Source organism: Ciconia boyciana, chromosome 1 (assembly GCF_034638445.1).
Source record: "Ciconia boyciana chromosome 1, ASM3463844v1, whole genome shotgun sequence".
Classification (NCBI taxonomy): Eukaryota; Metazoa; Chordata; class Aves; order Ciconiiformes; family Ciconiidae; genus Ciconia; species Ciconia boyciana.
Genome location: NC_132934.1, coordinates 110,833,593 through 110,977,771, shown reverse-complemented (window position 1 = coordinate 110,977,771; position 144,179 = coordinate 110,833,593). Strand labels below are relative to the sequence as shown.

Below are 144,179 nucleotides of genomic sequence, written 5' to 3'. Positions count from 1 at the left end.
TGGTGGGGTCACCTGCTTGCATCATCCTACTCACTGTAGGACCTCCTACTCATCCACTCTTTACTGAGAACATGTGTAAGAGCACCACCTGTAATGTTCGAGTTTTTCAGGGGGGGACCCTAGCTGCCTCTCCAAGCAGGCATCCAGACCTGAACCGATAACCTCTAGTATATCACTGCTAGCTCCCTGAGCCCTTTCTGGACTAAGGAATTTAGGAAGAACAGTAGAAAGACTGTAAGTTTTGGGTTTTGTAGTAAGAGTTTGAGCTATAGGATATATCCTTTTTGTTTCTTCTGTTACAAATCCATAATAAAGTCATGCATTATCATTTACAAACTTTCAAAAGGCTAAACAGAAATGCCTATTTCCTCACTTAAAAAAGCTTAAAAAAATAAATCAGTAGAATTTTAAGAGTGCAAAACTCGCTCATCTCTGTGTGCTGCTGCTGACTCATAAAATCAGCTTTCCAATGTATCATACAGAACCACAATAGCTCATTTTCCAAGAGACATGGCATATATCTTGCATTTTTTAATTAAATTTGCTCCACAGTTGTACAGTAGGATGCCTCAGTGCTCTTCTAGTCATTGGCTAAGTTAAAGCTAACTTTGCAAGTGCTTTACTTATTAAAATTTGGTGATAGGCTTTGTTCCTGTGCATTATTCATTTCCCTTACTTGAAACATTTTAAAAGAGAAAATGTATAATATGAAGCCTATATGACCTTTTCATTACATCTGTATCTGTTTCTTGCTATTAATTGTCTTCCTTCCTTTGGGTGACAATATCAAAATCAACCCTAAGTAACTGGGTAGATTTTACTCATGCAACATCGGGTGTTTTTTCATGTCAAGCTATTTTTATCTAGCATTTCTCTTCCTTCTGTAGACAATGATATCTCTTCCAGTGCAAGCTCTGAACTGTGCAATTTCTTCTGTGAAGGCCTGAACTGCTTTCCCTTGATTTTTCTTTTCCCTGTTTTAGCTGGTTTTACTGGTAAACTTTGTAGTTCTGTTTTTCTGAGAGATCTATTTTTTCATTCTCACCTTTCTTACCAAAATTATTATCATTTGTATTCAGAAGTGCCGATAACCTTCATGTGTTGTATAACCTGAAAAAAATACCCAGAAGAACATTCAGTACCATGATCAGTCACTATCTTCAAGGTGCAGAAGGCTTCCTTTTATTTTCCCGTATTTGTTTTTTGCGTAGCAAATTACACCCTGAAAACGAAAGTTAGACTGTAGCTAAGCAATTGCTACCCATTGTCTGAAATCAGTGTTGTTTGCTTTTATCATGGTAATGTCTAGAGATCTTATGAGCAAGGTGCTGTCTTGCAACATGCTGTGTCTGTTGTGATGTCCAAGGTCTCAAAATTACTTCTATTCAACTTTTTTGTTTCAGTGTCAGTGAGGCTTAAGGAGGCTCACACATATTTGCAGGTAAGTGTGAGCTTACATGCTCTTCTAAATTAAGGTCTTAGGCTCTGCTTCAGCAATCAGATCTATGTAGGTGTATAGTGTAATTGCCATGGCCATGCAGTTCTCTGCTCACAGCAAATGTGATTAAATGCTGAAGTCTGCTCAAAAATCATACTGAAGGTAGAATGTGCACATCTGTAGGCAGATAACTGTTGTTCTTAATTCATTACAAATGGCAAGTATATGCTCAAGAAAGAGAGATATGTCTCTGCAGCCCTAATTAATAGTGGATAATGTTTGAATAGATACTAGATTACTAAGTAAAAAATATATTTGAAGGGACTTTAAAGAATACTTTTAATATATACTTTTTTTTCGTTCTTTTAAATATATACAATTTTAATGATTTATTTGTATGTGTCATGTATATATATATAAATATTCCCACGCAACCTTAGTGAAGTGTTTTACTACCCAACAGTACAACTGTTAAGAAGTTACTCATTAACAAAAGTGAGTCCTATCCCACAATGGATGGCATAGGGATTTTTCAGGAAAACTAAGGGAGCTGTAACCTCTGCTTTCTCACTCCAGTATGCCCTCAGAGTCAGAAAGTTCTGGTGGTTTTTCATTCTGTCTTCCTTGAGTAATTTTTTCCTAGTTGTGGTTAGTCACCTAAAGGTAACTTCAAATTTTACATCCTCTAAATTTAACCTATGAATACTTCAAATTAAGGGTTTATATCAAGAGGATCTGGGGGTACAGAAGATAACTTAAAAATTACTTTAGCCTAGATTCGTTTAAATCCACTTTAATAAATAGATGTTCTTCTCACAGCTGATGGAAGCTGATTATTGCCTAGGGAAGGAGCTAAACAAATCCAGGTAACTAAAAAGAGAGTCAATGGGTTAAACAAAACAAACCCTGAGAAAAAGATTTCTAAAACTGTGGTCTTAGCATTATGCATTTACTCTGCTCATAATGACAAACAGTGACTTAATCAAATTCCTGCCTGATGTGAGATGCATAAAGGGGAATGGAAAAAATTCAAGTAATTTATACGTTGTAAAAAACCACAACAAAAAAACTAAAAGGAGAAAAAAAAAATCAAGTCTGTTCTCTCTACTCTACTAAATAAGCTGAAATGATCTCATTTTCTCCCAGAAGACTGTGCAGTAGAATAAAAAAATTTCCTTTCTATGCATGAAAGGGGCTCTAGTGAAAGAATATGCCACATGAGCGGAAGCTTTCAAACAGTACAGTAATTTCCTGCAACTTTTAGTTTTGGTTTAATAAAAGAGGCGATATGGTTCTTCCTTGGGTGCAGTAATGGGAATGCAACCCTAAATTCAGAGTTTCTAATAGCCCCGCTTTTTATTTTCAGATGGAACTCCCACAGCCCCTTGATGAAAGAAAGAGTGCTGAAAACCACAGACTTGGGAAGGAATTCTAAATGAGAAGCGCTCATTTAAGGGAGCAGTAATGTGGCATCCTCTCTTGTGGCTCAGCCCTCCCAAAGGAGCATTTCTTCCACCCGGCTTGCTATTCTCCACTCTGTCCCAGGCTGAGTAGCCTGTAGCAGTTATTTTCCTTAGTCTCCTACTCCCTCCAACCCCCATCCTAAATAAAGGTTATTTCCAAAAGGCTTTCTAAATATCACAACAAACAGAAGTTCCTAATTGTAAGAACGGCAACTATAATAATGCCGTTAACTATTAGCCTCTGCCTCCACTGTGCTCAGATGCCCACTGCTGCTACCACCATGTTAACAGAAAGCAAAGAAAGAGCTTCTTGGTCTTCACCAGCTGTGCTAATGTAAGAATGCTTCTAGTTGCAAATACTTCTCTCCACTACCTAAAGCTATCTTCACCTGTGCCACTCTCTCAGTAGCACATACCGGCCTGTGTGAAAGATTTCTAACTAACCCCCTCTGTTTTTTCTTTGAGCATTTTGTTGTAAGGTTGTGGGCGTTTGTTTCTTGTTTGTTTTTAATATGGACTTGATGGAGAAATCAACATTTTAGCCTATGACTTCCCAGATAATAGATTTTGAGCTTGGTGATTACAATAGCTTGAGGCATGTAGATTTTATATTAATAAAAGTGAAGCATGAAGTGAAGCATGAAAACATGAAGCATGAAGCATTACAAAAGTGAAGCATGAAAACTTGAAGCATTAGGTAAGTTAAGGCCATATGTATTTCCTCAGATTCCTACTCTGACACATCCAGACAAGAAGAAGAGGAAATATTTGGCTGCACTCTATTACAATGACATATTTACAAGACTAGGGTTAATATTATATTTTTAATCTGTTTTCTGCACTCCATTTTCCTGAATACTACTAGGATTATGTGACCTTCTCTTTGAGTTCATTTGTCTTCAGAGGTTGAAACTGTCTTGTGTGTTATTATATCATGTAAAGAGACAGCCTGTAAAGTCTTGCTAAGCCTCATAACAGTGTATGATAGCATGGAAAGTGAAGCTAAATGCAACCAGTTATAAGCCAGTTACTACCCAAAACTGTGAGCAAGACCTAATAAACCTGCCTTTCTTTGCTGAACAGTAGTTCAGCAGAATCTGGTTTTACTCTCAGGGAAAATGTAGTGTTTGACCATTCCATAATGTCATAAATTGCACAATAGTATGTTAATCTTCTCTTTGGTAACAGTGTGCCAATTAATATAAAATACAGTCTTTTTGTTGGATATTATGAGCAAATATGTGAAGGTTTTTTTAACATGTGAAATACAGTTGATGTGTTTCAGATTTTTTGTCTCTGAAACTGGGAATACATTTCCATTAATATAAAAAGTTTGAGTATGTTATATTCTATTATATATCTTATTTCATAAAACAAATAAGATAAAGACCTTTTTTCTGTTCTTGTATATATTTACCAGAAGGAGGATGAGGTAGACTTTGTGCCTCTTCATAGCATTCATCTCCTCAAACTACTGTGACATGGTTTCTTTATCCAGCTGAAACTGTGTATGTGTTGAACCTATACTAGTAAAATTACTTTCAGAATTGTTAAAAATACATCTCCACACGCAGTCACAGAAAGCTTTATTTAGACCAAATTTCTGGATTCTTGTAGAGAACAGGAAGTAAATAGATTCTTCCTTCATCCACAATATTAAGATTCACAGATTTCAGAACTTTTTCTCTCACAAAAGGAGAGCATATGAACTTACAAAAACTTCTTTGAAGACGAATGAGTATTCTGTTTGTTAAAGAAATATAGGATCAGAGCAAGTGTGATTAATAATTGCTTTCTTCTGAATATTGTGAATTGTGTTGTCTTAATTCAAGCCCTAATGTCTAAGTAAAAATTAATTTGTCTAAATAACTATTTGAAGGGACTGTACTCTCCTGTTTCATTCAGAAGATAGAGCTGAGACTACAGAAATGAGAGATCTCCTGGAGAAGAAATTTGATCCAGGGAGTTGTATGCCTTTTTCTCTCTCTCTCTTCCTTCCTTCCTTTCTTTCTTTCTTTCTTTTCTTCCTTTCTTTCTTTCTTTTTTAACCAAATATTTAACTTCTGTAGTCTTGGGCATTTTAAAATTTTAAAATCACGCAACCCTCTACTGTCTTTATTAAAAGTATTGACTCTTACCTGTTTCTTTGGGAAAAAAATATTTTAAACGAATTGGCAAAAGGAGTGCTTCAAATACTAAGCAAAGGAATTAAGCAGAGTTAGACTATGAATACAAGAATATGCTGTTATTCTTTGTAAAATGTTAAAAAAAATTATAAATTTAGATTTAGGAAAGGAATATTTTGGTTATTTGATTCTCTCTTTCCCACATCCTGCCCACTGTCCACTGTGGCAGAGTACAAAAAGGAAGACAGGACAGAAGAAGAAACCTTAGAGGCAAATAAAAAGGAAAAGTGGCATAGGGAACATACTTCAGAAACAAGTATTTTTCAGTAGAGGGTCTTAAAAAATACACTTTAAAAATTTCAGAGCTTTTTGAAGGTGAAATAATTTTAAGTAGCATAGTCATATATTTTCACAAAACACCTATATCAAGTCTGACAGGGTCCACAAATTAGGAAGCAGACATACTCATTAAAATTAATACATTTTGCCAATAAAGAGTATCTGAAGCACTTCAACCATCTGCTTTTCAGAAGTTACTGATATTTGTTAATATTTGGTTATTTTCGCTGTATTACCTTGTGTTGAATATCATAGAACTGGTTTAGAACTTATTCAGAATAAGACATATGGGAAAGTTAACTTCAAAAGAAGTCCTTTTTCATTTTTCAGACCAAATCAGATCTAATACTCTGAAAATAACAAGATGTCCAGACTTACATCAACCATGATATGGGTCTGGGCCACCACTTTTACCTGCAGGCCTAGTAGACTTTAGTATAGGAGAATGTAGAAAATTCTATCATGCAATCATTTTTATACAGTGGATAACGATATTCTTCAAACGTTATCATTGTTATTCCACAATCTTTGTTATCTTACACAAAATACTGTAAAACAGAATAAGGAAGTAGATTAATAGCAGTTTAGCACATATAAGCACCACACATTAAGTATACAACAGGTGTCTTGTGCCAACACAGCATTAGGTTAGGCTAATTGGAAGGAAGACGACCAGGAAATACTGGAGATATCAGAAAGAGGTGAATTGGAGCTCTCCACAGGTGAAAAGATCAGAATAAATAGCCTAACTGCAAAGTAGCTCATAATTTACAGCCTATAAACTTATGTGATTCCCTACATAGATTTAGGTAGCTTTATATTAGTGCTTAAGATGACAAAACAAAGATCTGGCATGACAATATTGGTCTGATAGTGAGATTTATTAATGCAGGAGTTCATATCTTCTTGAAACTTTTCAGAACTAAGCTGTTAGTTAAGATTTTCCTCCCTAGGGGGTTAAAATTCCCTACTACCTATTAACTGTTAAAATAATCACTTTTCTCTTTTAATTTTTTTCTTCTTTTTTTTCTTTTCATTTAGTACCCACAGTGTCACCAACTGTCCCCAATGTGTATGCTTCATATAATTGTATTAGATGTAACGGTTCTCATATCTACTTCATTGTTATTTATTTACTCAGTACATTACATCATTAGGTTAAGTAATATTCTTTCTATCTATTGCACTGGCTCCGGCTCGGGGGGAGTTAACTTTCTTCATAGCGGCCTGTACGGTTCTGTGTTTTGTATTTGTGGCTAAAACAGTGTTTCTAACTCACTAATATTTTGGCTGTTGCTGAACAGTGCTTGCACAGTGCCAAGGTTTTCTCTTTTTCCCATTCTGACCCCCCAGTGAGTAGGATGGGGGTGGGTAAGAAATTAGGCAGGGACAGAGCCAGGTCAGCTGATACAAATTGGCCAGAGAGATATTCCATGCCATGTAATATCATGCTTAGCAATAAAAAATACTATAAATACTTGTAACTAACCTTACTGGGGAGATATCCTTGAACCTTTGTAATTCTTTGCTACTGTTTGGAAGTGGGGGTGTCAACAAAAGAGCAACGGCACCTCTGTATGCCAAAATGAGTCACTGGGTGTGAATGTGTTCATATCCAACTGTACTGCAGAGATGGCATTAATTTCAAGAAAGTCACATTCAGGAAAGGAAATTTTGAGCACCTTTCATAAGCAGATCACTCTTGAGCTAAGAAGGGACCAGATCACTGGAACCAGGCTGAAGCATCACAGGCAAATGTAGTGCTCTGACATGTTCAGTAGTTGTATCAAGCTTTCCATACAAAAGTTTAGAGGTGAACATGGTTCTCATTCTTCACCAAGTCAGGATAACCCAAATTCTGTTGAAGGCTCAGTAAACATGTAAACTTGGGATCACTACTGGACTTGTATTTGAAAAAAAAGCAACACAATATATGTATATAAAGTAGGCTATTAAAAAACTCAAGGCATGAACAACTTTGTCAGACCAATGGTCCATCTATCCAGGTAATCTCAATAGGATGCTGTGTCTCTCAGTGGGAGATGCCACTTAGGAAGCATACAGAAACCTGGTTACTCCCAAACTTAGTAATTTTAGTTGTTCTCCTCCATGCCCTCCCTAAGTCTAGGGTACCCTCTGTTATTCTTCAGATACAGAGAATGGAAACTGCCCATTCAGCAGAAGCTACACTCAAAATGAGAGTGCCTCAAGGGTTTTAAGTAGCGTTTTAAGTAAATTTTAATGATGTCCTCTTTATTGTTGCCATTAACCTTCCTAATGGTGCCCTCAATATTTTCTTTGCTCTCTTGGCTGCCACCATGCACTGAACTGAAGATTTCAGATGACTGCTGACAATTCTCTCAGGATCTTTTTCCTGAGTTATAACTGCTACTCCCAGCTTTAGCATCATGTAGTTGTATTTTAGGTTTTTTTTCCCCTAGATGTATGATCTTGCATTTATCTACACTGAAGGTCATGTTCCACCTTTTTTACCCATTAACTCAGGTATGAGAGATCCTTCTAGAGTTCCTTGTCATTAGCTCATCTGACAATTACCCAAAGCTTAACGTCAGCAGCAAACTTGGAGATTTCACTGTTTTCTCCTTTCTTTAGGTCATTGCTGAAGAAGCTGGCTAAAAAACAATCCCAGCACCAGTCCTTGAGGGACTCAATTATAGACTCCTTTCTACCCTGCTTTCTCCACATAAACCAGTTTTATGTGGGACCTATTCACCAGTTCTGTGGCAACTTAGTTTCTTTAATACTTCTTCATGTAGAATCTTGTTAAAGTATTTTGCAAATTGAGATAATTCCACCATATCCCTTTATCTAAATGCCTATTGACACCCTCACAGCACCATTTCCAAAATACTAACTTAAATATTATGTACAACTATTTCAAAATGACACATACATTTTGTTCATCAAAAAATATAGACATTCAAAAACATTGAGGGTAATTGTTTACATACTCTCCATCTTATATTTTAAGATTTAAATAAAAACTCATATATATGTATCCTTGAGTTTATCTACAAGAAAATTACTTTACACCCAAATTTTCTTTCAACACAGTTTCTTTTAAAAATTGTTTACCAAGTAATTTCTTCATTGTTACAAGAAAAATTTCACATTACTGTAGAGAAGAGTAATCATTGAGTTCCTTTAAGAAAGAAAACCTGTAATAATTCATGCCTGAATTACTCATAGTTGACAGAAAATATTTTTTGCACATTATGTAGCACCTTATCTATGTATTTTTGTGTTTTTCAAAATTCAGGAGGCATTTTTTTACTTTTATTTTTAACTTTTCTAGTATTTCTGGTACTTTTTTGCGTTAGTTTACAGGTTTTTTACCTGGATTTTATTTTTCTTCTAGGTTTCTGGCATGTCCTTCTAACACGTTCCTTCTTTAATTTTCATCTCAGTAACTCTAAATCTTACTTTGACAGAATATCTCCTGATTCTCTGTATTTTTATTTTTCACTGAGGTTTGATCTTTTCAGAGGATGTTATTTATTAGAAATGAGGTGAAAATTCAGCTTTTGTACTTCATTTAACAAATGGTTTGTCTACATTTCTGTGGCTTTTGAATGAGCAGGTGTGTTCTGTTGTCTTTCCCAAGGGCAGTGTAAATGCTGTTAACCAGCCCATCTTCACTGTTTCAAAAGTGTTTTTTTCATGCTTTTTTAGAAAACAGTTTAGAAATAATTTTCAAACAAAAATATCTCTAATTATTTTACTGTTTCACATAATTCCCAGCCAAAAGAAAACAACAGAAATTACACAATAGCAATAGATGCTATTTATAATTCCATTATCCTTTTATTTCTCAAATTTTTACAGTTTGTATAAATATTGTTTGTATAGTTGTATTATTACACCATTTAATAGGCATTTTACTAGACTGCTTCACCCTGAAAAATTGCCCTTTTTCTTCGTATTTGACTATTCATGTGATCACGTGTAACTGCAGTGAAAGTCATTGTTCTGGGAGATTATGCTGTTTTCAGCCTCCACATACTCTTATTTTGAAAACACTGCGAAGATGCACGTGATGACACAATTTGACTTTATAAGTTATGACTTCCTTTTTCTCTTGGATAAACTTGATCTCAAAGATAAAGTCTCAAAGATAACGAGCAAGAACAAATATTACGGGGGGCGGAGGGGAGGGGAACAGAAAATGCATACTGGTACAAGCAGGACATTAGTGCCCCAAATGAAACTGTAAGCTTATTGAAGAAAGTCAAATGTTTGCTACAGTGTAGGAAAATATTTACTTAAGGAATAAGAAAAAAATCAAACAAATTTAAATAAACCAGATTTATTTTTCATGCCTGTTCTTTTAGGAGTCATCTATCATGATTATTCTTTGTTACTTCTGGAAAAAATAGAAACTTGGACTTAATATTTATTTTAAAAGATGTGGGACTCCACTAATTCAGCATTTACAGATTCTGAATGCTACATCTGCATTGCCCTGCCACCCTAAATCTCTGAAAACTTGTTAGATCCATGGGTCCTTACTCCTCCAGAGCAGAGTCTTGGAGGCCAGTTTCTAGCACTGTGCTAAAATCTTTTTGTCCCCAAGACAATAACTCTAATAACTCTAAATATATATGGATTTTTTTTTCCGTTGGTAGTAACAGGAAAATCTTGCAATGTAGTTGTACCCTAACAATGATGCCTTAGAATATATGTACAACTCAATCTAATCTCCAAATTTTAAGTTAAATATTATTATTTTGTGACTTAAATTAGTTTAATTTTCCATTTATAGTTTAAAGAATTGACAGAGGTATGAGAGAGGGAATTACATTCTTTTTTATCAACAGAATTGCCAGCTTGGTTCCACTTCTGTAGTCTTTTATCATTTTATATATAAATGAAAAAGAACAGAGATCTCAAATCCATTTGCAGGGCTAGTACTTAATAAAACAAATTTTTAAAAGTCAATTGATTTGAAATGGTTGCTTATGCAAAGCTGGGAAAAATCAGGGGGTTTATAGGCAGTATAGTGATTACAGGGTTTTGACATTTCTATTGAAATAATTGACATATCTGTTAGCTGGAAATGCTGAAACTCTTGTATACTTGTATAGCAAAAGTAAGATAGATAAATACAAGCTAGAATGCTGATATATTTGCAGACTTTAAAATTCTTTCTTGTAGAATTATACTGAAGCATCTCCTTCTCATTCCCTGTCCCTCCCTTCCCATGAGGGAAAGAATATTGTATGAAATCTGAAATATTGGTCTCATCTATAGGGAAATTTTTAAGGCTTGGTTTTTGGCAGCATTACAATTTGGTCAGTTTCTAATAATTTTTTTACTTTTTGCCATGTTTCAGACTGACTTAAAAGAGCAATTGTTTTTCTCTTTTTGTTTTTTATTTTCCTCCAAAGCTTATCAAATCTGTCAGAGTTGATTTACATTTGTATGTAAATCCTTCCATGCAGAGTAGTCCTGTATCACAGTTGTCCAGTTTTCATTGTTTTTTGAGTGGTAATTCTCATTTTTAAATGAAGACAAATTGAGGCTGAAAGCTTGTCATAGAAAAAAACTATACAATTTCTAATATAATTGTTAGTATTTCATGTGTTCTGTTATATTTGATACGAGGTATTTTTTTCCCATTTTGGATAGACATTAAAATAAAGAAGTCATCAATAGTTTTAACAACAGAAAGTTATAAAACTTTTTACCATTCAGCATCTTGGGAGCATTTAAATTGTTTTGAAAGAGAGCGCTCACAATGGGTAATGAGGAACAATATGAACACAGTGACCAAAATTTGAACTTCTGTTCAAATAGATGAGTCCAATTATACGAACCTTTGAGAAAGTAATTACATGCTTTGTTGACCTTATTTTCAAAATCCAAGAGCATTTTCCTCATCATTCTGTCATCTGTCAGCTACTGTTAAAATAATTATCATGGAAAAAAAAAAAACAACCCATTGTACATTCTTTATTTTATTTCTCCATGTCAAATGTTCAATGTGAAAAGTTAATTTGGTGCAAGAAGCTAAATGGATGATCACAAAGGTCTAACCTGGATGCCTTTCCACATGTGTTTAAAAGAATATAAATTATCTTTTGTTCAGTAGTTATTTTGTGGGTCAAGTACAGAGGACAAGAAAATAAGACTGATTAAACCATTTAGTGGTCTAACTTTTGATCTGTGTTATCTTGTTTGGGGGATCTTGAAAGATCGAGTACAATAGTTTACTTTTCATCCCTTTCCTCCAAAACAAACACATAACTGTTGCCCTACTGTTATGTTAGGTGTAAAGTGGGATTTTTCAAAGGATTCTACACTGATGTAATTCTTCTTCTACAAGTCAGGCTCAGCTTCTACTGAAAGTTTCACCACAAATTTGAAAAGGAAAGGAGCAAGACTGAGGCTGAATGTTTTTGGAAGGATGTTCAGAGTATTTTTAACATCAAAAAATGTCATGCTGTCAAAATGCTTTGTAATATGTGTATTTAGAGAGAGCAAGCTTATGCTTACATTTGACACACTGAGCACTAGGTAAATGCTTATCAGGGGTCTTTTACAGCTTCTTTGGCCCCAGCTTTCTCCTCATTTTATGCACTATTTATATGAGTGAACTCCAAGGATTTCAGATTTACTTCTTCCTATCTTCTCATTTAAATTGAGTATTCTCTGCCTGACCTGTGTATCTGATTTTCCTTTGCTCTGGCTGATGTCATCAACCAGAAATAACCCCTAGGAGGTGGTAACAAATGGCATAATAATGGATATATTTGAGGGTTTGTTTCTTATGGCCTGCCTTTCAGAATCTCAGTGAGTTAAATGTGCTGTCACATCCATAACATAGCTACACAGGAGTACAAATGTTTCATAAAAACAAATCGGATTTCACATACAGATTTCCCAAATCATTCCAAAGGCTTACGGACAAATTATCTTGGTCTTTGTAGTATTGATTATACGGGTTACAAATAGAGATAATTATTGCTTCTTAGGCATTTCTTGCTCTTCCTGCTATGGAGATATTTATGGCTAGGGTTTTCCAGGGTTGTGAGAAAAGAGATCTGTTTCAAATACGAGTTTGCCTAAAAGAGCCAGAGAGTTAGCAAGATGCCCTGGACACTGGGACTTTTAAAGCATTTAAATTTCAGACAAACAGGTGCTATTCGCATTTTTTATAGTTAAAACTTAATGACCTTGTAAGTACCTTCGACTAGCTGATCTGCAGAACAGGGGACAGTAATGCTTATCAACTTCCAAGACCTGCAGTCAACAAAGTGTTCAGTAATTGAAATAACACTCATGAAATACAGGTCTTAATGCTTTAATTCATATTTGAACATGAATTTTCCCATTTTTCATATTTTTTTAAGACACAAGTTTTTGAATACGTATCAAAAATAACAGTTTGCTAACTAGCATGGACAACCTTGGGAAAAGTTGCTGGAGACTACACAAAAAGATGAGGATGCATTTTAATGATAGTTGCTGAATATTTAAAGACAGTATTTTTCCCCATACTACGCTGAGGTTATAGATACCATGAAATGGTTTACACAGGATGGAAAGAGGTTAGACTAGCCCATATCTAAGTCTTTGTTTCAGACCTTTTTCTTTTCTGTGTTTTGTGACCCCTTAACTTTCAAATGGGTTTGAAGTTTTTATTCCAAAGCTTCTTTAGAAACAAATATATACTGACAAAACCCTGTGTGTCTAGTATAGAAAAAGTAGTTTGGATTTATTCTATCATTCTGAATAAAAGCTAAGGAAGACAGAGGAGAACCATTCTCCTGCCATTTTAATTTTCTTTTCAATGCTTCCATATTGGCCTATAAGGCACAAATCTATATGCACAGAAATGTTGCTGTAATTGCTTTTATTCATAGAAACTATAACACTGTGGCAAACTTACTGCTGTTTTCAGCTACTGCTCCACACTGGCTTTTACATTAATTCAATCAGAGCAGCAATAATGTTGCTACTTACTCTTGACCTTTGTCTTTTACCTGCTTATTTTGCCATTCAGTGTTATCAGTTGAGTTAAGATTGATTCTTTCCCATGTGTGCCATATCTGTTCCTGCCTCATTCTATTGACTTGTCACAGAGAACTTTGCACTGGCTTGCTCTTTTCATTACTCAGATGGTTCATGCTATTTTCTGTTTTCTTCTGTTGTCAGCCTCCACTAACTAGTGTTTAATTTATTGATTGCTATTATCTTAACTTTGTTCCTGTGATCCACACCTTTTTTCTCCTAATAAGGGGAAATATAAGGAAGCATGTGCATCTAGGGATGCAAAACCAGCTAACTAATTCAATATGACTAAGTAACTTATTTTCTGAATGGAAGGCATCATGTTATACTCAGCTCACCTAATTTTAACTGCCTAAAAATTAGACATTTATGTTAAAATATTTATTTATGATGTTTCTTTAGTCAATGAAGAAGTATTGACTGCCTCCAGAAGAAAATTCTTCTCCTCACTGTTAGATCTCTAAAGTTAGGTGAAAGTCTTCCTTTACTCTCAGTGCTATCTGCTAGCTCTGTGATCACTTCTGCTGAAGTGAACTGGATTCATCACAGATTTCCTTTCTGGATACTCTTAATCTGCCCCACTTTTTCTTATAAACTATTAAGAAACACATCTCTCTGATTCTGACTTAAAATAGGATTCTCTGATTCTATGTTGGGAACTGCTGGAAAAGCAAATGAATGTTGAGCTGCAGCTACCTAAAGTCAGACAAGGTATTGATTGATCTGGAAAGGAACCTCGGTGCTGTCTTGTGGAATCTTTCTGGATGTGTTTTACACAAGGGAAGTTATGATTTTGTTAGTGCTGGGATTTTTTGGTGGGGTTTTGTTGTTGTTGTTGTTGCTTTAAAAAAAAAAATCTTCCTCCAAATTGTGGGAAAGGTGATATATTCCACTTTTGCTTTCTATGCAAATGTTTTTTTCACCAAGTCAGTCTGAGGAATTACAGAACTGCTAATGACAGCAGTGCATTTTTAATTACTTCCCTGATATGGATCGATTAACATGGAGACAGATTAGTTCTTGGCAATCCATTTGGATCATTTCATTGAATAGTTAATTTTAATCCATATTTCTGAACCCTCTTCAAGGGTTGTATAAAATCCGTGGGGGTTTTATGCTTTTTTTCCCCTTTTTGTTATAGGCTTATTGGAAGTCAAAATTTAATTAAATTGTGAATGCACAAATATATTAGATATTAGCTCATGTGATAGGAATCTAAAACTCCTCAGAACCCTTTGTCAGAGTTTCAGTATGGTCTTCCATATAAAGTAAATGTATCAGTTACTTAATTGCATTCAATTACCCATTACTGTATTATTTTGCACATTACACATCCCATCTGTTTAGTGATCACCTCTAGGAAACTCTTATTTCTTGTCAGGTGTGTATGTGAAAGTTCTTGGGTAGTATCTTACAGCAAACGCCCTTCTCAGATGACTCCATGAGCACATCTTCCCACTACCTGTTAATCTTCCAATGTGATGAAACCTACTAGACATCAATTCAGAGTTTTCAACAATCATTATTTCAACATATACTTAGAGCCCCAATTTGGGGAATGCTTAGGGACTGAAGGCATTTATCAGTGTCCAGTTCCTTTCTCTGTCTTCCCACCTTTGACATACCTTAGCCTAATGGAGACCTACATTACCTAGGCCTCTGAGCAGTTATACTTGTTACATGACCCTGAAACCAGGTTGTTTTTTTGGTTTGGTTTTGGAGGGTTTTGTTTGTTTGGTTGGTTGGCTGGTTGGTTTTTTTAATTAGCTCAAACTGTATGACTTTGGGGGCAAAATGGAGACATTGTTCCTTCATACCTTTCACTTGACTAAAATACAGGTCTTTCCAAATTTTTTGAACATTTTTGTGTTCTACAGCACAGTTTCTTCATCATCTCTAGTCCAATTTAAAGAAAAGAAAATTACTCATTACTTACATCTTTAATACTGTATGCACTTTTAAAATTTTGTGATCTTGTTTAAGAACCTCAGGATAAGAAATACCATCCTAGAAAACTGAAGATTCAGCAACTCCTCCAAGTTGGATTACACTGGAAATGGGTGAAAATAGGGTGCATACAAAGACTATGTAGTCCTCTGCTAAGTCATGACTACTCTGCCAAGCTATGTCTTGCTGGGTCAAATATGCATGAGAAGATGTTTGAAGAGAGAATAGCACATTAGTGTTGTATATTATGCCACTCTTAGTCAAGCAATATTAAATAATGGATTACACAAAGAATCATATATTTTTAACTACTAAAAATTCTGATAACTTATTTAGTAAATTAGTTACATTTTTTTCATTTCATATAAAGTTTGACAGATGGCTGACCACTACCACGTATCTTCCTCATCCTCAATACATGCAGTTGGAAGAGTTAAAGGTAATCAATATGCAGGTTTTGGATTTTTTGAATATGGCATTACTGAGAAGTTGTGCTTCCATATGAGCTCCTGTTTAAATTTCTCATGATGTAATAGTAAAAATAAGCTCATAGTCTGTTTCTGCACTTTCACTGCAGATCCATCGATTTGTTTCTGCCTCCCTCTATGGAAGTCTGCATAGCAAAAGGGACAAATCACATAGACATCTGAAAACAGCTGCCATAAGAAAGCTGATTTTCATTTCATTTTGATAGGGGAGGGCAAGTCTGTGTGGGCAACCAAAACATTTTCCCACAGATAGCTAGCTGTTAATGGAATGTCAGCTTTAGGTATGTTTGTGATAGACTGGGTATTAGAGGAATTATCTGAACACAACATCCCCTCCTTTCTATGTCAGCAGTCTTTTCACCCTGTGCTGGAGATTTATTGAACAAGAAAATAAAAGCAGCCCAATAAGGCTATAAAACCTGTAGATCTGCAGATGTGGATGCAATATAAATGAACTAAATTGTGAATCTGTTAGGCTTCTACCATGGCAATGACCTATTTCTTTAAAAATTACCTACTCTCATGTTTCACTAGTACGTCTATAGTATTCCAAAATTATCAAAAATAATTCAAAAAAATTATCAATTATCAATACTTAAATAAGTTGCCATATTTCTCTGGTTTTGAACACATTAACAGAGTATTTGCCTTTGTACAATTTAAACAATTTTTAAATCATAGTATAACTGTTTAATCATGCAGTTCACAAGCAGTATCATAAAACTAGAGCTTAGAAAATAACATGCAACTGATTTAATTAGTTTCCAATTTGCAAATTGTTTGTCAATATAATTGAATAATCTGGTTTATTATTTTTAATTTTATATTATTTTCTCCAGTGAATAATTTCTGTGCTGCAGGCTGTTCATGACCTGTGAATATTTATAACCTGCAGCAGAGGGAAATTCTCTCTAATTTGGTAGTTACATCAGTTAATACTCACTCTTTTCCTGAATGGATCACACCGTTTCATCAGTTTAGTCATGTAGCAAACCAATCAGATCCAACGTGCAAGAGTCCTGCCGGTCTATAGAGGAAATGGAGGTGAAAAATAAACTTTAGAATTATAATCAAAAGAAAAAATATACAACTAAGACTGCAGAAGGAGAATGAACAGGAAGACAATAGCTAAAAGAGGAATAAAAGAGTAGAAGCAAGTGACATCAATGGCTAGAGGGAAGTTTGCAGTTACAGGATGTACTTGTCATTAAGAGAAATAGAAATGGCCTGACAGAAACCTCATAAAGTTCAACCAAGTTCAACAAGTGCAAAGTCCTGAATCTGGGATGGAATAACCCTATGTACCAGTACTGGCTGGGGGCTGACAAGCTGGTAGGGATGTCTAACTGCTGCCTTCAGCTACCTAAGCTAAGACTGCAGAGAAAATGGTGCTAGTCTCTTCTCAGAATTGCATAGTGAAAGCCCAAGAGGCAATAAACACAAATTGCAGCAACTGAAATTCCAGTAAGACATAAGGAAAAAAAAAAATCACTATGCAGCTAGTCAATGCTGGCACAGGTGGTTTTTCCAGAGTGGTTGTGGGGGTCTTCCACCTTGGAGGTATTCAGATCTTGCCTGGACATGGCCCTGAACAGCCTAAACTAATTTCAGTTAGCCCTGACTTGAGCAGAAGGTTGGACCAGATGACCTTCATAGGTCACTTCCAGCAAAAACTGCTCTGCTTCTATAATTCATGATTAATGGTAAACTAGCATTGGCACAGTGTTGAAGTCTGCCCCCCTCATTTTGAAGATTTACAAACAAATATGTGAAATCATGGGTTCTTATATTCTTTTTTAACCAGCTCATAGTAGTACAGACTATAACATGTTACAAACAAATTAATGAAAGAGCTCACTCTTAATTACTATCAGCTCAGTGTCCAGGGCTTGCCTATTAATTACTGCTTCCATGACCTTGTTGCCAGCTAGAATTGTTTAGCAAATGAGTTCATTTGTAGGAGTCACAACTCCAACTGGAGACTATCCATGCTAAGCTATATCCTCGGCCAGACTGTAATCAATGTATATGAGGATACATACAACTTTATCAATCACATGCAAGGTGCTAGTAAAAGAACTGAACTGTAAATGCCCACAATTTTTACTTCTCCTCCGGTTAATCACATCACCATTAGGGCATAAATTCAGAATTTAAAATGCAGTGACATCTTTGGGTAATAGTGTTTATCTTTTACTAGTGATATATAATGTCAATGAAACAAATAGTTAAATTATACAAGATATGACAGAGGAATCCAAAGTCCATCTGCACAAAACTCCTCAGATTTGTGATAGAAAATGTCTGAGTAGGAATAAGACAGGAATAAACCAGTATTGTTTCATGCAGCATGGATGATTGCAGTGAGTTAACTTTGTCTGGCTGCCACATGCCCACCCAGCCGCTTCCTCACTCCCCCCTCCCCCCCCCCAACAGGAAAGGAAATAGGAAAGGAAAGCTCATGGGTCAAGATAAAGAGAGGGAGATCACTCACCTGTTACCATCACAGGCAAAACAGACTCAGCTTGGGGAAAAGCAATTGAATTTATTGCCATCCCCAAGTGGCACAGGGGGATCGGGATCGGGACTGGGGGGTTGTGGTCAGTCCATAACAGCTCCTCTCTGCCGTTCCTTCCTCCTCGCATTCTTCCCCTGCTCCAGTGTGGATCCTTCCCATGGGTTGCAGTCCTTCAGGATAAACCTGCTCCAGCCTGGGCTCTCCACAGGCTGCAGTTCCTTCACAAAATATCCACCTGCTCTAACATGAGGTCCTCCATGGCTGCAGCGTGGATACCTGCACCACCATGGTCTCTCCATGGGCTGCAGGGAAATACATGCTTCGCCGTGGTCTGTCCAGGGGCTGCAGGGGATCCTTGCTGGGGTGCCTGGAGCACCTCCTCCCCCTCCTCCCCTGTCCCCTCAGTGCTCGCAGGGCTGTTTCTCACACTTTTCCCCTCACCCCTCACTGCTGGGCAGCGTTTTGCCCTTTCTTACCCAGGCTTTCCCCGAGGCGCCGCCATCGTGGCTGTGGGGCTCAGCCATGCCCTGCGCTGGGGCTGTTGGAGCTGGCTGGAACCGGCTGTGTCCGGCTCGGGGCAGCCCCGGCCTCTCCTCACAGAGGCCGCCCTGCAGCCCCCTGCCAGCACCTGGGCACCTGCACCCGGTCCAACTGTAATGTAATTATGTAATTCTGCTAGATGTGGAATAACCCAACAGGTATAACTGAGCAAAGTGAGGTATTTAGAGGTGTTCTGAACTTCTGTGATACAGTAAATGTTCAGAAAAATATAGAAACTTAAATCCTTTGTAATGAGGGGTATTAAAATTATTGCCGAATAATCACAAATAGTTACAGAGATACTACTGTGCCACGGTTCAGCAGTGTTCAGCAGTACAAAGTTAATCTGCTCTTATACACACGTAACTATATATATATATAAACACACACACACTTATATTCTTATATACGTGTGTATGTCATACACAATATATACAAAAGCAGTTCTTACTCTAATTCATCTAGCCTGATGACTCGAAGATCTCATCCATTTGCAGGATATAGACTGAGTTTACTCTTGCTCTGTAAAGACAATATGATTAAGCTGCCCTGAATTTTGTTTTAAAAACTTTTGGTTTAAGTAAATCATTATTTATTGTTAGTAATGGGAAATATTTCTGAATTTCTTTCATTGTGTTATGATAATAAACTAAATCAAGGATACTACTGTCAGGCCAAGATTTTGCTGTGATTTAGAGTGCTTTAAATTTGATCAGTTATGTTGCAGATGCTTTCAAATATCCCAGTTCTTAAAGACTGGGCAGAGAACTGTTATGTCATCCAAGAGTATTATTTTGAGACTTTCTAATTTCTTCCCAATTTTTATTACCTCAATTTCTGTCAATTTACAGGCAGCCAGAGCCTCTCTCTTCCAAAGTGTCATGGTTTAACCCCAGGTGGCAACCAAGCACCACCCAGCCGCTCGCTCACCCTCCCCCGTGCCCCCGCAGTGAGATGGGAGAGAGAAACAGAAAAAACAAAGTAAAACCCGTGGGCTGAGATAAAGAGAGTTTAATAGGACAGCAAAGGAAGAGAAAATAATAATAGTAATAATGATAAAAGAATATACAAAACAAATTATGCGCAATGCAATTGCTCACCACCCGCTAACCGACGCCCAGCCAGTCCCTGAGCAGCGATCACTGCCCTCTGGCCAACTCCCCCCCAGTTTATATACTGAGCATGATGTCATATGGTATGGAATAGCCCTTTGGCCAGTGTCAGTCATCTGTCCTGGCTATGCTCCCCCCCAGTTTCTTGTGCACCTGGCAGACTAAAAAACTAAAACATCACTGTGTTATCAAAATCATTCTCATCCTAAATCCAAAACACAGCACTATACCAGCTACTAGGAAGAAAATTAACTCTATCCCAGCTGAAACCAGGACAGTATCTACCCCTTATTCTATACCATCTACGTCACGCCCAGGTCCTACACTTTCCAATACATTTCAATTAATCACCACCACTTTCCCTGTTTTTTGACATATACACACAGATATCATTCCCTTGGTCTATGGGCCATCCCTCTAAAATGTCCATTGAGTTTATTTAGTCCACGACTTTGCGCTTCATCTGTCATAACAGTCTTTTAGGGCGGGAGAGATGGTGTGTGGTGGTGGATTGTTGCATGCTGAAGCCAGTTCTGGTTCCATCACCGCTGCACTTGCTCTGCTTCATCAGAGTTCATTCTTCATTAATCTGGGTGATTCTTACTGTAATAATGTTGATATGGCATATACATAATTATATAGCAATTAACATCATACAATTCAGTTCATTGGCTATTTTCACTCAAAATCAAATCCCCTTGAGGTACACATCAGAATTCCCCATCCTTTTGCATTGTGAGAGACTGAAAGAGTTAATGTCTCAAACATTGTGGCGACTTGAGGTGCTATTTGCATGGCGACGGCAGGTCCGAAAGCACCGGGTGGGGGAGAGCGAGAGTGGGATGTGGAGAGCACATCGGAGGACGAGCAGTTCCGGGTTCTGCCGGACCTGACCATGTATGGCCAGAGGTCACACAGAGCTGATCTGAGGAAGGGGCTTGCAACCGCCCGAGAGACCCCTCGCGACCACCCCCCTCCCCCTGAGCCTGCGCAGAAGATTGAGAACTTTCTAGAACAAGAACCATGTAAGTCCTGAAGGGGCGTACCTGGAGGCGGGGATTAGCTTATAAAAGACATGCCCTCCAGGGAACCACGGGCACGCCCACCACTGGAGGATTGCCTTGTCTGTCATCGTCATCGCGGGATCCAAGGGTGGTGATACTTTTTCTTTCTCTTTCCTCCTCTCTTTTCCTTTCCTTTTCTCGCTTCTCTCTTCCTCTGCTCTTCCAATATATATGCAAGTTTGGGATAGATTGTGACGGGTTGCCCGGAAAATAGCTCCATTGCCAAATCACCTTTGTTCGTTCGTTAAGCTCGTCAGTTCGTTAAGTTTGTCCATTTGTGGAATTCACCAGTTAATAAAGTTGCTGGCCAGCCTGTTCCTCTGAGTCATTGTCGTGACTCTACCGACCACACGGCTCTGCCAAGTAGAGATCGGCTTTTGTCGGTACACAAACAGTCGGGGAATCGAAAAGATTCACCCCTCTCGCAACCCACTGAGTGGGACGAGACATGCATTACCCACCAAGTACAGCCAGGTCCTTGAGCAAAAGCAATCCCACAAATGGGCTTGCCTTTGCCCAAGGCAGGAATAACCCAGACTGTCTTCCCCAGCATGTTTTTTATGTGCACTACAGGGACTTTATCTCCTTCTACAGTACGTAAAAGTTTTGACTGGGCAGGGCCAGCTCGATTGACAGATCCCCTAGTGTTGACTAACCAGGTGGCCTTTGCTAAATGTGTATCCCAATGTTTGAATGTCCCAGCACCCATTGCTCACAGTGTAGTCTTTAACAGTCCATTGTATTGTTCCATTTTCCTGGAGGCTGGTGCATGATAGGGGATGTGATATACCCACTCAATGCCATGCTCTTTGATCCAGGTGTCTATGAGGTTGTTTCAGAAATGAATCCCATTTTCTGACTCAGTTCTTTCTGGGGTTCTGTGTCTCCATAAGACTTGCTTTTCAAGGCCCAGGATAGTGTTCTAGGTGGTGGCATGGGGCACAGGATAGGTTTCCAGCCATCCGGTAGTTGCTTCCACCATTGTAAGCACGTGGTGCGTGCCTCGGTGGGTTTGTGGGAGTGTGATATAATCAATCTGCCAGGCCTCCCCGTATTTATGTCTCAGCCATTGTCCTCCGTACCAGAGAGGCTTTAACCGGTTGGCTTGCTTGATTGCAGCGCGTGTTTCACATTCATGGATAACCTGTGCAATGATGTCCATGGTCAAGTCCACCCCTCAATCACAAGCCCGTCTATATGTTGCATCTCTTCCTTGAGGGCCTGAGGTGTCATGGGCCCACTGAGATAAATAATTCACCCTTATGTTGCCAATCCAAATCCACCTGAGTCACTTCAATCTGAGCAGCCTGATCCACCTGCTGGTTGTTTTGATGTTCTTCAGTGGCCCAATTCTTAGGTAAGTGAGCATCTACGTGATGTACTTTTACAGCCAGGTTCTCTACCTGGGCAGCAATATCTTGCCACAATGCGGCAGCCCAGATGGGTTTGCCTCTGCGCTGCCAATTACTCTGCTTCCATTGATGAAACCACCCACAAGGCATTTGCCACCATCCATGAGTCAGTATAGAGATAGAGCACTGGCCACTTTTCTCTTTCAGCAATATCCAAAGCCAGCTGGATGGCTTTCACCTCTGCAAATTGGCTCGATTCCCCTTCTACTTCAGCAGTTTCCACGACTTGTCGTATAGGACTCCATAGAGTAGCTTTCCACCTCCAATGCTTTCCCACAATACGACAGGACCCATCAGTGAACAGTGCATATTGCTTCTCATTTTCTGGTAGTTTATTATACAGTGGGGTCTCTTCAGCATGCGTGACCTCCTCCTCTGTTGATATTCTGAAATCTTTGCCTTCTGGCCAGTCCATGATTGCTTCCAAGATTCCTGGGCTACTGGGGTTTCCTATTCGAGCCCGTTGTGTCCAGTGCGACCCACTTACTCCACGTAGCATCAGTTGCATGATGTGTAGAGGGGACCCTCCCTTTGAACATCCAGCCCAGCACTGGCAGTCGGGGTGCCAAGAGGAGCTGTGATTCAGTACCAATCATCAGTACCAATCGAATCCACACAGTCCAGTAAACCAGGTTGCCCCTTTCCTCCACCTGGCTGGAGGCAGGGCCCCTCTAGTCCTCGTCATAGTATTTGTTACTCACTTCTTGTAGATATAAGTCAGGAGTCACTTCATTAAGATCAGAAAATCAGCCCTTCTGCACTGTCTGGGGAACTGCCCACTGGAAACTGGAACAACAATTTTCCTGGAAGAATCCCCTTGTGTGATTGTTTTTTCTTGCAACTCATATACCCGTGCCTCTAGGGTCGAGGTGGATTTTTTGCATCCCACTTCCTCATGGTCATGCAGGTAAAACCACAGGGTGGCCCATCGTGTTTACCCTCTATATCCTCTCTCTCGAGCAGAGGAACGCTTACACCTAATAGCTGACATACTGGTCCGTACAGGTGGGGAGCAGGACATATCTTCTTTGAATTGCTGGAACTCACAGGACAGTTTCTCAGCTAGCATGTCCAGCAGTTTCTCCACAGCTCAGACGCAGGCCCATAGGTAGGAAGAGAGACTTTCTTTGTATTGCCGGAGTTGACCAGCCAATTCATCCACCGTTTGTCCCTCTCCATCTTTCAAGGTCATTATGGCCAGTGAGTTGGCATACGACAATGGTGCGCTCCATATGAACTTCCACCACAGGGGTCGTGTGCACTTGACTTCATCTGGATCTTTGGATAGCTGCTTGTTGTTCAGGTCATCATAAATCACCTTCAGCATGGCTAATTCCCTCAGGTGCTGGATACCTCTCTCCATGGTGGTTCACTTGCCTGGGTGACATATAACATCTTCCTTGAAGGGCTAGCTTTCCTTCATGCCTGACAGGATTCGCCTCCAGAGGTTGAGGGCTTGTGCCCCTTTTCCAATCACTTTGTTAATGCCCCCTTCCCTAGGAAGGGATCCCAGCTGCTTGGCTTCCCTACCCTCTAATTCCAGGCTACTGGCCCCATTATCCCGGCATCAGAGTAGCCAGGTGACAATGTGCTCGCCTGGACGATGGCTGAAATCCTTTCGCATGTCTTGCAGCTTGCTCAGGGATAGAGATCAGGTGGTTGTCGTCTCATTTATGAGCTCTTCCTTTTTCCTCTGAGGAAGAGGAGGAACCCTGTTGTGGGGGTTGGAGGAGCCACAGTACTCTTAAACAGTTGTTTACCCCTAAGCGAGACCTGACACACATTCAGGAGACATAGCAATAGGAACACGCTGGTTTGAACATCCCAAGGATATTCAAAATTCTCTAGGGCTATTATAATTAGCCTGGAGGAGAAGGGGAAGATGGGGGAAGGTCTCTCTGCCATAGGTTGGCTCTCCGAGGAGAAAAGGTAATAAGTGTAATTATTAACAATTTCCAATAGATGGTTCAAGAAGTACAGAAGTGATGGCAATGCTGAGTATAAACACCAGATTGATCTCATGACCACTAATTTTATCATACCATAAACCAGTGTTACACAGTGCAGCAAAACAAAACTCTTAATCCACCTCCCAGAGGTGATAAACAGCACATAAATACTGATAAACAGTATATACAGCAAGTAAGGTGTTACATAACACAACTCTGAGAACAAATACAACTCTGAGAACAAATAAATCAACATGGTGACTAGCAGCTACTAAACTAATATAATGAATGCTTATAACAGATTTGTTTTAACACACTCTAGTCAGATCTGTTGTTATCTCAACCCTTCATACCCCACATTGGGTGCCAAAAAGGACTGTCGTGGTTTAATCCCTGTCAGCAACTAAGCACCACACAGCTGCTTGCTCACCCTCCCCCACCCACGGTGGGAAGGGGGGAGAATAGAAAAAAAAAAAGTAAAACCCACGGGCTGAGATAAAGACAGTTTAATAGGACAGCAAAGGAAGAAATAATAATAATAATAATAATAATAATAATAATAATAATAATAAAAGAATATACAAAACAAGTGATGCACAATGCAATTGCTCACCACCTGCTGACCGATGCCCAGCCAGTCCCCGAGCAGCGATTGCTGCCCCTCGGCCAACTCCGCCCCCAGTTTATATACTGAGCATGATGTCACATGGTATGGAATAGCCCTTTGGCCAGTTTGGGTCAGCTGTCCTGGCTGTGCTCCCTCCCAGCTTCTTGAGCACCTGGCAGAGCATGGGAAGCTGAAAAGTCCTTGACTTAGTATAAGCACTACTTAGCAACAACTAAAACATCAGTGTGTTATCAACATTATTCTCTTCCTAAATCCAAAACACAGCACTATACCAGCTACTAGGAAGAAAATTAACTTTATCATCCCAGCCGAAACCAGGACACAGATTGACTCAGACAAGTTTCCCTTTCCTTTTACAGGTAGGAATATGGCTGGTTTGCTCAGATTCCCCAGTTCCGTAAGGAGAGCTGAGGAATGTCATACCATATATCTGGATTTAGGACCTCTGATCCAGAATTAAAAACACGAAACATAAAATCAGTATGACTTTACTCTTCTGGAGCTGATTTACTCAAAAGTTTTGCCAGATTAAATTTGTAACAAAAAGTTTTGGACTGGGTGGTACATTGTTTGTTTAATTTACTCTTGCTTTCTTAAGGATGTGGCCATCCACAATGCTTTAACTTTATCAAGGGCTTGCATCCCATGGCACATTTATGCCTGGCAAGAAAGAATAAAAACAAGCATACATTTCATCATGTTTTCTCTGGTTAGTTCTCCAGATATGCAGTCAAAGAACCACACCTTATGCAGATTGAATTTGTACTGCTGATTGTTTGTGTTCAGTGCTGAACGCATTGCTGAACTATGGCACAGTACTAAAAAACTCATTTGCCAGCATTTCATATATATATAAAATTACTTTTAAAGAAACTTTTTAAGCAGATTGATGAAAGATATGGCTTTCACTGTTGTCCTCATAACTGCACTTGCAAAGAATTACCAAAAAAGCTGTATAAGCAGTAAATCTGACAGCAGTATTTTATATTAACTTTCACTTTAAAATATCAAATGACAAGAAATAGTGCAAATCCAGTGACCAACATTAAATTTCTGTGGTTTTGCTTATTCTTTATCTGAGGCATAATTTTAAGTGCTTCCTTTCTGAAGATTTCTTTTCTTCATATTTGCATATCTTGTGCATGAATATGACTTCAGGAAAGTTTTAAAAACCTATGTCAATGACGTTTTATGGCATAATTAATTTACAACCGTCTCCTATAAATATCCGTTCATGTGGATTATTACCCTCCTTTTCAAGTTGTGTCTTTTGTCAGTCCTTAATTCACACAAGCTTTCAAGACTGAAATGAAGCTGAAAAAATCTGATAAGAAATATGTTCCTCTTAGTTACTATGAAATTATGTTTGCTTTTCTGCTTGCAGTTTTTGTGTGTATTTCTGTTGGACTGATTGTACTTTCATGGTTATCAATCCAGGAGTTAGAACGAGGTAAGTAGCCAACCTTTAACCTTTTCAGGAGTTCTTCAGTAGACATTCAGACTTTGAAGCCAGTGGTGTTGTCATTTTAATTATATTTCATATTTCATGCTATGCTTTTAATGGTACGGGGGGGTTTTGTGTTGTGGGTTTTCTCGTTCTATGTTTTCTTCCTCTTGTCCCCTGGGAACTGATGTGAAAAAAATAGGCAAAAATACAAGCACTTGAAGCATGTCCTGAAGCCATAGAAAAGAATTTTCATGGTTTAGACTTTGGCAGAGGTCCCTGGAATGCAATGCAAGTTATAAAGCTTTGGTTATTCAACTGTATTCATCAACTAGAGAAGGTAATATGGCAAATTGTGAATTTTTTCTTCTTTCTCCATGTATGAGGTTTGACTCAGAAAGACATTGATAATCCACTGAAGTCCGTGGGGAGCTTTAGGTGTTCTACATCTCTTGGAATCTTTTAATTTTTATTAAAAAAAATATTTTAAAGTAATTTATTGGTGTGAGGCAGATCCTGCATTAGACAGTCAGCTCCCAGCCCTATGTAAAGTTACGGTGAAGTCATTCTTAATATTTAGCCAATGCTCAGAATGTGATAGAATCAAGCTACTGATACTCAAAGTAAACTAAACTAAAAAATCAATGTAGGATGATTTTCAAATGCAACTGAAATTTTGGTTTAAGGATCTTGTGCATATATGTTAACTGTGCCCTGGTAAGGCCACACCTGGAGTACTGTGTCCAGTCCTGGGCTCCCCAGAACATGAGACATATGGAGCTACTGGAGAGAGCCCAGTGAAGGACTGATGAGATTGTGGAATCTCCATCCTTGGAGATATTCAAAAGCTGTCTGGCCATGGTCCTGGCCATGGTCCTGGCTGTAGGTGGCCCTGCTTGAGCAGAGGGGTTGGACCAAATGACCGCCAGAGCTCTCTTCCAACCTCAACTCCTCTGTGATCTACATTTTTGATTGGAAGGAATTGTGTTTAGGTCTATGGAGCCCTCATATCTAATAGCAAAAAGATATTTCGAAATGGGGTGAAGAAACAGGTTAGGCAAAAGTTTCAAGAAATATATTTTTTTATTATGGTGGGTTTTGTAAATGAAAAAATAATTCTGATACATTGAAGTTTTTGCTGCCTTCATTAACCGAAAGTCTATACTATTTCATACTGAAGTACATGAAGACTAAACTAGCTGTAAGCCATATTAAAAAAAAAACAAACCTGTTTTGTCAGAATATTCATGTTTATTCCTTTATTTGTCATTGGTTTTCATTCCAGATTTTAAAATTTGTTCTCCCTACTGACCTTCTTCCCCTCTTACCAGACTACTATCACATTCGAGTAAAATAAAATGAGCTTAACGTTAATGATTGTGCATTATTGCATCTAGTTAGAGACAGGCATTAAATTAATTACTTAGGTTTTAGAAGATGAATAGGCAAGAATTTAATAATGTAAAAATAATAATTATAAAATATTTTTAAAAATTATATTTGACATATATAACAAAAAAAGGCCTTTGATATTTAGAAACATTTGTTTAAACAGATTTGCAATTGTTGTAAGGATAAACGGCCTTCAAAGAAGCTCAAAGTGGTCTGCTGTTACTAGTTGATAGTAGCAAATTGGTGTCACTAGGCTGTGCCTTCCATCACAAGCTGTTTAGTATTTATTAGTTATCTGCTTTTGTGTTAAAACTTGTTTTGGATGTTAATGCCTTCAAACACAACCTAAAAATACCAGTGGTACTGTAACTGGTAAGCAAAAGGCATTTTCTATCAATCAACCATTAATTCAGGTCTTATCTGAAAATTTCCAGTGTGTTACACAGTGAGGAAATATTTTTCATGTATAATGAATCGCTTTATGCATACCTTGTATGCTGTAATATATTAAAAATCAAGATTAAATTTGCAGTAAGGACCAGTTATCTAGTTTCCTCATAAATCCTCCCAGCATTTCATGCATGTATTGGTAAGAAAGGTCAGGTCAAAAATAGTTTAACTAGTCTGACACTAGTGTTCCAGTGCTGTCATCAAAACCAGCACACATTTATATAAAAAGTGCACAGCATTTAATACAGAAAGTGTGAAGTGGTAATTCTTAATATTTTTAATCCAGAACACACAAAAAACTCATAATTCACTAACTGTCATTCTTCCCATGTATCTTTGTCCTTTGTGTTAGACATAAGTGGACGTACCATTGTCCCCTTTATCCATTCACAGTGCTGCTGGAAAACAGCATTTAAAACAGAATTGGAAGTAATGAGAACCAAGGACAGATAGTATTCATTAAAATATGTTTACAGTTGTAACTATTGTAAACTACTGAAAAATGTCTATCACTTTTTAAAAATCAGCACTAGACAAAACATCTCTGATTACAAAGCAAAACAGAAAGCTAAAAGTTATTGTATTGATGATCTGTGTGGAATAAAATCTAATGTAATGGTTTTAATTTATTTCTATATAATTCAAAACATTGAATTTTATTTTTAATTATCTAGCTGAAGCAGATGGGAATACTCATGGCTACCTGGGAACATTTAAAATACTCTCTGGGACATCATTCACTCCTGCTTTGCAAAACAGATCATCAGCTGATTTCAAAGTCCTTGCCTTTGATGTTGAACAATTGGTAAGAACCTATTGGTCTCTGGTTAATTCAAGAGTATGTGGTAGGTACATTAATTCACTAACATGACCTGCTGTTGATGGCTTTTTCCGCTCTCCAAAATGAGATATTTCAGGCCCTAAACCTGGTCAGAACTCAATATATTCCTTATTTGTGAAAATCAGTGAAGCATCAAAGAAAAAGTTTGCTTCTGTAGTCTAGATTTGGGAAGAAAAAATTATTTAATATTAAAACCATGAATGCAGTGTGCAACTGGGTGTATTTTTAATTACTGTATTGGTTCAAGATTTCTCTTTTCCATACAGATACAAAAAGTCCTTCAAGCAAGTGATCTGAAAAACAAATTTGAGAGATGTGAAATTTCCCAGTTCACGTAGGTACAGTTTAATTAAACTTTGCAAATAAACGTCAAAAGTCTCCACTTAGCTATTTCTCTCAGGAGTGCTTACCAATACCTTGCTTTTCAAGAGATCCTTGGGAACATCCTATGTTATTCCTTTCACATCATGTCTTCCCAGTGCTGCTGTGGGAAGTTTGACACCAATGTGTTTCCTTGGGCAAACCTGCTTCTCGAAATCCTATATGTCCATGCCTTGACCAAACCAGTAAGGCTGAGCCCTAAGACCAACTCACAAAACTTCTATATTTTAAAGAATTGCTAAAATCTTTTTTTTTTCCCCAAGGTTTATTAGTTGTGCTATGTTTGCAGGGTTGTTGGCCCTTGCCATCTAGAAGAAAGTTCAGGTTAGAGATCTGCTAGCATAAGCTGAGATGAATGGAAATACACTCATGTGCCCCCATGGACATGGATCCACTTGTCATATTCCTTAGGGTGTTAGCAAGTGAGGCTGTCATTTGACACCAGGTAAAGCTACATCCTGTGTGTCCTAAAGAGTCCATAAAATAGGACAGTAAGACCTGCTTCATTTATTAAAGCTTGTTTGACCTCATTTTTCAATATCCTATTATGTTGCTTGTCCTGCTGAAGGCCATCTGGCAAAAAAGTCCAGTATATGCAGTGAGGTCTGTAGTGTTAATTCCATCTGCACTGTTCTTAATAGGTCCTGATTCAGCAAAACACATGTAATACTGTCTCCCATTATTAAACAGTTTCAGAACATGCTTCCATCCTGTCCACAACATTATAAACTCAAGGGGAATCACATGCTTTTGTGTGGTGTTTTCTTTTATTGTTGGGGTTTTTTTTCTACAGGAAATCTGAAGACAGCCGTGAAAGATTCAAGAAGTCGGAGATTGGGTAATTGCATATGACAAAGTTTACTTAAAATATGAGCAAGAGACAATGATGCTATTAATTTAGAAAGTTCTTCTGTGGGCAGTGAATAGGTGAAAAAATACATCTTTAGGGACTGGATAAGGCCCTCTAAAGAGTATATGAAGCTTCAAGACATATCTTTCCTCCAGAAACATCCTTTAGGATTAGAAGAAAAAAAATGTCCTTGGGACTGTCAATTTAGAAAGAAAAATGGGAAAGGTAAGGACAGTGAAGTAGGTAGGAAACTAGCTAGAAAGGAAAGGATATCAGTTTGTGCAGAGTTTGTTTGTGGAAAGCTGCTTAGACTGGGGGCAGATCTCACATTATCATTAGTAACTTAAGTTTTAAATAAAGAAAGGTCTGATGGCACATTGTGATAGGCAAGAACAAAAGAGAGGACAAGAGATTAAGACCCTAGAAGAACTGGAAAACCTTAAGATTGGATTATATAATTAGTTATCTTATAGGTGAGACCACAAAATTAAAGAAAAGTGCACATTATATGACAACAGATGATGCAATTCTGTGATACCAGCTGTTCTTGTGATATGAATGTTTTCTGTAAACACATAAAGTGGATAAATATCCAGAGGAGATAGTTCAGTTGAATGACCATGCTTGCAAAAGAAAAATGGATATTAGCCAACCATGAATACATGGATGTTGAAAATGGGAAGCAGATTTGAATTAGAGCAATCTTTTGATTGGAATACTGAGGGCATAAACCTAATTAGTTAGAAAGGTGGAGTATGATTGCTTTATGAAGGATTTTATAACATCAAGGGAATGGAGTACACAGTGGTAGGAGTAGGTCACTTCCAGGTTTTTGTCCTTGTGAAGGTAGATCTAATCAGCACAATTTGGTTTCTGCACATAGAATGGAACTATTCTCATCAAAATTTGGGCATCAAAGATGGAGACTTCTCTGAGCTAGTTGCTCAAGACTCTCTTTGTAAGTGACGGGTTTTTAGAGTTTTCTCATCTGATCAATTTAGACGTCTTTTTTAGAAGGAGATCAATTATGCCAAAGAACAGCTTATTTCTTTCCATCAACTACAATGGGAATCTAGATATCTGCACTGTAAACATCTATATTTGGTAAAACCAATTCCACCCCTGTATCTTGACACAAATACCGCAGAAATCACAGAAACCCTGATGTCAGTGAATGTTGGATCTGGCTTTCAATACATCAGTAAGGATTTGTCTTCATTTCTGCTTTGAAATAGTACCTGAAATATTACTTTGTCTCAGAAATTATTTTCTAGTTGACTTTTCATTTTAAAAGTGTTTACCCCTTTGGGCAATCTCCTTGTTATTTCACCCTTGAAACTCTGCTGAGTCACAAGGATAGCAATAAAAGCTTTTGTTTGCTCAGCATGGCCTAGAGGTTATCAGAAACATGTAAGAATTAAAGAGGAGAGTTTTTCCATATATTGCAAACTGCAAACTATGCTCAGCAAAATGGCAGGATTAATCACCCCTTATCAAAAAACACTGCTGAGTCAGTTGCAATTGGGTAGTATAAATGCTTAAGAATAAAAAAGTTTGCGCCTAAATTTAAGTAAATGGAGAAAAACTTTTTCTTTAGCAAGCATCATACTTTGATACTACCTTAATCTAGTTACAAATATAAAACTTAATAATAGTATCTAGAAGGGATGGGAGAGAGCAAACAGACAACACTCTGGATAAAATTCAGGCACCATAGAAGTTAAACGTAGTTTAACCACTGATTTCAAAATATCTGTGCTTTCAGCCATTACTGTTTCCTTATTAGAATCCAGGCAGTCACACAGCAGATCCTCACAGATGCAGAATTCACAGATGATGTTTGCTTTATGGAAGTGATCACTTTATATTATATTTTTGTAACATGAATATATTATATAATTTTCATAACACTTCAAGGTTCACCATCAATATTTTAGGGCTTAAACTAGAAGACCTGTTGAATAACAATAAACCTACTTCTCCTTTAGTTTATTCAAATTCAGCTCCATTGCAGCAACTCATATGAATGTTGTTTTGTTTTTTTCCACAGTGAAAATAAGAGTAGATAAAGAAAAAAACCTGTTTCCCAAAGGTTCAAACCTACCTGATAATTAAGAGATGTTTCTTTATGTGTCATCTTTGCCAGACAACACTTAAAGATACTCTGACTTTGCAAATGGAACCTGTCTTGGAATTAAATATTGTCTAGATCATAAGTCATATGTCAGATTTACTTCATTAGCTTGTGTAACTAATCACTTTCTCTATTTTGTATTGCTAGTGTTGTTGTGATCTTCAACCTTTATTTTACCAAGATGGTAACAGTTGAGAAAGTAAAAAATGAGCTGCTTTTGGGTATCAACACAAATAAAACTGATCTTACCCAGACTTTGAAAATTGATGTGAACAGCATACAAATCACAGGTAATGCTCGTAAACATTTTTTCTCTATATAAATCCTTGAGAACTACAGGTAATATGAATGAAAACTTTAATGGGATTGTTACTTATGGAGGGATTGTTACTCATGCTCACGGGTGCCCTCCTTCCACGTTACAGAACTTTCAGTAGCAGCTGAAAGAACCATTTATAACCTTGTCAACTAGAAAGTATGAGTCAGCATTGTGTATGTTCACTAAAGAGGGAGTAAAGGACAAAGTAGTGATTTCCCAGTGAAAACCACTCAATTTCATCTCTTTTATGTAGCATAACATTTGTAATTTTGTTATCCCTCAAATTAAAGCAATTAAGCCCCAACAGTGTTGTTTCATAAGTAAATGCAATTATCATTTTGTTTTGCTAAAGAATAACAAAAAGGGCTCAGCCTCACAGTGAGTGAAGACTCATTTATTGAAAAGATGTCAGTAAGAACAACAAACTGAATAAGAGTGTGGCTTCTGAAAAAGTACGCCCAAGGAACTGACTTCATATTCCTCTAAAGCTTAGGTAAAGTGTAAATAGAAAAAAAGAAATGTGACTTTAAAGACTAGGTAGTTTTAAATTCTGCAAATATACAAATATAGTGATTTTATGTAAGTATGAGAAAATTTATCAAACCCTAAGTGGAAGCCCAACAAGATCAATGGGAATCCTTGCTTTTACTTCAATAAGCTTCAAAACAGACCTTCACTGAGGATGAGGATAAAAAGTAATTTGAATCCTTTGAAGTGGAAGTTGATTAGCTGACATTTGAAGACCTGCTGGAGACACTATTAAGTAGCAACTGATTGCTTTAAGAGGAGTGGGACATCTGGTGTGCAATGTCTCTTACTCTATTCTAAAAGGTGCATTTTTTGCTAAGTACTTCAGATATTCAAAGGCTAAATTCAGAATCTTGACGTCTTTATTTCTCTTTACTATTGCACCACATATAAGAATTTGTTCTAAATAACTGCACATCACTGTGGAAAGTGATTGCTCATTATACTACAAAAATGCCACCAAAGAAAATTATGAAGAGCTTTTTAAAAGGTTGTATACCTATTGATGAACTTTGAAGTACTTGAACTTTTCTTGCTGTGGATCATTAAAATGCCTCTTTTCACCTGAGATATCATCTGTCCATTCCATCAGGAGTGTTTCAATAAAATAACAACTGTAACTAATTAACAATCATAATCATATATGGCACTTTTGCATCCTATATCTCAGTATGTTCTGCAAGAGAAGTCTTATTCCTATTTCAGGGAGGGAGGGAACTACAACACAGGTGTGACTTGCTTGAAATCCAGTTTTCACAGTGATTAAAAGTTACTTACTTTCTTGCAAATTATCCCAGGTTAATTTTAACCCATTTATGTGATCTAAATACTGTTCTATAAGACACAGGTGCTCTGAAAATCTCCATAGTATAAAAAGTGTCAAGACCGAGATTTCCCAGATGAAGACATTTTATATGCAAGACAAGGAATAGGGATTAAGGATTCAAAGCGATTAATACAGACCTTTCTTCCTTAGGAATATCATAGCGTTTGAGAAAAGTCTGGGAACAGAGTGAGATGGTCAAAAGGAGGGAAGTGGGACACTGCTAGTGATTCAAAGAGAAATAGTCACAGCTGATTTTTTTTGGTTAACCTTTCTTTCTCTAAGTTGTGTAAAACTAGATACTGTGCTATAAAAGAAGTTTATGCTTTCTTCCAGTAGCTGCTGAAAATCTTACTACAATGATACCTTTAACTTCATCAGGTCAGTATCTTTCACAAAATATAAACTATTTTTTTGTTACCAATACAACATGAAGAAACATAAGACTTGCTGTTCAACTGGTATAACTTAGTAAAACTGCCTTGGCTGTAGTTAGGGCTTGACTGCTAGGGTCCATTCAGTGATAGTTAGCCACCCTTCATTGTTTCTGGCCGTTTGAGAAAGCAGTAATCTGAAGTCTGTACAAAAGCCCTAAGAGCTTAATTAGTGGATCAAAACAAAAGCTGAGTCTCCCTCAACCAGCTGAGTCATGAGCTGATGTTTTCACGGATTTAGGCAGGTAGATGAGGCTGGGGAGTTCTACTCTCTTGCTGTGGTTACTGATAGACTGAGCAATGTTGCTTGATAGACTTTCCTTCCACTATCACTGGAAGTCTTATGACGATAGGATATGAAGCAGACACAACTCCTTGGTCTCACAAATTCCCTGAGTACCAACCTGCCAAAAGTCAGTCAGACAGCTGAGTAATACAGTAGGTGCTTTGTAGCACTAGATGCAGATAGAGTTGTCGCATACAAACTGCATACAAATTATCGCATACAGATTCTCCAGGGCAGGGTACCAGACCAGGAGCTTCATGCAATTTATGTGAGCTAAAGAAATGCACCTATGAATATAGGAGCCAAGTATTTATTGATAGTCTAATTATAGCCATAACAACAAAAGAGTTATTATTAGTCTAGTTACAGGGCTACTAACGTGTATAGTCTGAAGTGTACAATTACTGCAGTTTATTCCCAATGATACAGTTAAGAGTGCTAACATACATATTTTTTCCTGTCTATCCCTTCCTCTGGTATGCTATCTCAGTGCTCCCTTGAGTTCTAAGTTCAATGTTGGTAATCATCCTCAGGAAGAAATTGGGAGGGGGGGGGGAGGTGCCAGAGGAAGCGGGGAGTTGGGAGTTGTCAGTAGCCCAGGCTAGAATGGGAATAATGTTCCGGGTGTGGATTCCTTCCCCCTTGGTCTTGGGTCTGCTTGGGGGCATTTTTGTATGTTTGCTAACACTGTCTGCTTCCTTGCTTTTTCTGTTTCATTCCAAATCACAAGTTTTACCGAATGTGGTATGTTTACATCTGCTGGATGATTGGGTTTTGTCTCTGTTGACCCTAAAACCATCCTTATCCACCTCATGAGTTACTTTAGTGAGATCACACAGTAACTGACCATTTGTGATTTGTGCTTACACCACTGATGCCTCTGTCACTGTCCTGTGCTTTTCCTTTCATGGCTTTTCCTGTCAACTTGCGCATGCGCTTTTGGGAGTGCCTGTAACAATCCCAATTTTTTTCAACAGTCTTCAAGATGTAGGCTCCTGATAATTGTTTTATTAGAACTGCTTGCTCATGAATACATTCATGTTTTAGGTCTTTGAATGTTTCATTCCTTCCAAAATAGTGAACCTTTAGAAAATATATAGACAGATATGTAGGTAAATACATATGTATATAACATTTTGGAAACCACTGTGAAGCTATGAATGAAGCTTCCTTCTCTGAATGTAGCTGTGTGAGAACAGTCCATCCAGCTGCATGCTCTCTGCACCTTCTGCTGGGCTCTCCTCTCTCTCTGCCAGAGGAACTGTGTCCTTAAATTTTCTGACATAGAATGCTCCATAATCCATTTAATACAAAATGGCCTAGCTTAGCTTAATAGTGTGTGCTAAATCAGCATGTATTGATAGAAAATTGTTAGGAAGTCCTCATGCAAGTTTGTGCACTAGTAGGTCTGGGAGAGCAGGAACATCTAGTAAAAGTAAGTCTGTGATGGCCAATGATCAGCAACTTCTGCCAGCAAAACCGACAGATGACAAACTATAGAGAAGGCCTTACTACATCTCTCACTTTATTCCTTCTGGCCCTTCATCTTATAAACTAAGGGACAGGATCTATTAACTGTAGTGACATGGGGATCTTTTTCAGCTGAGGGCATCATCATCCTACTTACATATTTGAGTCTTTATTTAGAAAGTAAAAATAGTAAACAGGGATGCTAATGCAAATTCAAAGAGGAAAAGAAAGACTATTTGGGAGCTGGAAATGCCATCCTCAGTGGCACTGAGGGCATCCTCAGTGATTGCTATTAAAAGGACCGCTAAGTGGAAGTTGTGTTGGAGCAATCACAAGTAAGCATTCCATTTTTCCAGAATGTTTTGCAGTTTACTATGACTAACAAAAATCTACTTATGAACCTAGGCATTTGTTCATGTGTAAATATGTATACACACAGGTATGTATGTGTGTATATATTTTTTTTAATATGTATATTATATATACATTGTATATCTATTTTTATATATACACATATACATATATATTAGTCTATCAATAAATACATATATATATGTATTTATATATGTATAATATATATAAAATATAGAGGTATATATGTCTTAGACTATCAATAAATGCATATATATATACACACATATATACAATGTATATGTATTTTTTGTGTGTGTGTATATGTAGTATATGTAAATATACAAATACTAGATAGCTTTGAGGCTCCTCTCCTCACACCATGATAACTGATTTGTTGAGCAATGTTATTTATAAGAAAATGTGCATATACATTTCAGTACTAATATTAAAGTTGTCATAACTTGTCTCGTTTCAATAGATCTCATTACAATCTCATTACACCAACTTCAGGTCAGAACTTTTACATACCAGGGGAAGACAAGAAAGCATTGCTGTTATTTGGGGGGGGGGGGGGGAAGAAAAAGTCTTTTGAAATTATTGAAAAACATGTGACTAGAGGTAAAAGAATGAGATTTAAAATACACTTGCATTCCATGTTATTTTCCTTATGCTTATTGTGACATTTGACCTTCAGGATCAAGCCACTCAAGCTGGTGTTACCATATCATTACCTAAGCTGGGGTTTGGGAATACAGCAAATAATGCGGACATAAGAGCAACTATCTGCTGCTTAGTTCTGCCCAAGCAACTACAGAGGTGGTCCCAGAGAGCAAGAAGTAGAGTTCTAACCTTGAGTTGTATTTGCCCAGGTTCAGGACAACTGACCACAAGCAAGTCCTCAACAACTGCATGTAGGTAACTATGTATGGGGAGAAGCAGGGAAGTTATATGAAAAGGTCTGTGATCTTAGAATTACACTCTTCGCATACAGCCTCTTCTCACATCATTCCATTCTCACATCCCATTCCTACAAATACATGATTTTTTTTGGTTTACCTTTGATTTGACTAAGGAGAGCTCCTCAAAGAGAAGGGACTTCTAAGACTGTACATTCTACAAAAATGGTATATATGTTGTGTATATTGATGTATATATTGACTGCTCATACTGACTGCTCATTTTTGTTTCCTATTATTTCTTGGGGCTTTCCAAAAAAAAAACCAAACCTGTTAGCAAACTCTCTGTCCATGGACTCTTCTGTCCATGACTTCCAATGGACAGAAAGCCAAAGATGTCTGAATCTTTGAAATCCTCCCCTAGTCTTATTAAATGGTGAAATATATATGACATTTATAAGCATTTTCAAACGGATCTAATGTATTTACTGCCATTTTTTAGTTGAGTATAGGAATTACATTGCAATTTAGGGTAATTTGCTGTTTAAAAAAAAAGTCAAAATATTTTACCAGAAAAAGTTAATTTCTTTCTATCCAGCAGGTGGCAATGCTGTTTAGTTTTCTGAGTGAAGACTAAAACTAGAATTGATCATGTCATATGTAAACAATGTTTTCTTGCATATTGGGCTTGTGCAATACATATTCCTAGATTATTGTTTGGGGTTTTGTTCTGGGTCTAGAATGCACAGTTGCACCTCTGCACCGTGGCAGTTTATTCATTGGCACTGTATCACCTCCAACGCTTGACTAAAGTATGTTTGGTTTGCTTCAATTACCAATTGGATGCAAAATGGCAGCTCTTTTGCTTTACACTGTCTGCATTGCTAACACTGAAAGTGTTTTGTAAAGCACTTTGAAATGCTACAACACGTCCAAACCAATTTCAGTCTTTGTCACTTATACTGGTATCATACAATATCATACAAGCATTTACTTAATCTGATTACAGAAGTAACAGTTTTATGAAAAAATAAATCAATCAATAATGGTTAGAGGCTGCAAGATCAGTTTTACAAATTAATATTTTTCCTTCTTGCATAAGAAATGTTGACCTTTTCCATTAAGCATTTACTGAAGTAAAGAAAAGGAACTATGTGAATAGTGCTAGGTGAATCGTTTCCATAGAATTTAATGCAATTTTCAATAATTTTGAAATTATTAGTTATCTAAAGCTTATTTTAGCTGCATGTTTTCCTTCACTTTAATAGGATCTACTTGAATTCTACAGATATCTAAGACCAAAACCATCTAAAGACTAAAAGAGCATGTTTGCAGTGGATGAACATTTATGTTCTAGGAAAATACTATTAGTGAGATTCCACAGTTTTAAGGATCTGTCCATTTATTCTTTTTGCAGAAATTTGCTCTTAACTTATAAATTTAATTTGCAAATCTGAAAAGAACAGGGTTTCTGATATTCCTGGTATTTCAAAATCCAGTCTTAAAGGCTCTTGTTTTCAAGATGTACCATTAAAAAATGAGATTCTTCAGCATGATGAAGTGCAACATTGTGATGTGAAGTTGAAGAAACCAAATTAAATTGCATTCAACTAAAACAAGAGATTTTTCATTGTTATTTAAACCAAAGTACAGTTTTCTCATGTTATTCAAGCATAAGAAATTGGAAAACGTCATTTATTATATTGCATAATGTAGTTTATTTGGGTAGAGAAAGGAAATGGGAATTCATGGAAATTTTCTTCCAGCCCTACTTCAAGCTTAGTTTCAAAAAATATGTAACTTCTGAGAACTTCCTCCATTTTGTGCCAAATTTGTCTTTTTAGTATGTCATATTTCACTCCAGGCTTCTAAAAATGCAGTTTTGTAAAACACAATTGAGTGGTTGATTTGATTTGTGCTAGAGTAACCAGAGGTAAGTCAATTTTCCTTTGTAGTGAAAGTGCATTACTGCTGTGCTGTTATTGCTGTTGTCCTTATTATTTCAGCTGAGTGTTTGCCACCTGCTGAACTTTGTGATGATGGTGTAACCTGCATTAGAAAAGATTTATTTTGTGATGGAGTCTTGGACTGCCCGGATGGTTCAGATGAATCTGAAAAAAGATGTGGTAAGAATGTAAACCCCTGTCAGTCAGTCTTGTTAAACATACTTAAACCTGACAGTAGTTTGTAAGTAGTTTATAGTCAATAAACTGCACAGTGAAGTCCAAATCAATTCTACTAAAAATAATAACAAGAATGATTGTTATAATCTTTATCTTGTAAATAGAAATAATTTTCTTTAAAATGCTCATTAATGAAGAATATGCTTAATAAATAATGAATAAATATTACAATCTGGCTATATTAATAGAAAATAATATGGAAATTATTGTTTCTGTATAAATATTAATATAAATAAATATAATGTAAATTATAAAATAGTATAGACATTGCATATGAAGTTGTGTACCAGTAAAATCAAATAATGTTCTTTCCAAATAAATTAAAATTATGACCCTATACAGATATGAAGTCACATTACCTAGTATCAGAATCAACCTAATGGCATATTTGGAGTCAGAAAAGAGGTTTCTCTTTTGATTCCAGCATTAAGAATATCATCATAGAAAACACTACAAACAGCTTTTCCCAGGTTACTATGTACACTCAGGTACATTGATATTGTACATCCAGAAACTTCCATGGGGCGGGGAGCAGTGGCAGCCTCTTGCAGCCAGGGCAGGCAAGTGTGACTGCTGTCACGGCAGGATGGAGCCCTGGCAGGAACTCTAACTCTGTCTGTGGGTTGCCCACCTGCATCTCACTACACCGAGTGCTAGGGAATGGGAGTGTCTGTATGACTCTGACACAAATATTTGAGTTGTTGGCACCACAGTGAGAGCTGCAAGATGATGATGTGAAAATCTGGGCAACCAGCTCTAGGTGGCCTTGCTTGAGCAGGGGGTTGGACCAGATGACCTCCAGAGGTCCCTTCCAACCTCAACCATTCTGTGATTCTGTGAAAATCTTACAAACCTGAAACCTGATTGGTTTTTAAGGGAAAAAGTTTATCTCCTTCAGCGCCAGTGAGTTTGTTTGCCTTTATCTGACTGCCTAGTTTCCCTGAGCACCCTTTTGTGCAGAGCAGCCACTGCTCCATGTAGCAGTGAACACTGTGAAATTGTACCGAGGAGTCTGACTACGCTGTTGCTTACCAAAGTGCACGTGCAGTGTTTTGGTGGGGAGGCATGTGTGTTAATGTTACCTGCATTGCTCTTCACAGTCTCAGCTCTCAGTTAAAAGTCTGTAAAGTTTTCTTGCAAAGAGAACTTTGCAAATGTTTTAGGAGAAGTTGGAACAATAAACTCTCTGAGAGTTTTGGTTGGTTGGTTTTTAAATATAGAAACTGGTGCTAGAAATCTGGAGAGCTTATTTCCTTTCTGCTGTGAGAACAGCCTTCTGAGCTTTCCTGAGAACAACAGCGTGGGCAGTCTGGTCTGAGCTTTCAGAAACATGTAAAATGCTGGGCTCTGGTTTAAAAACAAACAAGCAAGTAAAAGACCAATTTTTTTAAAAGAATCTGCAAGCCTGATTCGGAAGGCTGGTGACATGCTGAAGTGGAATTTTCTTCAGAAAAAAAAGGTGAATTGCAGACCTGCCCATTACCTGCATTTTTCTGAGTGCCACCAACTCAGTAGGGAGACTTAGCTGAATTTTTTTGGGAAAATATCCATCAAAATACTTCAGTAGAATATCCACTGAAATACACCTAAATGTCTATTTAGAATAACATGATCTGCATGCAGCTAGATCATAACAATGATGGCTCTGAGCAGGTCCATCTACAGCTGAGGAAATCAGAAGGTCCTAAAGTAGCCTCAGCTAGACCTTCGTTCCACTGCAAACATTAAGGTAGCACAACCCCAAAGAGTTATTCAGTCATTGATTTCTACCATCATACTGTTGTTTTGAGACATGGATTTTGTTTAGGGTATTTGTTTATTTTATTTTATTTTATTTTAGATATAGCTAAATAAAAAAGTTCATATCCTTATAGTTAAAAATTAGTATTATACATCTCATAAAAATGAATGGGTTTTAGTTACTATGAATTATTAGGTCTTAGTTTACAAGTTTTGCTCACATTTTATTAAAGATATTACAGTCAGACCTGTTATATAGGACATAATTTAGTTGATATTCATACATTGGTAGATACAGGCAAAAATAAGCTCACCTACTTGCAGTCAAAGCTATGTAGACATGACTCAGCTGTGCCCTGGAAGCTATACAGCGGTTACGAATTGTGCTTGAGCAGAGTTTTTCAGATGAGGCATAGCCTCTTATGCACATGGCTTTTAGATCTGCTTTGCATCTCTCCCTGAATCTCCACCAAATATAAGTTATGAATACCCTGCTCCTTTGTAACTGAGGATATTATTTCTTAATCAGCATTTTAACAGTCACTAAAGAATATGCACAACTGAGCTGAAAATTTCAGGAATGTGCATACAAGTAAAAATATACAGAATGTCCACTTCAGGGAGCTGGAAGATTTGCCTCTGTTCATCTTCACTGATGCCTGGTATTTCCAAGCAATTCATTCAGTTACCATTAGTTTAGCAGTTTCAGCTCATAACCTTACAGAAATACAGTTCTGGCTGGAGGACAAATTGTTGCTCCATGACTCTTATGTTACATTTTCAGTCTTAAAATTTTCCATCCAAAAACTCAGAGCTTTTCTAAATTCTTAGCAGACTTTGCAAAACCAGTGGAATGAGTGGTAATAAGCCGTATGCACGTTTGGGATACCTGCCAATTTTTCCACTGCTTTGATTTTTCACTTATGTCCCATCCCTGGAGTAACTTAATACAGTCATATAAAAGCTAAAATTATCTAGATTTTTCAGAAGTATTTCAGAGTTTCACAATGAGATTTACAGCCAATTCATAATTACAGCTGCAAGTGCTCTTGCACATGACTGAGTTGCTGTCCTTTAAACAACTTGGTTTGTTTTTTCATCTTGATTATTATTCCCTCTAGTACTTCTGATTTTAGAATATGTTAGTGGTTTTAAAATATAGGATACAAGGGTGAATTTTAATAGCCTTTTCCTGCATTAGACAAAATTCAGTAAAATCTCAGATTCTCAGCAGAGATTCAGGCAACTGAACACCTTCATTTTTTTGGTTTCATTGATTAAAATTATCTTGAAAGGTTTCTTTCTGCAATGCAGTGCAGTGCAGTAACAAAAGGCATTACAAAAGTGCAGTTAGCAATTTCAATGAAAGGGTCTCTCGAGAAATGTGAAAGTCTGAACAGCATCTATTAATAATGGCTGGCATTGCTGAAAAGCAGCCATGTAGCACATAAGTGTAAGGAAAGGGAGACTGGAGGCTGATCCCAGGAGGTGTTTCTCTCTGCAGACTCTCTTTGCCGTTATTATATGTCTAGGCTAACATTTTGTGATTACCTACCTCACAGCATCACTACAGTGCTGAGAAAGATTAATCACATGTAAGCCAGGAAGTAATGTACTGCCCTTGGCAGAGAAAGGTCCTGTCAAGTGAAATATGTAGGCTTGATCTGACCAGTTTGGGAAGCTTCTCCCTGCAATTCAAGGATAACAGGATTAAGCCCTCCTAATGTGCCCTGCATGCAACATAAGTAAATAGAAATGGACAACAAGGTGCATGTTGGGGAAGCAGTGAAATTGGTTCCTATAAAAGATATCTCCTGTCTCATTAGGAGAACAACTGAGGCTTTTCTGAGGGCTCCAGGAGGAGGCACAAATGTAATGACTTCTGTGACCCTGCCCGCCTCTGACCACAGCTGCCTCCTCCCTGCAACGAGGAAGCACTGGGATGTTCTTCAGGGAAACAGGACCAGTCCCAGCGATCGTCCTGCTCATTCCTGACTTACTGACTATTGCTAGGCTGTGGATGAGCAGCCTAAGGACTTTTGCCTAAATCTTTCTGTCCTGCTTCAAGTTACTCACTGTCTCTTAAGAGATAAGAAGAAACAAATAAAAGGAAACAAAAGCAGAAATTAATTGTTGAGAAGAGCAAACTTTTGTAATTATTTGTATTAGAACAGTATACTAGATCTCTTTTTATTACTGTCAGTGCTATAAACTCCTTTTTAGATCAGGACGTGTCTTGCTAACCACTTGTTAGCCATACCACTTTTTTGCACCTTCATTAATAACAAGCTGGGCACTTTCCTTCTTCTCACACTGATTTTATTCTTCTCAATTGGAAATGGTTGTAAATATTAGCCCATTGGTAAGGACAGGAAACACATGAATTAAAATGGACAGAAAAAGTACTTCTGTATCAATACCCAGCTCTAAAACTGTAGCCTATTCTGATAAAAAGGTTATATAGAATAGTAACGCTCTCTTTCATGGACCTTTTTTCTCTATGTATTTAAAATCGTATGTGTTCTGTTTTCCTCTCAAAGGCCATGAAGATTGCAAAAGGGAATATGTTTCTATTTCAGCTCATACGTTAGACATATCATGGTTAGTGAAGTTCATTCTGCAGTCTTTATTAACAGTGCATGCCTGAGCCTGACTAAAACAAAGCTTAATTTTTATGTGGTCTTTGCTACAGTGGTAGTAAGAAAGAATTTTAGACTTATAAAATGAACAGACAAGGAGCCCCAGTTTATCATTTTATATATCATTTCCCAGAGGAGGACTACGCTCAATAAAATTTCCATTTAATTTTCAATATGATTGATTATTCATAATTTGGACAGTCATTATAGGTATGATTTCATTTCTGATGTTAATGAAAAGCTCTATGTAATTTCTGATTATCATCTGCCTCAAATTGATAAACGTGTCCTTACCTCTCCAGATAATCATGTATGGTACTGATTTATCCTTATTTGAAAGCAGTATGATGCTTTTTGAAAAACTGAAGAAAAACTTTCATCAGACAGATTCCTAACATAATGTTTGAGGGATGCAGCAAAAGCTTCAACAGTGCTTCAGTGTCTGCTGAAATAAAATAACTCTACATGAATTAGCACTTCCAATCTTGCTGAGGCTTAAAATATATTTTTTTTAAATAACTGATTTTTAAAATTAAGAACATGCATAGAATGGAATAGCAGCACTAAGGAAACAAAACTAATAAAAGCTTTTTGAAAAAATATATGATGATGGATGACATTTAGCTCTGATGAATGAATTCGATATCTGGCAGGAAACTTGGGATATCCACTTACCTCTTTGAGTACTTAGTAATATATAAGGTGAGAAATTAGGAAGCTCATAAAAGTAGAGATAGCAATAGTCAACCATATCCTTTCTTGCTTTTATTCACATGATATCAAATTGTGTCTGGTAGTGCAAACACAGTTTCCTGATTTAAAGTAGCTGTACATAAGAACTGTTAAGGCAAGATCCTGTTTCCTTACAAACGTATAAAATAAAATGGAAGAAAGAGAGCTGGATTAGTTGATTCCAACTGTTGGATTTGAATTATTTGGATTGGTTTGGACTAGTTTGGATTAGTTGGATTGTCTCTAATTTAAAAGTGAATTATCTGTACTGCTTTTCTTCTAATTTAGTACTTTGAGATCAAATAGTCATAGGAATTAGAAGTGGGAGTAAGTTTGTAGTGTGTTTTACTTTGTCTTCCCATTGTTGCTTACAAAGCATTTCCAAGGTAATCCATGTAAACCAATATCTAAGATCACCCTCATTTTGGCTCTGATTCTGTTTTTCAAATGGCATTTTGACAAATGTTCTTCATTATATCTTTACAGCTGCAGTTTGTGATGGAAAATTTATGTTGACTGAATCCTCTGGGTTTTTTCACTCTATGAATTATCCAAAACCATATGATGCAAATATCGTTTGCCAATGGATTATACTGTAAGTCATTTTCAAATAATTTTCTACCTAACATTTTTTGATTATGAGGTGATATTTCTTCCTGCACATCAACCTTATGCCATTTGTTTGTATTCCCAAATACCTCAGCATGGAAAATATGTAATAGCCTTTTCTCCTTTGTATTTATGTAACTTCTCTTTAAAAACTTGCATGCCTAAAACCCATAACTATATCAATAACTTTCCCACTTATAAAAATTCTTAGGTATGAATTTTGAGAAATCTTGTGTATTATATGGAATACAGGAACATATTTGTAAGCTCAAAATAAATCACATAACTCAAAATAATTGCAAGATATTTGTGTCAAAGTATTACAATAAATACTAGTCTTTAGGTAATGGGTTTATATGATATAACTGTTACTAACAGATGGAATTTTCAAGAATTTCCTTGTCATTTATGGGTACACATTTCATCTGGGAGTTAACAGCACCTGTGCTCCTAAGTCATTTAGGAATATGTTTTAAAAGCGCATGAGTATCATTTGACATAATAGCACCAAATGCCTTTTAAACCCCAAGCACAAGAAGTGGAATTTGTTTAATCAAGGATATATACCTACAGGGAGGGACAGCTGTTTGACTTTGACACTCTAGGTCCACTTCATAGGCCAGGGAGAAGAAAAGATAGCCATAGTATGTGATAAATCTCATCCTAAAGTACACATCTAAAATAAGTTAGATGATTGCAAGTTGGAAGCTCCTAAAAATCCTTACAATTACTGCCAATTCAGAAGTTACTGCTCTGAAAGGCAGTAATTCTTATTATAGCTTTGTAATAATGGCCATTCTTTGATTCTGAGAAGTATTAATTTGGTAGAAGAGTTTCAAAGGAGATTAAGGAAATGCCTTTAACATTGGATAAAGTTTGGACTTCTCATTCCCAAGGCTCCTTTGAAAGTGCTAGTCTTTGAGTTTGTTCAGGACTTTCATCTTCACCTTTGCACTTCAGGAAAAAGTCATGGTTTTCCTTCTTTTTAGTACATTTGTTCCTTCTTATCTTCAGAAATACTGTTCACCAATAATTACTGACTACACCTGCGTTTAAAATATTGGTGTGTCACAGGAAAAGCACAAGATTGTATTGTCCAGAATATAAGCCTGACTTGTTCCTCAGTTCAAGGTGTTGCAGAATTTAAGCACAGTAAATAATCATGTCCCAAGTGCACTACTTCCTTCTAAGCTGTTAATTTTGCTTCAAATGCTGCTATAGCTGCAAGAAGCATTGTATTAGGTAGATATCTATACCAGGTATGTAGCTAACAAAAGCTTAATTTTGGAGGGAATAGTGAGTAATTGCAAATAATATAGTACAGGTGCTGCAGATTGGTATAACTACAGATTGATCAATGATGAAAACAATCATCTGGTTTTATTTTCAAGTTATCTGCTTTAAAAAAATCTGGCAACACTGACAGTAAAGGCCTGAAAAATTCAATGTGGTACTCAAATTTTGTTTCCCTTTCAAGCAGAATTATTTCTATGAGGGAACCTTTTGGGTTTTTAGTAACCAGTAAGAAACATTTTGTCATACTGTTTTTATTATCCCTATAAAAATGTGTTAAAAGTCACCCTATAATACATCCGAGATTTGATTTCTCTTCTGCTTTTCTTCGTCTAGAAAGATTTCCCCATTACCTTTAGGAAAAGCTTTTATATTTTCACCCCATTTAACTCCTCCTCAAATAAAGATGTAATTTCTTCTCCTTTTAAAAGTAAGATCAGTATGCTCAATATTTCCCTGAAATATTAGTTTCCTGAAAGATTATCTTTCAACTATATGTTTTACTCTTTTCAAACCAAGGATATTTTTTTCCTATGGAGAAATATATAACAACAACAACAAAAAAGCAAATGCAAATATTCAAATATTTACTTCATGCTTCTCTACTATTCAGTACTGACAAGCACCAGCAGATTGCTGTTGAAAAGCTATCTTCATTGGGTCTCTCGATTCCAGAAAACAACAAATAGTGGTATAGGAAGCTAAGCTGATTGTGATAGAGTTTTACAATTTGGACTACCATATATGTTTAGTGGAAAGGCAATGGGAGAACTACTTAAATATAAATTACTGAAAGAACATAACTGCAGCAAAATAAAACCCAGCATTTTTTACACTTCAGTTAAAGTGACTTTTGTTATCAAACTTACTAGGTGATGATTAGGTTTGATAACATGTTCCCAAACAGTGGGTTTGAGATCCTCAAATCTTCATGCAAATCCTGTTTTTGTTATAAGAGACATTATTTTGGACTTTCAGGAAACAGATTTTGATATCTTGCTATTGATACTGATACCATGATACCATTCCTCTGACTCTAGGAAGTCTACCTGAGCAGTGAAATGTTATCTATCAGTAAAATATATTAAAAAGTAATTGTAAATTAATGAGATGCAGAGAAAAAAAAAAAACACAAAAAACTGTTCAGCTGAATATCACATTCTAGAGTTTAGAAGATTCAGTTGCTAAAATATACTTAACTCCAGTAAGTAAAGGAGTACTTGTACTGTTAGAAAAGGTTTATGCTCTATTCCTTTAGTAATTTTACAAACTAGAAGTTAGCCAAATAGGTCATCTCAATTAATAATCTTGATTAATGTAATTTCACATTGTTTCTGAACTTAACTTCAATCAAGCATGCAATGAATTTACTACAGTAAAAACAAAGATTACTACAACATGACTTTCAGTTTTGAGGTTTATTTTTCTCTTGTTACCTTAGAGTGCCTCAAGGGTTATCCATTAAACTGAACTTCACTTCTTTTGATACACAACAATATACAGACAATTTAAATATTTTTGAAGGTATAGGACAAAACAAGATTTTAAGAGGTAAGGTTATTTTTCAGCTAATATTACTTTTCCATTAATAAAATTTAAGTGGTAAAATAAGCATTTTGAAGTGAAAAAAAATGCATCTGTATGTTTAAATGGAAGAATGCATCTGTGTAAAGTTACCCTGTCAGACAATTGATCTCAATATACATATCAACTCTTATGAAGTGACCAGATAAATGCTTACTTAATATATTAAGAAATCTCTACATTTTTTAAGAAATTATTTGAATGATCTTGATAACTTGACCAGAGCCATGGTCTTGTGGGGTCTGTGTTTCATTGGAAATATGTTGTCAGAAGGTCCTGTAACATCACACGCAGTAACATAAAATGAAAGCATCAAAGCAGAAACTGTTGGGAGAAGTACTATGATACGCCCTGAAATTCATTACAAGCATAGCATTGCTTTCCTCAGACCTTGAAATATTGATGATACCTTATCTCTGTCTCTATATTCTATTCTGGAAAACTGGGATTTTGCCTATTTTTCACAAGACTCAGTCTATCCAGCTGAATTCCATCAGAGGTGGAATACATATACTTGAAGATAAATACATAGAGATAAGTCAGAAAGTTATATTATTATTTGTCCTTATTTTTGGAAGCAGGGAAAGAATGGGAATGAGAAATAATAAAAGACTCATAAAATAAAGAATGGAGAAATTCTACCCTTTTAGTACTGCTTTGGATTTGACCCCTCTTCGGAATTTCAATTTAGATGTGAAAGATTGCTTCAATAATATTCTTTGCAGCAACCATTAACTTGCATGGTTTTAAGTACTGTGGTGGGGATGACCAGTGATACCACAAAGACAATGTTAAAGCTGTCCTTCAGTGGTTGCCTAAAACTTTGCAGTTTTAGGGGTAGAATTACAGGTATTGGAAATGACAAATGTAGAGGTACGAAGGGCTACAAGACATATCCAGATTAAGACTCTCCATTTAAGTAAGTAAAAGAAGCTGAGAAGGAGGAATGAAAATAATGCACATATAATTAAAAGTGTGAAAGATTATGCCGATTGTCTTTCCTTAATAATTTGGTATTGTTTCAAATATATAGTATTACAAATAGGTAAATAGCTCCTCCTCAGAAAAGCAAAGTCTCTCTATCTGTGCAAAATTGGGCAAGGACTTCAGAAAAGAAAGAGCCGAGGCAAAAACTTTCACAGAACAGTGAGGAATTCAGGATTTCTTTATCAGATCCTGAATACAGTCACAAGTCTAACTGTTGTTGCCTGGCACCATATCAGCTTTAGATGGAGGAGCAACTATTTTACTGTAAGATGACTTGTAACAATCCTTTAATTTCATACGTATGGAATTTATATGAGTGAATCTAAACTAATTTCGAATTTAAAGTCAAAATTTAGATACATTGTACCATAGAATCGTAGAACTGCCCAGGTTGGAAGGGACCTTGAAAGATCCTCTGGTCCAGCCTTTCATGGAAAAGGGAGCCTAGATGAGATTATCTAGCATTCTGTCCACTCGCTTCTTGGAATATTGCAATTGTTCCTGTGCTATATGCTTTCATGCATACATCACAAAATGAAATTCCTATGTAATTTCACAGTTTCCTTACTCTTTGAATATCTGTAAGTGTATGTGCTAATTATTAAACTGTGAAAGTAAGTATATATAACAAAAATATGTAATCAATACTGTGATTCTAGAGTTTCAGAGTGCATATCTGTAAATTTTGAGAACATTTACAGCATAATAAGCAAAGTTATGAAGAATATAGTGTTGAATATGTGTGCTATAAGAGATGTTTCTCCACTAGCTGATATCCATATTGAGGGATGTGAGAGATGGGATATGCAGAACACTTACATGGCAGCCAAACAGCTAAACGCCTTCAGGGTTTTGAAGCTAGTGTAGGCAGAATCACAGTACAAGAGGGAAAGCATTCTTTAAGACTCAAAAAGCTAATCCACTGTATTTCTGTGACAGCACTGGGGATTTTAATGCTCATGGGATTGTTTTCTCTCTGACTATATTGTTCTTTATTTGTTCTCAGCTTCTCTGTCAGGGACTAATCCTGAGACAATTTACATTTTTTCTCATGAGGCTACAGCACAGTTTATATCCGATTATTCTGAAAATTACAATGGCTTTAACGCAACGTACACAACATTTAATGCAAATGAACTAAACAGTAAGTGTTCTTTTTGTGTGCGTGTGTGTCTTTGTTATCCTGAATGTTTGGTGAAACTGTATTTTCAGTTTGACAAAATGGAGATGAAAAGGGAAGCAGTATTTTCTGGCTTCAGTCTACCAACTAGATCCACTTTGAGAAATGTCATACTATTTTAAAGATTAAATCATTGATTTCAATAAGACTGTCCACAGGTTTACAGGCCTGTATCTAGCAGTAGGGTGACACCTAACAAAGTTTAAATAAGAGTAAAACTCTGGCCATATCTCCATGAGATTCTTCTCAGTCAGTTTGTTCGCTAATGAACACTGTTGAATCACTGACACTAATCATTATTCTGTGGTTGCCTGGCAGTACCTGCTCTCCAGAGTTTCTGATGTCCTAACTCATTGCCACAAGCAGTAGTCCCAAACGGTAAAACTAACATTCAGGAAAATACCTGCTTCAGTAAATAGGCACTGGAAAAACTCCAGATGCAGTAAATCTACAGTGACAACAAAATGCAGCAATCTGATTCATGCATTGGTGTTCTTTAGTAGTCGGGAGAAAAATTTAGATGCAGATTGGACAAGTGAAGGCTTCTTCAGCTGCTAAATTTTGAGCAGGATGTGAATAGGGGGTGTGACTGGGAAGGGATATGCTGCAGGAAGCATCCAGAGTGCCAGCAAACTTTTGTCACGTGGAACGCCTTGCTGGGGGCTGACCTACACTTCAAGGCAGCATGAGAAGACACTGAGCAATGTATCATGGGAAGAAAAATGAAGATGTTGCAGCAAATATATGAGAGAAAAGAAGGAGCAAAGGAGAAGGACAAGGAAAGGGGCATCCCTAGTGCATGGAGCACAGCACTTACCTTCTGAGCGTTCAGCTCTGGTGGTGAGCTGTTTCAGCTGGAGCAATCCAGGCCTTGGCAAAGAAAAGAGGAAAAGAGCTGGGTTAGCCCTTGGTGTTAGCTATGCAAGGGGTCCTCTCTCATTCCCCCATCACATTACCGGTGAAAGATCAAAAAAGAAGGTGAATGAATGAGTGCAAGAGCATACAGGGCCACCTTCAGTGATAGTGTTTTGTTAACAAGTACAAATGACACATGTATTTGAGTAATCATGTTGCATCGCACAGAAGAGGAAATTGAGTCACCATGGGCTTCAGTTTTCAAACATATTTAAAAATTTACATTGTTCGTCACTCATTCTTATGTAATTCTGAGAAAATACTTAATGTTTCTGTCATTTTTATTTACTAGAGGTTCTTTTTCGCAGATTATGAGAAAGTCAATTGCACTTTTGAAGATGGCTTTTGTTACTGGATACAAGATTTAGATGATGATTCAGACTGGGAGAGAGTTCAGGGCCCTACCTTGCCCTTTATGAGTGGTCCTGATTTTGATCATACATTTGGCAACATGTCAGGTAAGATCAAATACAAGTTGCTTGCAGATTAAATGAAAAGCTTGATTTAGCTTATGTTATACCACTGTACAATGGATTCTTCATAACGGTATTATTGGGATGTAATTTTATTCTGCCATAAAAATGAGTCAGGGCTACCAGACAAAACATTTTATGCTACTGATTGCCATCTTGTGGAAATATACCAAAACTAAAAGAAGAAATAAAGGAATATATAAAGTGATTGAAGTGTGAGGTATTGAAAAGTTTCAATGCTATTAATATGCCAAAGTGCCTTATCTGAGAAAGGAATTTCTATAATGCAACAGTGTTATAGGTCAAATAACTGCATGTTTACCTTAAGGAAAAAAACAAGTATAGTTACATTTTAGGGAAATCACTTCTATTTCATCCCTGTCTGCTGGTGACATCCTCATGGTTGTCACAGAATAACTTTGATTTAACATAAAGTTCACCTGCAAGGTACACAGGGCATCTGTGTTCCCAGTTAGAATCACACACCACACTAGTTTTCAACATGTGCAAAACACACAAACACTCCAGCAACTACTATAGCAAAACAACTTAATTGGAAGAGTGATCATATCAAATGTGGGTTTTAATTAAAAAGACAATGCTGATAGGAATCAGATCTTGAATGCGTATCATGAATGCTTATCCCAGAATTAGACCCCAAAAGTTTTTTTCTGCTTCATCAGGAAAACCAAACAATCTGTTTCTCAGGTGATTTGTCAGTCCAGCTAAAACTAATAAACATAATTTGGATTTTGCAATGGTTATATGTATTCTATGCAAGACTTATACAGAACTTCTTCAGTGACAAATAACTGGAAAAATTGCAAATTATTCTGGAAGAAGTTACTGTCAGGAAAAGAAAAATATTATTCAGGACGTTATTGGATAGCAATTGTTCACCTCTCTCTGAGTAAATGCACATTTTCTAAACAATCTTCAGAACACTGTTTTATCTTCCCACTTGGCTCCTAGAATACAAATCAGATGAAAGAACGTAAAATTAGTTTAATAAAACACTTGACAATGATTTCTAGCTCTCTTGAAAATACTACTTTATTTTAGGTTCTCTGTGTTTCACTGTGCTAGATCTAAGCTGACATATGTTATGTTGCTATATGTAATGTTGCTATTACACTGAATATTAAAATTTCTACGACCTGTGTTTGAAGTAAAAATGTGAGCTGCATCATTAATATCTAGCTATTACATACATTCAGTGAGACAGTGTATTTTTGTTTTGCTGCTCTTGAAAAGCGAAGGACTTAATACATACTCAACAATTGATTCTGAATGCTCAGAGAATCGATGAAACAAAGACAGAGAACTGTCACTTTGACTATATGAAGACCTTTTCTGAAAAAGAATGCTATGCTCATTTTCTTAAAGCTAGACACCATGTATATTTTAATGCATGCTTTCTAAGTCAACACAGGAAATGAAAGGCCTGATTCAGATTTCAGACTAATTCTCAGGTACTTCAACCACCCACAAGAAAAGGCTAGTTAATCTAGAAGTATAAATAACAGAATATAGTATATATAATTTAAATTATATAATTATATTTATATTTATTTGTAGATTCTATGAATATAATATTTGCATATAGATGTATTAGAAAGATAGATAGGTAGATAAATAGCTAGATACATTAGAATAAAATCTAAGATTACAGCCATGATTTTAATAAAGCAAGAATCTTATTTTAGGACTTTTAACTCTGCCTAATTTTGCTTTTCTTGTGACAAATCACCATGCTTCCATAGCCTGGCCTCACATTATATTTCCATATGGCAGCAAGAAATGCAAATTCCCAGCTGCAAGGAATTAACTCAGAAAAAGCTAAAAACCCAGTTTCCCCAAATAATGTATTTTTCTTGTTTATAATGTTTCACGTTGCTATAAAATATTCATCATTCTCTCACCCCCTGCAACATGCAACCCATATTTCCCATTATTATGTGGATAAAAATTATAAAAATGTCAGGAAATTATTCTGCAAAATCACAAGCAATGTCAAACAGGAAGACTTTTTAATAAACTAAGTAGAAATCGTTCAGGTGAATTGCTGCTTTCACTAAATAAAAGGCAGATCTCCCACTGACTTCAAAAGGACTAGTTTCCCATTTCATGTCTAGTTCTGAGGACTGTGTGACAAGCTTAAAAGCTCATTTTAATATGTAATTGACTGATGAATATGACTTGGGATAATCGTTCATATTTATTGTGTCAGGAAACTTCCAAGTCATGCAACACTATCTGTGCTTGATATTATTGATATTATTTTTAATGTAAAAACTCTCATTTAAAGAAAAAATCAGTAATTCTGTACTGACTAAAATGTGCTCTTTATCTTGCAGGATTTTATATTTCAACACCCATAGGACCTGGATTTGGAGAGGAGAGAGTCCGAATTCTGAGTCTGCCTTTGGTCTCTTCAGATTCATCTTGTCTAAGCTTTTGGTATTCTTACATAATTCCTAAACATATACTTTGTTTAAGAATAAAACCAAATAGCTTTCTTTCATATATAATATTAATCCAAGTCAGTGTGCCAGCAATACAAGCCTGCTTCTCTTTGGATTTCCATGATCAGTCTCAACTCCAGGCCTGAAACTTTGACTCCTTTATAGGTTTGATTCTTGCAGTTAGCTTTAATGTATTTTCTTTTTCACCCTGCATCCAATATTCATTTCTATACAGAAAAAAGATTAAGAATCCCTGAAATATTTTTTGTCATGAAGCTTAACTAAGCCTCTGCAGAAAATGTAGCAAAGTATCAAGTAAAATATCCAGGTGTAATCTAAACATATGACTCATTTTATTTCCATGCTCACGGCAAATTAGTCCTAATTCCACAAAACAATTTGTAAAATAAAAAGGCTGATATTTTTTCATGAAATTTCACTTTGTTCTAATAATACCAAAATTGCTCTTCCCCCTCTAGGTATTTCATGTACGGTACTAATGTTTACCTTTTAAGAGTTAGCATAAGTAATGAGAATGGTTTGGAAAAGATCATTTTCCAGAAAGAAGGAAACTATGGAAACAACTGGAATTATGGACAAGTAACTTTAAATGAAACATCTGATTTTAAGGTTTGTTAAAATGCTAGTTCTTTTAAAAAATTATTTTAGCTAAATTTATAACAGTTTTCTGCCAAATGAACCCAATGATCCACAGCTCCAAAGACAATATCTAGGACTACTTACTAATGTATCCCATCAAATAAATGTTAGCATGCAGAAGACTGGAGTCCCCATTTGAATTGTCATCTCCCCCCTGCCCTACTCTGGAATTTAAAGTATTATTATTGTAGAAAACAGAAAACCTTAACATTGTCATGGGACAGTCAATGAGAAGAGAGCTTTCCACAAAACAAGGGTGTTCAAAGCCTATCAAAATCTGATGTGAAGTGTAATATCTCTACAGTGAGTGTGATATGAAGCACTTAGCCATGAGAAGATTTAAATTAAGTAACTTGAGATTATGAAGCAGTATTTTCACTAATTAATTTCAGAATAATTCACTGAAAGTATGTTCCAGAGGGAAATGTATTTGGTGCCACATGGTTAAGAACTGACCTGACTTATCTGTAAACAAAAGGAGGAGACTTGTGCTAGACAATTCCTTCAGCAATGCTCTGTTGAAAACAATTTCTTTTTATAGGTATTTGGGATGGCTTGTCCTGTTATAGTAGTTTTGATTAGTGCAAAAGCACTGCCAGAAAGATGCATTTACCATCTAAGGAAGTAAATGCGTCTGTGACCTGGCTGCATCAGATTTCCAGCAAATGTGTGGTTTATGACCTCAGAAAGAGTGCTGTACCCAGCTGTATTTCACCAGCACAAATTCCTTGGTAGCAGGATTACTTTAAATATGTGGATATTAAAGCACAATAACAAACAAATGAGATAAATTTCAGTTTTTCATGGAGATATGCCATTGGATCAGAAGAAGTTTGGACTGATGAGTGATATAGAATTTGTGTTTCAAAAATTATATATATTTATATCTAAAAAGTAGTTATTAAATAGTTTTAAATCATGTTTATCATTTATACAAAGCAGTTCCTGCATTCCTTAGAATGATCCACTCAGTTTGCATAGTGCTATTTTGTTTTGCGAGGAATCATGTCTCATCCCTGATGCCCTCCTCTGAGTGTAGCACCAGTGTAGACTACAGTGGAAATAAGAGCTTTCAAGAAGGAAGACAGAATGGTTCAGCATAGGTAGCTGAAAAATTTTTCATTAAATTATAAAATTCTAATTTCTTTTTCATGAACTTCAGGTTATTTTTGACGCCTTTAAAAAGCGTGGACCCAGTGATATTGCCTTGGATGACATTGGCCTGACAAAGGGAAAGTGTAATGAAAGTATTTATGTAGAGCCAACTGTGATTCCAACTGTTACTACTGTCCCTTCAGTTCCCAGTAAGTAAACACTAAATTACAGTTGATTGCCATTTCCTATTACTCTATTTGTGTATGAGTGATTCAGAATTTTCAACCTTCAGTTTTATAAAAATCTCTCTTCAACATTATAAAATTGTCTTCAGGATAACATACTAGGGATCAGGTTCCCTGCCCGTGGCTCCATTGATAGCAACAGAACTGGTAGATTCACAGCTTAAGCTATCAGTACAGTATCTTCCAAAGCTTGAAGAGTGGAGGATAATGAAATAATTCAGAATTTGTCTCTAAAAGCTTGAATTAGTAAAGCTTCCAGGAAGCCACTGAAGGGGAAGGAGGAAGAAAGAGAAGGACGATTATAATCTCTTTATTTAAAATTACAAGCAATGTAGCAGAGGAATAAGAGAATGAGCAAAGTCACATAATAATATCACTAGAGGTCTCAATACTAAAAATTCAACAAGCTCTGAGAACACACGCACACTGAAAACTCCCATATTTAGGGGAATGAATCTATAATAGTGCCAGAATGGTTTAAGAATGGAGCATGATCTATATGAGTGTCTAATACCCAAAACTGAGGTATTATCTGGAACAAGGATCACAATGAATGAGTTCTTTCCAACATGCATTTAGCCGTGTTGTTATTCCTACTATATCTGATTACATTAAAAAGGAAAAAGAAAGCAATATTTGCTTTGAAAAAAAAATAAATAGGGAAACAGAAAGGACAGAAGGACGGTTAACAGTTCTTCTGGTTTTGGAGGAAATAAGTGGACAAAAAAAACCAACAAAGGACTCTTTCCCCTCCCTGATCTAATGAGAGGTTTCAATATTTGCATAAATTATGGAATGTGTCAAAACCTAAGCCTGATTTCTTCAATTTTGCCTTTGCTAACTCTACTCCTTGTGGTAAGGCAGGAGTGATGGACAGGTGCTTGCTCTAGTAATAATGGATGGGACTTTTTTCCTGCTTGATGGGGCCTCATCTCATTTCATCTCACTGTCTTCTTGGCACCTCTTCTGAATCCCAGGTTCAGTAGGAAACTGGAGGAGGATTGGGTTTGTTTGCACATTTTTGCCATCTTCTCTAAGTCAAGTAGAAGTTAATGAAAAATGAAACGTCTCTGCCTATAGCACATATGCACTTCTCCAGACAGCTTGACCCAAACCCATCATATTGCAGTCTTTTAGAGAAAAGCACAGAGATTTAAGCTTCCTCAAAACATTTCAGTTTCACAGAGCTACTTAGAAGAATCTTACTGAGAAAAACATGAAAAAATACCTGTAGCCATCATTATAAATCTGGAAAATGTACATAAAACAATGAAGAAAGATTGCATATTATGTTAACCAGGTCCACGCGCATTCAAAGCAAAAACTGCTACAAATATCAATAGAGCTTGTGGAAAAAAATCATTAAAATATCTGATAGGGCTTTGTAATTTATTGTGAAAGAGGCATTAACTTTTTGGAAAAAAAAGGAGATTTCTACAAAAGACCTATTCACAGATGGCTTCAAGTCATTAAAACAAACCGTGAGTATGTTCCAGGACTGCCTCCTATTAGATTTACTGTCACTTACAAAGCACAGCTAGTTGCTCTCTTGACAGCATATAGTAAATAAAAATGGTCTAAAATTAAAATAATAGAAAAAGACTGTGTGCATTGTATTCATGTTGAGCACTGTGTACCAATATTGTCATTCTGTCAAATCTATCACCTCTAAATCTACTGCATCAGGACAGGTAAGAAAACATGAGACCAAATTTCAGTTTTAGAGATCCATCCTGAGACACAGGGATGTAACATTCAACAAGATGTCTCTGTCAGCAAAATTAAATTTTAGTAACACTAGTAATTTCAGTCATAATTTACCAAAGTGAGTTTTGGAATTTGGTTGCAGTTTTCATTAAAGTAATACTGTGGAGAGATGCTGATATCTGCCACTTCCAGCCATCTTTCAGGTGCTGTGCGTAAACACACCTCACAAGTTAGCATCAGTCTAATGATTAGTGGTAGGACAACCCTGTGGTAAATAGTAGCTGAATGCTGCTGTCAAAACACCAAAGAAATCTCATTCAAACTATAGATCTCTACCCAAAATATGGTGATAAAGTTTTAACATTCAAAAAAAGGAAGTGGTCATGTAGCATATAACTCCTTATGAAACAGATTAGAGAGGGTCCATACTGTCCTTCAATACAATACAAAAGCACAGTCTAAGCTGTTGCTGGGGAAAAACTAACTTGTTTGCATACCGTTGTTGAGGCATGCTACATATACGCTATCTGTAACCTGCTGAAAAAAGGTGAATGTTATCAATCATCTTCAAAGAAGTATGAAATTACTTTGATGGATGTGGTGCAAGCTTGCTACCACTAATGGTTTCACTACAAATGTCATCTCTATAAACAAGAGATGAAAGAATTTGAGCTGAGCCAATTTCTTTTGCTAGACCTAGAGTTTCAGTAAGAGGCACGGGCATCATTCACAGTGCCACAAAAGCTCATTGAAAAGTCAAAAAAAATTTTTGGTTGTGGGATAGGGAAGCTGGATTTGCTTTTGTCTTTTGCACGAGACTGTCAGTTTACACTTTAATCTAAAGCAAAGATTGCTTTCATCTTCATATTAATTTATAACCTGTCTTTTAACACAAACAACAGTGTGGAAATTACAGTGTAGATTCCACACTTAAGATGTATCAATATAAATTAAAGTTTTGGCCAAAGCACAGAGGAATTTTTTTATTAATAGGTCATACATCATTTTCTACACTGTTGAGAAAATCGCCTACTATGCTCAATGAAAGGACAAAGATTATTGGTGCTGATTGCTATTTGGTTCTCTAACAAGTGACAGCTATACAAATAACTCCACCTAAATTTGTGTTTAAAGAAGATCACTGGAAATTTTTAAAACATTTTTTCCAGACATGAGTAACATCAATTACTTCTATCATTTTTCCATGCAAGAGAAAGAAGATAATGTGCCTTACATGTAGTCAACACCTACTAATGTGCCTTACATGTAGTCAACACCAGATCAGACTTCATAAGTTGCCCCTGTTCTGCTATTAAGAAAGTTCTTTTTGCTCTGCTCATATCATTAAATGATACTGGCTAAGAATCATATATTCTTCATGCAATAGTTCATTACAATAGTTGTGTGTCTGTTTGTACGTGCAGTAATGTTCCATGAAAAAGCCAATGTAATCTTTTTTATTAATGGTATTTACAGAAAGTAATCCTCATTGTGAGCCATACGGCTGAAACATAATATACTTGTTAGTTAGTGTGTGATTGTTAACAGTTCCTTTTCCTTTCACAGAGTTCGGCTTTTCTTGCCAGGAGTGATTTGGTGAAATAGAAAGTCCTATAAGATGGCTGTCGTGAGAAAGTTCAAATCTTTCTTGTATTTAGTGGAGCTTCCTCCCAGTGGGATTCAATGGGCAAGCTGTCCCCAACCCCAGCATATCTGTCCCCAATATGCTCAGAGTATGCAATACTGACAGACATAATGAAATGCAAAATTTGAGCCATAAGGTGTGTGTGTGGGGAGTGTTAAAGTTTAGCCAAAGTCTGAAAGTTAAAAAAATCAATTTTAATTCAAAGAATAAAACAACAAAACAATATTAAAAAGGTAGATTTCTTCTACCTTAACTTCTATTTCCTGAAGCAGGTGGAGGAGCACTGTTTATTTTTTAATAAAGTAATTGCGAACAACAGAAGTGGGAAAACACCAAAGTTCATTCTGATGGTACAGCTGAAATGAAACTAAATAATATTTCTCAATATGAAGTAAAGTTTTGGAATATGAAGTTGATATATTTTGGATGTAAACCACCATCTAAACTACATATTGAAAGAGGCTATTGAATATATAAAGTACAGTTAGCTATGTCCATGTGTGTGAGTGTGTGTATGTGTGTATATACATATCTACAATATTTGCTTTTAAATACATTTTATTAATTTTTATATATAAGTGCATATACATGTTTATGTTTCTTATTGGAGCAGTTGTTTCAAGGAAAAAGCAACTGGCTACTTTTACCATTTACAAGGTTTAACTGTAAAAGTTTTTAGGGTCCTGATGAAAACAAAATAACAGTATAAGGGGTTTTTTGCTATAAGGTTTATTTGCTAGATGACAAAATGGGCTTTATACTTGAGTATCTCTGCTAATGCTGCAAGAAGATCAATCAGATAATAAGCAAGGCATACAAGCTAAGTGCATAAATAGGTTATATTTGGGGGGCGGGGCTTTCCTCTCTTTCTTTGACATTTTCTAGCTTTTGTATTAATGTACTAGTAAATTATACAGTTGACTGTATCACATTCTTTTCTTCATATTTTCTGTCACGTGCACAGCTTGCAGACCAATAATCAACAAATGAAGGACAGACTTGTGTCCTTCCCCTAACTACAAGGGGAAGAGTTCTCATAGCACCATCATGAATACAGTTGTGCACCCGGGCACTAGCACTTCACAAACAGCAATATATGAACTATAGCTGTAGATAACACTATGGCATCGATTGTATGTGTCAGCAGGTCTGACTTAGACACTGTAACTAATAAGGGCAGAGAATTTCTTACACACCTTGTTTCCTCAATGCTCTGTGTCTTTACCGGAGTGTTGGCTTCTCACAACTCATTGTTCAAGCTTTATACCAATGGCACCGTAACTGAACCCTTACAGTGATGAAGTTAGCTTGAATATCCTCTTCATAAAACTCCTTCTTCCAAAATATCTTTGTTACAACAGATTGTAAAAGTAAGACAATGGGTTAATTATGTTTTTGAAATGTTTTCTTTTTCAGCTGACTGTGGAGGGCCAGTTGAACTCTGGGAGCCAAACAGTACATTCAGCTCTGAAAACTTTCCAAACAATTACCCTAATCAAGCTTTTTGTAAGTCATTCTTTTCCAAGTCTTCAGGAAAAGTTTAACCGTATAAAAGTAGAGATACTAAATCTGCTTTCCCAAGTCAGATACTGTCAAGCATAAAAGATCTAAGCTATATACAAGTGGGATCTTTTAACTGAAGTCTATATGGCACTTAGAAGCCATGGAATCATGGGCCAGTTGATTAAAAACTGATGAAGACAAGCATAATCCTTTGGAATGGGTTCAGACAGGCCAATTCCATCATGCCTATTATGTCAAATATCTTTATGTCAGTGCAACAACAGACAAGGTGCTGAAAGTCCCCATTTTACCATTACACCTCAATGTATTTGCCAGGTTAATATCATCATCTCTTCTGTTAAATAATTAACTTTTTCTAGGGGCAAATAATGTGTGTATGCATTTTGCAAGGGATCCTCTATTTATTAAATGTTTCTTACCATACTAGTGAAAAGATATCATTATTCTACTGATGTTACTTGATTTAGATTAAGCTATAGCTGTCAAAAGTGAAAATGTTTCAAGGTGGTCCACTATGTGCTATTGATGGATGAAGCAAGGAAGAAAACTTTGTCATTGCTTCTTAATGAAATTTTAATTATTTATTACTTCACCTTTAACTGGAGAATTGTGTTGGGATGCTAATCACAAGAGTTGTAATTTTGTGTTTCTGTTCCACTTGAGATATGGCTCTCATTTCCAGGTATTAATTCCACGAGTTCTCAAATGAGATTCCTACTAGTGAGAAAATCCTTTTCATTCTATGAACAGATTAAAAAATTTTTGTTTTTTTTTACTTTCTCTACGAGATTTCCATAGTATCCATACTTACATAGATTAAATACGATAAAGCATAGGCTAAACAGAAGCAAATACTTCTTCTCTAAAATGACATCTAACTTGAAAGACAGGCTTGTATGACTGATTATAGAAATTAGCTTACTATCAAATAAGACTTAAGTGACAAGACTATTTGTCACGTTTTCCCAGTTACAAAAGAATTAGCTTTGTTACTTTAGGGAAACTCACAGTTGTCATGAATGGTAAAAAATGCATGTGTGTATGTCTTAGAAGCCTAAATCCAGTTTTCAAAAGTGTTTTGGAGAATAAAAGTCAATTGAATTTTGGATCTTGACAGCATAAGTTTCTTTTAAAGATAAGACTTAGACTTCTAAGTCTCTTGGATGATTCTTAATAGTTTAGCAGAGATTTCCCCCCCGCCCCCAATCCTTCAACATGAAAATGACACAGTAAATGTAACAACTGAAAAGGTGATTTTTTGTGTGTGTTATTATTTTCTAGGTGTGTGGTACTTAAATGCTGAAAAGGGAAAAAACATTCAACTTCATTTTCAGGTTTTTGATCTGGAAAATATTCATGATGTAGTTGAAGTCAGAGATGGCATAGGACCAAATTCCTTACTTTTGGGCAAGTAACAGCACTGGGTACTAAAATGAATGTAATCAGACAGCTGGAGCAAACTGATGGATATAATATAAAGGAAATTAATTCTCTCTAATTTCATCCTACATTTCTTCACATTTCTGGGTCTCAGAATTTAGGAGGAAAACTTGAGAAAGCATAACATATGTGACATCACATTTCCCAAATGTTTGTACACACTCAGCTTTTTATGCAATCCAAACAAAATTAACTTCTCAATAAATAAAACTGCTTATGTATGTGGACAAACAGAAGCATAATCTCTTAGTCGAACCTTATTTTTCTATACTGATATGTCAAATTTGAGGTTGAGCTTTGATCATTGCAGTCTGATAGCAGTTAGGTTTGGGGGAATAACTGTATTCATGGGGTAGCAGTATTTGCTTTTGAACCCAAAACAATTTGAAATACCTAAGAACAAAATAGTTTAAACATATTCATGTTCTCCTGGAGAATAGCTGTCTATACAGGACAAGACCCATTGCCAGATGTCTTCTCTACAACAAACCAGATGACAGTAATCCTCCTTACGGACAAGTCTGCAACAAAGAAGGGATTTCTTGCAAACTTTACTACTGGCTACCGTCTAGGTAAGCATATGAACCCTTGTATTTAAGAGGTTATACCACTGGTCAAATACATTTGAGAAAAAGTGGAGAGTGGAAGGTGACTCTCAGCCCTTGATCAACAGAAATATGAAAAAGTTAAAGAGAAAAAGCCTAGCAGTCACCCATCTGTATTTTATGTTTTCTAGCATGAAAAGTGACGGTTTTGTTGCTCTAGTGTAATTGGACCAATCTCAGTATCATCTGCAACTCTATGTGATATTATGTGAAAAATTGATTCCAGATTTTGACCAAAAACTATTCAAATATTAAGAGGGTAAATATGAACTATTCCCTATACAAGCCCCAGAGAAGAACACCACTTTGTGACTCGTTTGAGGGTGTCATTAATGTGTGTTTAAATGCATTTGTAAAATATTTATTATCGATCACATCCACTAGAAGAGAAAAATGTATATGGTAACTCTGATTAATGTTTGCAATAAGTCCTCCTTGCATCTTTAAAAATTTGGTCCTTAGCGTGTGAAGGATCCGGGAAGAGTTAGTCTTTTAAATATTTGAACAGCAGTGTTACTGGTCCCAGTCAGTCCCCTTCTGAAAGATTGCTGGTTTTGTTGGGGACTGCAATTAGACTTGTCACTCATATAAGTAATTCAGCAATCAGCTCTCCAAAACTATGCAAAATGGAGCCAAATGCTAAAGTACATGGAAGAGCAATATGCTTACCAGGACAAATACTTACACTAACTCTAGGCCAAATCTTGACGGAATTAATTAGAGGCTTTGTATTACTTCTTTGGAAGTCTGATAGCAGAAAAAAAGAGAAAGAAAAAGCAGTATGTAGTCGGAGACGTGTGAAGTACCATTCATTTGCACAGACAGAAAATCAACAAGAATCTATGGTCTTTTTCCTACTTTAAATATCATAAAAGGCAAGTGCCTCCCAGCATGTTTAGCTAGCTGCAGCTTTTTTATAGATTAACAGTAGTAATAATATTAATCTTCTTAATATTTAAAAAAATCCTAACCATTGATTTACCTTTGTAAAATCAACTCCATTTAGTCCCGTTGTGTAAGACTGAGAGGTAGGTTTATATGGACATACGACCATTTTGCTACTTCTTGTTCTGCCTTCTTGATCACATCTGTTCAGTCCAACAACGCTATGCCTTTTTTTTTAGCTGGCTCAACATCTTTGCTGAGCCAGCTTTGCCCATATTTTGTTGTAAAGTAAAAACTGAGTTTAGCAAGGCAGAGTTCTCAAAGTGGCCATTGCCAGTTCTGGTTAAATACATTAAAAAGGTTCCATTTGCAAAAGAATTATGCTTATTCATGATCTTTGCAGCCAAAGGACAGAGACTAATATCATTAGCATGCAGGCCCAAGGGTAAAAGGATTGTCAGTAAATAAATTAATTTTACAAGAAAAGCAGATTTTTCTTTGTATTTTGTTTTTCCATTAAATATTAAGTTTTTGAAAAGGAAGCATAATTTGAAAATAAATACTTTTTGGCAGTATGCAATATAATAAAAAACCTGTCTAAGTGAGAACTAAGTTCTATAGAAAAACTAGCATCAGTTATGGCCACTGAATGTGTGAAAATCTGGTTCAGGCCTTTTATAAACCATATTCTTTTACTTCCATATTTTACAACAGGCCATACTGATTGATGAATGAATCATTTTATATGAATATTAAAAATTCAGAAGCAAAGCAATTATCTTGCTTTAAGTAAGACTTCTAGACAATTAAAGTCAGTAAGTCCAGGAAGGTAAAATAAAGAAAAAAAAATAATGTTACAATAGAATTTAAGTTTATGGCTGTGTATTTCCTGTAAATATATAGAACAGTGCCATTAAAAATGCACTTTGGCCATAGAAAGAATTATAACTTTATATTTACTGTCTATCTGATCTGCTTTTGTTACATAACTGATACTGAAGTAGCTTAATCCTACTTTTGTGAATGCTTTCCTCATTAATTTCTGTTACTTTTGTCTCTTCCACCTTCCCTCCCAGACAGGCTTCAAAAGGAGACTCTTGGCTTTCAATACCTCTTTACTTGTATGTTTGACTTGACATACTTTAAGGTCTCTAAACTTTTGTGAAAGTGCTGGACATCTGGAACTTGAAATCAGTAGTCATTTTTGAGAGAATTTAATCAGGATTTGACTTTTCTCATCCCTCCAAAATTTATTACATGTAACAGAAGAACACTAGTGAGGAGGAATTAGGCATTGTGGGAGTGAAAGGGTTAACAAGATTGAAGGACCGAGGGTCTGGGTCATGTCCGAAAAAAGGAGACAGTGCTTCTGGAACACCTTTGTTGCAGGGGCAGGAACTGCAGCGTGGCAGGGAGATAGCCGATGGTATTAGCTGAAGGCACCGCGGGGGGCGCGTGGACAAGACATGTAGAGCAACAGGAGTTCTCTCAGTAGCGTGTGTGTAAACAAATAGAAAGCATATAGGCCATGGAAGATTTCAATAACGGGTCTTCGATTTACCCCTCGATGGGAGTCCGTGCATCAATCCGCAACACACTAGTAACTGAGCAATGCTAACTACCGCAGAAACTACAAGGTATAATACCACAGATTTTATTCTTAATTAGCTTCTATTTATCTGAAAATAATCTTTATTTTGAAAAACAGATGGATAGGAAAGGAAAGAAAAGGAAATCAAAGGTTCTGCATACTATCCACTCGACTTTTCTTTCAGGTGAACTGTATGATCTCCAGTGAACATCAGCCTTCCTCATAATTACGGATTAATTTTCCCTTCCTGTTTTTCTTCAGGAGCTTGTGCAACTGACGAGCATCAGTGTGGCAGCGGGGCTTGTATACCATTGCAAAACCTTTGTGACAACCTGCCTCAGTGTGAAGACGGCTCTGATGAAGCAAAGTGCAGTAAGGTTTCCTTCATACAAAGAGAAGCAATGCATGCATATTTGGTAGGAATTACCTGGGAAAAGAGCCACAAAATATCAGCTAGCAAAAACTACTGCAGCTGCATGCAGGCCATGCCAATTTACACAGCAGTATCTCACCGAGTTTGTCAGGGCCAAAAAAGCAAAGTCACTTTTCTGAGACAGTGTATGTAAGCTGGTGAATATCTCTGGAAAAGGTAGGAAGTTTCTCTGTGCTTAAAACTGTGGCTGCTTATAATGGCCTCAAAATTAAATGAAAACTCATTACATGCTTTCCTTCTAGAATTTCGTATTCCCAAATTCTAACCCTCTTTGCTGTAATTAATTTGAGTTTCACAACAGTATACATTCTGCAGCGTAGGGTAGAGAATAAGAGTCTTCTTGATGGAAATTCCCAGATAGTCTTGTGAGTGTGAAGCCAAACTGCAATATGTGGCACCCTCCAGCCTGCCTGGGCTCCATCTTGTGGAGGCATTGCCACAGTGTGAAGGGATGGCACAGCTGCAAAAGCAGCAGCCACTGCTCAGAGTGGGTCTGCACATTCCTACAACAAGGAGACCAACAGCTGCTATTGCTTAGTCCTCTGGTAAAATGGTTCTTTCCAAAATGTAGAGGTACAGTATATGGCTTCATTTCATATAACATGGAAATAGCATTCTCTAAACAATAATTTAAATGTAAAACTGATGTTAAAATCATGTTGGGCCTAGCACAGAAATTAAATTGCTGGTTCTGACAAAGTGCTGTTCTGGCAATCTGTTATGGAGCACTAATGGAAGAGTTAAAAGCGGGCTTTTAAGCTCAGTACATCATCATCTTCCTTTGTTTTAGAGAGGACTGCTAGGGATCAGATATGTCCTTGGACGTGTGCTGATAGTTCTCATTGATTTCAATGTCTTTTACGTGCATATATATATATATATATATATGTCCCTATATATGGCATATATAAATATATGTATACATATATATATATGTCCAAAGGCACGGAGTCACTCTTTGCATTAGTCAATTAGCTATTTTGTTGCAAACATACTCTTCCTTTAAAATGCATAGAATAAAATTCACTTCAGCTTCTTCTTAAGCAAAGAGGCCTTGAATGGGTTTTTCCAGCCATTGCTAAAGAAGATCTGAACAAGGTAACCATCACCTACATTAACATGCTGTACATTTTCCCAAAGATTTATTTTGCCATAGATTGTCTATTACTTCATAACAAATTACCTCACATTAAAGGCTGGGAGTATTGTTTCCAAAAACCCATTTAATCCAAACATTGGCTGAATCAATCTAAGCCTTAAAATAAAATGACAATTCAATTAGACATCCTCACATTGAGTCTTTTCAGTGTCCAAAACTCTTGCTCATTTTCCTGAAACCGATTTCAGTTTCTTATCAGAAGTGGTAATTCGAACTAGGCAAACTGTCATTTTCAAATACTCCAACTTCTGAAACTTCCCAGGGACTGCAAAGAAAAGGCATAGCATACCTCTTCCTTTGCAGAATTCTAAAATATATGACATTTGAATTAAGCAGTTGTTGAGTGCTCAATGACTCTCTTATTCCTTACCAACAATGTATTTGGAGAAGAACATGGATGTGATGAGGAGAAAGGAAAAGGATTTATAGTTCAAGTAGAAGAGAGGAGAGGTGTCAAAAGTAATTTGGCGAAATCTTGCAGTGCAAACAATTCTGAGATTTTTCAAGACAGCTGGAAAATTTCTCATGACTGGGGTTTAGCATTAATTAACCACTGTATATCACTTCTTGCATTCATGCACTCTGCATGTCAAAGAGGCATTCCTAAAAATCTAATTTTTTTTTTTTTTTACTGTAGTGGGTATGCTTTACTTTTTTGTGGAAATATTTTGGTGGAAAAAGGTTTTCTGGACAACTAAGATTTTTTTAAAAAAAATATTTTGGCAACTAGTAAATTTCAAATGTGTTGTATGCTTTATCCTACTTCATGCTGGCAATAACTGTCATCTGCCTGAAATGCAGCTGTAGCTCCTGAGACATATATGGGATTCTGTTGACATTCTTAAACCTTATGGTCCAACTTCCTTAGTCACTATGCCAATAGCATAAGATTTTTCGCCAAATACTTCATGAGTTTCTGAAATTTTTTTCTGAATATTTTGTTTTGGGAAAAGTTTTGATAGAAAGATTGGTTTTCAGGGAGCTTTTATTATTCGTGTGTGTTTTAGCTAAAGCTGCAATGAAAACAGTGAAAATTCTCATAGCAATTGGAACTTGAAAATCCCATTTTTCTGTCAGCTGTGGTTTTAACCTTATTTCCAATCAGTGTTACTGAGTATCATGTAGCTAAAGCTTCACACAGTATCTGGAAATCACATAGTGCTGGCTAAGAAAAAACATTGGTTAGAGTTGATGGAAAATGTACTGTTTATTGTCTATTCATGAGATTTGCAAAATTCAGGGTATGAGACTCTCCTGTGGCAGAAATATAGAAGGAGATAACAATAACATTTCCTTCCTGTGGGAACACAACATCCTGGAGATGCTGGGTTTATTACCACTGTAACGTATTTTAACTTTTTTTTGTTCTTTGCTGGAGATAATAAATCTGTTTATATTACATTTCTGTTTGCTTGGGGTGGGGGGGAGGGTCATTTACTACCTGTCTAAAATGCTTCTGTCCATTTTGGTCTACAGTGAGATTGCTTAATGGTTCTCGAAGCACCGAAGGGCTGGTACAGGCCAGGATTGGAAAGACGTGGCACCTGGCATGTGCAGATGATTGGAATGAACAGATTTCAGACAGTGTTTGCCAGCTGCTGGGGTTAGGGTGAGTGAAAAATATTCATTGTCCTTGTAACTTGTTTGCAGGTTTGTTGAGTCTGTATATTAATGTTTTCCTCATAATTTTACTGGTGTTTTTACCACCCAAAAAAAAGGCAAATGTTTTTTTCTATGGCAAGTGAAGTGCTTGGTGTACCAACCAATTTGTAAGTGTCGCAAACCCTGTTTTGATGTCGCAAACCCCAGGATTGATGACTCTGAATATGGCAGATTAAGCATGAGGATACATGTTGGAGAACACTGGGAGACTGATGTGGAAGTACTAGTCTTTTATCACTTCATGTCATCATTTACATCTTCGCTTTTATGAGGATGGCTCAAGAGTAAAGCTGGAGGAAACAGCAGCCTTGGCTGCTCTGCTACCATACTAATGTTCATTTCAAGTAAATTCAAGATAAACACTTGGGTATTCTGCTATTGGGCTCCCAATACATTTCATGCCTATCATTAGACCTGAGCTGCTGGGAAAGGAAACTGTATTTCTCTTGAGGTATACTTAGAGGGGGGAGGGAGGAGGGAAGTATATAACTGAAAAAATAGATTTGGCTTCAGTCACTGTTCAGCAGAATTTCCAGGGAAAAGGTGTGGAGGGCTGAGTGCAGAATTGCTGTATTTTTCAATCTATGGTAAAATTTATGGCCTAAATTCTGGCCTTACTTACACTGTATGCAACTTCACTGCCATCCAATGAATAACAAATAGCTTTCCTACGGTGCTGAGGCTTTTAAGGAATGTCACTCATCCAAGTAATAATCAAATTAAATTTTAAGCTTGCAATTCATTATGTTGATTTCTGACCAAAGTTGGATTCCTGCAAATGCCCTTCTGATAAATTAATTGTAGAAATCACAGAGGTAGGAGGACTTAGAAAAATATCCAAGTGTTATTTGAAAATACTTTTAATCATTGGATGAATGTGTATTGGTTTGTTTTTTTTACTTTTTTCCCTTTGGGTAGGTACTGCATTTACGTAAATATCAGATACTTGCATGCACAAATCCTGATTGTAATTTATGTATGTAGTTATCTCATTTATGCATGCATGTAACATACAAACTATGACTAAATGTTCTTCTAGTCAAATACCTTGTCCTTTACAGCGGCCTTCTTCCTCTGATCCTTTCTCTCCCTCCCCCACCTCCTTTCCCTCTATAACTTCTGGACACTAGTCATTTTGTGGTCTGTTGGTTTAATTTACATTTTTATATTTGATAGGCTTCAGTGAACTTTGCCTTCCATGCTACTTTCTATTACCATTTAAAAACTACTTATGCTTTTGTCTCTATAACATTCTGTGATAATATGTTTCAGTTTGTCTCTATAAACTAGTCAGATATACTTGCTAAAAAAATTCCTATTAAGTTTCCTAGTTACTTCTTTTTATTCCATTTCTCAGTTTATTATATATTCCCATTGCCAAGAAAAAGTATTTTTAAACCTCAATTGCATCATATTCTCATATCCTTGGTGCTACTCCTGTTACTGATCCTACAGAATAAGACAAAATTCTCATATATATACATATATATAACTCCTGTAAGCATCGCACTATTTCTGCCTTCCACGAATCCCTCTGTAGCAGCATACTCGTTAACAAGTGGCACCATATTTGTTACTAAATGGATGTTTGTAATAACAGGTCTTGAGTAGGTTATAGCTCATGCTCCTATACTGAATAATTACCTAGAATCATGCTTTATTAGAGAAAGAGGCTAAGGTTCATCTAGGACAATTTACTTTTGCTGTTAATTGCTTATACATTTGCTAGTCTCATTTACCGTTTAATTTATGAAAAGGACTAAAATGATAGGAGTCCTGTAGCATCTCCTGATTATTTATGTAGCTGGGCTAGAAACTGCAATGTTCCACATAGATTCTAATATATCACACATGTGAATCCTTTTGCCTCAATTTTTCTAATATGTGACTGTTGCATTTGTGATATGTGCCAAACAGGAAGCAAATCTGAAGGCATGCCTATGTGTTCATCTACAAAATATAGCTTAGGCAAATCATTTACACATATCCTTAATGAGCCTGGAGTGCAAGGTGCACAAATTGGTGCTCTTGAGGAACCTGAACAAGTTCCTTTGCTCAGCTTGCACTTGTAACTGTGTGCATCTGACAACACTGTTAACATCTGAGTATTAGCATTGCTTTTCCTTGAACCAACAAAATCATACATTGAGCTTTTCACCATTGTACTGATCTGGTGTGAAACATGCTTGTTTCTCTGGGACCAGAGCCAGCTGGGTCTTTACTGAATTGTACCCAGGAATGGGGGTAGACCTTGCAATTTTGCCATAACCAAAAGTCCAACAAGGACTGAGAGTTTAGGACTTGCTCTCAACCCTGCAGTCTATTTTCTTCATGAACTCACAAAATTCTTGAGAAGGAAATGAGTTCATTGGAATACAACATCTTGTTTGACATTTCCAGGTCAATTAGGTTTTCATCCTCCCCACTTATGAATGGTCAGTAACAGCTACGTGCCTAGCTCCTTGAGACACCTCAGAAAATCCTGTCTTTGACTGTCACACCCAGGTTCTCCAGTGTGCTGAGAATATCATATACGGCCTGAAAGGGGTGGAAATGAAACCCAAAAATTTATGCACAAAACCAATTTATTCTGATGGATAAATTAGGATAATAAACAGATATCATGATCTTACTCTGCTGTAGAGCCAATGAGAGTCATGTGCTGGATGTAAGAAAAAACTGGTTCCCAGTGTGTTCAGGCTGTGTTTGCAGCATTGAGGACCAGAATTAGGACAGTCCTAATAATTTGGGGATAGACTTAATTTCATGTCAGTTGTCACCAAGTGTGCACTTTGTGCACTTTGACCTGAAAGCCACAGAAGTCTCAATGATTTTTTTGGATTTATAGGTCCACAGCTTCACTTAGGATCAGACACTCCTAGTAAGCTTGGCTTAAACCCATTGCTTAAGAAGCTTCATTTCAAATCCAGAAAGTATAGAGAGGTTACTTTTATTTATAATTTGCAAATTTTCATATAAAAAATTGTGTGCACACAAGCATTTAGAAAACAGCAGCTCTTCATATGAATCCACATGTGAACAAAGCTTTTTTATGCCAAATAAAGTGTTTGCTATTTGTAATTTGCTACCGTTCTTCATTGTTTGTTTTTCTGTCAGAAAATCAGCAGATGAAACAGAAACACTGCCCTGTGTCTCAAACACAAATTAAACATCCCACAGCCTCAGAACTAAACAAAGAATTACAAAATGTGTGAACATAATTTATTCAAATAAGAAATGCGGGTTTTGGGTTTTTTTAAACAGGGAAAACAATTGTAGTTATCAGACAATTGCACTTCTATCCTTATTCTGAATATTTTTTTCAGCATGGTACCACATCATCTGAATCTTTCCCAAAATTTGCTACTGCTTATTACTGAGCACATCTGAGACAGAGTTAGAGACTGAAATCATAGTGATCCATAGAGCATTTAGGTACATGAGGACCAATAATATCTGAGGAATTTACTGCACAGATATCTCTGTACATCTGTGTGTAAGAAACTTCTAAGACTATTCTCTAAGTTTTCTGTTAGTTTTGCCTAGTGAGTATGTTGAATGGAATGAGGTTTACTTAATACCTAGGTTAGCCTCTTAAAGGCCATTTTTGTCACAACCTGCAAGATTTCTAAAAGATAATTTTCATTAACAGAAATTAAAAAGCTGTGACACTTTGTTTCTGGACCTGTACAACAAACTATATTCTTGTTACTAAACTGAATATCTCCAGGAAAAGTGTATGATTTCTTATACTTACAGAAATGCTTAACCCTCTTCATTTACCAATAAGTTAATTAAAAGGGTAGATTGATTTTTGCGGTCACTCATAAAGCTTAGAGATTTCCAGCTGTGTGTGCTTCAGCGCACTAAGGAACCAAATGAAATTATCAAAGGTTTTCTCAAAAAAAGGCTTCGATCTTGTTTCAAAAAGCTGGGGAAGCTTAATAAAGCCCCTGTGGTTACATAGAAGCTCAGAGAAGTTCCAAACTGTAATCCAGAAATTTCAGCATTTATTAAAAAAAAGAAGCAGAAGAGTGCAAAATAGTTTGCTCAATCTTCACTGAAAAAGACCAAGAAAGATGCTGAGGTGAGATGAGAGATCTTCACAAGTATTATGAGGTTGGTGGAAGCTTTGACTTGGAAGGTTTATAGTGTTTGCTCTATTACAGGGTCTGTTACAGTAATCTAGTAAAACACACATGCATTCAGTTGAAGTTTCCTGGTATAATGTGCCATAGAAAATGTAAGCCAGTAATATTCATAAATGTACATGCTCTAAGCTTTTCCTGGTAGCATGTTCATTTTTTACATTGGTAAAAGCTCCTGCTCACTAACTTTCGCAAGAACCAACTTAGTGACTTTTACACACATTTGCACTTATCATAGCTCAGTGATTAGACTGTTCTCAGCGAAGTTCCTCATTATAGAATTTGTCTGTACCTACCTGGTTTGGCACTTTACTACTCTCCCAGACTGTCTAAAAGGTCAAGTCAGGGTTCTGGGAGAACCTCTGAAGTACATATTAGTATACTAGTGTTTTATATTGAAAAAAGTCTGTACACTAGGCTGTACATATATCTAGAGAGAGAATTAGGTGGACTTTGTCATTTCCAGGTTGAGAAATTCTGCAGTAATAACTTTTTCATTAGGGTGGGTCATACAGCTCTCCCAGGGGCACAGCAGGGCTATTGAACACCTCCTTTCTCCTATGCCTAGTCTTACTCTCCATACACAGCAGATTCGCAGACAGATTGTAGACTTCATACTTCCCAGGAGAATTAGATTTACTGCACTTGAAGAGAAGAGATGGTACTTCCTTGCTACACAGGTGCTCCCTGTGTATTAAACCTGCACAAATGGTTCTCTTCTTGCTCCTGAGATATGTATGGCTAAAGGGTCAGATGGGAGCAGGCTGTCACCCCTAAAAAAATTATGTAGTCTGACCACGGCTATCTTTTTTCCCCATGCTTCCTAATAGAAAGCAAATATGTTTCTTAGGTGTATGTTCCAAGCTGGTCATATGCAGTGTCACAAAGTATATGAGGCAGAATGGGCTATAAAGTTAATCTGGATATGGGTTATAAATATCAAAACAATTTATCTCACCAATAGTACACAGAATTCTTGGTGTTCAAAAGGCCATCGTTACAAAAAAAATGAGTCAAGGAGTACACCCCACTTCAGAGGAACTATCCTGTTCAATAGCAAACATGACACCCTTGACTTATTCCACAAACAATTATTTTGATTTCAACAGATCTATGATGTGAAACTTAACATCTAAGGAAGGTAGCATTTATTCCATTAGATTCCTCATGATATAAAATATAGTTTCATTTCTTCTCTAGGCACAGAAGTATAGTATCAATGTAATTACTCCCCCTCAAAAAAGCAAAACTGATATTCCAAGGTTCAGCTATTACTGTTCTGTTTTGCATACTAAGTTTTAGTTCCATATATTTAAGAATTGGTACTGCAAACCCTTCATTGTGGCACAGAAAAGCAGAAACTGATAATTTACTACTATTAAAATAATTAATTTCTGTCTCTTTCAATATTATTGTAGCATTAGAAGCCTTAGAATAAGATGTAAGAGTGAAAGTACGTGAGTCGTGTTTTAATCCATGTGTCTCGAGCCTCAAAAATCTCCTGATAAATAGTCATTATTTCAGGAAAAAAATGATGCAGTTTATTCCACCAGCATAACCATTTCCCAAACATTCCTCCACTGGTGGAACAGGATAAATATCTAAAAATATGGATGTATGTCTTTTCCTTCCAGGGATGTAAATATGTCATCAACCGTCTTATTCACTGGAGATGGCCCGTTTGTCAACATCACCAAAGCAGCTAACCACAGCCTAATAGTTACAAAAAGGTGGGTACAGTGAGGTTTCTTCCTCATATAAAGGGTAACTTAAAGTATGGTGGTGATCATTTACACACTAATTTCTAGTTCAAGTTTATCTGAGATGTAACATGATTCTGTATGAGGTTCGGACTATAAACATATTCTCTGTCTATTGCTGAATTCTGTGTAACATTGGGCAACTCACTCTTCCCCTTCCATTCTTGTCCATCTATTGTAAATTTAAAAGGAGAGAGAGATGGTTGCTACTTTTTTAGCTAGCATTCAGTACAATCTTAAGTGAAGTCTTTATACATTTACTGTGGAAACGATAAATACTGCTATTTTTACAAAATATTTCTTATCTAGAAATCTCTAAGTTATGGATATATAATATAGTAGAAGAATTAAAAGGGAGTGGCATTCACCCATGGTTATACCGTAGTTATCACACTAGGTTCTCTCTGTAATCAATAGAGAAAAATAAGCACTCCAAATTGCGATCCATCAAGGCATCTCTTGAAATATGATGAGTCACACTCTATAATCCATTGATTTTATTGATACAGACTTAGGACTAAGTGTAGATTGCTAAAGTAAGCAATCCACAGACAGGTATCTATATTTAGACAAATTAGTTCCACTCAAAACTGACTTCTGGATTTGTCTCCACATTTAGAAGTGAATCATTAGATGAGATGATCCTCGGGATACATTTGATTATATTCTAATCTTTCTCAGTCCAAATAATAGCTTGAAGTGATTCTGAAGGGTTGTACAAACTGGTATAGTTTCTTGTAGATTAAATGAAAATGTAACATTAGCACAGGATTATATTGTCAGGAAATTCTGGGATTTACAGTACACCTCCAAAAGGAGAAAGGCTTGCAATCATCAAATAATAATAATAATAATAAAATAATTACTTCAGTTACTGTCTTTCTGCTTATAAAAGGGTTTGTTATACACATTTTCCTGGAATCCTACCAAAAGTACTGAGGCAGAAAATTACTGTCTAATTGTTAAAATGAAACCATGTTAAGGATGGCAAGAGTCCATATTCTTTCAGGTTTTCTTTGTAAACATACCACATAGCAACAAAGCAGGAGAGAATTCTTAATTTGCTATGCTGTATTTTATCTACAGTAAAAAAAAATATTTTAAAAAGATACATTTTATGTTCTAATTATACTCTGTTAATCCCAAAACATTTATCATTCTCACTGGTGGTGAAAGTATCTTAAACTAATGGAATATCATTGCAAGCTATTTTTCTTTTTTTCTTGAGTGGATGTCTAAACCAGCATTGTCACAAGAGATCTTAAAGAGCAGTAATGGTTTAAAGATGTCTTCCGTTAATATCTGTTAAACACTAAAAAGTGATTAATGCAGGAGGAAATGGAATAAGTTCATTCATCTTAGTTGTATTTCTGTTGCAGAAGTAGATATCTTCTACAATGTTTCATCTGGACAGCTGATAGGAATCATTTTACAGGGTGACACTGTTACAGATTCACACACTTTTTTTGTACATATAACAAATGATAGAAAGATCATGCAGATCTGATAATTAAAAAACCCAAATTCGTTAACTGGTAATAAAATTATAAAATGTATTTCTCACATTGTCTTTGGTCTTTATTCAAGCATAACTACCATTGAAGCAAAGGAAGGCACAAATAAGACTTGAAATCTATGGTGGCAGAGACAGCAAAACTGTTCTCTGATGCCCTTAGGTAATGTATTTCTTGGCAGGATAGCTCTGTAACAGGGCAAAATCCTGCCTTGAAGATATATGTGAGCAGATTCCACAGGCATAATTGCTTTTGCCAGTCCTAAGTGAAGATCATACTCACAGATATCCCAACTACTTCAGATTTCTGCCCGGCATGCTGCTTCATAGATGACACTCAGAGAGGCACATAGGATGGGTATGCAGCACATGCAATGCCTCTGTTGCCTTTTGGACTCTCCTGTGCTGACCAAGAGGCAGCTGAGGACTGGTGAATCAAAGTGCAGGCAAGGAAGTGGTTTTCATACTGTGAGATAGCTTCAGAAAGAAGAAAAAGCAGAGGCCCATGAAGTAATTTCTACTAAAGCAATCAGGAGGCGCTGCTGGTGGGACAAAGACCCTTGTTACATGTGACTCCCTGCTTCAATGTAAAAAAAATAGGGACAAACCTGACGTGTTGCATGTTTGGCTAGTTTATGCATCTACCGAAGAGAAAGTGTAGCACTGGATAAAGGAGCTAGTATAGAGTACCACTGACCACCCTTTTAAAGCCTGTGAAGGGAGCTTGGTCAAGAGTATTTAGTTGCTATGAAGTTTAAACAGAAGATGGTATTGCTTTCCTGTGGGTTTATGTGTTTCTGGTTGTCCTCCTTGATGTTTGTCTCACTACCAAGGGACACCCTCATGAAGTCAATACAGATTTGAATACAAATCACAGAATTTGGTTTCCACTTCTTAAATTACAGCTTTAAAATTATGTACCTATCTTGAAGTGGAAAATGGCTATGTGAGATTATTCAGGGCTGGAGGCATATCTCATTCTTACCCCCTCTGTAGTGAAGATTTAACTGAGGAGGTGGGGGGTGGTTACATTTTCCACTTGCCCTTCTTGCACCACTATGCCATTGCGAAAATTCTGAGTCACATCATGCATTATTTCCCTCACAGCAGATATCAAATTTTAGAGCAAACATAGTGAGGGATACGTAATACCATATCACATTTAAAGTATGCTTCCTTTTTTCTATTTAAAAATGATGTGGAAATGCATACTGTAAACTAGCCATTGGCAGACTTTTTTTTCTCTCTGATATATTTCTGTGTGTATCATCAGATCTAAATTGCTAGCACACACACTGTCCCAAGTGTTCAGATTCATTACAAGCTATGAAGATAATCTTAAAACCTCTGGGTATCAGAAATGCTTGAGTAGTTTTGATCTGTGGTCTTGTGCTCTTCAGACTCTGGCTTTATATCTCTGCTAAATAATTTCTAACCCTGTATATGCAGCTATATATTTTACAGTGCATTATAATCTTAGTAAAAAGATACAGTGATATCAAACTAACCTCTTAAATTCTTTGGTCACACTGATCTCTAGTGGTAAGGTACTGAAAACATCTCAAAAGGTAGAAAAAGTACCATATGCAGTTACAATTTTGTTGAGAATCTGTCACAGACAAATGACTCATTTCCCTAAAACACAAGGAGAGTCTACTTTTACTTCCATAACATACAACAATTAAGTGTCCATTGAAGAGGAATACGTACATTTAATATTATATATAATATGATGTTGTATATTTATAACTAAAATATGATTAAAACATGTAGAACAAAATATTATATTTAAATTTGATACTGATAAATGAATGTACTTAGATACATAAGTATATGTAAGCTTATATACATTTTTATATATGTATGTGTATGTATGTATATTTGACAGTCATTTAGTGTTACCTGGTGTGCAGATACTTGTGATTTAACTGCACTTTCATTCTAGAGAACACTGTTTGAACAACCTGGTGGTTCATCTGCAATGTAACATTAAACGTAAGTACACATACCTTGGGAATATTTCACGCAGAAATCAAATTGTTCAGTCCATAAAGCCTAATGTTTATAGTTTGAATTGAAAGGTTAGGGAATGGACTATAAAAGCTATACTTGTAATGATATAAACAGAGGAAAATTTACAGTCTTCACTTGTTTTCAGAGTTAAGTATACACTAGAGATGGATCTATACTGAAAACACATATATAAAAAATCTGGAAGGTGTGAGGAAAGAACACATCTAAATCCAAGTTGTAAAGTTGCATCTTGATTTCAGCTATAAAACAACAAACCTTTTCCACAGTAATAGTATTTTTTAATAGCAATTCAGATACTACAAAGCCTATTTTTCCAAGAATATTAGCTAGTCTAATAAAACATGCTATATTCCCCTATAAACCTACAAATCTTTTTTTTTAATTTATTATTTTATTTTATTTTAGCTTGTGGAAAACACCTGGTAACTCAGAACAATGGAACAAGGATTGTAGGTGGAAGTGATGCCAGAAGAGAGGCTTGGCCTTGGATAGTTTCGCTCCATTTTAATTCCAGACCTGTTTGTGGAGCTTCCCTTGTCAGTGATGAATGGCTGGTGACAGCAGCACACTGTGTATATGGGTAATGCTCATTGCACTCATAAGCTAACACTCTGATACTCCCACAACATGCAAGTATCCAAATGGTGGATAGTCGTCAGTAAAGCTGGGCTGAAGTATGACCTGAGCCATCGATCAATCCTGTATAGAGCAAAACACACTTTCAAAGGATCATACTGAAATCACTGGGGAGTGGCACTTTTTAGAGGGTTTCTAGATGTTTACTTTAGAACGAAATTAATATAAATTCACAAGTGCCTCTGTCTTCCCACTGACTCCGGGGTACCTTTCCAACTAGCTGAGATGGCCATATGACATGCCATGTCTTTTCTTTTTGATTTTAATGATGATGAAACACTTGTTTTATGTGCAGGTTCACTAAGGAGGCCTCAGATTATGAATAATTTGTGACACCGATATAAAAAATTAACAACTAGCTCACTGTTTAATTACTGTGTTTTGAATCACTTGTGGGCTCAGCTAAAGGCTCCTTTACTTTCTGGTAAACCCCCAGTCCTTACCTTAAAGCAGAGAATCATGGAAACTAAGCAGCATTTTCTGAAAAATGAAGAATTGCACTTTAAATATATGGTATTAACACTGAGCATTTGCACTTAACCCATAATTAATGTGGGCCTCCATTAATTCGTTGAATCTCTGCCAGTGGTGTAAAGGATAACATCATACCTCATAAAGGTAAACTCAGTGTTGCCTGTTCCTCCTGTATATTATCATAGATTGATCAAGATTTCCTGTGCATCATTGGAATGAATCTTGATTTATGTGCATTGATTAGGCAATATTGGATATCCTCTAGATGGTGTTATTTGTACCTTATATTTAAATATTTTCTAGGGTTTGCTTCCGTAACATCTATAATAAAAACAAATGCTGTAGAAGACACCTAGAAACTAGAATGGCAAAAAAAGAAACCTTAATATTCAAAATTACAGTAGAGCTTTCATTATAAATAGCTAAGTAGTAAGGCAGTGGAGACCATGCCAATACATTACTGCTGCCTCACTGCATGACAGGAGCTATATTCCACACAAAGACACTGAAATGAGAAGGATCAAGCCTGCTTAGTTTTCACACAATAAATCCACGCCTGTCTTGGTACTTCATTTTCACTTAAATCACCTTTCTATTTGCACTTAAATCTCATTTTATCATCTTGACTTTCATGGAATTTTCATAAGTAGAAGCTTGCAGTTTCACACCTTAATTCTGAACATTTAACGTAAACGCTCCTGGTTTAGAACAAGATAACCTCTTGATGTCAAACCAAAAGATCAGCAGAAACCAATTCAGTACAACATTGAGGCTGAAAACATATTTTTGAAACTATGAACTGGTTGATTAAAGAACAGCAAATAATTAAGTTCTCTAATTTCAGTATAACCTCAAACCAGCATGCGTAGCTCAGCAAAAAATGCAGATTATGTCATATTTTGTTTTAGCATATCTTTTTCAATTTAGATTAAAAAATTAAGAGACCAGTTTTCTGAGTCTATGAGTTGCAGCATTTTCAACAACACTTTAGACCTATTATTCTTTAGATATTCCATAATAATTTTCTGGCTGGGACCGACATTAATTGCCTGGTGGGCAGTCAGCAGTATTCTTCACAGTGTTTAAAAACCCATAGTAATTTAGTTAATGTATTTTCCTCCTCTGCACTACTGTCTGATTAATTCTTTATAAATAATGCATTATAAGCTTAACATAAAAAATCAACCACATATTTCTACAGTGTGGATGCTTAAGATAGTATTACTATCACAAAATTGTAAGCACATCTGCTACATTCTATTTATTTTGACAAAATGTGCAAATGCTATGAATTACCATGAGGTTAAAGATTAGCATTTTACCTAACATACTTTTCAAAACTTTCATTAATCATTCATAATTGTGAATATTCCTTGCAAATTCTAGGAGGCAATTAAAACCATCTCAATGGAAAGCAGTTCTTGGCTTGTATGACCAATCAGATATGACACAGCCTCCAACAGTAGTTCAAACCATCGATCAAATAGTTATAAATCCTCATTACATGAAGCGTACAAAAGATAGTGATATTGCTCTCATGCACCTTCAATACAAAGTGCAATATACAGGTGAGTTGTTATTTTCCCATAAAACAGATTTACTCTATTATGCAAAACTCTAACTGCACTAAGCATATGAGGGTGATGGAGTGGCTGTACATTTTTTACAACCTAATCACACTGGAGTCAGTCCAGTACTTCCTGGATATCTTGCCCAAAATGTGGGTTAGAATTAATGTACATTTTCTTATGTGACTTCATAAAAACCTGAATACAGAGAAGAGGTTGAATCTGATTGCTTGTTTCTCATTCACAGATTACATACAACCTATCTGCTTACCAGAAAAAAATCAACAGTTTTTACCAGGAGTTAACTGCTGCATTGCTGGCTGGGGTAGTATTATGAACGAAGGTGGGTCATCTGCTTGGAAAATTATGGCAGGCATGAAGCCATGAGGGAAAGCTTGCTCCTGACTCCACAGGGGTTGCTAAAGTCACATAGTTTAGACAGGTACTCCTCCATGTGAAAATTTGGGAACTATCCCCCTCCACTGTTCCTTCTCTAAAGCAAAGTAATAGAGTTATAACATATTTATGAGAAAAAACATACATATCTAAAATAATTAAATTATGAAAAAACCTTATTGCATCCCCTTAGAAGTTATGATGACTACTTTTCTCAATATGAAATATGTACATCTTATTTCCAGATATTGGGTGGGGGAGGAGGAAGATTAGTCTTTCTGACAATGTGCAAATGATTTTCCCCAGAAGAATACTGACTGTAGTGTGAAATGTATGTTCTGTTTGTATATCACATGCTCCAGATTTGGAGTCTCTGTGAAAAAATAAACATGCCATTTCACTTCCACAGTTGCTTGTACACATTTGCTTCTACATTTTCAGAATAAAATTGCATTTACAATTTTGGGTAAGAATTAGTAACAGAAATTTTTATAAAAACTTGAAATATTCAATCAAAGTTACACAATGAATAGTGAGGAACCATTGGACAATCCAAGCTCCTAAGCCTTTAATTATCCCTTAGATCTCCCCACAGTGAGTTCACAGTCATTGATTTTAGTAATCTTGATTTAATTATAACCAAATTCAGTCCCTTTACACAAATGAAAGACAGGATTCAATTAATGAGCACCGTTTAATCAGTGACTGTGTTACAGGGGTATAAGCCAGAATAATACAGCAGTGAGGCAGGGCTTCCTGCTGCTCGGTAGTGTGCCCAGCATGCTGGAACAGGAAAAACTATCGGTGTTCTGAGTGGGATGTACATATTTATTACAGCCGGTAAACATACTTTGTATTTTCATCAGGTCCCACTTCAGATATATTGCAAGAAGCAGAGGTCCCTCTCATTTCAAATGCAAAATGCCAACAATGGATGCCAGAATATAGTATTACTGAGAATATGATCTGTGCGGGATATGACATAGGAGGAGTAGATTCCTGTCAGGTAAATACAAGTGACTCATTTCCACTGCTAGCATACACCACATCTAATTACTGAATAAAATGCTCCCTGATCCTCTAATCATTAAAACCAGGACAATCACTGTCCATGAATGTAATTTCTACTCAGTATTTTGCCCATTTAATACTTCATCAGGATACAAGTTGAAAAGATAAAAATCTACTTTGTATCATCTTGACATAAACAACCATGGAGGGAGATAAACATGAGAACTGGAAATTTTCTGCACTAAGCTTTGAATAATTACTGCTGAGTAATTCCACGACGGAAAGAGGGACATACTTAGGGAAAAGCAGAGTACAGAGAAATACATACCAAATAGAATGAAGTCTCAAAAATGCTTCATGGAGGGAAAGAGAGAGAGCAATGATGCTTTTTCCCAGAATCTGTAGACTCTGGAGACCTTTTCTAAGTGGATGCCACAGTATTTTGGAGAGGCTGCCTTACTGCATTGATCTCATATGCTGCTCCCTGGGGATCTAGTTTTTATCCATTTCCGCTCTGCTTGTAACACACTGCTTCTCTTTGAGGATGTAGTCAGAGTTGGCTGTCACATAATTTTTCTTCCAGCAATATGGAGTCTATGGCATGGAGACTGGCTGGTTCTCCTTAAGTCTGATGAGGAGCACTCTCACATAACTGCTCTTGCCTTGCCCTCACAATCTTCATCAGGTGCAGTGACTTTGGCTAGTTTAGTTTAGAAGAAGTGTATGCAAGCCTAATTTCACTTGCCATTCCTTCAGCCTCTGTGGCTTTCCTCTTTCCTTTTTGTCTTCTGAACCTCATACTGAAAAAAAGCAGTGTGGCAGTGTAGGCTGATATAGAGTACAAGTGACCAGCGTTGTGATCAATGACCATTCAACCATGAGCAAAGATGAACAAGTGAGTCCTGATAGTGCTTCAGCCTTTAGGCTGCTGTCACAGCCTTTGAACTTTTGCGGATGCTCTAGAGTTATGGGCAGAAGTATTTTAATGGCCGAGTCCTTGCAGAACTCTCCCATAAAGCTCCATTCACAGGGCCATGAGAAGACAAAAATAATACTCGTTCAACTAACTCAAAAGACAACGAAAAATAGTCATTGTTTTCTTTCTCATCAAATCAAGACACTCATGGCTGACTCATCCCCCACTCAGGCTGTGGGATGAATCAAAGTTGGTCTCCCACACTCTATTGCAATGCTGCATCTGCTAAACTATTGAGAAGGAGGTGTGATAAAAGGACTCCTCCTCTTCTGGCAATCTTGCCATCTTTTTCTCTAAATTTGAAATTGCAGAAACTCTGGGGTGACCGAAAATAGAACTGCATTTTGGCTGAATAGATTCAACTAAAAAATAATCCTACACATTCACCCAGGCTTTGTGAAAGATGAAGGGCTAGACGTAAAAGTAATAAGCAAAAAAATCATTGGAAACCCAGTCCTGTATTGAAAGACTGATAAGAGCTTAAGATCACATCTTCTAAAAAAAAAAAAAAAAGAAAAAAGGAAATGGATTATCTCAATAATTTTTCCACATGGAAGAATTCATATTGATCTCGCTTCTGGTGCCCAAGACATATAGGGATACAATGTCTACAATTAAGGATCAATACGAACAAAACATCATAAACAGGCTCTGCTTCAGAGTTGACACTGTTCACTTTTAACTTTTGAATTTCATATTGCAGGGAGATTCGGGTGGCCCTCTGACACTTGAAGATGGTAACAAGTGGTTTTTGGTTGGTGTAACATCATTTGGCTATGAGTGTGCACTTCCCAAACGACCAGGAGTGTATGTTCGAGTCACCATGTTTGTGGATTGGATCAAAAAAATCACCTATTAGCTTGATATTTTTTAATTATAGAAATAGAATTTAAAGGTTGAAAGTAAGCCATTGTATAATGATGTAAACCACACTGGCATTCTAATCTCACAGTTAGAAAAACTGAATAAATATTTAAATTTCAGGGAGAAAAATATTAGTAATTGAGAATTCCATTACCAATTGAGAGCAGTATTTCAAAACAGATGCTGTTGTTTTGTTAATAAATAGTTTTATCATTTTATTTTTTCTTTTATATAAGACCATGGGGAAGTGGTTTCTTTGAACACCAGTGCATTAAATGCATAGTGGAGGGGGGCTTTACAAAGCATGGTCAGTAAAAAAAAATAAAAGTTTGCAAACTGCAGATGCTTTATTGAAAAATGGTCTAAATTATTAATTTTAGGCCAAACATTTTTTTGGTTTGGTTTTATGTTTTTACAGTGTATTTTTCAACGTGCATTTTCATTTCAATGCATAGTCAACACTTCTCAGTGTAATCTCACCACATATCAAAATGAAGGTGTATGTTATCTGTTTAAACTGGGCTCATGGGAGTTCTTCTGTCTTGTCTATTACAAAAAGCTCTGGAATGAGGTTTATGGATTGTGCATAAAGGCTGATCATGTATCATGCTGCTTTCTAATGAATAAACTGAATGTAAGCCAAAAGTTCTCTCTTGTGTAATTCGTTTGGAATTAATAGAGTTAAATAAGGATTGAATATAGCTTTTTAGTTTTCTTTTTAGGCAAGTATTTTGGCAATTATTCAAGCAATTATGGATATGTGCTCGTGTACACCTAAGCACAGACTCACAATACTGCAACTTCCTCTCATAAAAAGTAATGTTTTTTAAAAACATCTGACAATAATGAGTATCAGCTATTCCTGGTGAATAAAAAGTAATAGGGTTCCTTTGATATAGTACATGCTTTTTCTGTACTGGTGACTTTTAATATGGATTTTGTGCTTTGTATAAAAACTACCATGATAGCCCATTACAGCATTCTAAAGCGGAAAAAATATGAAGAAAAAAATGGGGTTTTTATCTTCTTGAGCTCTTTTCTAAATAGGTTCCTATTAAAATATAATTCTCTACTTGTTGAAATGCCTTAAATTCAATGGTGTCTTAATGTTAGTGTAATATGATGCATTTCCTTTATTTCTGTTTTCAGCCTAGTGTAGGAATTTAATATATTTTTCATTCCAAAGTACTGCATGAAAATACAAAATGCATTCTAACCTACTGTGTATGTGTATCTACACATATACACATAGATGTATGATTTTTTTAAGGAGCTCCCACACTTGGTGCTTACAACACTAAATGCAGATATGAAGTGCTCAAAATACAAGGCTAGCTTACAAACACAGGCTAGCAGTCACTGATAAAAAATATCAAGTCCCAAACTGTTTTCGGGTCTTCATAAGCATTAAAGGACTAGGTCCAGGCCAAAATATTTAGTTTTATCAATACATCTGTGACCACAAGGAACACAGACAGATGTAATTAAGCCAGAGAGAAGATAAAAGGTATTTTAGACACCTTCTTTCATACAAATCACAAAGTTTTTTACATTAAAATGTTAAAGTTGCAAATCCTATCTTTCATAGTGGATTACTGTTTCTCCTGTTACTCTCCTTCACTTGAAAACAGCCACTGAAAATAAAGTGCATTCTGCTATCAGTATAAATTAATTCAGATGAAGCAATTACATTAAAATGCTTAATTAAAATGTGACGTGATTTCTACATTATTTACCATACATCAGTATTGTAAATGGTGTTTCAGTCTGTTAATGAAATACAAGAGCCAATTCAAAGCAGATCCAGTTACTAGAAAATGTGCTTCCCAGAAATACAGTAATATACTTCTATTTATGTGTACTTTTTGCTTCCCAAAATGCAAAGCATAGATGTATTTTGACGTATACGTTAATAAACCATTCCCTCAGACTAAAAAATTTCCTATTATAAACTCTGGTATAGAAACATGTATGTCATATAGACTAGTATAATTCAAAATAAACATTTTATTTGAACTAATTTATGTTTAGATAAAACTAACATAAACTTAGTCAAACACATTCTGGCCTTCATTCAGCATCCATTACTTCATTCACCTGCATATTAACCTGTGGAGAAACCAGTCATCACTATGTTAAAACATGTGGGCAGAATGGATTATTTTCAACTGAGTCACAGGCCCAAGATGCTTTGAAATAGGTGGTGGAAGCTTGATGCTGACTTACACTTGCTTGCACCCAAAAAGGTTTAAAAGATTAAAGAAGGAAACAAGAGCTTTCTCTCTCAGATGCTTCTTGCTTGCAAAAGGCCAAGATCACTATGGAAAAAAAAAGAAAAACTATATTCCCTGGGGAAAATAGGGGTGGTGGGAGTATAATGTTTTTAAAATGCCAAACTGAAGTCATGCTATCTATCTGAGGACTAGTTAAGGTTTACCGTTCATCCTTCAGTTCCTTGCGTCACCTACTGCTGCCATTTGGAAGAGATTCAGAGGCTGTGAGCAGAAGGGAATGTGGTCACCGTGAGGGGACCCCATAGCTGAACATAAAAGCCAACAAGCTTATTCAAAGTGGTTCTAGTTGATGAAATCTGTCACCTGAAATAGGAAATCATTTTCCTTTCTCCATTTTGTAGAGTTTAATGTGAATATGAAGGACGGAGAGGGTTGGGGGGTTTTGTTGATTTGTTTTGTTTGTTTTTAAATAGCAATTCTTTTGCCACTAATGGACCCTGTCACCTGTTGTTGTTTTTCTGGAAGCCCCAACAAAATCCAAAGGAAATACCAGCATAAAGTCTAATTTCTAGGTATTCTCTCTGCAAGTGTGAAACACACCTATCTTTCCTCCTTTCCTCTTTTACCCTTACTCCTATCTACCTTTTGTGTGTGGAAATAAGGGAAATAAATATGAAATAATTTGTGTATGTACGGGATTTGTATGTTTTGCATGGAATAGAATCACCTGCTTAAATGTGGAAATCATAAGACTGTAAGTTTGATCTGTGCACTGTTTGCCGTCTTCTACATAGATTCTTAAGATTGTTTAGATTTTACCTAGGAACAACATCCTAAGTGAAGGAAATACATGGAAGGAAACTATTTCCTTCCCCTAAGCAGGTGATATGATATGGAAATATTTTGTCCCAATAATCAATATTTCTTATTTACATATAGAATCCCAGTTAATTATAATAAAAGCATTGCATGCCACTTTCCATTCTTCCTTCACACAGAGTTTAAGACTGGTCCATGCTGATAACCGCCCAGCAATCGCCTTCACCCTGCAAGGACATCTGAAGGTATTTGCATTCTCCTAATTGCTACGTGGAAATTACTTCTGTCACTTTGCTGCATTAATCAGAATATCGATTTCTACACCTTTATGTGTCCTTTGGAAGCACAAAGTATCAAGAAATAGTTTTATGTAAAACTTCACTCTCCCTCCTTCCCTATTTTCTTTGGGGAGTTAATCCTTCAAGACCATAAAAAAAAAGAAGTTTTTTACTGCAACTGTTCCCAAGAAAGAAAACGCTCCAGCCCTCAGTTGAGTTAAGCAATATGTAAGACAGGAGAAAAATAATTCTGATCCTGGTGATCATGCAGGATCATAATATTTTCTCCCTATTTACAATCACTACAAAATAAATTGAGTAAGTGATTGAGCCAAGAAAGAAGTTGTGACTGACTGGAAAAACTACAGAATATTGTAAGTAGGAATAGCAATACTTAACCTGAACTACAGAAGGCGGCTTTTTCAAAGAGGAAGTAAAAACATGGCATAACAGCAACTTTAAGATGCTTCAAAAAGTGCTTCAGCAATAGCATTGCACAATTAGTATTAGTAGTATTGAACTTTAAATGGTTTTTTTTCCTTTACTCAGAAAAATTGATACACATTTGTCTCTGAAGTTCAACCTTCTGTAGGCAACCCAAAGAGTAATATTCTTTTACTTCTGTCCAGCTCTCCCCAACTTTCACCCAGCAGTAGTTTTGCATCTGTGTTAACGGAAAGCCAACTAGCTTGAATTAGTGCTCTTGAACTCTTGCTGCAACTGCAGCAAAATCCTTTAACTATCTGCTACAGCCCCAGACTGTCGCCAACAAATCAGCCAGAGTGTTATTGCTACCACCCCAAGATCTACTCCTAATGACTGGTAAAACCATTCTTATGGCACAGAAAGCTCTTAAGGAACCAAAGCAAATGGACATTAATGATGTTAATAATAACTCTAAAAGAAGGCTTTAAATGCATCAAGCTTACCTCTAAATCTGTCTATCAATTAACATAATTAACGCTTTTCTAGCTAATAGTCTGAGTAATGTTGGGATCAATCTATTAGTTCCACTTCCAAGAAAAGCCATTTGTCTTCTCTTTGATCCAACTTCACATTATTCCTAACAAACTACTAGCTATATTTAAATGATCTTTAATGTCTTTTTTACATAGATTTACCGAAACAAGTAATTTTAATCTTGAACTCTTGCCCATCATGATAGGTTTTTTTCCTCAGAAAAAGTAAAAAAACTATTTTACTTAAATAACAACTAATGGCTGCCTTCAAAGGACACCTCATTAATGAAGTATCACTTGACAAGTGATTTATGTTGACCTTGGACCAGTATGTCAAAAAGTTATGGTCATTCCCTGGTAAAGTGGATTCATTATATGACATCAAATGACTTTTATGAATCCTTGAATTTTGCCAGATCTGATCGATGTTACAGCATGGTGGCTATCTCTGCTAGTAACCATGTTAATATGTAATAAAATAATTTGTGTGCCTGAGGATCAAAAACTGTGTTAAGTGTGTAAATAAATACTAAACAAATATTTTGTATCAAACATTTATGCAAAGATAAATAATTGTTACACTGTAAAATTGTCAGTTCCATTTACAGTACATCAACTACATTACAATGCATGAGAGACTAAAGGAAACAAAGAAGGTTTGTTTAACTACAAACTATCTTAAAACTGATATACATTGTAGATATTTCCCCATAAAAACTTCAAATGATCTGTTCATTTCGTTGCTCACAACTAGCTAACTTACATCTCTTCGCAAAATAAACACATACCCTTTATTTAGCATGGCATATTTTGTTACTGAATTAATAATCAAACATTATATAAAAATGATCTGAACATTTGCCTCAAGGGGGAGCTTACAGTTCATTCCTGTAGATCCTTTGCATTTTCAAGCCATTCCAAGCTAATGTTCTTTGATGACATTATAATACATCCTGACTGCAAAATGTTATTTTTGCTTTGTTTTCAGTCAGTAAATCATTATACCTCCATGCTACTGTCCTTCCTAGGCGTCTTTGAAATCCATAGCGTGGACTGGTTTGGACTGGTTTTTGTTCTTCCTTTACTGAAAAATAAAAATATAAACTATTTTCAGTGCATGTGTGCCTTTGCAGTCCTGATTCAGGTTTGTGATCAGACCTGGGTATTTCACCCCCTATTTGAAGGCCATCTTTGTTGCTTTCATAGGTTCCCCATCCATAAAAGGATCTTGCCCATGCTGCACCAAGCATAGCACCGCAGCGGTGGGTCAACGTAAGCAACTGTTACCAAAGTTACCGGACCACCCTGCTTAGCAGCAGTCCTCCCAGGAACTGAACTGACTTAGCTGGGTTTTTTTTTTTCCAGTTCACATTCAACCACACCTACTCATACAGAGTGGTCTTTTCAGAGATGGGTGTGGACACTGTTTGACCAGGGTGGTGGGAGGCTGGGTGCTTCCATTGTCTGGGGGTACGTATGGGGGACGGGAGCACACATGCCCCCGAGCCCACGTCCAATGTGCTCAGGGTGCAGCCCACCCACCCCAGGGGCTACGGCAACCCTGCCCATGCGCATCCTGGAGCTGCATCCTCATGACCACGGTACACTAACGGGTGCCAGTGTGTACTGGTATGCCAGAAAGCCTCTTCCCTTCAGGGCTTGACCTAACTTCTAATGAAGTAATGGCACATGAATCAGACTCCTAGCAATGAATGACTGGTAGAAAGCTTCCTTAGGCCTAGTTTTCATTCAAAACTGTCAATAGTAGTTTCTGTGTTTGGCGTTTTTTAAATAAAAAAAGATAAAACTGGTTCCAAAAGTACTTGCTTTGCAACACTGCAAAAATGTTCATTCTAATCTGTACAGGGAGCCCCGAGGCACCCTGTAAGTTGATGCCAGTCTTTCCACATGGCTAGTATCTCTGCTACGACTGCCACAACACACCACCTTCCCTCACTTAGATGGCAGATGACTGCACTGCAGTCTACTGAAAAGCAAAGGCACTTCATGAGCCACTGCAACTGCATTTCAATCAAAACGTTTTAGTCTCTGGCCAGAATATTTCACGCTGATGTTTTTTTCCAGTTAAGTAAAAACCAGAGGAGGAGAAGTAGCCCTACGTAATTCTGTAAGTTGGAAACCTGAGAGTCAAGATCCCAACAGTCCTATACATTCAGTTTTACTCCTTTCCTGGTGTGTAAATGTAAGCGAGCCTGAGTTGATTTAAAATGTACTTTGAGGGAGCTGGACGGTATAGTACTTTTTAGTCCCTCCAGACTTACCTCTGAAGTCCTACAAAGTAATGCATTATGTACCTGAGCCCATTGGAGTAATTGAAAAGACTCCCATTGGTTTCAGTGGACTTTAGATCAGGCCACAATGCTATAAACAAAGCAATTGCAATGAATTAAGTAGTTTCAGCACTTCTTTCTTTAAGAAACTGATTCACTACTTCCTTCCAGATTAATACAGCAAAATCAGGCATATTTTGTAAATTAATGATGAAATGCTTTGAATGGAGAGTCCTTGCCACACAGCAGGAACAATTTCTAAATACCTTGGATCAGAACTTTAGCTGTATAAAGTGAGCTTATCTTCAGCGAACCTATGCTGATTTTCAACAGCTATACATTGGTTCAGGAAATAGGTTTTAGTAAGAAGGTAAGGAAGATGCAATAAACAGTTTGAGCATATCACTGTTTTGACCATCAAATGCAATCATAGAAACTGAGAAATATACCAGGTTGGAATTTAAACTTTCTGCAAGGCATTCAGATGATAATGGAGATGGGTCTTTGAAGCAGTTTCTCCTTGCTTCCCTGGAAGAAATGAAAGGGAGAGCATCTAAGCATGAATGAGCTGATCATTTCTACTAGCTACAGGGAAGATGTTTTGCTTTGCCTTATTACTACCCTTTAAGAGCCCAACGCCAGGCAAAAATTAGTCATGACCTTTCAAGCTAGGCATGTCCTGGTTGGCCATGGATTGTGGCTTTCAGAGGAAAGGTCACCATGTTGTGGAAGCCTAAAAAAGAATGAGAAGTCAGGTTCATTTGGAAAGTTGGGATCCCTCCTTCCCCAGCAGGACAGAATCCCTTTCCTAAAGCTCTACAGCGTCCAGATGATCAGTTCAAGTGGTTGCCTCTTTTTTGATTTGCTTTTTACCCAAGAACTGAGTATTTGTGATGAACCAAAATGATTCACAAGGTAGGTCATATGTGGAAATATAACTGAAAATAGATGGGGAAACATTTTTTAAAAACAAAGTTCTGTTTCAACAGATAAAAAAGAAAATACTTCATTTTTGGTGAAACCAGAATATCCTCTTTTGACTTAAATTAATTGTAAATATTTTTTTAAAAATTTTCTTTAATTAAAAGCCTTGGTGCAACCCAAAATGAACATTCTGAAAAACACATCTGTTTTGATTCAAATCCATATTCTCCCTGATTTTTGTATCATTTAATCTACCAAACTAATCAGCTAACAGAAAAAGCACAATCTTCCAAGCTGAATTTCCAATATCTGTGTCATGCAATTTTTAAGTCTTGGAAGTTCAGAAAAATTACTTCTGGATGAACTGCTATAGCATCAAAGGCCTGATCAAAGCCCACTGAAGTCAACACTACTATTTCTATTGATTTCAGTGGGCCATGAATCTCTCATTGTTTTCCCAGGAGTATTCGAGAGCTGAACCTTTTCTGGGGAGAGAAAGAACTGCCAGAAAAGGTATGAACATGTATGTCATACTTACCAAGAAATCCAGGTCCATTGTAATAAGGGTTCCAGAGTTAGATTGCTTATATAATTGCTATTGTTGTATATATGATTCATTTATTACTCTTTTTGCTTTAAGTTTCCAACCTTCTACAGCCCCAGCACTGAGGTTTGGATACAACCTTTCACAACAATGAATTTGCCTGCCATAAGACAGGTTGAAAAGTGCACATTTTCCTTTTCTTAATAGGGAAGTGCATAACAAAGACACAATCTAGTTTATGATGCAGACCTCATAATATCTTTTCTTTATGTTCACTTGTTTCCATGAGACACATCACTAACGAGTGCTGCAAACATCAGTCTACACTCACTCACACAGATATAAGCACGCTTGACATTTGGAGTGTTTTCTCACTTGAAATAAGGTATTTCAGCTGTTTGCAGAAAATGCTAAATAAAAACCACAAAGAAAAAATAAAGACTAAAAGTAAGGAGGAAATTTTTTTTTCTAATTTCCTAAAACAGTGATGTCATATTCCTTACTAGTATTCCTGCTCTTCAAGAGGGATAACAGCTTGTGAATCTGTTATTATTCTTGTTATTTTACCGTAATAGTGTTTATCCATAAAACATATTTAAGTTTAAACTTTTTTGGATTACATTTACTTGAGAATGATTCCTAAAAAAACCTGCAGAATGAAAAGTATCCTTGAAAGTTTCAGAAAGATTAGTTCAGAAAAAAAAATAATATTACATGTTGTCATATCTTGGTATATCATACTTTGAGAAAGATAAAAAGTCCAAAGAATTTCAAAGCATGGATCAAAACATATCCTGCTTCATAGGCTGAAATGTTTCCTATTTGCATAATAATACATCTGTTTGATACTACATCTATGTATGCATATCTATTTATTTTATGCATGTCCTTTGACAGATACATGATGTACAAAGGAGTTGCACTGGCGTGTGGCTCAAAACATGTTTTTGCTTTTTGTTTTCAATTTGTCTGCTCCAGTGGCCCATCTGTTCCTCATATGGGATGTGCACTGCAACAGCATTAAACAGCTGCTGGCCCCTTCGGTTTATCCTTGGAAAAAACTGCACTTTTGGTCAGAAACTGAGGTGAGTCCTTGAGTTCACCCTGTATCAGTGAGGATCCCACTATTATTCCCTGAAGCCCAGATGCTGTATAGGTGGTAATCATGATGGAAGAGGTGAAGTAAAAGTGCTGACAGTAGCTCAGCATATCAAATGGTCAGCAAAGATATCTTCTTCAGAAACAGGTGAAGTCCTAATGGCAATATACTTTGAGATACCTGGAACTATCTAAATGTATTGTGGAAAAGCCTGATGGTGAATGTTCAGCTGTAAATTACTTGGATTTTAATAGATGAAAAGATGCTTATTTGCATATTTGGGGACAGATGTAAGCAGTCTTTCAGTATGAATTGCTTGCCAATGGAAACATGAATTCTGCACTATAAAACCATCTTGGATTAGTATATTTTACCTTTTACGAAGCATCTGGAAACAGCAAGTCCCAAAAGCCACCAGTATCAACAGCAGTAGTGGTATAGTAGGTATTACAACGTAAATTAGATTTGGAATTATACCTACAAGACAAAAAGTTCTCATTAAAGTCTCCCATGTTGAAATACTCTTACCCACGTGAGTAAAAATCTGGAGTAAAATATCAGAAATACATTAAATTACACAAAAGAACATTTATACATTCCTTCTACAGGCAGAGCTCCAAAAAGATGACTCAGCAATATCAAGAATACAATAGTACTTCTCCAGCAATGTGCAAAACATATCTTAAGGACTTAAATTCTGATATTTTCTATGTGCATCAGTGCGAGATTTCCAATTTTATAATTGAAAATTCAAATATTTAAAGACAGTATATTTCACAGCCTATTATTTTTACAGTCCATATAACCTCTCTACTCAATGGCCCTTACATGTTGGATTCCCACCCATGCAGGACCACAAGAGGAACAAACCCTGCTCTTGTCTCCCCATTCCCCTTAGAAGACAAATGTACACTGTCCTTGACTAATAGGGAGAGAGCTAAAGGTGCTCACCTGCAGGTCCCTGGGCAAAAGGAGTGGTACAAGCTGGCACTCTATTATCTGCCTAGAATAGAGGATGTGATCTACAACTTCCAGAAAGGGTATGACTGTTTTTCAGTAACTATATGCCCATGTTTTATAACAGTATACATTTAACGTACAAATTGTGGAGACTTTCTTACCCATTGTCCTCTTTTGAACATATTTTCACTAGCAAGAATAAATGTGAATGTTCAGGTTGGGTTTGTTTATGAGTTTTAGATAGAGAGTCCTTGCATGGTTTGTAAAAATAGTATTATTGATTTCAAAATACAGTTCATCAGTATATCCATTCCTCTGGAGTTACAAACAATGGGAACATCAGTTAGGAAAATGGCTCAAATTCAGCCAACAAGTGTGGAAAGGGAACGCCAGCTTTCCATAATCCCATGCTGTAACCCTGTGAAATCTTGAGTTGCTCCTCAGAGACGTTCAGTTCCTTGAATTAAGCCATGCTACAACTCTTCATGAACTGCAGGATTCCGTTCAGGACATAAATTGCTAAACGAAGGAGCTGGGAGCATTACAGTAAGCTCCTAGGCAGTAGGTATCCCTTTTCAAAATACCAGGTGCCATCTCTGCTAGAAATCTCAGCGAAGCATTTAACTCCTCTTAGCACATGGTATTCCTTAAAACACAGGGTACTTAGGGGAGCTATAGCACAGTGCTTATTCTGCAGATAACTGAAAAATTCATGCCCTATCTGTTAGGAAAGATTCATTTGTGCCTTTTTTGTTAGCCCGGGGTATCAGATATAGAAGATAATGTATGCACCATATGTTTGTTACACAGGTTGGGGAAGAGGTGGGGAGGAGATGGAGAGAGGCAAGGCACGGGTTACAACAGCCTAGAAGGAGACACTCCACAGCTGGGTGAACACCGGTGAAATCTTGTATCTTGACCGAGACTCATCAGGGTCAGAGACAACAGTGCAGATTTTGAGGACTGCTAAACTGTAGATTTGGATCAAAGTCTGGGGAGACATGGAAATAATTTATTTCCACAGTTACGAAGAGGACTGACTAAAACTTTTGAAATGTTATCCAAAAGTATACTTTTTCTGGGCACTTCCTGGGGAAATAGACTGCTTCCTCCCATTGACAATAATGGAAATTGTTAAAGATTAATTTAACTGAGTCCACTGTTAATATTTTTACCAGAACACTCAATTCATATGAACACATTACCTGTTTCAGTAGCAATAACATGATACTGATCTTCTGGTTTGCGTGTGTCATAAGGCCTTCCTGCTGGCACTGTTGGAAAAATACCTGAAAAGGATATCAGACATTTTAGGAAAACAGTGAGTACAAAATATGGCTGTTATGTTGTTAAATAAATTAATAGTAATTACATCTTAATTTATATTGGAAAAATGAACATTTTCAGGATTGATTAAACTGCTGGATATAAACATGTAAATAGGATTTTATTGCAAAATTAGGATTACATCTGGAACAAGAATTATGAGCAGTGCTATTCTGAACAATAGCCATATATTTGTAGCTATTGCTCTCTGAAGGATTCATTTTTCCTGTGTTCCAGTTCTAAGCTATGGCTGTTAAACCTGAGTAATTTTGGAGGTTCTTGTAAGCTATCCTTATAATTATGTATTTACCATTGCAACTCAATTTAATGTTTTGAAATTTCTTACCATAATCTGGCTCCGCTCTGTCTCCTAATTCTTTTTCTAAGACATTATCTGTTAAATCAATATTTGAAATCAGTTGTTGAAGAATTAAAAGTGTGTGTAATAAAACAGATGTTTTCATTATTTTGCATGCAGTGTCACAGAAATGGATACATTCTCCAAAACACTAATTGCTTAATTCTTCAGCATTTAATCTTCTTACCAAAGACTATTTGCAAACTACTGTCAAATCATTTCTAGTTCATACGTTTTCACTCCTTACAAAAGAGCTATAGTTTATTCTAGTTCCAATTCTTGGTGGCCTCTGCTAGGTTACTGGCTAAACCACTGAATCCCTTAATTTCTTATGCTGAATAAAACTCCTAACATATTCAGTTTCATTTGTGCAGATAATCCTAAAACAAGGTAAAAGAGGAAGTGTTCTTGATTAATACTTAAATCTTATTCACATTTTCAAAATAATGCTTACAGAATGTTGGCTATGAAGCAAAACAAAGCAGCACAAGTTTGTGAGGTTAGATGTCAGCTTCATATAGTTTGGTTTTGCAACAGGCAGTCCTAAAATACAAATCACGGGCAGTGGGTACTAACACATCACATGAGGAAGTGAAATTACCAAAAGAGGAATGATAGTATCATATTTCTTGTAATGTATCGGAAACTGGAGAACCACTTCATGGCTTTGAGCTGCATTGCAGAGGCTTGCAAGTTTACTTATGGCTATTGTTACAACTAAGAGTTTACAAAGATTACAGAAATAATTACCTCATATTGAAAGGATGGGCATAGGAGTGGAATCTGCATGATTGTTTGAATACCATGCCTTTATCATAAGATTATATTAATATTATAGTGCTATTAGCCTGCAGTTCTGAGTGTCCTGATAAACACAGAATGGTGGGAGAAATCGAAGGAGCAATAAAGCCTACTAGAACAAAGGCAATTATTTCATTTACTGTGGTAAAAAATGGCTACATTTGGCCATATATAAAGAAATATATCAAAATACTACAAAGAACTGAGTTGCTGGCTCTAGACAGCAGAAGAGGAGATGAGTTTTTAATTTGATTGCATAATCAAAACTACAGGAGCTGGACAGGAACTAAATGTCGTTGCAATTACCAACCTATAATTAAATTTAAGATTGCTTGAATGATCAATATGATCTAAAGCCAGACTGAACATTGCAACAGTAAATGCTGTCAAGGGAGGTAATATAAAAAGGGCTTAGAAAAATGGAAGTCACTACCAGAAATGTAGTTGCTGCTTGAGTAAGACTGCCTAATAAGCACTGCCCTGAACTTGCTGCAGATACAACTATATGCAACTTCATCATGGTCACCTACAACCTCTGTGTTTTGGCCTATGACTGGTATCATACACCATATACTCAAAACAGACAGGAAAGTTGTGAAAAACAATATACTCAGATAACAAAGCAAAATTGAATACGCATGTGGCACTTTGATATTCCTGGTAAAATGGATGTATTTTGTATTGCAAATGGCTGGCTTTGAAGCTATTACAGTGATTTGGGGGGGGGGAAGGTCATTTGTAAGTCTCACTAGGTTTTAGATAGCAAACATAATTTTCTTACAAACACTGTGGTACTTTCGTCAGGCAGTGAAAGAAATGTCATATACCTATTTATATACATTTATGCATCTACTCTTCTTCTCCATGTGATAGAAAAATACATTTCTGGAGAATAGGCTCTTTTCCTAAAGAACACAATTCCAACAGCTTGAAAAGTAAATAGCTACAATTCAGCAGTCCTGTATTTAGCTGCATAACAATGTCAGTCCTAATAATAATCTACCTATATATTGTTTGCCTTATTATATGCCCCATTATACACTAGTAATCTGTTTCTACATAGTGAAAGAAATATAAATTCATTTTCATTGTTACTGTTATCACTTTGTTTTCTGCCAATCCAAAATACTCTGCATTTTTTCAGATGGTGAAAGCAATAGGAAAAAACAATTATCACATCACAACTAGAATGGTAAGTACTTCACTATTACAGGATAATTATTTCACTTAAATTTGTTTGTTTTGAAAGATATGAAATACACTTGAAACTGAGTCCTCTTAATCAAACATGCATTTTCTGACATAAGAATGTTATTTTAACAACTTAAAACATTTTTATTGTGTTCTCTTATTTCAAAATAATTGTGATCAGTTGTAAAAGTAATAAAATTGTATACGTCACAGTTCCTGCAAGAGCCTGTGTGAGCAAGGTGATAACTGATCACCATAAGACAGTGATAGTCACCAATAATTTTAGAAGCAGGAACAGATTTGGGGGTGGGGGTAAAATTTGTGGGTATAAAATGTGCGGGTATATCAAGTCTTCCAAGTATTTAATATTTGCTTCCAATATTAGTTGCCATTAATATCTCCATTAAGATATTAGACAGTGAGAAAGCAATCTATCCACCAAAACTGGAGGAAGAAAATAGCTTGGATCTCTACAGACAGACAGATCTCTACAAAGAGTGCGATTATTGCTAGATCGTGAGCATAGAGAAAGCAGGTAGGAAACTGCAGAATTAGGTAGGTCAAATAGCTGCTAAGAGTAGGATTTCATATGCATTCTGACTTTCAGCTTAGTTTTTGAAAAGCAGACACACCATAAATTATTTGAAAATATTTGCATGTACCTGCTGAAAAACATGTTTTCATTTACTCTAAGTACCACCAAAAGTAGAAACTGTTACAGGCTCAACTTGAAAGTTTACTTTTCACATCCTTTTTCTGTTTGCACAAAGTTCTACTTTATAGTTCATGTTTCCTCTACTGACATATACAGAACCTATGTCATATCTGGAAGTGCAGCCGAATTGTTTAAGATCTGGCTTTTTCTGTCACCATCTGAACTAGTGTGCATCTGCTTTTCGTATCTATAAATCTACATGTATGAATGCAGAATTTTATTCCTGCTTTCTGGACTTCTATTTTCTTTCTTTATGTCAAAACTTTCAGAAACAGCCACCACACATTAAGTTGGTATAAAAAGTTAGAGGTCTGAAAGTGCAAGGATATTGTAATTGTTTTACAGTAGGATCAAGAGATGTCTTGGTCATCCTACTTGATAACGAGCAAGGAAAGTAGTAAATGGCCACTTAAAACACTTTGTAGAGTATAAAATAACTAGTGAATGAGTTAAATCAAAGTAAACCTGGGACTGCATGACAGTGAAGCTAACCTTGAAAACATTCTTATTGGATACAGCTAGGTTTACTTAAATTACCACTAGATTTGATATATCACATCCCCTGTTAATGTCAGCTCAGCCACTCACACATCAAAGGAATCAGTATCACAGGCCACAAGACATTTGCAGATTCCTTCACAAAACAAAAGGCAATTGTTTTTCTAAGAAAGTGTCCCACCTGTGAAATATAACTTTAGTTTCACCTACCTGGGCCATACTTGCAGATAAAATTGTGCTTCATGTTGCATCTATCATCATTCCATTGATAAAGGTATGGCCCTCCCAGACCAGGGTTTGCAGTTGGCTGATGATACATCACAACACAGGCTTCACTTCCACAGGAAGGCTCATCTGTATACCAATTTCTAGTTGTACACATAAACACAAACTTTCAAATTTTGAAGGTAAGGTTCACCAGAATGCCAAGGAAAGGAGTATACATCAATGAAAACATGTCAACCCCAATGGCCCCATCCTCTTCAAAGATATGCTGCATTTCCCACAATTCCTCTGGGAAAGGAGTTTAGGGCCTGGGCTCCACATCTCTGGATCTTAAAAAAAATTCCGACCAAAGCGCCTCTGCAGAAATAACACCCTACTGCTCTGCTACCTGTTTTCCTTCCTATCTGACTCTTACCTGTCCCGCTGTCCCAAACCCTGTGAGCTGCCACTACTCTGGCCTTTTGCTTAATCAGGAAACGAAAGGCCTTTCAAAAGACAGGGTAAAAACAGAACAATTTACACTAAGTAGCATGCATTAATTTACTTGGTGGCTGGCTCCCTGATCTGAGGTGGCCAGAGTCTTGCAGAATTTGTCTGCCTGTTTTCAGACCACATCCTAAATCCCCTATGTGGGGCAGAAAACCTCCAAAAGCCATACAGAGGTAAACTCATGAGATGGGAGCAAAGAAAATTGTAGGCTGAAGCCACGCTATGCCATCCTCCTACAGGAATGAATTTGTATTCATTCCTGTAAATGAAAAATTCCTTGAATTTTTCGAATTCAAAACCCTGGTTGCCAGCTCCCCTTTATCTGGAGAAGTTAAGGAGGGATGCTACTAATGTCATGGGGCAGCGAGTCTTCAAGGTTCTTTCTAGAAGACTTGCTGGGCATTTCACTCTCCATTTCTTTCCATGAAACCTTCTCAATAAGCAGTTTTACAGGCTTACCTGAATGGTGAAATACTTCCATCAGCCCACTGGTAGAGGTCAGGGCAAGCACCTGAGGTGGCTAGTCCATCACCACTTCTCCACAACCCAATCCAGAAATCACCATCAGAAATCCCAGAGCCTGACTTAGTGAGGTTTTGCAACATGTTTTCTATCAGTTGCTGCTCAGCTTCACTTTCCAGGCTCAGTAAGGCCCCGCCATCAATTTCACAAGCTTGGCGGGCCTCCTGAAAGCCCACACGTCTAGACAAGTCCTGGAAATAAGCTAACTTGTAGCAAGAACGCTTGAGGTCACCATAGCACACCTTTTGACCTGAAAAATATAAATATGAGAGTGTTTAGAGTATAGTAATGAATAGCACAACTGAAAAAAAAAATATAGCACAGCATGCATACAGTGATGGAGAAGGACAGCAGGTCTTCTCTTGTGCCCCTCTATGAAAGGGCTCACAGTGACACTGCTGAAAACCTTAGCTTTAATTTAAATTACAAATGTCATACAGTTCATGGGAATCTATGGCTTTCTTCCCAAGGCCTGTGAAACTCTCCAAGTCACTGAAAACTCCCACTAACTTCCAGAACAATGTTCTCTACTTTAATGACTGTACCATCAGGCCCCTCTGTTAAAGCCAGGATCTGTTGGGAGGGTATTTTCTTAACTATTTCATACTAATGCACTAATTCCACTTCTATTTGGTAATTGAAGCTATCTGATGAGAAAAAAAAAAACATTTAAAATTCTCAATTTTAGTGGCAAGAAGCAGCTAGCATTTTCTTGATTCTGCTATCGAACCTTGAGAGGGTGTATTCACAAGGACCTCATAGCTACTCTTTGCTATAATGTGTCTAAATACAACCTGTAAGGATGGGTGGAAGGAGTAAGGGTATCTGGTCATTGACTTTTTCAGTGCAAAAAGGGATAATGAGAAAAGGAGGAAGCCATAAACAAAATATAGAGATACAAACCTGACAGGAAAACTTAATGGAGAAAAAGTCAAGGAAAAAAACTCGTCAGGTACATTAATTGGTAGGCTATCAAGAAACCACAGGCAAACAGGACTTTGCAACTTCATAAGGATGCACACCTGGGGACCCAGGATGTTGGGGGGGTTGGTGGGACTATGTAGTCTGATGAGGGACCATGCAGGGTTAGGGAACAAAGGGAGAATGGACAAAAAGGGGCTGGTTGTGTGTAACACAGGGAGTGTGTGTGGGTCTGGATGTGTGCCTTACGTAGTGACCTTCTATCTCTACCAGCCAACAAGAAGGAGAGGACTTGGCTGTCTATGTTTATGTTTTATGTGCGTCCTGCACATGGGTGCTGTTGAAGGCAGTGCCTTGTCTGTGGCAATCTGTGATGGCCATGTCATTGTCCTGTCTGTGTGGTGCTGGGATACCTGCTCAGCTTTGCTACTGGTTGAACCAGCAAAGGGGAAAGCAGCAGCCACATCCCTCAGCTCAGAGAGAGGCCTTGGGTACCAGGGTGGGCACCGCAGGCAGGAGGGAGTCCGGGGACTGGAGGGGCTGGAGGAGGTGGTCACACACTCAACATCCCTTAACACAGCCAAGAAAAGCTCCAGATACCCCAATACTATCCAGACACCATGAGGAAGCCCTGTGATGCTTTCAGAAAGCACTATATCTACTGAATTCACACCAGTTTTTCCTTGCCCTTCAGAGTTATGCCTGTGGAAAGAATCAAAAGCCAAATGACAAAATAATTGGGTTTTTTTCCTTCCAGTTCTTTGGCTGAGAAAGACACATGCCTTTTTCTTAAAAAGGAAAAATAATTATCATCATCTTCAACTAGTGAGATTCTCTAGAGTTTATTCAACATATACAAGATGTGGAATGGACAAAGTCACTTATCAGCTGCAAATGAACTCCAGTATGTTTATTTGGGGACAGGAGAAGGGTTCTAAATATATATATTATATATATATAAAATATATATATTTTAAGGAATAAGCTAACCATCTCTTAAAAGATCAAGTTTTTCTCATTATGGAAATTTATCATCGGAGAAGAAAAGTAGGAGAGTTTATTTTGCTAAGTAAGAATTACTGAAGGATACCAAAGTAATAAGAATTACCAGGCATTATCTAGAATGTTTAGAAATCAACAGATTTTATCATTTTACTGGAAAATTTTGCAAGGACAGTATTTTATTGTACCATGTAAGCTTTGCATTTGAAAATCTTGTATTTACTTCCACTCGTAAGCAAACCCAGATACACGAGACTCATGTAAATAACCCTTTGGCTTTACCTTTGAACAGGTTTTATCCTGTTTTACCTTAAAAAAAAAATAATTTGTCACTGGGAAACAGCAACATCATCCTATAAATTAAGCTGTACTTAAGTTTTTTCAGGCCGTGTTTTTCTATACACAAAGAATAAACATAGAAGTGAACCAAGAAGCCTAAAAGATACAATAAAATTAATTCCTCTTGCTTTAGTGTTGCTTCATTTTCATATTTAATGACAGAGTAGTACACTCCCCATAGCAGATTGCATACAGCACAAGAACTGACTGAAGACCTCTATATTTGCAGAGAGCATAGTTTCAAGAATTTGCAGAGAATGAGCAGACTGTATCAAAGTTGCATGAACATAGGAACATAAAACCAGGATCATCTCGTGTTTTTTAGCTAAATGTGAAAGTATCTCTTATTTGGGGGATCTTTTTTATTGTGAAAAGCTATCTAAAGTATAGGGGCAGTAGGGATAAACTATGTTTAGTTTTCTAGTGTTTCCTATGATTCTTGTAACCTTTCTCAAAGAAAAAAAATCTCTTAAACCTTTTCTTTATGACACCGTATTAAAGTTCATCTGAGAGAAAGACTGTCAGTAAGAGAAGTGTCTTTGTGGTCTCATTCTCATTTAGGTTTGGCAAACAGACTTCTGAAAAGCCACTTGTTTATCAGTAATTAATCTGCCAAAATAATACAGGAATAAGAATAGCCTAATGTAAGGACAAGCTTGTGCCACAGATATCCGAGGAAACAGCCAGGCTCTGAGATCAGAAAGAGACCACCTATTTGGACTTTCTCTGATAATGTCCTGACAACGCTGTGTATGTCCTGATTCCTTTCCTGCCATTTCCCTTTATTCACATAGGTTAAAAGCCTTGCTATCAATGAATGCAGTAAGAGCTATAGTCCTAGCTGGGCAATAATCCTGAAGAATCAAGGAGCAGACCCTTTGTTACAGATACATATAAAATAATGGGCTTCTTCATAAGACTTCTTGGAACAAAAAGAAAAACTACCCCTACTATCAAAGTAACAAAGTGATAACTCTAAATGCTCAAAAGCAGGAAGTGCAAGAATGAAAGCTGCATGGGAAATTGCAGCTCGTTCCCTTCATCTATAACGTTGTGATTCAAATCTTGTGAATATGATCGCAATCTTTTTATTTTCCCCAGGAGCTCTGTCTCATTGACAGGATAGAGCGCACGGTGGAGGAGGGGCTGGTCAACATTTTAATCCTCGCCACTGGGTGAGTGACTATGGCTTATTGCCAGAGGACACATATGTACGTAGCAGTGCAAACATCCAAAGGCTAGCACCAAATTATGTAGGACACTAATCATTTACAAGGAAAAGGGACCACACCTCTCCCTGTAACTAAAGATTGGATTCAAAGCTTTAATTCAAGATGTATATGCAGAATTATGGAGTCCTTCGTCCATTGTCTTGTTCTTTTTATTTCCCAGACAATTTTTAGAAATAAACTCTTTTGCAATTCCTTTCATTCTGTGCACATACTCGTCCTTGACACCAAGTAGTAAGTTATGAGCAAAGTCAGGTATCAAACTATCCCCGTCACGATTTCAGTCATGCAGGAACATTCAGTCCACTGAGATGAGTGGGCTGACCACTACCGATCTTAATTCCTGTGCTGCGCCTCCCTTTCATGGGAAAATAGCTAGCTTTCCATCTATAACACATGCATCCCCTCCCCTTCCCCATGTGTTTCTCAGGTGGCTGAAGTGCCCCCCTCACTCTCTGTTCTCATGCACAGTCTCTCTCTTCTGTGGTTGTCCCAAAACCTCAATCAAATGACCTCTCCAACAAGACAAATGGGTCCTTGCTGGCTGACCAAGCTTCCTCAGTGTACTTATCTTCCAGTCAGCTCCTGCACAGACACTCATGTTGCCAAATGGCACGTGCTGTTTCTGAGCTGCTATAAGGCTCGTGTCCATAAGCTGTAAGTTGTGCTGTATACTAGTCCAATACGGAGGTCAAGGCTCAGCTCCATCACCCCCACCATGCTGAGGAAGCCAGGTGGAACTATACGGAGCTGGGAGGGGAAGGACAGGCACTTGTCATGCACAACGGCAGCAGAGCTGTTCAATAGGAGCCACTGCAGCCCCTAATACGTGCCCATTTTGTGGAGTCCAGTAACAGCTTGCTCCTGTTGTGCCCTTGGAGCAGGAAGCCTCCTTGGTGTGATTCAGAATACAGATGTGAAGGCCCCATCTGTACCCAAGGGTTTATCTGAAAGGGTTAGTGAGTTAAAATCTTGAAACTTTGTGTGAAGACTTTTTTTTTCTTCCCCTAAACTGATCTGAATAATTTTTGAGGATACTATTGTTAGTGCAGGTGTTTGTGCAGGGTTAAATAACTCTAAAATCAAGTATTATAAAGTGAAAGAATTGAACAAGTGAAAATTTGCGTACAATCCAACTCCTAAATTACTTCTCTTTCATTTGTTGCTCTCTACACCTGTGGCAAAAAGAAATCATTTCCTCCTTACAGACTGATCATTTGTGCAAGAATATACCTCTAGAAAACAACAGAGAAAACAGCAAGAAACCAAGAAATATTTGGCATTAAGACCCATTTGGTGTGAATGAAGTATGCGATGCAGAGCAGTAAGCTTTCTGGAAGAAGCTGTGAATTTTTTTTGTTCTAGTTAATTTAGTCCCTGTGTATAGGCAATGACCTACTCCGAATCTTTTCTCTCTTCTTTTGAAGGGGGCTTTTATCTGCTGTAGCAGAGCTAGTTCAATGTGTTAATGGAAAACTGCAGTTGTGCCTTAATAGCTGGCAAACCAGTTGACATTTTAGTGCTCTTCATGGAGCACACTGAGATGTCAAGTTTTCAAGCTTCATTTTTTACAGCTTTCTCTCACTGCTAATTTCTGAACTACAAAGCAAAAAATAATTTACCAGTGAAAAATGACAGAATGGACCACATTGTATAGCAGACAAGATAAGTATGGAAACATTAACTATGGGCTATTTTACCTTCTAACATCTTTGCAGCAGACAAAATTCCACTGTTAATTCTAAAGCAACATTTGCTATTTCAACTGTATAAACTGAATTCCAATTTTTCTGTCAAAACTGAATAGAAACTAGATTTGTAAGCAAGTCTATTGGAATTAATCAGGCTAAGATACTACGCAATGTGAATAAATATAGGCAAGTTAGGCCTTTGCAACCTTTCCATAAAATCTGCCCTGTGTTGCTTGAGAGATGAAAGAAAATATGAAGGAAAACATTGTTTCATCACAGGATATGCAGAAAAGAAAAAAAGAAAAGCATGTTATTGTATTTAGTCCTCCCTTCAGCATGACAGCAAAGATCTAACTAATTAATTTAACAAGATCTAAGAACTCATTCTGTTTTGCCTTACAAATGCTCAGACAAGTTGAGGTTTCAACCAACCCTATCTGACTATCTGCAGATGTGAAGGTGGAGTGCTTATACCCTTCCCTGGAGTGTATCAGCTCCTTAATCCTTGACCCACCTTCCTTCATCCAAGCAGAACAGCCCAGACCCTGGTCAGAAGTAGGCACAGAAATAGGCAAAACACACACTTGGCTTGGTGTCATGAACCCACACCTTACCTTTTCATCAACAATTGCTTTTTTGCCTGTTGAGGGAAGAGTGCTGTGTTGAAGTAACAACTAACTGACAGACAAAGACTGTTCTCTTTTTTCCCCAGTTGCAAAACTGCAAGATTAGGTCTCCCCAGTTTCCTTAATGGAAATGTCTCCAGGTTTGTTCTTTCTACCTGTCCTGCGTACACCAGCCATACAACATAGCTCTGGCCTTAGCAGCTCTACTTGCCTACTGCAGAGAACCTGAACTGGCTGAAATTCCCTTGCATTCACTTTGTCCCACCATCCCATTAGCTGAAGAAAGCAAGTGTACAGTACTTGCTCTAAGAAGTGCTAGCTACCATTCCCATCTATATGGATCAGTTTTCATCCTTGGGTGTCACACAGCAGCTCCATAGTAGAATGTTTTGATATCAACATTAAAACAAAGATAGCTTTTAGTTAAAATACTTGCTACTTAGTTAAAACATCTCTGCAGATAATTCTGCAGGAAAAAAATCTTCAAGAAAAGGAGAAACAAGCAAATTCTCATCTGGTATTTCAATCAATTAAGTCTCCATTATGTTTTAATAATGATACTTCATTAAACAGAAAGAATAGGTTCCTTTACATCTGTCATGACAGAAGTTATAGCAAAATGTCATTTAGAAGGAAAACTGCCGATAAAGTACCCAGCTCAAAGACTCATCTCCCTAAGAGCATCAGGCTCAGTCCTAACTACACCCCCATGGGCCGTGAGGGGCACGAAGGTTATCCTGAGTAACAAACATGACTCAGCTGGAGGTTTTGAAGATGCCAGCTAGAAGATAAGCTCCCTGCTGGTAAATCCCATCCCTGTTCCTCTCGAACCTCATAAACTAACCTACAGTCCAGGGTCCACTACCATTAGCATGCACCTAGATTAGTGGGGAACAGCAGCTGCAGGTGCATAGCATATGCGAGGAGAGAACAAAGGAATGCACAAAGCCTGCTGTAGAAAAGTCCATTATTTTTTCATACTGTGACTTTTTTCTTGCCAAGATAATGGATTCAGCAGAAAGCACAGAGAAGCATTTGGTACAAAGGTATGTAAAATATTTAACACTAACCAGAGGCCCAAAGGTCAGCATGAGGCTGATGGAAGCCTCTAAAAATAAAGTTACAAATTAGAGACACAAGGACTTAGATGAAAGTGATCATGAAATAATAGCAAGACAGAAATTATGTAAATTAACCAAATATTCCACCAGCTAGATAATATTTCTTTGCTTGTGTTATGAAGACAAGTCTTGCTCTTGAGCTTGTGTGAGCACATTGACCTCAGGGGCTGTGTAACCCACATGCAGGACACTGGGCACAATCTGTTTTCACCTGTCCCCATGTCACAGGGTGCTCCACGCCAAGGCTCAGTAATGCACTTCAGAATGTGGCCAGTAAGAGGCTAAAAGGTATTAAATTTTCCTAATCACATTTTGATTCAAAGCTGATGCATCTTGTCAACTGACCTTTGCATTATCCAGTCAGATTTTGATTGGGTTCAGCTGCTGGTCATGTTTTGATATATTATGTTACTGCTGTTGATGTTTTACTGCATCATATTTGTGTCCATCTACTGAATTTAATTTGGTTTTTTGATGATTCATACTATTTTAAAAAAATACTACTGTGATAAGATTTTATAATTACTTTGTCTTCATTTCTGATAAAAGCAAATTGCCATCTTCTCTCCCAAAGGTTGTAACACTGAAGACACATCTCTAGCTGAGTCAGTATTGAAATCACAGATGTTGCTCAGCTCATGCTCCTGAGCAGCTTAAGGAATTCTGTGTGCTAACAAATTTGCCATTCAAATACAAACTGCTATACAGATCATATGCCAGCCTGTATCTGTATTAATGTCTTCATAGCCAATTCTTCCATACCTTAATAGCTACTTTTTCCTCCCACCCTCCTAATAACCAAGTCTGCAGAGAGAAGAGACATTCATGATTGATTTATACTTTTTCTGGATTAGGGGTTATGCCTAATTGTCATAATACAGTTTCTCTAAAGTGATTTTTCTTTTGTGAAAAACTTTCAAAGATTCCAAGTCCTTTTTAAGGGCTTATACAAAATAACGGAGGGCCACATTTGCCTATTAAGTAGCGGTACTTCAGGTAGATATGTGTACAGGCAGACAGTTTGTATACGTCATATCATAGTCATTAGCATGTAGACAATGTCTAAGGTGGCTTAATAGAGGCTGGCCCCAACCTCTCGCAAGCAAAACTCATCTATTAGCCAGACTTCTTACAACACTTGTCATAGTGGAGTCCCTTTCTTGCTAAATTCTTAGGCATTAGCATGTAAAAATTATAGATGTATAGATAGCATGTATAAAATGATAGGTAAAAGGCAAATTCTTTCTATTCTATCTGAAACACAGGCCAGATAATCTATCTTTGGCCAGTAACCACCCCATATCTTGTGAATTAGCAAAGATTATGATAGAGGTCCTCAGACACAAGCCAAACAGACATCTCTAGGATTAATGCAACTCTTGCAGAGAGAGAAAACAGGGGACGATGGAAGCTGTAAGTAAAAAGAAAGTACTGTATTGTACCATTCATATAGAGATTTAGTACAGTTAAGCAGAACATGAAGCTACACAAGAAGCATTTGTCCCAGTCCAGTCCCTGTCTTCTTTATTTCCTCTTTTGCCATGTGAAGTGATTTTCAGTTCATTTATTGCTGAAATTGAGTTTTCACCTGTATGTCAGCCTTTACTAGTTATGCTATTGTGTTTCCAAGCGCTTTTGGGGACAAGGAGTTGACTTGGTTATTTCTGAGTAACAACTGTTCTCAATAGACACATAATAGCTACACTTTTACAAAATCAAGCAATCAGAAAGGAGACAGTCTGTTTGTAAAGGAGCATTGGGCAGTGCTGATTTGAATATTAAGGAATATTACTTATCACTAACACCTGGATTTTCCCATCTGGCTGAATACAAATGCAATTAAATTGAAATCTGATAGCTTCCCTGCATATTGCAGCAAGACAGCTGTTAGTAAAATAGGTGGCTAAAAAGATACACATATGAACACTGATGCCAAGTATTGATCTAAATAGATTATTTTTGAGGAGATTTGTTAAAGCCTCTATGTGCTCAGAACCTGCACTCTTCTAGGTCTTGGGAAGATGCAAGCAAGGATTCCTTGTCCTGCAAAACATAGATAAGTTTTTCATTGCGTTGAATAAAGCACTGGGAGGATTTGTCTTCCCCAGAGCAGACTATAAGTTTGTCTGGATTTTCAAAATCAGGGATGTGTTGTTTCAGAGACTGGCTTGTTCTTGATGTACTGGAAACTGGAATAGATGCCCTCATGAAAGGCTGCCATCTTCAGCAAGCAGCAATAGGCTTATTCACTCATTTCACAAAGAAAATAACACACACATTTATTTCTTATAGTTAGCTTCTCAGCCCTGGCACACATGGCAGGGATCTCAGGCCACTGATAATGGAGCTGTAAAGAAGTAGCTTGATGTCTAAATCGCATTAGAAGCTAATCAACACTTCACCATCCATAATTACCCTTGCAGGAAAACATACGATTACAATTATGTAAATCAATACAGGGTAAGTGTCTTCAACTGGAAAATAAATACCCATTTTTATGAAACAGTTTTAGTCCCTGATTTGAGTGATATGTCAGTATCAAAAAAAAAAATCTATAAAGTATTTCCCAAGTACTTCTTTTTTCACCCCTGGTCAAATCATTAAAGCCCCAACAGTTTTCCTTTCTTCTAAGTGAAACATACCTACTTTTTGGCATCAGCTCTGTTTCAGATATCTAGCAGATCATAAATTTAAAGCCTGAGATCCATTTAGCTTTTCCTGTAACAACGGTTTTCCTCTGTTCTGATCATGTGAATTTATGGGTATATATCACAGGGCTGATCATGGCAGACAGCCACTTGCTTCTATAAGGGGCCAGTGCAAAACTGCACTGTCCTAGGGGTTCATGCAAAGTGCCAACATAGTTGCCAAGACAGCCCCCTAAAAATTGCCTTCCCTTTTCCCATGTTAAGAAGGAACTGAGACTGGTGTCAGACCTATATTTTTCCCTTGTCTGTCTTTGAGAGGTCTAGCGACATTGTCGATGTGAGCAATGCAGGCTCCTTGGCATCACTGAGCATGATGAGGACAATGCACTTAGAAACTTAGCACTGGCATCCACAGAAACCATAGGCTTGCATTTCAATGTGGGACAATATGCATATTCCCAACTGGCAATAAGAAAACAGTCACCATGAGCATAGGACATGGAGCATAAACATTTTCTTTTGCAACATATACTCAACACCTCCGTTTCCCTAACAATGAATTATGTTTGTTAAAAAAATGCAAAATTACCCAAAGTATATACCCATGAAGAGTGTTAAATAACCCTACTCACTTCCACAGACACAAGCAGGGAGGCCAATGATAACTCCCAAATGTCAATGGAATCTATTCAAGCCTATTCAAAAGAAGAGGAAATACAATGTGTTAGAAAGATCTACACATCTACAAGTCTGCTCCAGGATGTGGATTATTTACCCAGGACTTAAAAACCCACTTACTGCTGAAGCTGTTAGCAGTGGTTTTGCTTGATTGTTTTCATTTTTCTGAAAAGTCTTATACAGACACACTAACATAATAATTTTTTTATATCTCACAGCCTAAAGACACATCGAGAGTGTTCCATCATTTCAGCTGTTTAATAAAAACGCATAAATACTGACACAAACACTGACAAGACTGGCAAATTAAGTCCCTTCATCAATAGTTTCCTATGTAGCTGTGAAGACCAGAACAGATTTCCCAGATATTTTTAAGACAGACATAATATGGCAGCTAGTAAGTTGTTGTTAGCATGTTGTGGAATAGTCTTGACAAAAACTGTACAGTCTGAATGGCTTAAGTGTAATGCATGCCAGCCTAGGGGAGCAAGGGATATTCTTATTCTCCTGTCCCAAACCAGCAGACATTTTCATGCATACATCAGTAGACACGCTCAACAGATTTCTCAGAGGCATAAATTTAAGTAATTCTGAGAGTTTCTGCTGATTGCTCATGTCTTATTTTTGTCTCTAGAAGGAAGTAGTTCATAAATCTTTAGTCATTAAAATATACTCTTCATCAATCGTTATCCAGAGCAAGCATCATTCTCTCATTCTTTTTCAGTGCAATTTGAATGCCTTTTTCCAAGTAAATGTATTTTCATGGATTTTTTAACCAAGATACCTGTATTTGCCACAGATGTAAGTAAAATTTATATATATGTGGATGTGAAGTTATATTAATTTCCTTGGTTTATGGACTTAAAGTTTCCTAGGGTGGAGCATCTTATATGCATCTCAGTACCAGAGTGCAATAGAGTGCCCATCTTTTTGCAGTAGTTCCACAATTAAAAGAGAAAGCAACAGGCAAGCCCTTGCTCATTCACCTTCTACAAAAAAAAAAGTGGGAAAAGCTAGTCCACATGGGATCTTAGAATTGGTGACAGTTCACTTAAGGCAAAAATAGAAGGGACCTTCTAGGGGAGGAGATAAAGTTAGAATATTCTTTCTCTTAGGGTCAATTATCCTTTATAATAAAGTCAAATGGAGGTAAAGCATAATTGGTTAATTCATATCACATGTATACAACCCTGTATGGGAAGAAACTGTTGAGATATATAGAATGGGATTCATCTCACCAAAATTTAGTAATTCACAATGTACCTGTCCATATCTGAGCTGGCTCACTGACCTCACTGTTTAGACAACTGGAAGAAACAGGTATTTTTAGGGTGTATCTGCAGTATTTTCAAGATCTATGTTAAAATGCAATTAATGCCACTCTAAAAATACTGACTTTTTTCCTTCAATACTTATAAAGTGAGCCTAGAGTGATTACCTGTATACTGCAGCTACATTTAGTATGTTTAGTTAGAGCCATGCCAGCTGTTTAGTTAGGGCTCAGTATTTCTTAAGATTGCTTGGAACTGAAGGTCCTACTGTCTGTCAGTGGTTGGAGCGGGGACTGCTTCAGCAAGAGACTCAAATAATGTCCAGCTACTGAGTGACAGGTATGAGTATGGGATTACAGTGTAGAAATTACTATCAAGTCATTCCTTCATCTTACTTATTTCACATTAGTACCATACATTCTTTTCTGATCCATGAGAGATCTGCAAAGAGAAAGTCATTATGAGAATTAGTTTCAAAAAATAGTGCTGTACAGAGCACTTTATGAACCAAAGCATGTTCTCCTGCAAACATCTTATAATCAAGAAGTTTGATCTACACAGGATCAAACCTGAACTACAGAGAAGTAAAGTCAAGGTACAGAACATGATTTCAACAATGCAAGAGACTTTTTGGCACCTAGATGCTGCACTGAGACAGCATACCAGCCTTGTCTCACTGGGAGCAAGAAAAGCCATGTGAAAGACAAGCAGACTATCCATACTGTCCCACATGTTATTTATCACAGCTCCCTCCATGGTAGGTATTTTCTCTTGGGCCCGTTAGCCAAGTGGGGTACTGGGGCTTGGTAATCATGAGTTTGAGAACTGCAATGCCTTCCTCTATTTTTGAAGAAGGTACTGATAAGGAGAAGTTGTATTCCTGGAAAAGTAGCATGCTCACCTGAGACAAAATGCTCGAATTTTTCATCACTCTTTCCTTAGCCCCTGAATAGAGCTGCAGTCTGGCCAACCTGCATAACTCTCCCCCATAGGCAAGGTAAGCTTTACAGGGTTGCTAAAGGGGGATCGCCTCTTAATATAGAAGTCTGATTCCTGAAACTGATGCAAGTACTTTGGTATTTCTGCCCTGCTATAGAAGGACTCATCCACCATCACACATCCCAGGTTATCAAAACTATGTTCTCATCTATTAGTCACAGCAGTTTACCTAATACAAAGTGTCTTTCCATGGGGTATTATGGAATTTCTTGGTTAGGAGCAAGGCATGTTTAGTAGAAACATGTATTATATCCAAGAGTCATCACCTCATTTCACTTTAAGAACCTAGATCATTGATTTGTCCCCAAGACAACATTGCTCAGAATAGGTGCATAAAGAGAGGAATTAATAAAGGAGTCTAGGAGAGTTAAGTGCCCAACCTCCCTTGCAGTTCTTAAAGTCTCAGCTTTAGTGATTACCAAGACCTATAACTGAACAAAAAGATCTTGTACCATGTGGGCTTGCATGTCTATTAAAAGTTTTTCTGGTATGGAACTGAATGCTGGGCATTCACAACAAAATGTTGTGTTCAATACACAACTGTTGCATGTGTACCCTGTAGATGAGACCGGCACTGTTTTTTCAAATTATACTGTCTCAAATTCTGAGCTACAAATGTAGCTTAAAATTAACAGTCCATGCCCCGCCCCCCCCCCCCCCCAAAAAAAAACAGTAGAAGGTTTCATCTACAGAAAATACTTGAAGTCTGACAGATAAAACTCAGGTGTAATAAGCAGGCCAAGCCAATGGAACTAAATTAAATTGTGCCTTCTGAGAAAGGGTTTGTTATCTCTACTCAATTTATTACCCATGAAGATACTTCTTTAATTATCTTACTCTACAATATTTTATGACCAACTCGAATCAGGTCATAAGCTGTGCGAATGAATATATCCACATCCTTAAAGGCATCTGAAGAGGCAACTCTTGTTGTTTCATGACCCACCAAACGTTTTTCCTCATTTAGTGTTTTATATATCCAAATACTTTTACACCAAAATAGATACATATTGCTTTAAAATACTGTATCAGTATTTAATCTATTGATGCATAGCAATAGAAAAGAGTAAAATTTAAAAAGCCACAGAAACACAAAAAAGACAGCAAACAGCAGTCATTAAAGTATGATGTCTATGATTAATACATAGGCTGTTAAATGATTAGTAATAAGATTAGCTTGCATCTTTCCTGCCCAATAGATACTTAAAGTAATTGCATCTTTGCAAACTGCATTATCATCACTTCATGTTCTTCATGATGTCATGGGACAGCAAGGCAAACTCAGCAGTTTCTCCTGAGCCTGCTTTGATTTTTTTTCTTTAAGAATCAATTCTCTGGCAACACTAGATATTCTGATATGGAGGCTGTAAGCACTGCTCACAAAACATCCGCCTAACGACACTAAAAATTACAAAACATTTGTATTACTTCTCTTCAACAACTCCCAAATTAAAGATGACAAAGAAGTAACACCTAAATGTGAATTGTTTGATGCAAATAATCATTTTAATTATATCCTAGGAAAATTAACATACTTGAAAAAGAAACAGAAAACCTTTACCTAAGGAAATGGCATTTTGAAAAGGCAGATACTTCCTTCTCTGCCCTCTTGACACTGTGGTCAAAATGGTTGCAATTTTGTGATTATTGCTAGGTCTGTTGCAAACTTACTGCAGTAAATGGGAATCTTTCCACAAGGTCCAACTAGCACTCAGGTCAGTTGCAGGAACAGTTTCTATGTGAGTAATAGGAATTATATATTTAACTTATTTGGAATGAGAGCAGTGAGACTTCCATTTATTCCAGATTATCATGATTGAAGAATAAATTAGCAATTTTTCAGAAACAGGTATGTTTAAGATGTAGACTTATGATTTTTAAATGTAAGCCTGTTTAAGTCCAAACTGTTGATTCTTATATAAGACAGACAGATAAGCTAGATGGAAGTCAGGTGGACAGCACACACTGCCCAATAATTCAACAGTACTATTTCTTGTTTGAAAAAACGTCAACTACTACTAGTACTAGACCTATCCATGTGCATGTGGCAGGATAGGGCTGTGGTTCTTGAGAGAAAAAAAGAAAAAAAGAGTTCTCCTGACAGTATATATCAGAATATTCTGGCATAAGCAAACTAAATATCTTTGGCTGTTATTGCCTAGAGAATCTTTATCTAATGAATACAACTTCAGCTAATACACCTGATAATACATAAATGGTTCCTTCTGTAAGTGGCTTCAAATCCTCTCCTGTATTCTACCAGCCAAGTATTAGCCACATAATACAGTGACATGAGACTCATCACATGCTTTGAAATGCTTCAGGGAAATATGGGGTAGAGCCTGTACTCTTTCAAAACCCCAAAGCCTTATATGCATCTAGGAACAGTTTGTCTAAGAAGTATACACATACTACACGTTTTAAAAGCTGGACCTCTACTCAGTTTGCTACATATGTCACTTAAATGCAGAAGTTTCAGCTAGAAGATTAAGGGATTGGGTTTCCCCAGCCACACATGGACTGCTGCACTGAGACTACTAATGCAAAATGCACCTCATGGATGAGTAAACTTCACTATTCCTTAAAATAACAAAGTGTTACATAGTGGTCATATAAACTGTTAAACTAAGAGCTTTGCTGGATCATATATGACTATACAATTCACATTATAACAGAGGAAGATGAAATATTGCAGGGTACGCTTCAGGCAGGCAACCTTTTCCAAAATGTTGGAAGTACTGCTTCTTAGCCTTTGTTTCCTGGAAGATACAGTTTCACCAAAAGCCCAACAGCACATCTCAGTTCTGCACATGAACTTGCTTCAAATAAGACATCACCAAAATGGTCAGTGACTGTGCTCCATCAGCAACTGAGAAAATTATCTGAATTCAGCAACCAAATGTTTGCTACAAAAAAAAACCTACAAGAAAAGTTTTCTTGACATGCTACCGTTACAGCCTCTGAAACAACTGTATACAAATAATTTGCATTGTTCTGGAATCAGTTTGTAAAGAGACATGTTCTTACCTGCATATACAGAGATTTACCCACATGACTTGTTAACAAGTGCAGTCAAGTATGTAAGTCTTTGTTTCAAGACAAATGTATGGATGTGCTCGCACACGCAACATGTCTCTGAGAGCCTGTTAGCTTTAGCTTGGAAGGTTTGACCCAAAGTGCAATTAAAAATTGCCTTTTCATTAAATTTAGCAGCCTCCGAGCATATGCACCTGTGTGCTGGAAATGCACAATATGATCCTATAGCTCTTAAATTAAGCCTAAGCTCAAATGTTAGATATAGACTTCTGAAGTGTTGTCTTCCCCTCGGTTTTGAGAGTTGTAGATATACCCACACATAACAAAACTATTCATGCTGCGTGCTCTTAGAAGTTTGCTTTTTCCTCCTAACTATATTAGAAACAAAGAAGAAACATTCCTGTATAGATGCAAACAAATCTCAATGTATAGCTGTTCCTCAGAAAGACGCTGTAGCAAGTACATGCTCTACCTTTTAAAACAATTAAAACGGCGCTACATTATGCAGGCAATCAATCAAACCTAAACACCTGCCTGTACAAGACAACCCCGTATTGGCAGGAACTGACTTGAGACTGCTGCAGAAGTTTGACAGCCCCGCTTTCTGCCTCCGAAGACCCGAAACTGAAGCTGCTGCCCGCCCTGACGGGTGCACTAGCCCCAGGCTAGCCTCAGCGGGACAGGGCACGCTTACTAAAGCCAAGGCGGCAGCGAGAGCCTCTTAGAAGGCGCCGGGGCAGGGGCGCGCCCAGCCAGCCCTCGCCGCGCGCTCAGAAGCAGACTTCACAGCTCGCCTCCAGCACGCGGGTCACTTCACGAGTGGGTTTGGTCCCAGTTCTTCCCCTCGCTGGTTCCTGCTCTGTGCGCGCTGGACTCCCACATCGGCCCCCGCACCGACGCCGGACACGATCCGGCCCCGCGCCTCCCGCGCCGCACCCCGGCCCCGGCCCCGCGCACTCACCGCTGAGGACGCGCCCGGCCAGCCCCCCGGGCCCGCACAGCACGGCGGCCGTCAGCACCGCCGCCAGCCCCAGCCCGCCTCCGGCCCCCATGGCGGCGGTCCCGGTGTCGGCTCCCCTCCGAGAAGCGCCCCGGGCGCTGAGGGCAGGCCGATGCCCGCCGGCGGGGAAGGGGCGCCCGCCTGCCTCCCGCCCGGCCCGGCTCCGCGCCGCCACCGCCTCCCCTCCGCGCCGCGGGCCTGCCTATATCTGCTCCCCCACGCCGAGGGCCGGCCCAGGCGGGCGGCCGGGACCGCCCCCGCGCCGCCCCCCGCCGCCCCCCGCAGGCCCCGACGGCGGGCCGGGGGCGGGGGTAGCGCCCGGCTGCGCGGGGGGCGGCGGCAGCCCGGAGGGTCCCGCCCGGCGCGGGGGGCGCGGGCACGGCCGCCCGCGGGCGTGGGGCGTGGGTCCCGCCGCGCAGCAAGCCGACTTCGGGTGGGCAGGGAACCGGTGCCCGACGACCGCCCGCCCCTCTTCGCCGGCGGCCGCAGGGCCGGGCAGAGAGCGGCAGAGGTATCTGGTGTGCGGCCGCCGGCTCGCCGCCCTCGGGGCTGCCACGCTCCGCTCCGGCTGGAGGCTCTCCGAGGGGCGGCTACCGAGGCCCACGCTGCCGGGTCGTCCGCGGTTAGTAACTGTCTTACCGGCTGGTGAATGTGATCAAGACCCAGGTCCGTGTGGATTTCATATCTGTTAAAGGCTTTATAGACTTTCCTGGTCTGTGTTTTCCCTACCAAGAATGGAAATGTACTATTGCCAACTTAAAAATGTATAAATAGGTATGCATATATACAGGTATATATTCTGGAAAGTCCCCTTTTCTCACTGCCCTAGGATATACTGTAGTCAAATTTGCGTATTGCTCTCTACAAGTACCTGCAAGGAGGTTGTAGCGAGGTGGGTGTCAGTCTCTTCTCCCAGGTAACAAGCGATAGGACGAGAGGAAATGGCCTCAAGTTGTGCCAGGGGAGGTTTAGATCAGATATTGGGAAAAATTTCTTCACTGAAAGGGTTGTCAAGCATTGGAACAGGCTGCCCAGGGAAGTGGTTGAGTCACCATCTCTGAAAGTATTTAAAAGACATCTAGATGTGGCACTTAGGGACGTGGTTTAGTGGTGGACTTGGCAGTGCTAGGTTAACGGTTGGACTCGATGATCTTAAAGGTCTTTTCCAACCTAAATAATTCTATGATTCTATGATTCACATTACTGTCACTCTGAAAACACACTGTGGTAATTCTTTTGGACCTCTTCAAAGGACCGCTTTAAAGACTTTGTTCTTCAGAGTCATGTTGTTAAGGTTTTTTCTACAAATAATTTGTAGATTTCTTTTATTACTTGTGTACTTGTGATACTTTGCTTTTAAATGAGATAGATCATTATAGATAGGTTTAAAGGACATCTCGTGTGCAAATTATTTGATGGTTTGCCAGTCAACTTCATCTTTCTCAGAACTCAGCTAGAGATCATGTATGTATGGCATATTGGTAAGTCATTTTCCCTTTGGGTGTTTCTAGCCAAGTTTTGAAGTCAATTCATCTCAGATTACTACGGATTTTAAAACACTTGATGGATTTCCTAGCTGCCTTAAAGCTACTTGAGATCAGTTTCTTACTAAAAAAACCCTTGAAGTTTATAAGTAGCAATAGAAAATTATTTCAAGCACTGCTGTGTTTTGCTACCAACTTTTTCGATTTAATAGCAGAGTTATTTGTTTGACTGATACAGACTTTTTCCATGTGGATTTTAGGCTTCCAAGACAATAACTATTTTTTTCTAAATCTATAGGTAAGTTGAGCTGTGATCTAAAACTGGTTGTACTGAACAATACATTCTGAAATGGAGAAGTTACCTGGAATCTCCATGGCATCTGAGATTCAGCCTTTTCTTCATGTAAAGCTGGTGGTATGTAGAAAGAGAAGAGCATGACCAAAAACTATAATGAATACAATGAGAATTTTAAAACATGTTTGGTAATCAAAGCCTTTCAGCTCTGTATGCTTTTAACGTACTCCTGTGTTGCAATTATGAGGGAGTTCAAGTTTGTCTGAATTATCCTGGATCTCCAGTGATGTCCAGCCAAAGGAGGTGGGGAAAATTAGAAAGATGTTACAAGTTTTCCAGAGTGTAAAGTCTCCTACTGTCTCAGAAATGACACCCTCCAAACTGGTGGGAGTCTTATGTTGAATACCAGCCAAAGACACCGGAAAGGTCTTCTTTCTTTTTCTTATGCCTTTGCAAAACTTGGTTAGCTTGCCATTTCCTAAAGCCACATTGAAATGAAATTGTTGTATATTCACACAGCTAAAGAAACTCCCTAGACATCCACACTGCCATCTCTTTTCCAGTGGAATTAACAGCATGCAGAGGGAAACAAAAGAAATTCTGTCTTTAGTAAATTATGCTGCACTTTTTTGACATGCTTTATGCTGGTTTATTAGCCAAAATTGTACATACAGCGACTGTTCTGGCATTCTGCTGATCTTTGCTGCACTTCTCATCAGACAAGTCTCTTGGGGGAAAAAAAAAAAAGAGCAAGCGCAGTTGTGTTGAGACCAAACTGCATTTTCATAATTATCTGCAGAAACTTTCCAGGCTTGTCTTCATCTTACTTGCAGCCACTTGCTGCTTTCTTTGCTGAAGAAAGAAAACACAGAGCCCTGTGATAGTGCATCAGAGAAGCTTTCCGTAGCAGTACCAATTCACACCAGCTAAGAAGGTACCTGTTAATCTACCTACTTCTCCCTGTCCCTTTCATAGTTGAAGCATATTTCTTTTTTTCAGGAAATGGTGATTTCACTTTCAGGTAAAAATAATTGCTTCACAGACCTGGCAACTGCATAATTTGCAATTGTTCATCTGGGCCTTCTAAACGATGGAAACAGGACTCACTGCTGGGACCAGGTTTATGGTCTTTATAATACATTCACTCTGTTGATACTGTAGTTTTATCCACAATGTATGTCCCGTCTCAGAAATGTACATAAGACATGGTGGCATTGTGAAGTGACTGAGCAACCTAGAATTTTAACAAATTACAATTTTAACAAACTACAATAATTGCATTACAACTGAAAAAAACTAGCAATGCATATTTCAAAGTTCTGTTACCCAGAATATAAATAACTTCTGGTTCATTAAAAGTTTATAATGATTATTGCAAAATCCTAATACCTTGTATGTCCACGAAGCAACTCTTTGAAAGGTGGACTGTCTTTTCTCTGGCACCATTATTTTGCCACTTTTACAAGGTTTTATTTCCTAATCTGGAAAAAACAAAATTAGAAAGAGGATAGTTTAGCTGAACATAAAGCTTCCAAAATATTGCTACCTTCAAATTGGGGCTAGGTACTTTTCTGAGGTAAGTTTTACTCTAAGTCAAATTATTTGCCTAATCACAGAAGAAAACAGATAAACTTGAGCGCTTTTGTTCCATAAGGTGGTTAATTCATTGGATAACTTAATGATATTTAGCCTATGTATTTGTGAATAAGTATGATCTTTAAATGCTGATGTGTTTCTCCTCATTGCTTTTTAAACACTTTAAAGAACAGATTTGACCAATCTTAAAACAAGGTTACTATTTAGTATCACTAATAAATTTTCAAAAAAGCCTAGAAGGGGAAAAAAAGGAAATTAAGTTGGAATAGTTGCCCTTTGGGGTGGCTTAAGAGTTCCTCTATTTTACCATTCACCAACGTAGTTAGTACTGTATACTTCGCTTTCATGAAGTGCTGTTTAAAACCTGAGTTACAGCTGCTTGCTCAGTTCATTTCTCAGCAATGATTATTTTCATTTTCTTTTCAGTTTTCCCACTCATATCTAAAATTCTTCTGTCATTTGCCCATGAGCCTAGATGATGCAGTCTCTACAGCTGCCCCAGTATGCAACTGACAGTAGGAATAGAAAAGAATTTTGTACATTTACCATGTGCAATGGCTTGCACATGGATAATTTATTAAATAACTTTGCTAGAGTTCTATCAATTTGGTATTTCATTGGCTTCCAAAACCAGTTTAAGCTACATAGCTTCCCCTGCCAATTTTCTTGTAACTATAATAGCATTAAATTTTTAATGTTTTTTTTTTTTTTTCTGTAGTTATGGAAAAGAATTCAGTACAGATACTAAAAACATTTGAGAAGATGTAAGATGTACTAGAGGAGGGAAGGGATTAGAGAAATTTTAAGCTTCCTTCACCCCTCTTTAGCAGCATCTGAGGTACCATCCACCCATAAAGTTAATGCGAGTCAAAGGAAAAAGAGGAGCAGGAGAGAGGGGAGAAGAAAGGAAATGTAACATTGTTCGTTATTCAAGTGTCTAAAAACGTATGTCTAGCTGGCACAATACAGTGCCTCTTGGAAATTCCCAAATACCTGCGATGTTAGTGGTCTGCATAGCTGGGGCCAGTGAGGCGCACTGGCTTGAATTGCGATACCCCAGTTAGAATGGCACTGTTCCCACCTTAATCTGTCCAGCTCTGAAGCCAGCTAATTCAGCACTAACTCAGGTACTTCTGCATAGTGCTGCATTGCACAGTGCAAAATGCCGTTGTGGCTGTACGTGCAATGCAGTATGACTGACAGTTACACCAAGTTCTGCCAAGGAGGACCAAAGTAATTTAATTTCCTTCAATTATAATCCATTTAGCTGTAACATATAGCAGAAGTAGCTTTAAAAAAAATGAACAAAACGTTTTAGATAAACAGGGTTTCTTAAAGGCCACAGGACATTTTTTACATATTAGCACAAAAATTGTAAGTTCACAGATTTTTTAAGCATTCTTATACTGTGATATCTTGTATCTACTAAAATAATATGCTTTCCCTCCCTTAAAATCCCATTAAAGCTAGTTCTTCAGCAAAACATTCATGGCTACAGACCCAATTTATTAATATTTCTTGGGTTTGGATCAGACTAATCAGTAGAATGAAACTCTGTGAATGTTAATTAAACCTGATTCTCAAACCAGATGCAAAATACTAACTCTAAGTGAGCAGCAGTTCTGTCCCAAACTGAGATAGTAAGTGGTGTTTCGAACTGCCAAGATGAGCATTTTGACAACTTTAACGTTTTATTAAGAAAACACATTCAAGGCAAGGAGGTAATTGAAAACAACTGTTGGTAGAGAATTCATCTTTCTGGGTAAAAACAGTGGTTCACCAGAATTCACAGCTGAGTTAAATTTCTAGCCACTTCTTTCTCTGTCCTCTCAGGAAGCAGCAAGTGCGCAGCAGTATTCCCTTAAGATGTATGCCCAGCTTCAAAGTCCAGGTGGCCTCTACTGGAGGAGATTAAGTTATATCTTTGGGTGAGCACAAACATCCGTATATCTTTACTTGATTTGCCTGAATGAGAACTTAAATCCTCATTACTGGTGTTCATCAAATACCATGTAGTAAATTTGTGAGAGTGAAGTATTAAGATTAATATTATTCTTTCATTGTGTTACCTGGTTTTCTCTGTATACCAGAGATGATGATAGGACCTCATTTGGATGCTAGGGTCTCTATGTATTACAGATACCAGCAGTATTTACGTTTTTACACTGGTTATCTGGTATTACAGATACCAGCAGTATTTACAGCCTTGCCACTGTACCCCACATGAAAGATGCACTGCACATTTCCGTTTTGCTGTGACCTTTGTGATTGTCTAATCTTACTTTGTGCTCATATATTTTATCAAAATCTTTGCAGTCTGGAATATTCTGTAGACTTTCTGGACAGCAAGTTTGTTCAGGAATGTCGTGAGATTCACTCATTAAGCTTTCAGACCTTTTTTTTCCTGCTTACTCTTGACTACCGTTATGACAATTGAGCAGGACAGGTTTGCTAGAGGAGGGTCGATCAAGTGCTTTTGTGAATCAATAACCATGTGAGAGGGAGTACACATTTTATCTTGTACTTCTTTAGTCAAAGTGTTCTTTTCTCCTAAAAATTTTAGCTGTTTCTTAAAGCATGACTACTAGGCCAATATACCCATTCTTTCCTTCTCAGCTGCTTTCAGGCATTTGAAAAAAAAATGTAATTCAAAGAAGATGTGGTCACCAATAGAGATTGATGACTATTAGGTCTGCTCAGCAGTAGAGATTGCCTGACAGTCTCAGGATCCTTCCTTTCCCTGTGGAACATGAGCTGGGGGTTGTGTTTTGCTGTTTCTTACTGTTGGAGGTATTTGTATCTACCAACAGAAGGGGTTTGTCTAGGCTGTCAGAGACAAAGTGAGCATCACGTATTGTTTTTGAGGATGTAGTGATGTTTCCTTTTAAACACTTTCTTGCAATGCATTTCTCAGTTTTTCTCAGCTCTACCAATGCTTATTCTGTTCCTCTACTCCTTACCCTGTTATCCTAATCTGATAATTCTATGAGTGTTACTGCAAGTATCCTGCAGTTACCCTGTCTCGACCCTCTTCTTTCAGCACTAGGTTTCCCTAACTCTGCTGACACTGTGGCCTGCAGCTCATTCTTGCTTCTCCCGATAAGTCTGAATCATGTTCCATAAGCCCTGTAATGCTGTGAAAGCAACTCTGTAGTGCTGCTTAGTCCTGATCTTCTCCTAACAGCAATGATATGGCCACATGCAGAACCTTCTTTGTTCCCTACCACACCTTTGTTTTTCATCTCAATTCACCAATAAGCCTATTTTCCTTTTCAGGTTCTGCTGCCTCCTAATGCTGAGACATGGGGTCTACACGTCTGCGGAAGAGGTGAGAGTACTCAGGAAGCTGTGAGTGGTAGGGATGTCTTCTCTCTCTCCTTCTCTGGGAAGGACTTAGTGTTTCTTAAGTAGAACAGGAGTCCTGCCTGTCACTTAGTGTTTGTTTTTGTCAATGTCTCAACTTTTTAATGACCTATGTATCTCTAATGCAAATCAGCGTTCAAGTAGAAGAAAAAAAAACACGAAACCAAAACACCTTTGTTTCACAACCTTGTTCTGTTTCCTAATGTGTTTTGATCAAATCATGCAATTTGTTAGCAAGAACTCTCACCAAGCTTACAGCTTTGTGTTAGAAGTTTGTAGTGCACCTGTTTCTGTCTCTTCCAAGCAGAAGAAGAAAGAGGCAATGTTGATGCTGGCAACGTTACTCAAAGTCTACCTCATGTAAGTAGCTGTTGGAGTCTGTTCCTCCTGGCCCTGGATAGGTCAGCTCACCTCTCTTAGCCAGCCTACCTGATGGGTTTGCCTATGGTACAGAGGGAGTCAAAGAGGATATGTTGCGTGTTGTGTCAAAGCAGACCAAATTATGTGCAACGTCAGGCTGGATACACTCACAGTGCAAGACATGAGTGTGTGTGCAGAGGTGATTTCTTGCACCTCTGCTGGCTGAACTGTGTGGACTGTAAGTTAACGGAGTCATGATCAACTAAAGCAGAATGCAAGAGCAAAGGGAAAGGGACATCAGAAATACACAGGAGCAAGATTGTCTTGTGTTGCTCCAGAGGCTGTTGTACTTGGATGTCAGCAGCTGACGTTTTACGTTTTTCTCGCTGCCCTTCTGATCCATTCTTGCCAGCAATAACAATATTACTTAGAAAACCCCAAAACAGAAATATGGTTCCTGGGAGAAAATTGTTATCCTTCTTTAAGGGCCACTCCAAAGTTCCTTAGGGGAAGAGGCCTGACACAAGAAGGTTAGCTTACAGTAGCAGTATGTAGTCAGTGCTTCCCAACTCTGCTTGAACTTCCAGACTGGCAAGGCCTATCTCCTTGGAACAGAAACTGAAGTAAGAAATCCCTGAATCTCTGACCTGCATTTCCTTGTTGACCTTGCAAAGGCTCATAGCTTGAAATTTTTACATTGCCTCCCAGCTCATGACATCCTCACGTGCAGGCACCAGATCTGATCAACTTCTGTCACAGCCCAAGTTTCCACTAAGAAAGAGCTCCATTTAGGCCTGGGAGAGGACAACCTGGATGATACTCTGGAGTATGACTTCTCCGACCCAGATCTGAGGAGAGAGAGACCAAGGTCTCAGACCCTGCAGGTCGTAGTGTAACAAGCAGGCTAAAGCCACAGGAAACTGAAGGATGACTAAGGACTTCACATCCAGTGGCACACATCTTTAATTCTTCTCTATGAGAAGGAATCATCCTAATTCTCAGGCTTCAATACTGAGGATTAAGTTAGGTGCTGCTGCCCTTGCTACCTTTGTCTTCTCCTTCATTTCCACACACAAACACGTTCCCTGCACAAAACAAAACGGTCCTTCACAGCTCTGGCTTTGTTCCAACCAGAACTCCTGCAAATCAGAGGCTCCCAAAAGCTGCCCCTTGCTGGAAGCAGAAGGGGTGGTGAGCAGTGATGTTCCTGTAGAATTCCAGATTTCTGGCCTACTGTCTTTCTGGTTCAGCTGCTGGCAACTGGATCCCAGGGCAGCTAGATCTCAGCCTTTCTGCCTGAGCAGTCAGTGCTTCAGACTTGTGTACATTTGCGCTTTTTGTGTATGGATACAGTTTAAAAGTAAAAGGTTTCTATAGTGAAGATGGGTTGCTTGTATAAATACAGCTTGAGAAGGAGGAACAGGGTGGAGTGGAGAAAAACTTGGAGTTCAGCTGGTAGCTAGCTGCAAATAAGGTAAAACCTGCAACAGCATTGACTTGTTAGATCAAGCACCTAACCTTCAGTATTCCAATTAAGGAAAATGCTCAGTATTTGCACAGTAAAATAATCCCCTTTCATTTGTATCCTACATTGCTATACCTATGGTGTTCCCTGCCTTGTTTACTGGCCTTTTAGCATTTCATTTGGAAGACTACACAGTATCGCTCATTAATATGATGTAGTTCTCTGACTGGAATCAAATGAGCTGTGATGCTGAAGCTCCAGAAGAAGCTAAACCAAATGTCATATTGCTATTCTAACCTAACATGTAATGCTAAGCCAGTGATCTCCATGGATTTGTTCTCTTGAACAAATGGTGGTGTTTTCCAGATGCAAGGTCTGTTAAGGCAACCTACACCTTGGGGGATTGCTTCTCTAATATGAGGTAGCTTCATCATAGAGCTCCCTTCAATAAGGAGAACTACCGTGGTCTCATAACTTTCAATAATTCAGATGGTGGTAACAGGGTGTCAGTGACTCCTCACTGTTTCATGATTCTAATTCCTGGAGAGCTGGGATTAACTCAATTGCAGATGTCAATTGTTGCTAATTCAGCTCTGTAGCGATAAGGTGGCTGACTCAGCAGGAAACAGCATTCATTTTCTTCTACACACATACTGGTATCTCTTTTCATGAGTTAAGCTATTTGTGATCCTCCCTACCTTGCAGAAGCAGGAATGCCAGTTATAACTACTGTTCTTGCATTCCCAATGAGGCCTAATCAATGTTAGGGATGCCAGGAACTCTGAAGGCTTGGCTCTCTCATGCTTCTGTCCAAAACTGAGCTTTGGCAACTGATACCATCTGAACATGCTACTGATCCTAAATTGTTCTGTTTTCCTCCGTTCTTTTCATCGCCTTCTCCCTGCAACTTCCTGAAGTGAACCACTTCGGGAGGGGGGAAGTCAATCCACACACAAAACACCCTGCGGCAGCTAGTTTAATGGATAACATGCATGAAATACAAAATCATCCTCTCTAGAAAGTCTAATCAGTAGATTTTACTTCATCTTTACAGAGAAGACTGAATAATCTCTTGAGACTACATCGTTGAATTAAAGCTTCAGTTGTTTCAAGGGTGGAAGGTTTTGTTCAAGGAGGAAGGAAAGAGAACTGCTGACATCTGCAGCACAAAAAGAAATCTAGAAATTTAAGAAATAAGAATTCCTATATGAAAAGTTTCATTAGTAAAAGCCTCAAAAAAATGTATAGCTTTATAGAAAGAAAGAGGAGATGATTCTGTTCCTAGAGAACATTTGGTAAAGGTTATTTTTATTGCAAGAGGATATGCTACCCAGGATACTACTTCAAAAATAAACATCTGGGGGATTTTGTCTTAGCTAAACCTAAGCAACAACAAATACTGGCATGCCAAGAGTGCTGGTTACACTTGCTACAATGAAAGCTCTATGTAATAAGCTTATGCAATACATACTCTGACTTTAAATATGTGAAATACCTTAAGGATATCTGCTCATTAAAATGATTCTTGTCAAACGCTATATTGCACAAGCTGACCCATGGCTTCATGAGTTTCCAAACTTGGAATGCCTTCAGCTGTCTAGAGTTGAATGTCAAATGACAGGCTGTATCTATGAGGGGATGGGATGGAAAATGCTTCATGTCCTCTTGGAGGAAACTCACTGCAGAAAACTGATTTGAATGTTTACTGTTCCTTCTGAAGTCACCTGGCCGTTCTTCTGTATGTGGTGTAAACTCTTACGTTTAGTTTTGTAAACAGGCTGTAGAACAACTCAGCTATTACGGAATGTATGTACTGAAACTGCAGAATTAGTATTACTGGCAAAGCTTCCACCAGGTGAGATAATTAAGGATTACTCTTAACATTTTCAGATCATCTTCCCAAATGAAGACCACTTTAATTAGTCTCTAAATGTATTTGGATTCTCTTCTTTCCCAAATCCTGCTAACAAGCACTTTGGTGAGGTAAATATATTACTTAACCAACAATAAAAGTGACTTTTCATAGCTCAATGTAATAAAATTAAATAAGTAATTATATTAAAATAGAACCAAAAAGGCTAGAAATTACTATAGAATCAGTCTTTGGTGTCTATTAGCTTCATACAGGTTAGCAATCTGCAGGTGTCAGACTAGTAGAACTGCTCATGAGAATTGAAATTACACCTAAAAGCAGCAACAGAAAACCTTGTTATTGATCTTTGAAAGATCATGTTATGGACAACATCTCTGTTCTTTTGGAGTTGTTGTTTAATTACAATTGCTTCAATAGGAGAAAAAGCTTGAAAAAAAATTTTTTTTCAGCACTTAGTTTCAGGGAGACCCAAACTGCATCAAGAATTAGATAATATATATTATATAAACATACATATGTGTAATAATACACTACTATATGCTAATTCTCAGTATATATTGTATATGTGTATATATATTAGAGTATAATATTCCCCACCAAGTAGAGTGATGAGAGCTATAAAATAATCAAGTGCTGTAAGCATGAGTTTATCTGTCTCAAAACAATGCAAAAACCTACCAATTCCTGCGTTCTATATAAGCTGCTTCTGTCATAAAACTGAAAAAAATTGATCATTTCATTTGGCACATGTATCCACCTTTTTGCTGGAATTTAAAGAGTTTTAGAGACGTATCTGATACAATCAGGAATGTTAGATTGACGTATCTTCCTAGCTTAACTTTAGCCAAGTGGTTAATGGTAGGTAGTTGTGCCTTTTTAAAGTGTTTGGATTTTTTGTTTGGGTTGGGTTGGGTTTTTTGGGGAAACTAAAAACTTAGCACACATATAACTAATCAAATTATTAAAAGATAAAGAGTGTGCCTGTTTGGGGTCAGGGGATGGTGGCAGGAAAGTGCCTTTGTTCTTGTAAATGCGTAACTACTACTTTTTTGTTCCTATCTCTTATTATTTCCCCAAAAATATGAATATCAGGCTATTTTCCTCTCCTTTCTTTGTAGATTCTTCTTTTCCTCCTTTCTAGATTTTTACACAAGACCAGTCTGTTTTCCTGTCTTGCACTGAAGTTGAGCAATCCCACTCCCAATAGAACCATTTGGTTTTATCCAGGAATTTCTTGATTTTTCTTTCTTTCATATGTCTTGTTTAAACATTTAGTATTCTTAAAGTTAGGACTAAATTTCCCACTCATGGAGATAAGTCCACTTCAATACATCATAATCTCCCATTAATTGAATATTTCCCTTTGGATACTGCTTTATCTCTGTTTTACCCCCCCTTCGTTGTCCCAACTTCTATTCCACCGACGTTTGTTGCATGCAATTCTCCACACATGGTCCTCTTTCCTCTCTGTAGAGAGACAATTCTAATAACAGAATCTTCCTTTAGTAAAGCACTGATGATACAAGGTTATTTTGCCATAGATGAAAGAAGAAGATAATTTTGCATATACAAGGTGCATGTTTCTGGTCTCTCAGCAGGGAGCAAAATTGATTAAATCATTAAATGCAAAACATCTTAGTGTTTGTGGCTGTTCCAGCTGCCTAATATGGAAAACCTGAGAGTGTTTCTTAGTAAGATGGACTAAGGGATTGCAGCCAAGTGGGAACTGTCCTAGAAGTAGTGGTCTTAGTTGGCAGAATTGGCTATAGGTATGGTGTGATGCTGAATTAGCTCAGGAAAGAATTGGTTTTGTCTAATTGTTAAAAGCATCAGAAAAAGGTATGAGTTAAATTATATATACAGTAAGGTACTGTATTTCAAACATTTTCCTAAGCATGTTAAGGAAAATAAAATAACAGCAAGGTATCTTTGAGAACTTGAAAATGTTTACAAATAGTGCTGTAGGAATATCTGAGTGAAAATTCATTTTTAATTTAAATTTTGTTTTTCTTGTCACTTCTTAAGTGTTCTTCCCCAGTTGTCCATTCACATCAAGATTGTCTCCATCTTGAAAGCACAGAAGCTAGAAATGCGTGGTTCTGCTGTCTGTTATAGGAGCTGTATTTCAAAAGTTTTGAGTAACTGGACATCTTAACGATGGTTTTGCTGATCCACATGTTATAAACAAAACCTGAAAAATCTCAAAGCATCCTATTCTGATCTCATGTGTGTTGCAGATCTTGCCCTACTTGCCTTAAGGCCCATGAGAGACTCGCTGCTGACTTGAATGACCCAAGACTAGGGAATCCTCTTTCTACAAGTAATACAAACCCAGTATCCCTTCAGGGGCTTTATTGATCTTGATTGACATGATGTCACTGAGCTTTTCCCAAACATCTAAGATACTTCCCCAGGCTGCCGTGACCTCATGGAGCTATATCTGGGATTGTCCTGAGCCACATGATCTGTCCAAAATTGCTCATAATCTTGCAGGGAAGACATTCCTGCAAGATTATGTGGTCTGCTTTAATTTGGGGTGAGTATCTGACTTTTAGAAGTACTAAAAGTCATATTCCACAAATATCTTCGCTGGTGTTCCCCCAATGTGAATGCATGTTTGGGTAGCTGAAATGTCCAAGGTCCTGGGGAATGGAAGGAAGCCTTCTGGAAAGGGGTGGATTCCTCTGTAGTGAATGTGAATAAATTCATGGCACAAATTTTATTTAAAAAATAATAATATAAAAAAGCATTGCTGACGGAAATTGGACAAAAATTTTGCCCTGCTACTGAGTATTTCCTCGAGAGTCCTACACTGCCATCTTCTGGGGGCGTGAAGGGAAGAGAACTACTAAAACTGAGAAATGAGCAATGAGGAGCTTAAGGAGAGCATACTCTGTTTTCAAAGGCTGAAAATGCTCCTCCTTGACTTCTCAAACCAGTTTGCAGAGTTCAGGAAACAAGAGGACTACTGAATTCCATTTTGCATCTTCTTGACCTCTGAATAACCTGTACAATTACATTTCTGATGATTGAGTACTCTTCTCTGTTTAAGATTTTTGGTCTGTGTGGTATACGGACAAATAACCAAGAGGCTCTGCTTGCATCTTCAGGCCCTTACTAATAAAATATTGTCATAGTTACGATAGAAGCTGGCCAAAGTAACTTTGTAAAAATAGGTTAAAAACCTATTTGAGTTACAAGTTTGAGAGGTTTCATTTCTGCTTTATAAAAAAGAAAATTGATTTTATAGAAACAAATCTTTATTAGAAACATCAATCTGTGGAGGCATATTGGTTGAAATCCCCCACAAAGTAAATTCAGAGGAAACCATTATGTAGAAAATCTCTTTTGGTAAAATCAATTTTTACCTAATGATTCTAATTGCAATGAATCTGGAACCTGATTGTCAAGTTCTCATTTAAAAACAGCAAATACTTAGTTTTTCTTTCATATTTCTTCATTCTGTGGTATTGACTGAAGTTGCCCTTTTCACATTACTACTTTCACATTAATACTTTCCACTTTATGACAAACTAGGTATTCCACATTAGAGCTTTCTACAGTAAGAGTCAAGGCTTGAGAGAATCCTAATGGCACAAGGAGAAGTTTGCCAAACTGTCTTTAACAAAAAATACACCCCAGACCTGTTGTGATAGTGTGTCAAAATAAAGCTTTGCAGTTTAGCATACTTTCTCCAAGTGATGGACTTTTCACCCTGTTATGAGATCATCACACGTGGTCCATATTCCACAATTTATATTTCATCGAGTTTTCAGATTTCAGATCTACTTGCTTATCCATGGAAATCAATATAATTTCTGTATCCATTTATTAAGTTGTGATGGAAAGGACATGAGTCATCACTGGCTAACTTTACTTTGTTCAATATGATACAGCATCAACTTAATAGCCTCTGGAGATCTTGTCACATTTAGCTATACACCACTACTGTGGCAACCACTTCTCCTTTAATAGTGATTTGTATGCCCTACCCCTTCCAATGCTATTAATGTGTTTCAGTCATTAATAGCTATATAGTTCTTCAGGTGTGCAGTAGGTGTGCTTTCAAGTGTATCACTACAGAAGCAAGGTGCAAAACAAAAGTGGCAAAGGAATATGTTGATTTACTTCAAGGCTTTGTTTGTCTGTATTTGTAACCAAAAAGAAGACTGTGTGTATCCTTCTCCAAATGTCACTCTGATATCATCTTCAAATGTTTGTTTAGTGAAAAAAAAAAAAAAATTGCAATGACAATGACAAGGTCTGTATAAGGATAAGTATGATCACTTGTTTGTATAAGAAATAACAAAGTAAGCAATTGTTGTAATTTTGGAAGAAAATCTAGAAAAGGGTTTCCCAAGCTTCTAGCTTAAGACCTAGATATGTTTACCTCTGTAACTGACTGAAATGGTTCTCTGAACTTATTAAGTCCATCTGTTGAAGGATCATCTTAACGAATCATCCTTAGGAATGCCTTGGATGCCACATTCAGAATCTTTGTACTACTTAAGTACCCTAGATACCCTTTTGATTCACTGATAAACTTGAGAAGCTCAGTGAGGCTGTCATAATAGAAAGGTCTTGAGTCATCACTGGCTAACTTTTAGGGCTTAGAGAGATTTTAGTGAGAGAAAACCCTTCAGTATTGATCTAGGCAATAAATTTAGCAATCCTAAAGAAATGTTGGGTGTGCTAATAAGTTCTTTATGAAAGTTGTTTGTGTTTGTGCTTGTGCTTTAACAAGATCTGAGGTTTTCCTCTTCTTTAATTGAGGGACAGACCAGATAAAAGTGCAGTATTAAAAGTAAAGTAAGCTGGACAAGATGAACAGGAAACCCCAGTTTTGCAATCTGTAAGTGCAACTATCAAGTTCAGTTGTGGATGCTGAGAACTGTTTACTAAACAGCAAGCAAGCTGCTAAAGAGGTCTCCAGATAGATACACTTTCACATGCCTTTTTTATGAACTTTGGATTATTTGAGGCAAGGTAATTGGACCAAAACTGTCTTAAGTCTTGTGCAAAGGACTACGCTGAAGGCCAGACACAAGGTGTCATGAAGCCAGTGGAAACCCTGTTATTCATTTCACTGGGCTCAGATCCATTCTGTAGCTATTTAACCTCATCTGCACTCATTGGCATAACACTGATACTTGCAGCCAGGGCAGGTGAGATCTGATCTAATGGGGGAGAAGAACTATGCTATGACAACCTCACGCAGGACCACACATTGCACCAACTGGCATTACTGGATAACTCCTCACCTGCTAACTGTCTTGTCCTTTTGCAATATGCAAACATCTGTCCCCATAACTGTTGGGAATTATACCATGTGGATGGCATCCTTGAAAATTATACCATAATGAGTATTCTGCTTTTTAAAACATACTTCCTGAATAGTATTATGTGAACAGTAATTAATTCTGGTAGGCTCAGAACAGGATTATGAAACTACTGTCTAGTCTATCTAATCAATTTATTGCATCAAAACACCAAATAAAGAAACAGAAGCAGGGAAAAAAAATTCTATCCGCAAACTAGGTTTTCTTGTGCTGTGAATAAAAATATCAATTCCCTAAAGAGGAAGAGAATTATGCTGCAAGTCTGCTGTAGCATTCATGGTACCAGCGCTAATATAATAATCATTACTCACGTCATCTTCGTGAAATAGAGGAAGAGAACAAAGGTGAACTGAATGGTCATAAAAAGTACTTGAGTTAGGGAAGGTGCTTTTCTGGAACACAGACTTCTCTGCATGCTGTGGATTTAATTTTGACAATTTGAAATAGACTTGATCAGAAAGCAGAATTTTCCCTCTGGAGAAATAGTCTAATTTTTCAACCTAGAAGTCCTAAAATGAAAAGTGAATGAGAAGATTCAAGACCAATAATTACAATAACAACATTGTAAATGTATAAATACAGAGGTTTGTTTTCATTTCAGATCTGATCAATAATACCTTACTTCTAGTTTATAATGAAAGTGAAGTATTTAACCTGAAATTGAACACTGTAGTGGTGTCACCTAATAAGAAAATCAAAACAAGTGAACTCTTTCCTTGTAGGAATGACCATTTCTGAGCCTCTACTCTTGCCAGTGGCCAAATTCAGGGGACGACATTATGACAAAGATTAAACACAAAGACAACAGGAGGGTGGGAAGGGACAGATTCTATAAGAAACTAAAATTACTTTGGGATTGATAGTTAGTGTATGTAGCCCTTTTCTGTAAAACTTTTAGTCTTAGGTTTGTTTCTAAGGGAACACAGTCTGGAATTTGGGGGTTGAAATGAGGATTAAGAATGTGCTCTCTTCAGCCTGTCTCTCTCTTCTTCTCAGAAATCTGTGCTCCAGCACTTTAAAAGCATCCCAGCCTGCAGGGCAGAAAGCCCTGTTGCTGATGCTGGGTCAGACTATCCTTCACGTTTCCCTTCCAAGTATGCCCTGGACCCACAGCGTGCTGCTGAGGTCCTGAAAGTCTGTTACACATCTGTCTTGTGCTCAGCAGAGAGATTTGACTTTCTCTTCTCTTCTCTTCTCCTTCTTGTTTTAAATTTGCTTAGAGATAATGTCCAAAGTGTATATTCATTTCAGGCCACCATAATTACTGAAAACCTGACCCTAATTAGTTCCTATTTTGATTATTCCCTTCTGTCATAGTTTCTTTCTATTACCCTTCACCCTCCTCACTTGTGTATCTCTGCATATTTACTTCTCTGAAGTTCACTCACACAGTGTCAGCTCACAAAGCTGAGTGCTATTACTTGCATTTGAGGTCAGAATCCAGGAACGGTTGTCAAGACAGGTGTCAAATATTTTGGCAAGTATCTGCGTGCCTATTTCAAAGTTTGAACCTCTTATACCCGCTAAGGAAGGCTATTTCTCTAAGTCAGCTGGGCTGCTGTTGATCTGTAAGCTGGTGTCGTCAGGTGGAAGTTTTGAGGCAGTGTATGCAATCATAATGTCAGTAGCACTGCGTAGATTGTATTCTGTTCTGATCGCTAATCAAAGCCTAACTTTGGTAATACCCAAACCTCCCCTATTCTGATGTGAAGGCTTGTAAAGCAAGTTCATATGGGATCAAATAATTTGAAATGTTTTATCAGCCAGCTGGATACCCAGTTCTCCGGGGTGTAATAACAGTATGTTAGCATTCAGAAGAAGACCAGATGCAGCTGTCAGCCCAGTTTCAGTTGTCAGTCTTGGTCTAACAATAGTTAAATGAAAAGCTGGTGAGAAAGGGTAGTTTTGTCACCAAGGCCAAGCTGTGAGATGGGCTTAATTTCTAGCTTTTTCAACATCCTGGAATGCATCTAATAGTACTTCAGATCCCAATCAGTAAAGTAAGGTTAACGATACTGATCTTATATCAGTTATCTATGTTTTCTTTTTAAAGTAGTCTGCTATTTGGGGCTGGCATGATTTCCTTCTGGATCATACTAGCAAAGGTGGTAACAATAATGATTGGAGCTTCTGGGCAACTGAGCCGCACAAATAATAACGCTGAGCACAGATCATTCAGGCAAAGAGCTGATGAGACTCTGCTTGCATAGAGACTCTGAGGATCTTTTTCTTTCTTTTTTATCACTAGCAATTTGTGTGTATTGTCTTTGCGAGTGCATTGTGCTTCACTGCCATAGTCGAAGCAGAACATTAGAGCAGAATACTCTCTTTTGATAAATTCCATCTGCAAATTAATTAGCCTCCTTTCTCCTGAAAGAGAAAAATGTCTGTTTTCTTCTGCCATTTGGGTTAGCTGGTAATTAGTCTTCTGACCTGTGTCACTGGGACATCATCTTGGAAGTCTTGGCAACCTCTTCAGCTGATAGATAAGGCAGTAAAAACAGTTCTGTTTTTCTGTTGTCTTCAATATTGAAAAATCTCAATATTTACAATATTCATAAGTTAGCTGCCCAGTATTCACATATCTGTAGTCACTTCCCTACCTCAGCTCTTACCATAATGCTAACCAGTGAAATGAATTTATTTTTTTTTTTAAAGAATTGTATACTGTACTTACAGACCTTGTGCAGCATGCTATTTGCACAAATAAACTCAGTCTAAAAAAACCTGAAGGTTTCAGAAGGACTAGAAATGCTAACAGCATAAAGTACGTTCTGTACTAAAAGAGGCACTGTGTTAAATGCTCTGGAAAAAAAACTGATGAACTTGCACAGATCATTGTCAAACTATACAAGTGTACTAAGAATTTGTCAGAAAAGTGATTGGGGAAAAAGACTTCTGATTCTGCTTTATCTAAGTGTTCCTGTTGCACATCTAAAGGGAGCAAGTGTTGCAAGGTGTGTGGTTTCTTTTTTTTTTTTTTTTTTAATCTTTGTACCAATCCAAAAAGAGGATGGTTTACATCTCGTTGTCAGTTCTTACTTTCTCATGTGCTATTTCCAGAATTTTGAAGTTGTTTTTTTTTTTTTATTTTGACACACAGTTGCAGCTGTGGAAATCCATTGCCATAATATATTTGGCTTTATATGTATAATCTCCTGATATCTCACACCTTCTGTAGAATTACACAGGTTGAAGCCCTTATCAGGGACAAGACTAGTACTTTATTGAAGCAGGGGTGAAATTAGGCCATCAGAGACCTCATTCCTACTGGAAAATGCATGAGCTGGAAAAAAAAGTAGCTTGGCTTTCAGATTTAAGGATGCTCTGACAGAACTGGTAGTAATAAAATCCAAACAAAACACCATTTTGCATGTGAACTGAGCAAATTTGTTCTGAAAGTTACTGATTCACAGCATACCCAGAAGCCTGAAATCAGTGTGGTGTGGCACTGACATATGGCCTGTCTGGAGGAAGCTATATGCGATACCCAAGTCTTGCATACCATTCTTTATGTACTATTTTAAAGAAAACTCTAAGAGGTTCTATATGAAAAATGAACAGAAGATGCCTGCTTGCCAGTGGAAACGAACTGAGGTGAATCTGCCTGATAATAATAATAATTTCAGAAATATATATGTATAGCTATTCATCTGCCTGTTTTTTAATGCACTTGTAATGCCCACTACAGATGGTATTGTGTTCCCATGGACAACTTGATGGTTCCGTCAAAATTTTTGACAGAAGCCAGCCTGAAGGTTGTCTAGCCAACCACTCAGCCCACACACTGAGAGTTAAGTCCACTAAATGGATCCTTTTGCTGTTTGGGCTTTTTAATTTCCCAGCAAAAAAATTGAGAAAAATACAGTTAAACCTTCCTGCCAACTGCATTAGGTAGTCAAAGGATCGTTCTGATAAGGTAAGGTTCTGGCCTGAACGCAGCTCATTCTGGCTTACAGTGGGCCATCCAGATAAATAGGAGAGGATACACTGCATAAGTGGCTGTGGGTATCTTACTTCTACAGCTACCTTCCAGATAATTATTTTATGTAACCATACAGTTTCAGTAAGTCTGAGGCTATTAGGAGCTAAAGGTCTTCATTGCAGATCTTCTGTGGAAGCTCTACTAACTATACAGATTTTTTTTCCCCTTTTTTGAAGGAAAAATAGCTAAAATGTATTTCCCATTTAATTCAAAGGAGCAATTCTATAGGGATGAGGTCAAAACAGGCTAAGGCATCTTAGGATATTTAAAAACTGACATTTATTAGAGCATAAAAAGCACACTTTTATTGGCTCACTGTAGAATTTACAGTTACAGTTAAGAACATTACCTTACAGTGTATTTCAAAGAATCCTATTATCTGTACCGTAGTACCTTAGCTGGTAAAAAGTTTGCTTGATGTATGTACATTGTTTTATTGACTTGCACTTTACTCTGTGATAGATTTATTGCTTTAAGTGACACTGAAATTAATAAATATAAGACTTCAAATGAAAAACATTTTTATTGGCACAGTGGAGAGAGAAAGAAAAAGCAGCGTATAAAATCTTGGCTTCACAAAACCTACACTTGTGAAATGAGGCCAAATTAGTGAGGAAAAACAGTTAGAACAGAGCTTCAGCATGCTGTTCATTTTCCAATAGTTTTAAAGAAAGAAAGACTGAAGGCCTGGTTGTGAATTTTTCACTGAAGTGCAAGCAGTGGTATATTTTATTGCATTATGGAAAATGGAGGGGTTTTCCTGGTTCCAAAAATATCTCACTGCACTATTTGCCACAGTTCAGTATTACTGTGTGTGCTGCTCAGAAGTGTACTACGGATGTGCAGTTCGTTGTAAAAGTTCATCATGCTGTGTAGGAGGGTTGAAAAAAAATGCAGTAGCAGTGGTTTTTAGTGGTAACTTTCACACAGCATATACCCTGAATGGTTTGCAGTTAGATTTGTTCAGATTACTAACACAGAGACAGAGGTCAGGTCTTCCTTGTATGCATAACAAGAAGCTCAAAGGCTGTTTTGCACTGAGGAGGTGCCAATTCTTGCCACATCCCATAAGAAATGCACAAGCACTTGCAAAGCAGATAACTATTCATTAATAGCCCAGAAAAGGTGATAGCCACTTATAAAATCTTATTTCTGATGTTGGGAACCCCGAGATTATATGGTATCAGATGGACCTATGGTCAAGGCACAGCACACTGTGCAGATCCCATCCATGGTGAGGTTCACCAGCTCTAAGATCACTGGTATTCTTATAGGGTCTTGGTCAAAATACAGATTTCTCAACCAATGACAGCAGTCAGGACTGGAACATGGACTTAGCTTTGAAGAGTGCCTTGGAAAATGTACTCTAATATTCTTAACTTATTAATAAAGCTGCAGTTCCTGAACAGGTGCATATAATATTTCAATTGAACAAGACGATATACTATACATACACTCGAGATTAATATGCTTTGACTACATGTACATCTACTAACTATACATTGACTGTATATATATTGACTAAATAGCAATCACATGACATCCATGATACAGAGGCATACACATAGATTAACCATTATGTGGATCACAGACTCCTTGTACAATATTCTTCCAGGTTAACCACTGCAAGGGCACTTTGATCTTTCTCATTCAGATCTGAAATAAAGGCAAGCTACTGTGTACAGGCAGGAAGACTGACAGGTTTTGCAGAACTAGAATTTCCAGTTAAAGTTAATATGAGCTAACACTACAAGTTTTAATTTCTAGCCATTAGTGATTTAGTATAATGAACCTCAAATTCATTTTTACCTGGGGATATCTATATTAATGATACCTATATTATTCAGCAAATCCATGAAGTGTCTTGAATTTTCTGTTTTAAACTTGATTGCTCTCTCCATACATTACACACTGTACTTCTTTAATTCCTACCCTCCTTCACTGTGTTAGAAGTCTACTGTGCAAGCTCCTTGAAGTCAGTAGAAATTAGTCAATAGGAATTAGTGAAAAGAGGTCCACGTCAAATGACAGTGAGAAGATATCCAAGTTACTGACTTCCTATATTTTCCTCCTTTCTGATTTTTTTTCCTCTTATGTCTTCCTCCTGCTGCTCTGTCACCACCTTGCACTTGAGTACGGGCAGTGTGGTGTCATTCTACTTTCTTCTCTCTTCTAGCTCCATTCTCATCCTCAAGTCCTTCCCTTTATTCCTATTGTTCCAGGGATTTCCTATTAACCATTTCTAGTTTGACATGATATGAACCTGTATTGGGTTTGCATGGCAAGGTTTTGGTAGCGGGGGGGCTACAGGGGTGGCTTCTGTGAGAAGATGCTAGAAGCTTCCCCTATGTCTGATAGAGCCAATGCCAGCCGGCTCCAAGAGGCACCCGCTGCTGGCCAAGGCTGAGCCCATCAGGGATGGTGGTAGTGCCTCTGTGATAACATATTTAAGAAGGGGCAAAAAACCTGCACAACAGCAACTGCAGCCAGAGAGAGGAGTGAGACTATGTGAGAGGAACAGCCCTGCAGACACCAAGGTCAGTGAAGAAGGAGGGGGAGGAGGTGCTCCAGGCGCCAGAGCAGAGATTCCCCTGCAGCCCCTGGTGAAGACCATGGTGAGGCAGGCTGTCCCCCTGCAGCCCATGGGGGACCCCACACTGGAGCAGGTGGATGCCCAAAGGAGGCTGTGACCCTGTGGGAAGGCCATGCTGGAGCAGGCTCCTGGCAGAACCTGTGGACCCATGGAGAGAGAGGAGCCCATGCTGGAGCAGGTTTTCTGGCAGAACTTGTGACCCCATGGGGGACCCACACTGGAGCATTTAATGAAGAACGGTAGCCCGTGGGAAGCACTCACATTGGAGAAGTTCATGGAGGACTGTCTCCCGTGGGAGGGACCCCAGGCTGGAGCAGGGGAAGAGTGTGAGGAGTCCTCCCCCTGAGGAGGAAGGAGCAGCAGAGACAACGTGTGATGAACTGACCACAACCCCCATTCCCCATCCCCCTGCACCACTGGGGAGGAGAATGTAGAGAAAATTGGGAGTGAAGTTGAGCTTGGGAAGAAGGGAGGGGTGGAGGGAAGGTGTTTTAAGATTTGGTTTTATTTCTCATTACCCTACTCTGATTTGATCGGTAATAAATTAAATTAATTTCCCCAAGTCGAGACTGTTTTCCCCGTGACTCTAACTGGTGAGTGATCTCTCCCGGCCCTTATCTCGACCCACGAGTCTTCCGTTGTATTTTCTATGCCCTGTCCAGCTGAGGAGGGGAGTGATAGGGTGGCTTTGGTGGGCACCTGGCATCCAGCCAGGGTCAACCTACCACAGAACCAGTCAATGAAAGGTTTCAGATGGACAAACAGCTATTGGCAAGCCAATATATCTTGGCCAAAATGGATAGATAGACAACTTCCAGGGAACAATCGTGGTTCAACATTCCTGGTGTACAACTCTCTGCACTTCCACTTCTGTTCTGCTCGTTGTTCGTCTTTCAGCAGCCAGGCATGTGACACTGGGGTGATGGTCAAGAAGGAAGTGTAGATGATCTGTGTGTAACGATCGTCTATTGGAACTGAATACAAATGGTCCTTATGTTTAGAGGGATAATAAAAATAAATATATTCAAACATTATATCCTTTCCTTAAGGAGATCAAACCAGATCAATTTAGTAACAGCACATAAATCTCTCATCCCTTTTAATATTTACTAGCAAAGGCAGTAAATCATGCAGTTCTTTGTTATCCTGGCTTTAAGGCTGTGGGAGTTTTGTTAATTGAGGATCCTCTGACCACCCGAAAGGGTCGCATTTTGCATCCTCTGAAATACAGATGCTTGCAGCAATGTTTCATTATGGCCTTTGTGAAAGTTTGCCTACATAAATTGATCAGTGCTGTGTCAATTTTTATTTCTACATGGTTAATTAGACCATGCCAAATTTTCTGCTTTAGCTAGGTAGTTTCTAGCTTTCAAATCAGCTTGCTTTAAAGCTAATTTAAGTATCTCTACTACCATAAAACCTGTACTATGCACACACTGTTGAATGGGCCTAACAGAATTCAAGAATCTGGATTAAATAAATCATACCCATTCCAGCAACCAAGCAATTATATTTATTTTATTGCCTGATCAATTATTTTAATATTTTTTAAAATTTTTAAAATGGCCTTCAAAACTGCAAAGAACCAGCAGCATTACACTGGGAGCACCACTGTAGATCAGTTAATGTGGTCTGATGATAATCTCATGTAACTCTTCCCATAGCCTTGTAAATTGGCCTGATCTGCTCATTCATGTTATGTATTTGCAGTGATACAGCTAATCCTGTCTATTATTTTTTACTGAAAGTAGTGATAACAATTATCGTCATCAGTGACAACAATTGACAGTTGCTTTTTCCATTCATGGATGATACTCATTTAAGGAGCTTATTGAAATAGCAGACTGCTATCTCATTGGTTATTTCATTAGATTTTAATGCTGAAATAGCTTAAATAGTGAAAATAATGAAATTTTTATCTTATGAATCAGGTATGTAGTAGCTCAGAAGACACTGGGGTGGGGGGAGTGTTTGTTTTGAGGGGTTGTTTTTTTTTTTTTTGTAAAATTGTTTCTAGTACTTATTATAGCCGTAAGTAAATAACTTTTTCAGAGTCCAGACAGATGGGAATACATTGATCAGGGAGCCTTTTTCCTTTTGACATCTCTGAGCACATCTGTATTTCCATCATTCTTCATGGACTTTCCTCCCACTCATATGTCATTAGTTGAGGTCTATCCAAACATAAGTTCACAAGTCTGATGGACATATAATGCTGACTTCTATATATAGATATGTGAATAGGACATGCTTTTGCTGGAGAGTCATAGCCATAGTCAGCAGTTAACATATCTGCAACGAGGAAGGCAGGAATTTATGTTTATTGAATTAGAATTAAGCTTTGCAGGTGCCAACCCATAAAAGTTCACTGAAACTTCATGGCCAGCAGCCACGGAAATTGGATATCTGCTGAATAGGGTGTTAAATTAGCAGGGCTGCTGAAGCAGGCTTGCTGATACAACGTTGTCATATTTTAGTCTGTCAGAAATGTTTTGTGCATGTTTCTGACAAAAAAGATGAATTTCACATGACAGATCTCTTGTTTGGAGAGATGCAGGGTGATTAAGCTTTTAATACAGTTTTTATTATTCCTTTAGAAGTATTCAAAGAGTATTTCTTTAAATACAGCTCAACGTTGTGTGGCAAAGGTTGAGGCACCTGTGCAGCAGTGAATGAAGGCTATCTAAATATGAATGACTAATTATCAGGGAACGGGAAAACACTAGTTTTCTTTCATAACTGAGATGGCTTCATCCTATTCAGAATAATCTGTTGGGAAAATAATTAGCATAAAGAAGATGGAGTTTTGATGAGTAACTTTGATGTTCATAATTATAGTAATTTTTGTATAATTTCTGTCATTTATGCTCATGTTTTATTTCAGTTTTCTCTTTCAGTCATAAAAGCTGATATTAAATTTTAGATTAAACCTATCTCACTGTAGACAGCCTCCTTAGGAAAAACTGTTATCTTTGTATGATAACAGTGGACTTAGCACAAATTTGCTGTTAGGATTTCTTTCCATCGCTCTGAATTTGTCTTCCCTACCATAATAAATCACACAGATTAATGTGTCAGGAAGGGTCTACAAGTGTCAACTTTAACATGGCATGAAAATAAACCTTTTTCACTTTGTTTGTATAATGTTCAATATTTTTAACTTTATTCTAGACAAAAATGCATCATCTGAAGTGTTGAGCAAAGAGTGGAAATATTTGGATTGTTGTGCCATCCAAACAATAAAGCAGAACCTTCCTGACTTAGCTCCTGAGTCTGAAGGAGTAGTGTCTGTCAGAGGGCTCTGAAGGTTGCCACCCGTCCTGTGCTTGTTCTTGTGCTTAGTGGTATAAAAAGTTTCTTAGTCTGTCCTAGCTTTCTGTGAGGCTCTATAAGGTATCTCAGTCAGCTGAGAAATCTAATTTCTTACATGAAATTTCTTTACACAAAAATGAAAAAAATAGTTTAGACATTAGTAATGCTTTTCAGATCTATTTAAATATGACTCTAGTGAATAATTGCCACATCCCTCCTCTCGTTTTCTGTCTAAGGAATTAACTACTAGGTTTTCCTACTAGCTAATTTGGTGTTAAATTGCTCATATTGTTCCTCCTATCAGGGAACAGTACAGATAGGGAGGCTTTATTTCTCTTGTTTTCCGTTTATTCTAGTGTTTGTGTGCACGTGTTGTTTAGTAGGAATGCTTGGAATTTGGGGTGCTTGCTCTCTGGAACCCTGCTTAAAAACACCATATTGTTGTGAAGTACATTCTATCACTTTCTTTCCACAAATTCTAGTATGTATAAAAGGTTAACAGGGTTCTCATAGCTTGTGTAGTTAAACTATACTCCTGGCTGCTCACAGCTCAGTGATTCCGGAGATACCTTTTTAGATGGCTAGTTATGCTACAAGAGGAAGACACACAAAATACGGGGGTGTTGAAGGATGAATTGTTGCATGTGCTCCATTGAAATCCAGGGAGACTTTTGTGCAATAAAGTTATTGTCCTGCAAGAGAGAAAGAGTTCTGGTCTGCAGCTGTGCAACTCAGATACAAACCGTTGAGCAAGGCAGGGAACTCGTGACAGAGCCCCAGTGCAAACAGGCTATATATTGAGGATGCAAGCAGGGACAGGCTACAAAGGAGGAATTTAGAAAAGCTCTCCGGGCATGAAGAGATGGTGCCAGGAAAATGAAAGTTCAGCTAGAGTGAAGACCTATGAGGGACATGAAGGGCAACATGAAGTGTTTCTACCGCTACATTACAGAGTCTCCCAGACCCCTGCGCTTAGTGGCAGGGTTCGAGGAGAGCTGCCAGCAGTGGGTGAAGACGGTGTCAGGAGTAACTTGACCAGTACAAGTCCACGGGATCATCCAAGGGTGATGAGAGAAGTGGTCGATGTCCTTGCAAAGCCACTGTCATATCTGAAAGGGCATGGAAATCACAGGGACACCTCTGATGGACGGAGAAGGTAAATGTCACACTCATTTCAAAAATGGCCAAGTAATTCTCCTGGTTTTGGCTGGGATAGAGTTAATTTTCTT

General features: G+C 37.5%; 2 protein-coding genes across 2 annotated transcripts; one reads left to right on the top strand and one right to left on the bottom strand.

The window, feature by feature from the left end:
• Positions 1-26,366: 26,366 nt before the first annotated feature.
• TMPRSS15 (transmembrane serine protease 15) lies at positions 26,367-84,486 on the top strand. The gene is made up of 28 exons (XM_072852844.1): positions 26,367-26,508; positions 29,019-29,149; positions 29,452-29,519; positions 30,360-30,404; positions 32,698-32,840; positions 34,557-34,601; positions 35,164-35,173; positions 37,581-37,675; positions 39,667-39,786; positions 45,441-45,549; positions 48,298-48,407; positions 50,434-50,571; positions 51,831-51,980; positions 54,353-54,455; positions 54,940-55,090; positions 56,283-56,424; positions 61,229-61,318; positions 62,618-62,743; positions 63,217-63,348; positions 66,119-66,229; positions 68,926-69,058; positions 74,894-74,989; positions 78,478-78,527; positions 78,972-79,146; positions 81,063-81,244; positions 81,492-81,587; positions 82,507-82,646; positions 84,331-84,486. The coding sequence occupies exons 1-28, from the start codon at positions 26,367-26,369 to the stop codon at positions 84,484-84,486; spliced, it is 3,189 nt and encodes a 1,062-aa protein (XP_072708945.1).
• A 5,041-nt stretch (positions 84,487-89,527) lies between these two features.
• On the bottom strand, positions 89,528-117,337 carry CHODL (chondrolectin). Its single transcript, XM_072852710.1, has 7 exons — positions 117,247-117,337; positions 100,662-100,974; positions 99,699-99,856; positions 96,272-96,319; positions 95,805-95,888; positions 94,014-94,116; positions 89,528-89,865 (listed from the first exon to the last, which is right to left on the bottom strand). Exons 1-7 carry the CDS (start codon positions 117,335-117,337, stop codon positions 89,781-89,783), a joined length of 882 nt encoding a protein of 293 aa, XP_072708811.1. The 3' UTR covers positions 89,528-89,780.
• Positions 117,338-144,179: the final 26,842 nt, after the last annotated feature.

Excerpts from the sequence above, each read along its gene's own strand:
- TMPRSS15 (XM_072852844.1), top strand. The coding sequence starts at position 26,367 with ATGAAGCTGAAAAAATCTGATAAGAAATATGTTCCTCTTAGTTACTAT. Across the intron at positions 30,405-32,697 it reads TTCAAGAAGTCGGAGATTGG|TGTTGTTGTGATCTTCAACC; the intron begins GTAATTGCATAT and ends TTGTATTGCTAG. Across the intron at positions 54,456-54,939 it reads TCATCTTGTCTAAGCTTTTG|GTATTTCATGTACGGTACTA; the intron begins GTATTCTTACAT and ends TTCCCCCTCTAG.
- CHODL (XM_072852710.1), bottom strand. The coding sequence starts at position 117,337 with ATGGGGGCCGGAGGCGGGCTGGGGCTGGCGGCGGTGCTGACGGCCGCC. Across the intron at positions 95,889-96,271 it reads CAGAGCGGAGCCAGATTATG|GTATTTTTCCAACAGTGCCA; the intron begins GTAAGAAATTTC and ends TATCCTTTTCAG. Across the intron at positions 94,117-95,804 it reads TGTTATTGCTACTGAAACAG|GTATAATTCCAAATCTAATT; the intron begins GTAATGTGTTCA and ends TTTGTCTTGTAG.